Source organism: Chiloscyllium punctatum, chromosome 14, assembly GCF_047496795.1.
Source record: "Chiloscyllium punctatum isolate Juve2018m chromosome 14, sChiPun1.3, whole genome shotgun sequence".
Taxonomy (NCBI): domain Eukaryota; kingdom Metazoa; phylum Chordata; class Chondrichthyes; order Orectolobiformes; family Hemiscylliidae; genus Chiloscyllium; species Chiloscyllium punctatum.
This window is the reverse complement of record NC_092752.1, coordinates 4,977,907-5,122,085: the sequence shown is the minus strand read 5'-3', so window position 1 is coordinate 5,122,085 and position 144,179 is coordinate 4,977,907. Positions and strand designations below refer to the sequence as shown.

The following is a 144,179-nucleotide window of genomic DNA, read 5'->3' as shown; positions in this document are numbered from 1 at the left end:
GAGGCCCAGTGCTGGCACAGACTGAAGTTCGAGTAGTTTCAAAAACCCTATATTGGGCCTGGTGTGGTCTGGAGACTGGACCTGGTGCGGTCTGGAGACTGAGCCCAGTGTGGTCTGGAGACTGGGCCCGGTGTGGTCTGGAGACAGAGCCCGGTGTGGTCTGGAGACTGGGCCCGGTGTAGTCTGGAGACAGAGCCCGGTGTGGTCTGGAGACTGGGCCTGGTATAGTCTGGAGACTGAGCCCAGTGTGGTCTGGAGACTGAGCCCAGTGTGGTCTGGAGACTGGGCCCGGTGTGGTCTGGAGACTGGACCTGGTGTGGTCTGGAGGCCCAGTGCTGGCACAGACTGAAGTTCGAGTAGTTTTTAAAAACTTTATATTGGGCCTGTTGTGGTCTGGAGACTTGGCCTGGTGTGGTCTGGAGACTTGACCGTTGTGGTCTGGAAACTGGGCCCGGTGTGGTCTGGAGACTGAGCCCGGTGTGGTCTGGTGACTGGGCCGGGTGTGGTCTGGAGACTCGGCCCGATGTGATCTGGTGACTGGACCCGGTGTGGTCTGGAGACCGGGCCCGATGTGGTCTGGAGACATAGCCTGGTGTGGTCTGGAGACTGGGCCCGATGTGGTCTGGAGACTGAACCTGGTGTGGTCTGGAGTCTTGGCATGGTGTGATCTGGAGTCTGGCCCGGTGTGATCTGGAGATTAGTCCCTATGTGGCCCGATTTCTGGGCCGGTGAGGTCTGGAGACTGGGCCTGGTGTGGTCTGGAGACTGGGCCTAGTGTGGTCCGGTGATTGAGCCTGGTGTGGTCTGGAGACTTGGCCCGGTGTGGTCTGGAGACTGGTCCCTGTGTGGCCCGGTGACTGGGACTGGTGTGGTCTGGTGACTGGGCCCAGTGAGGTCTGCAGATTGGGCCCGGTGTGGTCTGGAGACTGGACCTGAAGCAATCCGGACACTTGCCTGGTGTGGTCTGAAGACTGGGCCTGGTGTGGTCTGGGGACTGGGCCTGGTGTGGTCTGGAGACTTGGCTGTTGTGGTCTGGAGACTGGGCCTGGTGTGGTCCGGTGATTGAGCCTGGTGTGGTCTGGAGACTTGGCCCGGTGTGGTCTGGAGACTGGTCCCTGTGTGGCCCGGTGACTGGAACTGGTGTGGTCTGGTGACAGCGCCTGGTGTGGTCTGCAGATTGGGCCCGGTGTGGTCTGGAGACGGGACCTGAAGCAATCCGGACACTTGCCTGGTGTGGTCTGAAGACTGGGCCTGGTGTGGTCTGGGGACTGGGCCTGGTGTGGTCTGGAGACTGAGGCAAGTGTGGTCTAGAGACTGGGCCCAGTGTGGTCTGGAGTCTGGGCCTGGTGTGGTCTGGAGACTGGGCCTGGTGTGGTCTGGAGATTTGGCCAGATGTGGTCTGGAGACTGGCTCAGTGTCATCTGGAAATTAGTCCCTATGTGGCCTGGTAACTGTGCCCGGTGAGGTCTGGAGACTGAGCCTGGTATGGTCTGGAGGCTGGGCCTGGTGTGGTCCGGTGACTGAGCCCGGTTTGGTCTGGAGACTGGTCCCTGTGTGGCCCGGTGACTGGAACTGGTGTGGTCTGGTGACTGGGCCCAGTGAGGTCTGCAGATTGGGCCCGGCGTGGTCTGGAGACTGGACCTGAAGCAATCCGGACACTTGCCCGGTGTGGTCTGAAGACTGGGCCTGGTGTGGTCTGGGGACTTGGCCCGGTGTGGTCTGGAGACCGGGCCCAATGTGGTCTGGAGGCCCAGTGCTGCCACAGATTGAAGTTTGAGTAGTTTTAAAAAACTTTATATTGGGCCTGGTGTGGTCTGTAGGCTGGGGCTGGTGTGGTCTGGAGACTGATCCCAATGTGGTCTGGAGACTGGGCCCGGTGTGGTCTGGAGACAGAGCCCGGTGTGGTCGGGAGTCAGAGCCTGGTGTGGTCTGGAGACAGAGCCTGGTGTGGTCAGGAGGCCCAGTGCTGGCACAGACTGAAGTTCGAGTAGTTTCAAAAACCCTATATTGGGCCTGGTGTGGTCTGGAGACTGGACCTGGTGCGGTCTGGAGACTGAGCCCAGTGTGGTCTGGAGACTGGGCCCGGTGTGGTCTGGAGACAGAGCCCGGTGTGGTCTGGAGACTGGGCCTGGTGTAGTCTGGAGACAGAGCCCGGTGTGGTCTGGAGACTGGGCCTGGTATAGTCTGGAGACTGAGCCCAGTGTGGTCTGGAGACTGAGCCCAGTGTGGTCTGGAGACTGGGCCCGGTGTGGTCTGGAGACTGGACCTGGTGTGGTCTGGAGGCCCAGTGCTGGCACAGACTGAAGTTCGAGTAGTTTTTAAAAACTTTATATTGGGCCTGTTGTGGTCTGGAGACTTGGCCTGGTGTGGTCTGGAGACTTGACCGTTGTGGTCTGGAAACTGGGCCCGGTGTGGTCTGGAGACTGAGCCCGGTGTGGTCTGGTGACTGGGCCGGGTGTGGTCTGGAGACTGGGCCCGATGTGGTCTGGTGACTGGACCCGGTGTGGTCTGGAGACCGGGCCCGATGTGGTCTGGAGACATAGCCTGGTGTGGTCTGGAGACTGGGCCCGATGTGGTCTGGAGACTGAACCTGGTGTGGTCTGGAGTCTTGGCATGGTGTGATCTGGAGTCTGGCCCGGTGTGATCTGGAGATTAGTCCCTATGTGGCCCGATTTCTGGGCCGGTGAGGTCTGGAGACTGGGCCTGGTGTGGTCTGGAGACTGGGCCTGGTGTGGTCCGGTGATTGAGCCTGGTGTGGTCTGGAGCATTGGCCCGGTGTGGTCTGGAGACTGGTCCCTGTGTGGCCCGGTGACTGGGACTGGTGTGGTCTGGTGACTGGGCCCAGTGAGGTCTGCAGATTGGGCCCGGTGTGGTCTGGAGACTGGACCTGAAGCAATCCGGACACTTGCCTGGTGTGGTCTGAAGACTGGGCCTGGTGTGGTCTGGGGACTGGGCCTGGTGTGGTCTGGAGACCGGGCCCAGTGTGGTCTGGAGGCCCAGTGCTGCCACAGATTGAAGTTTGAGTAGTTTTAAAAAACTTTATATTGGGCCTGGTGTGGTCTGGAGACTTGGCTGTTGTGGTCTGGAGACTGGGCCTGGTGTGGTCTGGAGACTGGGCCCAGTGTGGTCTGGAGACTGGGCCCGGTGTCGTCTGGAGACCTGGCCGTTGTGGTCTGGAGAATGAGCCCGGTGTGGTCTGGAGACCTGGCCTGGTGTGGTTTGGAATTTGGGCCCTATGTGGTCCGGTGACTGGGCCTGGTGTGGTCTGGAGACTGAGTCCAGTGTGGTCAGGAGACTTGGCCCTGTGTAGTCCGGTGACTGAGCCCGGTGTGGTCAGGAGTCTGGGCCCGGTGTGGTCTGGAGATTTGGCCTGGCGTGGTCTGGAGACATGGCCCAGTGTGGTTTGGAGACAGAGCCTGGTGTGGTCTGGAGACAGCACCTGGTGTGGTCTAGAGACTGGGCCTGGTGTGGTCTGGAGACTGGGCCTGGTGTGGTCTGGAGACTGGGCCTGGTGTGGTCTGGAGACTGGGCCTGGTGTGGTCTGGAGACTGGGCCCAGTGTGGTCTGGAGACTGGGCCTGGTGTAGTCTGGAGACTGAGGCAAGTGTGGTCTAGAGACTGGGCCCAGTGTGGTCTGGAGTCTGGGCCTGGTGTGGTCTGGAGATTTGGCCAGATGTGGTCTGGAGACTGGCCCAGTGTCATCTGGAAATTAGTCCCTATGTGGCCTGGTAACTGTGCCCGGTGAGGTCTGGAGACTGAGCCTGGTATGGTATGGAGGCTGGGCCTGGTGTGGTCCGGTGACTGAGCCCGGTTTGGTCTGGAGACTGGTCCCTGTGTGGCCCGGTGACTGGGACTGGTGTGGTCTGGTGACTGGGCCCAGTGAGGTCTGCAGATTGGGCCCGGCGTGGTCTGGAGACTGGACCTGAAGCAATCCGGACACTTGCCCGGTGTGGTCTGAAGACTGGGCCTGGTGTGGTCTGGGGACTTGGCCCGGTGTGGTCTGGAGACCGGGCCCAATGTGGTCTGGAGGCCCAGTGCTGCCACAGATTGAAGTTTGAGTAGTTTTAAAAAACTTTATATTGGGCCTGGTGTGGTCTGTAGGCTGGGGCTGGTGTGGTCTGGAGACTGATCCCAATGTGGTCTGGAGACTGGGCCCAGTGTGGTCTGGAGACAGAGCCCGGTGTGGTCGGGAGACTGGGCCTGGTGTAGTCTGGAGACAGAGCCCGGTGTGGTCTGGAGACTGAGCCCAGTGTGGTCTGGAGACTGAGCCCAGTGTGGTCTGGACACTGGGCCCGGTGTGGTCTGGAGACTGGACCCAGTGTGGTCTGGAGACTGGACCCGGTGTGGTCTGGAGACCGGGCCTGATGTGGTCTGGAGGCCCAGTGCTGGCACACACTGAAGTTCGAGTAGTTTCAAAAACCCTATATTGGGCCTGGTGTGGTCTGGAGACTGGACCTGGTGCGGTCTGGAGACTGAGCCCAGTGTGGTCTGGAGATTGGGCCCGGTGTGGTCTGGAGACAGAGCCCGGTGTGGTCTGGAGACTGGGCCCGGTGTGGTCTGGAGTCTGCGCCTGGTGTGGTCTGGAGACTGGGCCTGGTGTGGTCTGGAGATTTGGCCAGATGTGGTCTGGAGACTGGCCCAGTGTCATCTGGAAATTAGTCCCTATGTGGCCTGGTAACTGTGCCCGGTGAGGTCTGGAGACTGAGCCTGGTATGGTCTGGAGGCTGGGCCTGGTGTGGTCCGGTGACTGAGCCCGGTTTGGTCTGGAGACTGGTCCCTGTGTGGCCCGGTGACTGGGACTGGTGTGGTCTGGTGACTGGGCCCAGTGAGGTCTGCAGATTGGGCCCGGCGTGGTCTGGAGACTGGACCTGAAGCAATCCGGACACTTGCCCGGTGTGGTCTGAAGACTGGGCCTGGTGTGGTCTGGGGACTTGGCCCGGTGTGGTCTGGAGACCGGGCCCGGTTTGGTCTGGAGATTTGGCCTGGCGTGGTCTGGAGACATGGCCCAGTGTGGTTTGGAGACAGAGCCTGGTGTGGTCTGGAGACAGCACCTGGTGTGGTCTAGAGACTGGGCCTGGTGTGGTCTGGAGACTGGGCCTGGTGTGGTCTGGAGACTGGGCCTGGTGTGGTCTGGAGACTGGGCTGTTGTGGTCTGGAGACTGGGCCTGGTGTGGTCTGGAGACTGGGCCCAGTGTGGTCTGGAGACTGGGCCCAGTGTGGTCTGGAGTCTGAGCCTGGTGTGGTCTGGAGACTGGGCCTGGTGTGGTCTGGAGATTTGGCCTGGTGTGATCTGGAGACTGGCCCGGTGTGATCTGGAGATTAGTCCCTATGTGGCCCGGTTTCTGGGCCGGTGAGGTCTGGAGACTGGGCCTGGTGTGGTCTGGAGACTGGGCCTGGTGTGGTCCGGTGATTGAGCCTGGTGTGGTCTGGAGACTTGGCCCGGTGTGGTCTGGAGACTGGTCCCTGTGTGGCCCGGTGACTGGAACTGGTGTGGTCTGGTGACAGCGCCTGGTGTGGTCTGCAGATTGGGCCCGGTGTGGTCTGGAGACTGGACCTGAAGCAATCCGGACACTTGCCTGGTGTGGTCTGAAGACTGGGCCTGGTGTGGTCTGGGGACTGGGCCTGGTGTGGTCTGGAGACTGAGGCAAGTGTGGTCTAGAGACTGGGCCCAGTGTGGTCTGGAGTCTGGGCCTGGTGTGGTCTGGAGACTGGGCCTGGTGTGGTCTGGAGATTTGGCCAGATGTGGTCTGGAGACTGGCTCAGTGTCATCTGGAAATTAGTCCCTATGTGGCCTGGTAACTGTGCCCGGTGAGGTCTGGAGACTGAGCCTGGTATGGTCTGGAGGCTGGGCCTGGTGTGGTCCGGTGACTGAGCCCGGTTTGGTCTGGAGACTGGTCCCTGTGTGGCCCGGTGACTGGAACTGGTGTGGTCTGGTGACTGGGCCCAGTGAGGTCTGCAGATTGGGCCCGGTGTGGTCTGGAGACTGGACCTGAAGCAATCCGGACACTTGCCTGGTGTGGTCTGAAGACTGGGCCTGGTGTGGTCTGGGGACTGGGCCTGGTGTGGTCTGGAGACCGGGCCCAGTGTGGTCTGGAGGCCCAGTGCTGCCACAGATTGAAGTTTGAGTAGTTTTAAAAAACTTTATATTGGGCCTGGTGTGGTCTGGAGACTTGGCTGTTGTGGTCTGGAGACTGGGCCTGGTGTGGTCTGGAGACTGGGCCCAGTGTGGTCTGGAGACTGGGCCCGGTGTCGTCTGGAGACCTGGCCGTTGTGGTCTGGAGAATGAGCCCGGTGTGGTCTGGAGACCTGGCCTGGTGTGGTTTGGAATTTGGGCCCTATGTGGTCCGGTGACTGGGCCTGGTGTGGTCTGGAGACTGAGTCCAGTGTGGTCAGGAGACTTGGCCCTGTGTAGTCCGGTGACTGAGCCCGGTGTGGTCAGGAGTCTGGGCCCGGTTTGGTCTGGAGATTTGGCCTGGCGTGGTCTGGAGACATGGCCCAGTGTGGTTTGGAGACAGAGCCTGGTGTGGTCTGGAGACAGCGCCTGGTGTGGTCTAGAGACTGGGCCTGGTGTGGTCTGGAGACTGGGCCTGGTGTGGTCTGGAGACTGGGCCTGGTGTGGTCTGGAGACTGGGCCTGGTGTGGTCTGGAGACTGGGCCCAGTGTGGTCTGGAGACTGGGCCTGGTGTAGTCTGGAGACTGAGGCAAGTGTGGTCTAGAGACTGGGCCCAGTGTGGTCTGGAGTCTGGGCCTGGTGTGGTCTGGAGATTTGGCCAGATGTGGTCTGGAGACTGGCCCAGTGTCATCTGGAAATTAGTCCCTATGTGGCCTGGTAACTGTGCCCGGTGAGGTCTGGAGACTGAGCCTGGTATGGTATGGAGGCTGGGCCTGGTGTGGTCCGGTGACTGAGCCCGGTTTGGTCTGGAGACTGGTCCCTGTGTGGCCCGGTGACTGGGACTGGTGTGGTCTGGTGACTGGGCCCAGTGAGGTCTGCAGATTGGGCCCGGCGTGGTCTGGAGACTGGACCTGAAGCAATCCGGACACTTGCCCGGTGTGGTCTGAAGACTGGGCCTGGTGTGGTCTGGGGACTTGGCCCGGTGTGGTCTGGAGACCGGGCCCAATGTGGTCTGGAGGCCCAGTGCTGCCACAGATTGAAGTTTGAGTAGTTTTAAAAAACTTTATATTGGGCCTGGTGTGGTCTGTAGGCTGGGGCTGGTGTGGTCTGGAGACTGATCCCAATGTGGTCTGGAGACTGGGCCCAGTGTGGTCTGGAGACAGAGCCCGGTGTGGTCGGGAGACTGGGCCTGGTGTAGTCTGGAGACAGAGCCCGGTGTGGTCTGGAGACTGAGCCCAGTGTGGTCTGGAGACTGAGCCCAGTGTGGTCTGGACACTGGGCCCGGTGTGGTCTGGAGACTGGACCCAGTGTGGTCTGGAGACTGGACCCGGTGTGGTCTGGAGACCGGGCCTGATGTGGTCTGGAGGCCCAGTGCTGGCACACACTGAAGTTCGAGTAGTTTCAAAAACCCTATATTGGGCCTGGTGTGGTCTGGAGACTGGACCTGGTGCGGTCTGGAGACTGAGCCCAGTGTGGTCTGGAGATTGGGCCCGGTGTGGTCTGGAGACAGAGCCCGGTGTGGTCTGGAGACTGGGCCTGGTGTAGTCTGGAGACAGAGCCCGGTGTGGTCTGGAGACTGGGCCTGGTGTAGTCTGGAGACTGAGCCCAGTGTGGTCTGGAGACTGAGCCCAGTGTGGTCTGGAGACTGGGCCCGGTGTGGTCTGGAGACTGGACCCGGTGTGGTCTGGAGACTGGACCCGGTGTGGTCTGGAGACCGGGCCTGATGTGGTCTGGAGGCCCAGTGCTGGCACAGACTGAAGTTCGAGTAGTTTTTAAAAACTTTATATTGGGCCTGGTGTGGTCTGGAGACTTGGCCTGGTGTGGTCTGGAGACTTGACCGTTGTGGTCTGGAAACTGGGCCCGGTGTGGTCTGGAGACTGAACCCGGTATGGTCTGGAGCCTTGGCCTGGTGTGATCTGGGGTCTGGCCCGGTGTGATCTGGAGATTAGTCCCTATGTGGCCCGATTTCTGGGCCGGTGAGGTCTGGAGACTGGGCCTGGTGTGGTCCGGTGATTGAGCCTGGTGTGGTCTGGAGACTTGGCCCGGTGTGGTCTGGAGACTGGTCCCTGTGTGGCCCGGTGACTGGAACTGGTGTGGTCTGGTGACAGCGCCTGGTGTGGTCTGCAGATTGGGCCCGGTGTGGTCTGGAGACTGGACCTGAAGCAATCCGGACACTTGCCTGGTGTGGTCTGAAGACTGGGCCTGGTGTGGTCTGGGGACTGGGCCTGGTGTGGTCTGGGGACTGAGGCAAGTGTGGTCTAGAGACTGGGCCCAGTGTGGTCTGGAGTCTGGGCCTGGTGTGGTCTGGAGACTGGGCCTGGTGTGGTCTGGAGATTTGGCCAGATTTGGTCTGGAGACTGGCTCAGTGTCATCTGGAAATTAGTCCCTATGTGGCCTGGTAACTGTGCCCGGTGAGGTCTGGAGACTGAGCCTGGTATGGTCTGGAGGCTGGGCCTGGTGTGGTCCGGTGACTGAGCCCGGTTTGGTCTGGAGACTGGTCCCTGTGTGGCCCGGTGACTGGGACTGGTGTGGTCTGGTGACTGGGCCCAGTGAGGTCTGCAGATTGGGCCCGGCGTGGTCTGGAGACTGGACCTGAAGCAATCCGGACACTTGCCCGGTGTGGTCTGAAGAGTGGGCCTGGTGTGGTCTGGGGACTTGGCCCGGTGTGGTCTGGAGACCGGGCCCAATGTGGTCTGGAGGCCCAGTGCTGCCACAGATTGAAGTTTGAGTAGTTTTAAAAAACTTTATATTGGGCCTGGTGTGGTCTGTAGGCTGGGGCTGGTGTGGTCTGGAGACTGATCCCAATGTGGTCTGGAGACTGGGCCCGGTGTGGTCTGGAGACAGAGCCCGGTGTGGTCGGGAGTCAGAGCCTGGTGTGGTCTGGAGACAGAGCCTGGTGTGGTCTGGAGGCCCAGTGCTGGCACAGACTGAAGTTCGAGTAGTTTCAAAAACCCTATATTGGGCCTGGTGTGGTCTGGAGACTGGACCTGGTGCGGTGTGGAGACTGGGCCCGGTGTGGTCTGGAGACAGAGCCCGGTGTGGTCTGGAGACTGGGCCTGGTGTAGTCTGGAGACAGAGCCCGGTGTGGTCTGGAGACTGAGCCCAGTGTGGTCTGGAGACTGAGCCCAGTGTGGTCTGGACACTGGGCCCGGTGTGGTCTGGAGACTGGACCCGGTGTGGTCTGGAGACTGGACCCGCTGTGGTCTGGAGACCGGGCCTGATGTGGTCTGGAGGCCCAGTGCTGGCACACACTGAAGTTCGAGTAGTTTCAAAAACCCTATATTGGGCCTGGTGTGGTCTGGAGACTGGACCTGGTGCGGTCTGGAGACTGAGCCCAGTGTGGTCTGGAGACTGGGCCCGGTGTGGTCTGGAGACAGAGCCCGGTGTGGTCTGGAGACTGGGCCTGGTGTAGTCTGGAGACAGAGCCCGGTGTGGTCTGGAGACTGGGCCTGGTGTAGTCTGGAGACTGAGCCCAGTGTGGTCTGGAGACTGAGCCCAGTGTGGTCTGGAGACTGGGCCCGGTGTGGTCTGGAGACTGGACCCGGTGTGGTCTGGAGACTGGACCCGGTGTGGTCTGGAGACCGGGCCTGATGTGGTCTGGAGGCCCAGTGCTGGCACAGACTGAAGTTCGAGTAGTTTTTAAAAACTTTATATTGGGCCTGGTGTGGTCTGGAGACTTGGCCTGGTGTGGTCTGGAGACTTGACCGTTGTGGTCTGGAAACTGGGCCCGGTGTGGTCTGGAGACTGAGCCCGGTATGGTCTGGAGCCTTGGCCTGGTGTGATCTGGGGTCTGGCCCGGTGTGATCTGGAGATTAGTCCCTGTGTGGCCCGATTTCTGGGCCGGTGAGGTCTGGAGACTGGGCCTGGTGTGGTCTGGAGACTGGGCCTGGTGTGGTCCGGTGATTGACCCTGGTGTGGTCTGGTGACTTGGCCCGGTGTGGTCTGGAGACTGGTCCCTGTGTGGCCCGGTGACTGGGACTGGTGTGGTCTGGTGACTGGGCCCAGTGAGGTCTGCAGATTGGGCCCGGTGTGGTCTGGAGACTGGACCTGAAGCAATCCGGACACTTGCCTGGTGTGGTCTGAAGACTGGGCCTGGTGTGGTCTGGGGACTGGGCCTGGTGTGGTCTGGAGACCGGGCCCAGTGTGGTCTGGAGGCCCAGTGCTGCCACAGATTGAAGTTTGAGTAGTTTTAAAAAACTTTATATTGGGCCTGGTGTGGTCTGGAGACTTGGCTGTTGTGGTCTGGAGACTGGGCCTGGTGTGGTCTGGAGACTGGGCCCAGTGTGGTCTGGAGCCTGGGCCCGGTGTAGTCTGGAGACCTGGCCGTTGTGGTCTGGAGAATGAGCCCGGTGTGGTCTGGAGACCTGGCCTGGTGTGGTTTGGAATTTGGGCCCTATGTGGTCCGGTGACTGGGCCTGGTGTGGTCTGGAGACTGAGTCCAGTGTGGTCAGGAGACTTGGCCCTGTGTAGTCCGGTGACTGAGCCCGGTGTGGTCAGGAGTCTGGGCCCGGTTTGGTCTGGAGATTTGGCCTGGCATGGTCTGGAGACATGGCCCAGTGTGATTTGGAGACAGAGCCTGGTGTGGTCTGGAGACAGCGCCTGGTGTGGTCTAGAGACTGGGCCTGGTGTGGTCTGGAGACTGGGCCTGGTGTGGTCTGGAGACTGGGCCTGGTGTGGTCTGCAGACTGGGCCTGGTGTGGTCTGGAGACTGGGCCTGGTGTGGTCTGGAGACTGGGCCCAGTGTGGTCTGGAGACTGGGCCTGGTGTAGTCTGGAGACTGAGGCAAGTGTGGTCTAGAGACTGGGCCCAGTGTGGTCTGGAGTCTGGGCCTGGTGTGGTCTGGAGACTGGGCCTGGTGTGGTCTGGAGATTTGGCCAGATGTGGTCTGGAGACTGGCCCAGTGTCATCTGGAAATTAGTCCCTATGTGGCCTGGTAACTGTGCCCGGTGAGGTCTGGAGACTGAGCCTGGTATGGTCTGGAGGCTGGGCCTGGTGTGGTCCGGTGACTGAGCCCGGTTTGGTCTGGAGACTGGTCCCTATGTGGCCCGGTGACTGGGACTGGTGTGGTCTGGTGACTGGGCCCAGTGAGGTCTGCAGATTGGGCCCGGCGTGGTCTGGAGACTGGACCTGAAGCAATCCGGACACTTGCCCGGTGTGGTCTGAAGACTGGGCCTGGTGTGGTCTGGGGACTTGGCCCGGTGTGGTCTGGAGACCGGGCCCAATGTGGTCTGGAGGCCCAGTGCTGCCACAGATTGAAGTTTGAGTAGTTTTAAAAAACTTTACATTGGGCCTGGTGTGGTCTGTAGGCTGGGGCTGGTGTGGTCTGGAGACTGATCCCAATGTGGTCTGGAGACTGGGCCCGGTGTGGTCTGGAGACAGAGCCCGGTGTGGTCGGGAGTCAGAGCCTGGTGTGGTCTGGAGACAGAGCCTGGTGTGGTCTGGAGGCCCAGTGCTGGCACAGACTGAAGTTCGAGTAGTTTCAAAAACCCTATATTGGGCCTGGTGTGGTCTGGAGTCTGGACCTGGTGCGGTCTGGAGACTGAGCCCAGTGTGGTCTGGAGACTGGGCCCGATGTGGTCTGGAGACAGAGCCCGGTGTGGTCTGGAGACTGGGCCTGGTGTAGTCTGGAGACAGAGCCCGGTGTGGTCTGGAGACAGAGCCTGGTGTGGTCTGGAGGACCAGTGCTGGCACAGACTGAAGTTCGAGTAGTTTCAAAAACCCTATATTGGGCCTGGTGTGGTCTGGAGACTGGACCTGGTGCGGTCTGGAGACTGAGCCCAGTGTGGTCTGGAGACTGGGCCCGGTGTGGTCTGGAGACAGAGCCCGGTGTGGTCTGGAGACTGGGCCTGGTGTAGTCTGGAGACAGAGCCCGGTGTGGTCTGGAGACTGAGCCCAGTGTGGTCTGGAGACTGAGCCCAGTGTGGTCTGGAGACTGGGCCCGGTGTGGTCTGGAGACTGGACCCGGTGTGGTCTGGAGACTGGACCCGGTGTGGTCTGGAGACCGGGCCTGATGTGGTCTGGAGGCCCAGTGCTGGCACAGACTGAAGTTCGAGTAGTTTCAAAAACCCTATATTGGGCCTGGTGTGGTCTGGAGACTGGACCTGGTGCTGTCTGGAGACTGAGCCCAGTGTGGTCTGGAGACTGGGCCCGGTGTGGTCTGGAGACAGAGCCCGGTGTGGTCTGGAGACTGGGCCTGGTGTAGTCTGGAGACAGAGCCCGGTGTGGTCTGGAGACTGGGCCTGGTGTAGTCTGGAGACTGAACCCAGTGTGGTCTGGAGACTGAGCCCAGTGTGGTCTGGAGACTGGGCCCGGTGTGGTCTGGAGACTGGACCCAGTGTGGTCTGGAGACTGGACCCGGTGTGGTCTGGAGACCGGGCCTGATGTGGTCTGGAGGCCCAGTGCTGGCACAGACTGAAGTTCGAGTAGTTTTTAAAAACTTTATATTGGGCCTGGTGTGGTCTGGAGACTTGGCCTGGTGTGGTCTGGAGACTTGACCGTTGTGGTCTGGAAACTGGGCTCGGTGTGGTCTGGAGACTGAGCCCGGTGTGGTCTGGAGTCTTGGCCTGGTGTGATCTGGGGTCTGGCCCGGTGTGATCTGGAGATTAGTCCCTATGTGGCCCGATTTCTGGGCCGGTGAGGTCTGGAGACTGGGCCTGGTGTGGTCTGGAGACTGGGCCTGGTGTGGTCCGGTGATTGAGCCTGGTGTGGTCTGGAGACTTGGCCCGGTGTGGTCTGGAGACTGGTCCCTGTGTGGCCCGGTGACTGGGACTGGTGTGGTCTGGTGACTGGGCCCAGTGAGGTCTGCAGATTGGGCCCGGTGTGGTCTGGAGACTGGACCTGAAGCAATCCGGACACTTGCCTGGTGTGGTCTGAAGACTGGGCCTGGTGTGGTCTGGGGACTGGGCCTGGTGTGGTCTGGAGACCGGGCCCAGTGTGGTCTGGAGGCCCAGTGCTGCCACAGATTGAAGTTTGAGTAGTTTTAAAAAACTTTATATTGGGCCTGGTGTGGTCTGGAGACTTGACCGTTGTGGTCTGGAAACTGGGCCCGGTGTGGTCTGGAGACTGAGCCCGGTGTGGTCTGGAGACTGGTCCCTGTGTGGCCCGGTGACTGGGACTGGTGTGGTCTGGTGACTGGGCCCGGTGTAGTCTGGAGACCTGGCCGTTGTGGTCTGGAGAATGAGCCCGGTGTGGTCTGGAGACCTGGCCTGGTGTGGTTTGGAATTTGGGCCCTATGTGGTCCGGTGACTGGGCCTGGTGTGGTCTGGAGACTGAGTCCAGTGTGGTCAGGAGACTTGGCCCTGTGTGGTCCGGTGACTGAGCCCCGTGTGGTCAGGAGTCTGGGCCCGGTTTGGTCTGGAGATTTGGCCTGGCGTGGTCTGGAGACATGGCCCAGTGTGGTTTGGAGACAGAGCCTGGTGTGGTCTGGAGACAGCGCCTGGTGTGGTCTAGAGACTGGGCCTGGTGTGGTCTGGAGACTGGGCCTGGTGTGGTCTGGAGACTGGGCCTGGTGTGGTCTGGAGACTGGGCCCAGTGTGGTCTGGAGACTGGGCCTGGTGTAGTCTGGAGACTGAGGCAAGTGTGGTCTAGAGACTGGGCCCAGTGTGGTCTGGAGTCTGGGCCTGGTGTGGTCTGGAGACTGGGCCTGGTGTGGTCTGGAGATTTGGCCAGATGTGGTCTGGAGACTGGCCCAGTGTCATCTGGAAATTAGTCCCTATGTGGCCTGGTAACTGTGCCCGGTGAGGTCTGGAGACTGAGCCTGGTATGGTCTGGAGGCTGGGCCTGGTGTGGTCCGGTGACTGAGCCCGGTTTGGTCTGGAGACTGGTCCCTGTGTGGCCCGGTGACTGGGACTGGTGTGGTCTGGTGACTGGGCCCAGTGAGGTCTGCAGATTGGGCCCGGCGTGGTCTGGAGACTGGACCTGAAGCAATCCGGACACTTGCCCGGTGTGGTCTGAAGACTGGGCCTGGTGTGGTCTGGGGACTTGGCCCGGTGTGGTCTGGAGACCGGGCCCGGTTTGGTCTGGAGATTTGGCCTGGCGTGGTCTGGAGACATGGCCCAGTGTGGTTTGGAGACAGAGCCTGGTGTGGTCTGGAGACAGCACCTGGTGTGGTCTAGAGACTGGGCCTGGTGTGGTCTGGAGACTGGGCCTGGTGTGGTCTGGAGACTGGGCCTGGTGTGGTCTGGAGACTGGGCTGTTGTGGTCTGGAGACTGGGCCCAGTGTGGTCTGGAGACTGGGCCTGGTGTAGTCTGGAGACTGAGGCAAGTGTGGTCTAGAGACTGGGCCCAGTGTGGTCTGGAGTCTGCGCCTGGTGTGGTCTGGAGACTGGGCCTGGTGTGGTCTGGAGATTTGGCCAGATGTGGTCTGGAGACTGGCCCAGTGTCATCTGGAAATTAGTCCCTATGTGGCCTGGTAACTGTGCCCGGTGAGGTCTGGAGACTGAGCCTGGTATGGTCTGGAGGCTGGGCCTGGTGTGGTCCGGTGACTGAGCCCGGTTTGGTCTGGAGACTGGTCCCTGTGTGGCCCGGTGACTGGGACTGGTGTGGTCTGGTGACTGGGCCCAGTGAGGTCTGCAGATTGGGCCCGGCGTGGTCTGGAGACTGGACCTGAAGCAATCCGGACACTTGCCCGGTGTGGTCTGAAGACTGGGCCTGGTGTGGTCTGGAGACTTGGCCCGGTGTGGTCTGGAGACCGGGCCCAATGTGGTCTGGAGGCCCAGTGCTGCCAGATTGAAGTTTGAGTAGTTTTAAAAAACTTTATATTGGGCCTGGTGTGGTCTGTAGGCTGGGGCTGGTGTGGTCTGGAGACTGATCCCAATGTGGTCTGGAGACTGGTCCCGGTGTGGTCTGGAGACAGAGCCCGGTGTGGTCGGGAGTCAGAGCCTGGTGTGGTCTGGAGACAGAGCCTGGTGTGGTCTGGAGGCCCAGTGCTGGCACAGACTGAAGTTCGAGTAGTTTCAAAAACCCTATATTGGGCCTGGTGTGGTCTGGAGACTGGGCCTGGTGTGGTCTGGAGACAGAGCCTGATGTGGTCTGGAGGCCCAGTGCTGGCACAGACTGAAGTTCGAGTAGTTTCAAAAACCCTATATTGGGCCTGGTGTGGTCTGGAGACTGGGCCTGGTGTGGTCTGGAGACAGAGCCCGGTGTGGTCTGGAGACTGGGCCTGGTGTAGTCTGGAGACAGAGCCCGGTGTGGTCTGGAGCCTGGGCCTGGTGTAGTCTGGAGACTGAGCCCAGTGTGGTGTGGAGACTGAGCCCAGTGTGGTCTGGAGACTGGGCCCGGTGTGGTCTGGAGACTGGACCCGGTGTGGTCTGGAGACTGGACCCGGTGTGGTCTGGAGACCGGGCCTGATGTGGTCTGGAGGCCCAGTGCTGGCACAGACTGAAGTTCGAGTAGTTTTTAAAAACTTTATATTGGGCCTGGTGTGGTCTGGAGACTTGGCCTGGTGTGGTCTGGAGACTTGACCGTTGTGGTCTGGAAACTGGGCCCGGTGTGGTCTGGAGACTGAGCCCGGTGTGGTCTGGTGACTGGGCCTGGTGTGGTCTGGAGACTGGGCCCGATGTGGTCTGGTGACTGGACCCGGTGTGGTCTGGAGACCGGGCCCGATGTGGTCTGGAGACATAGCCTGGTGTGGTCTGGAGACTGGGCCCGATGTGGTCTGGTGACTGGACCCGGTGTGGTCTGGAGACCGGGCCCGATGTGGTCTGGAGACATCGCCTGGTGTGGTCTGGAGACTGGGCCCGGTGTGATCTGGAGACTTGGCCTGGTGTGGTCTGGAGACAGAGCCCGGTGTGGTCTGGAGACAGAGCCCGGTGTGGTCTGGAGACAGAGCCCGGTGTGGTCTGGAGACTGAAGTTCGAGTACTTTTTAAAAACTTTATATTGTTATGCTGGTCTTTTCAAGTAATTCTTGGGTACTTTTAAAAAATCGTGTGCTGGCGTTTGCTGATTATTCTTTCAATTCTGTACAAATATTGAAATATCTGTATCTGGGTAACCTGTACCTCAGATAGTACCATAAGCAGCGACATTACCAACTTTTCACTGCATTCATTCAAGGGCATGTGACAATGAAGCTAATTCAATTTTTTTTTCTGATTAGAGTATTTGTTGATGAAATTATCCTTATTTTGCAAATGCTAAACAGGTTTTGCTTTGGGTTACAGACAATCTTATCTCTCAACCAACACCACTACTGGAAATGATATGATCATAATACATAATCGGTGGGATCTTGCTGTGCATGAATTGTCTGCTGTTTTTCCCTCATCAGAAATAGTAACTACTTCACAGGAGTACATAATTGGCTGTAAGAAGTTTTGGGACATACAAGGATTGTGAAACTCATTGTAGAAATAGAGTCACAGAGATGTACAGCATGGAAACAGACCCTTCGGTCCAACCCGTCCATGCCGACCAGATATCCCAACTCAATCTAGTCCCACCTACAAGCACCTGGCTCACATCCCTCCAAACCCTTCCTATTCATATACCCATCCAGATACCTCTTAAATGTTGCAATTGTATCAGCCTCCACCACATCCTCTGGCAGCTTATTCCATACACACACCACCCTCTGTGTGAAAAAGTTGCCCCTTAGGTCTCTTTTATATATTTCCCCTCTCACCCTAAACCTATGCCCTCTAGTTCTGGACTCCCTGACCCCAGGAAAAAGACTTTGCCTATTTATCCTATCTATGCCCCTCCCAATTTTGTAAACCTCTATAAGGTCACCCCTCAGCCTCCGATGCTCCAAGGAAAACAGCCCCAGCCTGTTCAGCCTCTCCCTATAGCTCAAATCCTCCAACCCTGGCAACATCCTTGTAAATTTTTTCTGAACCCTTTCAAGTTTCACAACATTTTCCCAATAGGAAGGAGACCAGAATTGCACGCAACATTCCAACAGTGGCCTAACCAATGTCCTGTACAGCCGCAACATGACCTCCCAACTCCTGTACTCAATACTCTGACCAATAAAGGAAAGCATACCAAACGCCGCCTTCACTATCCTATCTACCTGTGACTCCACTTTCAAGGAGTTGTGAACCTGCGCTCCAAGATCTCTTTGTTCAGCAACACTCTCTAGGACCTTACCATTAAGTATATAAGTCCTGCTAAGATTTGCTTTCCCAAAATGCAGCACCTCGCATTTATCTGAATTAAACTCCATCTGCCACTTCTCGGCCCATTGGCCCGTCTGGTCCAGATCCTGTTGTAATCTGAGGTAACCTTCTTCGCATGTGGACCTTTTAGGAGTAAATTCAAAATAAAGTCTGGTCCACCATTTTTATTTATCAACTCTGTTGGAAACCCAATAGTACATCGGGGTTTAGGGAAGGACACTATACTGACCATCTGGCAGACACAATATATGACCCCAAAGTTTATAGCTAGTCACAGTTGAACATGATTCCCTCCAGATTTGTACACAGTGTGCATTTCCATACAACCACCCTTCTTTTATAATTCAAAATCATTTACATAATAGCATAAATAATTAGATAAATCGGCAATTCCTTGCTCGAGATTCAACAGCAAGTGATAGCTCATACTGTACGGTCTCTGTGTAAAAAAAAAGATCTGGACAGAATTCTTTGGCAGCAGAGGCCAACTGCACCAAGTATATTCCCAGCTGTAGAAAATGCCTTCTCAGCTGTAATAGGGTTAGCAAATGCTTCCAATAATTTCTCACCTGCTGTGTTAAGAACCTATGCCAGTTAATTTAAAAAAAATTCATTCAGGGGATGCATGTGTTGCTGTCTGGGATTGATTGCTCCTTCCTAATTGCTTTTGAGGCGGTATTAACAGCACAGACCATTCAGCCCAACTGCTCTGTGCTGGTGTTTCTACTCAACTCTTGTCTCTTTCTGCTTCCCAACATCTCACTCTGTTAGCACATCCTCCTTTTCCTTTCTCCTTCAGATGTGTATCCTGATTTCCTGTAAATGTATCCGTACGATTCTGTACCTCAGCTGCTACTTCCTGTGGTAACATGGATCACTCTTCCCCACACTCTCTGGGTAAAGACATGCCTCCTGACTTCCTGACTGGCTTAATTCTTGACTCTTAAAATTACAACCTCTAGTTTTCATCATCCTGACAATTGGATACTCTTCTCTATATCTACCCAATCAAAGCCGATCCTGTCAGATTATTTAAAATGTACAATACAGGCCGTTAGGGCCAACTGGTCCATGTTGGTGTTTATGTTTCATTGGAGCTTCTTACCATGTCCCTTCATCTTGCCCTGTCATCACATCCATCCATTCCTTTCTCCATTGAATGTACCTTTTCTACTCACCCCATTCACTTCCTGCTGAGTTCCATGTTCTTCCCACTCTCTGGGTGAAGAGGTTTATCCTGAGCACAGTATTGGATTTATTAATGACCACCCCCTATACAGATGGCCCTATGCTCCCTCACGAGTGCAAACATCTCCACGTCAATTGAGTTCTCTCCTGGATGGGGTCAAGCTCCTTGAGTGTTGTTGGGGCTGCACTCACCCAGGCAGGTGTGGAGTATTCCATCACACTCCTGACCTATGCCTTGTAGATGGTGGACAGGCTTTGGGGAGTCAGGAGGTGGGTTGCTAGTATTCCAAGCCTCTGACCGGCGCTGGTAGTCACTGTGTTTATGTGGTGAGTCTAGTTAAGTTTCTGATCAATGATAACCCCCAGGATGTTGATAGTGGGAGATTTGGTGATAGTAACACCAGCGAATGTCAAGGAACAGTGGTTAGGTTGCTCTTGTTGGTGATGGTCACAGCCTGGCATTTGTGGCGCTAATGTTACTTGCCAATTGTCAGCCCAAGCCTGGAGATTGTCCAGATCTTGTTGCATTTGAACACAGACTGCTTCAGGTTCTAAGGAGTTGTGAATGGTGCTGAACACTGTGCAATCATCGGTGAACATGCCCACTTCTGACCTTATGACAGAGGGAAGGTTATTGCTGAAGCAGCTGAAGATGGTTGGGCCTTGGACACCCCTCTGAGGAACTTCTTGTGGAGGTGTCCTGGAGCTGAGATGGCTGACCTCCAACAACGTCAACCATCTTCCTATGTCAAGATTAGAGTGGTGCTGGAAAAGCACAGCAGGTCAGGCAGCATCGGAGGAGCAGGAAAATCGACATTTCGGGAAAAAGCCCTTCATTAGGAATGAGGCTGGAAGCCTTAGGGATGGTGAGATTATTGGGAGAGGGGTGGAGCTGGGGGGAAGGTAACTGAGTGTGATAGGTAGATGGAGGTGGGGATGAAGGTGATAGGTCAGAGAGGAGGGTGGAGCGGATAGATGGGAAGGAAGATTGACAGGTAGGATGGGTTATAAGGACGGTGCTGAGCTGGAAGGTTGGCACTGGGGTAAAGTGGGGGAGGACAAATGAGGAAACAGGTGAAGTCCACATTGATGTCATGGGGTTAGTGTGTCCTGAGGCGGAAGATGAGGTGTTCTTCCTCCAGGCTTCGGGTGGTGAGGGAGTGGCGATGGAGGAGGCCTAGGACCTGCATGACCTCGGCAGAGTGGAGGGGGGAGTTGAAATTTTCAGCCACGGGGTAGTGGGGTTGGTTGGTGCGGGTGTCCCGGAGATGTTCTCTGAATCACTCTGCGAGAAGATGCCCAGTCTCCCCAAGGTAGAGAAAGACTGCATCGGGAGCAACGGATACAGTAAATGGAATGTGTGGAAGTGCGGGTAAAACTTTGATGGATGTGGAAGGCTCCTTTGGGGCCTTAGACAGAGGTAAGGGAGGAGGTGTGGGTGCAGGTTTTACAATTCCTGCAGTGGCAGGGAAAAGTGCCAGGAGGAGAGGGTGGGTTGTTGGGGGTCGTGGATCTGACCAGGTAGTCACAGAGGGAATGGTCTTTATGGAAAGTGGATAGGGCTGGGGAGGGAAATATAGCTTTGGTGGTAGAGTCCATTTGTAGGTGGTAGAAATGGTGGAGGATGACGCAATGTATGCGGAGGTTGTGGGATGGACAATGAGGACCAGGGGTTCTGTCCTTGTTGCAGTTGGAGGGATGGGGTTCAAGGGCAGAGGTGCGGGACGTGGATGAGATGTGCTAGAGGGCATCTTCAACAATGTGGGAAGGGAAATTGTGGTCTTTAAAGAAGGAGGCTATTTGGTGTGCTCTGTGGTGGAACTGGTCCTTCTGAGAGCAGATGCAGCAGAGGTGGAAGAATTGGGAAAATGGGATTGCATTTTTGCAGGAGGCAAGGTGGGGGGAGGTGTAGTCCAGGTAGCAGTGGGAGTCAGTGGGTTTGTAAAAAATGTCAATCTTGAGTCAGTCACGGTTGATGGGGATGGAGAGGTCCAGGAAGGGGAGGGAGGTGCCAGAGATGGTCCAGGTGAATTTAAGGTCGGGGTGGAATGTGTTGGTGAAGTTGATGAACTGTCACATCTTAAAAATGTGTTGCTGGAAAAGCGCAGCAGGTCAGGCAGCATCAAAGGAGAAGGAGAATTGACGTTTCGGGCATAAACCCTTCTTCAGGAAGAAGGGCTCATGCCCGAAACGTCAATTCTCCTTCTCCTTTGATGCTGCCTGACCTGCTGCGCTTTTCCAGCAACACATTTTTAAGCTCTGATCCCCAGCATCTGCAGTCCTCACTTTCTCCAACTGTCACATCTTCCTATGACACATCTTCCTATGTGTCAGGTATGGCTCCAACCAGCGGAGAGTTTGTCACCCAATACTTGTTGATTCCAGTTTTGCTAGGGCTCCTTGATGCCACACTTGGTCAAATGGGGCCTTGATGTCAATGGCTGTCCCTCTCCCCTCCCCTCCAGAATTCAGCTCTTTTGAACCAAAACTGGAATGAGGTCAGAAGCTGAGTGGCCCTGGGGGATCCCAAACTGGGTGTCACTGAGCAGGTTATTGCTGAGCAGGTGCTGCTTGATAGCACTGTTACTGACACCGTCCATCACGTTACTGATGATCAAGAGGAGACTGATGGGGCAGTAATTGGCCAGGTTGGATTTGTCCTGTTTTTTATGAACAGGACATACCTGGGCAATTTTCCACATTGTCGGGTAGATGCCAGTGTTGTAACTGGACTGGAACAGCTTCTGTATATGCACAGATCACTGAAAATGACAGGTGCAAAGCAGTTCATAACGCATACAGAATCCTTGGCTTTATTAACTGCTCTGAGTACAAGAGCAAAGAGGTGAGGTTGAACTTAGAATTACAGAATCCCTACAGTATGGAAACAGGACCTTCACACTGACCCTTCCATAGAGTAACCCACCCAGACCTATTCCCCTCCTCTATTATCCTACATTTTACCCCAACTAATACACCTAATCTACACATCCCTGAACACTATAGGCAATTCACCTAACCTGTACATCTTTGGATTGTGGGAGGAAACCAGAGCATCCGGAGGAAACCCATACAGACACGGGAGAATGTGCAAACGCCACACAGTCACCCAAGGGTGGAATTGAACCCAGGTCCCTGATGCTGTGAGGTAGCAGTGCTAACCACTGACCCACTAGACCTCAGCTGAGATATTGTGTATAATTGTGGGTGTCACCTTTTAGGAAGGATGTGAACTCACTGGAGAGAGTGTAGAAGCAATTTGCAAGAATGGTTCCTGGAATGAGAAGTTTGCTAGGAGGAGAAATTGAAGAGTTCGGGACTGTTCTCTTTGTCGTAAGGACGGCTAAGGACAGATCTGATACAGGTTTGCAAAATCATGAATGCGATTGACAGAATGGAGAGGCCATGATTTTACAGTGATTTTTTTTCCCACTTGCAAACGGAACAATAAGAGGGCATGATTTGACAGTGATTTGCAAAACAGCAAACATGATTTGAGAAAAAGCATTTCCTGTAACAGGTAGTCAGGGCGTGGAATGCATTGTCTGGACATGTGATGGAGGCAGGCTCAACTGAGGCATTCAAGAGGACCATTGGATGTTAATGGATAGAAATAGCATACAAGAGTATAAAAAGTAAGAAGGAGATTGGTGCTATGTAATGTTGCTCATTTGAAGAGTCAGTGCAGATATGTTGCGTGTGCTGTGATAACTGATATAGATTGTATCGATTCAGATTCTCCACCATATCTTTACCTCCCATAATACTTCTCCAGCCTCATATTCCAGTGGGTCTGATGTACACTCTTACCTTTTTGATAATTAAAATAAAACTCTTGCAATGTTCTTGTATATTACTAGTTAGTTTAGTTTCATATTTCATCTTCTCCCCACCTTCCACTTATTACTTTTTTAGTTTTGCTCTGCTGTGGCACTACCTGTGTACGGTACGAGTCTTTGTGGAGCAGGATAACCTGATCTTAATCAACTATTGGTTATGTACTAACTGTCGGTCAAGCAACCTAGATATCCTGACTCTGATCATTTCATTATAATTAATAAATGGAAATGCTCAAAGGATTTTATTTTTCCAAATCACATTTTATTTTAATATCCTCTACGACTTTTCTTGCAGCTTTTCACTTGCCCAGTTGTATCCACCTGTAGCCTCCAGTGTAATTCTGGGGAGTTTTGAAACCCTATTGCAGCGGGTCATAAGTACGTTATATTATTCACACACACGTGCTCACACACACACGTGTACACACACACGTGTACACACACACGCGCGCACACACACACGTGTTCACACGTGTTCACACACACGCGCGTTCACACAGACACGTGTTCACACACACACACGTGTTCACACACACACGTGTTCAGACACAAACACGTTCACACACACACGTGTTCACACACAAACACACATGTTCACACACACACGGGTTCACACACACACACACGTGTTCACACACACACACGTGTTCACACACACACATATTTCCAAACACTCATCCCAATCAGTCAATCAAACAATTGTTTCAGCACATTGAAGATTCACACAGTAGTAGAGCACACATGGCCTGGTGTGTCCTGGTTTGTAACTCAGCTTTGCTCTGGTGTTTGAGCGTTGGGTAAAGGGCATGTTTTGAGGCTGTAGTCCAAGCCCAGACTGTCTGTCATCACATTCAAATACCTCAGATAACTGTCTGAGAATAAGGGCATCGTGTGTTTGTTACAGGAATTGTGCAGTGACATTTCAGATCCTCCAGCATTGCAGACCCTCCCTTGAGTGAAAGGAAGCCTTGGTTTCACTGCTGCCTCGGTTTGACACCAGTCTTTCTTAAGTGAAGAAAGGAATGACTTGCATTTTTATAGCACCTTTCACAATTCCAGCATATGCCCCACACACTCCACAGGCAATGAGGTTTTCATGAACCGTAGTCATTTATAATGTGTAATATGTGGATGATTGTCCACACACAGCAAGCTCCCCCAAATAACAATGAAGTAACTGGCCAGTTAAATATGATCAGTGCTGTTGACACATGTTGGTCAGGACAAAGGGATAAACCCCGTGCCCTCCTTTCAGAGATAGACAGGCAATTCATTTTAGAGAAAATCAGAAAGACAACACAGCAGCACTCCCTCCCTAATCCAGTGGGACTGTCAGCCTAGAGTATTGTGTTCAAGACATTGGAGTGGCTGTGTTGCCATCAGTGGTAGAGGAAGGCTGGAGGAGATGTTTTCTAATCAATCAGTTCAGAGATGTAGTGACACTCCTCTGGGGCAGGTGCGACGTATACCTGGGTCTCCTGTCTCTGAGGGAGGGACTCCTCCATGTCATCACAAGTGCCCTCTTTGAAATCAAATCCTACAATCTACTAATGTGGGCATGAACCAGGTCTCCACAGCTCTCTGTGAAGTTTTGGACTGGATTTTAACAGCTTACAATGTCCCGATGTGGTCTCACCAGGACCCTGTACAGGTGCAGCAAGACTTCCCTACCCTTATACTCCAACCCCCTTGAAATAAAGGCGCACATTCCATTAGCCGTGGTGGATTAAGAACAGAGCATACAGCCTCCCCCATGGACCCCTGCTCCAAGCGTTCGGCTGTTTTTGGACTTTACTTTTCTACCTTTCATGACTCTACCTGCCTTTCACGGGTCTGTGCAGCGCAGAGAGATCAAACAACACCAACAGGTAGCCTGGGTCAGCTGACAGCAAGAGTCAGCGCATAATCGGCAATTGGAGGTTGTGAGCAGATCCTTCCTGAGCATGTTCCAGAGCCAGCAGGAAGAGACTGGGGTCCCATTATGGCTAAGTACATGAAGAAAGACTTTTGAATTTTCAATTTTTTTCTCGCTTATATCAAGATGCATTGTTATGGACCAGGCCAGACCCCTCAAAATATTTTAAGAAGGTAGCACACACCCTAACATTTTCTTATTTTAAAGGCAGATGTGAGATGGATATTCCAGGATCGATGCAGCTGGTCAAACCACTCGGCTTTAAGCAAAACAGAATTTATTTAAACACCACAGTTGAAACACAAACAAAAGGAAACGGAAGTTAGAATGACTTAACTATTGGAAACTTAACCGACCCAACACAGCAACTTAACTAAGGAGCAGTTCCAAATCAGTAATATCCCATAAACACACCCCTTGGCAAAATGGTAAATTCAAACACAGATTCTTACAGGGAGGAGGAAACAACTTCCAAAGAGATTTCAGAGAGAAACGTCTGTCAGGAATCATCTGCTGAAGCTTAGAAACTTTTTCTAGATGGCAGCATTTTGTGACTGCCGCAGTTAAACCAATCTAGAAAAAGCCTGAACTGGGAGAACTGGCCACTCCCTGGCCATTGTTAAACTAGATACTTCACCGTCTCTGCCTTTACAACCTCTCTTGAAAAAAAGCCAAGGACAAAATAACCTTGTGATAGCATCGTCATAGCACTTTAATGTTAACTATTACCTTATTTCTTTATTTTTCCAATTATACAATATGGGTCTGTAATGCTTAACTTTGTTTCTCTCTTTTAGTATTTTGTACCTAAGTATATTGTACATAGGTACCTTTCTGACTAAAAGTCCGCCGCATGTGGTGAAATTATACACTTTTTCACTGTATTTCTGCACTTCTGTACTTGAGTATGTGACAATAAAATTTTAATCTAAGTCTAAGTCTGATTACCTGCTAAGTCTGTGTGCTAGCTTTCTGTGTTTCTTGTACAAATTCTCCCGACTCCCTTTTGTGTTGAAGCGTTCTGCAGTTCTTCTCCACTTAAATAATATTCTGTTCTTCTGCCTCCCTTCTAAAATGAACAAACGAGGGATTGAGAGCTGTACCCAACCAGCCCATAAGTGTCATGTGCATTTATATAGCATCTTATATCACATCCAGGGACCCAAAATATACATCACAGACCAATAAGTAATTTGAAGTCTAGCCACTGTTGAATTCTGACCTCCAATTTGCACACAGTAAGCTCCTACAATTAACAATGTGCCAATAATCTGTTTCCAGCTGTTAATTGAAAGATAAATATTGATCAGTACTCCTAAGAGAACTCTGCATTCTTCACTAAAATAGTGCACTGGGATCTTTAATATGCACAAGTATGGCAGCTGGCATTGATTGTATTTTATTTGGGCATTTAATTTTACTCAGACAACAGACAATAATGGAGAATTCATCTGTGATCAAGTATATAGGATAGTATATAGGCAGGAGGCTGGAAGAACACAGCAAGGCAGGCAGCATGAGGAGGGGCAGAAGTCAACGTTTCGAGTGTAACCCTTCTGCCAGTTAAAGAAGGGTTACACCCAAAACGTTAACTTCTGCACCTCCTGATGCTGCCTGCCTTGCTGTGTTCTTCCAGCCTCCTGCCTGTCTACTTTGGATTCCAGCATCTGCAAGTTTTTAGTCTCTGATCATTTATATAGGAACAGATTGAAATTACGGTTATTGGATGAGAAGTGGATGATGGGTGATGTGTGTATTTTAAAATGGAAGCTTGTAAAGGAAGCCCTCACTGAGAATTGTGGCTGCTTTCTAGAACAATTGCAACTTTAAATAAAACAACTTTAAGTGAATCATAGGTTCCATACAAACCAATGTTAAAACCAGAGATAGGCTTGTTTGGATATTCCTCACTCAGCAGAGAACAATGCACAAGTTGAAATACTGTTCTGTAAATCAGTAGAATTGAGCATTCCAAGCTGAAATAACTTTCAAAGTAAAATACATCACAAAATACAAACAAAATACAATTCAGTACATGATAAATGTAAACAGGTGTAAATAGAAACTGTAGTCACCTAGTTTCAGATTGGCTCCATTCAGTGGCAGAAGTTGGTCAGTGCAGGTAGCAGCTGCAGAAGTCCCAGGACTTCAACAGAAAGAGAGGGAGAAAAATCAACAGAAGACCAACTAAAGTCCCAGTGATGGCAACAGACCCTGGGCACTATAAATGTAGGAATGGAAAGTGGGAATGGGGGAGTGTAGATAGGAGGGACCTTAGCATTGGAATGGGGTCCGGAGAACAAAGAACTTCCTTGTTAGCATAGACAAGTTGGACTGAAGGGTTTGTCTCCGTGCTGTACACCTCTATGACTCTATAACTTCAAGGCTGAGTGTGTGAGTGAAGCTCTGGGGAAAGCATTCTGTGTATGTACAGGTCACAGAACAGTCTGTGATAAATTACATAACATATGTGACAAATAGTGGAACTCTCTACGTTAAACGGATATATCTTGCCTATTTTGTTAAAAGCAAAATATGTTAAAGTGAAACAAGATTAACAGTGTCAATGTTAAACATGAATTTATTATAAGTTGTTATGATCCCAGCTGATGGGGTAATGCTAAATAAATCAGATCCCAGAGTGAAATTGGGCTTGATAGATCATATTTGCTTTTCATGGTTGTATTACCATGGTGGTCAGTGAGTGACCATGCTCAAGAGGTTGCCAAATATATTTTGACAGAATTTATTACATAAAGCAATTTTTTAAAATAAATGATCATTTAGAAACTTAATATAAACAGCAAAAAAAAATTCAACTTTTTCCCAGCAATATTCTTTACAGTCACTCAGTCCCAGAGAAGAATCATTCCTAGCTTAACTCTTTAATTTCTTATTCCAGTTACACTTTCCAGCCTTTCTCCTTGGACTGCTGGAACAGCTTCAGCTTTCTTCTCAGTTCTGATGGTCTAACGACTCTTTTCCAGTTTTGATGGCCTGGATATTTCTCTCCAAGTCAGAAAGCCTAGAAATTCCCAGCAATTCTCACAGTTGGGAGATCATTACAAACTAAATTCTCCCAGGGCAGGATTGACTGGTACAAGGAGTCAAAGTTTGAAGATATTAGGAGGAAGGTATAAAGGAGACGTCAGAGGTAGGTTCTTTATGCAGAGGGTTGTGAATGCATGGAATGTATTGCCAGCTGTGGTGGTGGAAGCAGAGTCATTGGGGACATTTAAGCGACTGCTGGACATACACATGGAGAGCAGTGAGTTGAGGGATGTGTAGGTTAAATTACTATATTTGACATTTGGATTAATCTCGGCACAACATCGTGGGCCAAAGGGCCTGTTCTGTGCTGTACTTTTCTAGGTTCTATGTTCTATGTTCAGTTTGCTGACTTCTATTCCTTCATTGAAGATAGCTTCTCTTCTGAACACAACTTTCTAAGACCCTTGGATCACCTACTTTTATTCTGTAAAGCTTCACTCTATAAATATGCAGCAATTAACTCTCTCCATGTAAATGATCAAAGTGACATTCTGACCTTCACTGAAAAAAAGTTACCTTCACAGATCTGAAAATTAAAATATATTTTCACTCCACCTTTGAGTCCAAATACCCAAATAATAACAGAATGTGACACACCTACGTGACAACCTCACAGAGGTTTATAAAATCATGACGTCCATGAATAGGGTGAACAGCCAAGGTTTCTTTCCCCAAGTCGGGGAGTCCAGAACTAAAGGGCATAGGTTTAAGGTGAGAAGGGAAAGATTTAAAAGGGACCTAAGGGGCAACTTCTTCACACAGAGGGTGATACGTGTATGGAATGAGCTGCCAGAGGAAGTGGTGGAGGCTGGTACAATTACAACATTTAAGAGGCATTTGGATGGGTATATGAATAGGAAGGGTTTAGAGGGATGTGGGTCAAGTGCTGGCAGGTGGGACTAGATTAATTTGGGATATCTGGTTAGCATGGACGAGTTGGACCAAAGGGTCTGTTTCCACCTCTAAGACTCTCTGTGGCTCCAAGTGCATAAAGACTGGAGTCCAGTTCTTGCCTACACCACATGGTAACTGGAATATAACAGATGTGGTCTCAGTTTAAGACCTTATTCTATAGGTGGTGTTTCTGACAGTGCAGCATTCCTCAGCGTTGCACTGGGAGTGTCAACACCCTTGATTTTTTGCTTGACTCCCTAGAATGGGAATTGAGTCTGCAAACCCAGAGGCAATGGGACTGCCCACTGAGCCACGGCTGTTACATGAAGCAGTGTGAATTAACAACTGTTCTGTTGCTAATTTAGTTCCTTCAGCCTGGCAACTACATTTCATTGCTACTGATAGATTGCCCCCTGAGTATTACTCGACCATAAGGACATACAGCTCCTGAGTAACAATTCACTAATGAGAAGACACTTAACTATATTGTGGCAGTGTGCTGTGAACATATATGGCAGTGAAAGTTTCAGGACGGTTTTGGTTTTATCAGGCAGCCCTTGAATATCAAAAGCAAACCTTTATTTGTGTCTGTCAGTGTGTAATGTGATCTGCTGGGAGCCCCTTGCCTCAGTATGACAGCAACCAGATATGCCCCTCACACTTACATCTCCTACCTAATCTGTTCAGGTGCACTTTTAATCCCTAACAGGATACTGCTGCTTGTCATTGAGATATCTGCCCAGATTCAGTCACATTCCTGGCTGTATGAATGGGCCAAGTTGTACAAATTACACCAATCCCTGCCCATATACAGCCTCTATTTAACTGCATTTCTACCCAGCAAGAAATAAACATGACACCAAGATAACCCGCATTTTGTCCAACGGTTCAGGCTAAAGGTTTTGAATCTCTTGCAAACAGGTTAAATTTAGTTGCCTTTTTATGATGGCTGGCCTGACAGTGCAGGAGGAGGGCTGGAGAGATCAGTTTACCTTTGGTTAAACTGTAAGGCAGCAGATGTTAAATCATGGTCTTCTCCATTAATCAAAAGTAGCTCAGAATATCCCACATACAACAGCTTCTGACCTTTTGGGGTTTGGTTACTTGGTACGTTCATATTTATGTCTGATATGGCTGCACAATATTGAAACATAAACTAAACTGTTGTGGGGGCAAGTCATTTCTTAGGAACCTGGCTGTCATATACCTCCAGTAACTGAGAAGAGGGGAGTCCTCTTTCTTAACTATTCACCTGGTTCACCAAACCTAAATGACACTAATCTCCTGCCTTTCCCCCATATCCCTACATACCATTTCGATCCAATGCCTCTCTTCAATAGTACCTCTCCTTCACCACATTTCCAGGCAGTACATTCCTCACCACTCACTATGTGGACAGTTTTTTTTCTCTCTCACGCCACCCTTACTTCATTTGCACATCCCTTTAAATCTTTTCTCGATTTTATTTATTAACCCTGATGAAACTCTCCAATTGCCACGGTGATGACTTAAACTGATGCCCCCAGAACACTGGTCCAACACTGAACTTCTTCAGTTCTGAAAAAGACTCAGCTCGGACTCAAAACATTAACTGCATTTCTCTCTTCACAGATGCTGCCAGACCTGCTGAGTTTCTCCAGCACTTCCTGTGTTTGTTTCCTTGTGTTTCCGTGCTATAAAGTTACCATAGTCCCAAAGGTTGCTCTCTCTTTACAGTGAAACAATCTGTGGTGGATCTAATATCAGGGTGAGCACACCTCAAATGAGGGGAAAGTTGAGAAAGCTGGGACCTTCCTTAACCAACACGGGAAATTAAACAATACTATTGGATCACTTTGGATGCTATCCAGCTGACTGAGCTAACGGATCCCTGAACCCCCAATTCTGCCTGCACAGCTTGCTGGACTACATCTGTTGAAGTGATCCTGGCATCAGACATCAGGTCTGAATGGTAAAGGGGGCGAGGGCACACATTTTGCCTGATCAGAGTTGGAGATAAGAATTCTGACCCAAATCAAAAGATTCAGGCCATTCAGTTCTACTGCATCAAAGACAGAGAATGCTAGAGAAGCTCAGCAGGTCTGACAGCACCTGTTGAGAGAGAAACAGAGTTAATATTAACATCTGAACTGAAGAAGAATCACACCATACTCGAAAAATTAACTCCATTTCTCTCTTCACAGATGTGGTTGGACTGGGGTGGACAATGTTAAAAATCACACAACACCAGGCTATAGTCCAACAGGTTTATTTGGAAGCACTAGCTTTCGGAGCGCTGCTCCTTCGTCAGGTTGCTGTGGAGCAGGATCATAAGACAGAATTTACAGTAAAAGATCTCAGTGCCATGCAACTGAAATGATATATTGAACAAACCTAATTTGCTGTTAAGTCTAGGCAATCGAGATTTGTTCAATATATGGTTTTTGTTTCATAACACTGAGATATTTTGATTTAAATTCTGTGTCTTATGATCCTGCTCCACCTGAGGAAGGAGCAGTGCTCTGAAAACTAGTGTTTCCAAATAAACCTGTTGGACTATGGTGGTAAAAACAATGACTGCAGATGCTAGAAACCAGTTTCTGGATTAGTGGTGCTGGAAGAGCACAGCAGTTCAGGCAGCATCCAAGTAGCTTCGAAATCGACGTTTCAGGCAAAAGCCCTTCATCAGGAATCCTATAACCTGGTGTTGTGTGAGTTTTAACTTTCTTCACAGAGTCTACTATGTTTCTCCAGTTATTTGTGTTTATATTTAAGATTTCCAGCACCCACAATATTTTGCTTTTATTTCACTGTTTTGCGGGGTGTCTGAATCACTCAGGTCTCTACATCTGTTATCAGTTTACACTTCCCAGAAAATCCAATGGTCAAAAAATATTCTGACTTCCAAAGGAAAGTTTGACACTCTGGTACAGTAAAACCTGACATGCACATGTTAACCATGTGAATACTGCACATGCACGCAGTATTGTCTTTGTATCGATGGGATGTAAAAGTTGAACAACCAAGAGGAATGTGTAAATTCACCCATGTCAAATTCTAAAGCATGGATTTAATACTGTTTCCCTGACTGTCATTCAAAGCAACTCTAATTTGGAATATAGCTTGTCACATTATAATAAAATGATTATTTTATTAGATTTATTAAATACACCATTGGTAATAATTAAGTGCACAATTTCATGGAGAAACGCTGTCCCATTTTTGAGTTAAAAATATTTTCAATTTTAAAACTCTGTAAGTGTTTGTCAGGACAAAGAGACTTTTTGAATAACAGACATCGTTGAGCTGTGCTGTGTTTCTAAAAAAGTATTAAGAGCCAAATGGATCTGTCAACAATAACTCAGAAATGTGCCAGGCATTTGTGTATCCTCTGTGTTCCTGGGTTTCTTTCTAACAGATGACACAGAATCATTAACCCTCCGTGTGAGTGACTTTGCCAAGTGAAGGAAACACCACAACCTCTGATAACTCAGCTCCATGTGAGGAGGAATGACCCATTGACTTAGATATTCAGTTGTACCTGAGCCTGACCTCGGTGATGGGTAAGTTTTGGAGGGAATCCTGAGGGACAGGATGTACATGTATTTGGAAAGGCAAGGACTGATTCGGGATAGTCAACATGGCTTTGTGCGGGGGAAGTCATGTCTCACAAACTTGATTGAGTTTTTTGAGGAAGTAACAAAGAAGATTGATGAGGGCAGAGCACTAGATGTGATCTATATGGACTTCAGTAAGGCATTCAACAAGGTTCCCCATGGGAGACTGATTAGCAAGGTTGGATCTCATGGAATACAGGGAGAACTTAGCCATTTGGATACAGAACTGGCTCAAAGGTAGAAGGGTGGTGGTGGAGGGTTGTTTTTCAGACTGGAGGCCTGTGACCAGTGGAGTGTCACAAGGATCGGTGCTGGGTCCTCTACTTTTTGTCATTTACATAAATGATTTAGATGCGAGCATAAGAGGTACAGTTAGTAAGTTTGCAGATGACACCAAAATTGGAGGTGTAGTGGACATCGAAGAGGGTTACCTCAGATTACAACAGGATATTGATCAGATGGGTCAATGGGCTGAGAAGTGGCAGATGGAGTTTAATTCAGATAAATGCGAGGTGCTGCATTTTGCGAAAGCAAATCTTAGCAGGACTTGTACACTTAATGGTAAGGTCTTAGGGAGGTTTGCTGAACAAAGAGACCTTGGAGTGCAGGTTCACAACTCCTTGAAAGTAGAGTCGCAGGTAGATAGGATAGTGAAGAAGGCTTTTGGTATGCTTTCCTTTATTGGTCAGAGTATTGAGTAGAGGAGTTGGGAGGTCATGTTGCGGCTGTACAGGGCATTGGTTAGGCCACTGTTGGAATATTGTGTGCAATTCTGGTCTCCTTTCTATCAGAAAGATGTTGTGAAACTTGAAAGTGTTCAGAAAAGATTTACAAGGATGTTGCCAGGGTTGGAGGATCTGAGCTACAGGGAGAGGCTGAACAGGCTGGGGCTGTTTATCCTGGAGCGTCATAGGCTGAGAGGTGACCTTATAGAGGTTTACAAAATTGTGAGGTGCATGGATAGGATTAATAGGCAAAGTATTTTCCCTGGGTTCGGGGAGTCCAGAACTAGAGGGGCATAGGTATAGGGTGAGAGGGGAAAGATATAAAAGAGACCTAAGGGACAACTTTTTCACGCAAAGGGTGGTACGTGTATGGAATGAGCTGCCAGAGGGATGTGATGGAGGCTGGTACAATTGCAACATTTAAAAGGCATTTGGATGGATATATGAATAGGAAGGGTTTGGAGGGATGTGGGCCGGGTGTTGGCAGGTGGGACTAGATTGGGTTGGGATATCTGGTCAGCATGGACGTGATGGACCAGATATCCCAATGCTGTACATGCTGTACATCTCTATGACTCTATGACTCTACCAGGTGCCCAGGGATCACACCATAAGCTCAATGTCCCTGCTTGTTTATGACAAGTGACAAGATAAAACAACATGCATTTATATCGCGTCTTTGTGATAGTCCAAAGGCGCATCACAGGAACATTGTCAGAGGGAAGGTAACACCGAGTCACATGAGGAGGGATTGGGACAGCTTGACCAAAGGGTTTAGCCCAACAAGGCCACACCGGCCCTCTGAAGAGCATAGACCCATTCCCCTACATTTACCTCTGACTAATGCACCTAACACTACAAGCAATTTAGCATGGCCAATTCACCTGACCTGCACATCTTTGGACTGTGGGAGGAAACCGGAGCACCCGGAGGAAACCCACGCAGACACAGGGAGAATGTGCAAACTCCACACAGACAGTTGCCCGAGACAGGAATTGAACCTGGGTCCCTGGCGCTGTGAGGCAGCAGTGCTAACCACTGAGCCACCGTGGGTTCAAGGGGCATTTTACAGGAGAAGGAGTTAGCTAGGCAGAAAGAGTTAGACAGAGTCTTAACAGCTGAAGGCACAGTCACCAATAGTGAAGCGATAGGAATCAGAAATGCACAATGTATTGCTAGTTGGGTGTGTTTCAGAAGCAGTCATATGCTTGAGAGCACCTAGAGAAACTAAGAGTCTATATTGTTGGCAAAATTATCTTTTTATGTAGCGCTTTTTTAGCTACTTACACAAATATTACACTTAACGTAAGGCTCTCCACAGAATCATCTGTCTCCAGACCTGCTGCCATGTGTTCTCTTACACCCACTGCTGATGTTGGCTGACTGTTTACATATCTGAGATACAGAAGTTGAAAAGGAGGGCAGAGTTGGAGAAGGATTGATTTCTCTGAGGGTTGTAAGAATGGGGATGGTGGAGGCTGGTGATTCAGTCACAGAGAAAGAGCAAGAGAGACACTCTGGAGGGATTTCAACAGAAGGATGAGAATTTTGAAATTAAGGTACTCCCATCTGATGATGTAGGGGGTCAAGCAAATGACTGATGGTGAATGATACTGGTGCAGCCTGGGATCTGAGCAGTAACAGAGATTTGTGATTGTAGAAATCACTGTAAGGAGTGTAGGAAGAAGGGGCTGAGGTGGGCAGTAACTTCTGAAGCAGAAGATAGTGGGTCCATATACTATTCTGGAGACTTAGATTCATAGATTTATACAGCACAGAAACAGACCTTTCAGACCAACTCGTTCATGTCAACCAGGTAAACTAAACTGATCCAGTCCCATTTGCCAGCATTTGGCCATACCCCTTTATTCATTTACCCATTCAGATGCCTTTTAAATGTTGTAATGGTACTAAGCACAACATCAAGGCTGGCACCTATGCACCGTACTGAGGGAGTGCTGCACTGTCGAAGCTGTTGTCTTGCTTATAAGATGTTACACTGAGAAATGGGACTGGATTCTACTTCCCCCACCAGTCAGGGTTCTGATAGGAGGACACCATCTCTGAGGTCCCCCTCACAACGCTGTAAGAGGGCAGCTGCTGAAATCATATTCAACTAACTAAATAAAGGTCATTTAGGCATGTTAGCAAAACCATTGAGCCGAACACACTTGGTATGGGCTGGTAGGCGAGTGGGCAGATTGTATGTGAGATGAACCAGGGTGGGGTAGCAGGAGGGAGGTACATCAATCTGAGTAGGTGCCCTGTATAACACCCCCATCCCCCCACCTCTTCACTCCACAATGTATTTCTTTCTGCCGTGATGTGGGCATAGTGAAGTTTGTGTTCTTGGATCCAAGTAAAAATCTGGTGGTGTCATTTTGATTAAGAATAGCAAAGTTCTTCCTCATTTTCTGGTTTATATTTATTTCCCAATCATCACAAATAAAAATCCAATATTGGCTATTAATTCATTGTTATTTGTGGAATTTGCTCTGAGCACTTTCTTCATTAGTTCATGGAACATGGGTGTCACTGGCTGAGCCCAGTATAGTTGCTCCTTGAGAAGGCGGGGGTGAGCTGCCTTCTTGAATCACTGTAGTCCATGTGTTGTGGGTAGACCCACAATGCCCTGAGGGAGGGAATTCCAGGATTGTGACCCAGAGACAGTGAAGGAATGGTGACGTATTCCGAGGTCAGCAAGGTGAGTGGCTTGGAGGGGAACTTGCAGGGGGTGGTGTTCCCATGTATCTACTGCTCTTGTCCTTCTAGATGGCAGGGTTTAGAAAGTGCTGCCAGAGGAGGATTGGTGAGTGAATTTTGTCAATGGTACACAATGATGTCAAGGGCTGTCAGCCTCACCTTACCTCTCACCCTAGCTCTTTGTCCATCCTGGTGGAAACCAAACTGGGCATTTCTGGTGTTGCTTCATAGCACTGTTGACGACCCCTTCCATTACTTCACTGATGATCGAGAGTAGACTAATGGGCAGTAATTTACCAGGTTGGATTCGTCCTGTTTTTTGTGTACAGGACATACCTGGGCAATTTTCCATATTGTCTGGTCGATGCCAGTGTTGTAACTGTACAGGAACAGTTTGGCTAGGAGTGTGGTAAGGTCTGGAGCATGTTTTCTGTACTATTGTTGGAGTGTTGTCAGGTCATGGTGCAGGGCCCAGTCCCTCCAACTGTTTCCTGATGTCATGTGCAGTGAACTGGCTGAAGACTGGCATCTGTGATGCATGTGGACCCTGGAGGAAGTCAAAATGGGTCATCCACTTGACACTTCTGGCTGAAGCAGCCACTGTGCTTCCAACATTTCATCAATGTCTTCTCTTTCAAAGTAATTCTGTGGTTGTAAAATCCTTTGAACCATACTAAGATTGTGAGGGTCATTTGGGAAATGCACTTTCTTTATTTTCAGGCTCACAGGACAAGGCTAGAGTTCTGGCAAGGAAGGACGCTTGCCTTATTATTCCCTCATTTTCCCCTCAGTCCTGTACACCGTCCGTCCAGTCACAGCCATCACTCTATTCACCAACTTAGAGACACTGCTCTCAGATTCGAGATTTTATTAGTAATTATCCCAAAAAGCATTGCAACTTATCCAAAGCCCTCACCTGGGAGATATTTTTAACTAAATGCCCTGAATTAGTCACATCTACCCATCTTTCACTTGTTTAAGTCTCTATCTGTCTGCCTGTCTGTCCATCTGTCTGTCTGTCTTATCCTTGGCAGGAAGCAGGAAACCTCACAACCTTTAAAAAGAACTCGGATGAGCATTTGAAATGTCATAATATTCACACCTATGGCCGACTGCAGGAAAGTTGGAGTGGTGGAGCTGGTCGTGTATTTTTGGTGGTACAGACTTATTGTGCTGTATGATTCTCTGATTCTGTTTTTCTATGTCTGTCTGTCTATCTATCTATTGGGTGGCATGTTGGCTCAGTGGTTAGCACTGTGGCCTCACAGTGCTAGGGACCCAAGTTCGATCTCAGTCTTGGGAGACTGTCTGTGTGGAGTTTGCACATTGTCCCCATGTCTGCGTGGATTTCCTCCTGCAGTCCAAAGATGTGTAGATTGGCCATGGTAAATTGCCCGTGATATCCATAAGTATGTTGGTTAGGTGGATTACCAATAGGAAATGCAGGGTTATAGGGTAGGATGTGTGGATGGGTAGGATGCTTTTCAGAGGGTCAGTGTGGACTCAATGGGCTGAATGGCTTGTTTCCACACTGTAGGGATTCTATGATTAAATTATCTACATAACTAATTGTCTGTTCTTCCGTTTTTGTTCATCCATCTTTGTACTTATATTAAACACTTTCTTAACTGAACAAAGCTTCCAACATGTGCTTACTACTGTCACTAAGAACCCTTTAAAGAACCTCTTACAGTACATCTCAAGTTCTCTCTGTCCTAGAGGCAAACCTTAAAATTAAACTGTGACAAATATAACTTGCATATATAATCTAAAAAAGTGATTTAACAGGAGTAACTAGGAGAATGTTGTGAGCAGGAATCCAATCCTAATGCTCCAATGACCTGTCTAAACCACTTGAGAATTCCCCTCAGGGAATGATGATGCCACTCGAATCCCTTTGACTGAATTGCTGCCTTATGATTTCATCGCCTTCTGTTATTCTATGTTTACTAAATTTAAACAAGCTCGGTTTAAATTCTTTCATACATTAATCACTCTCTACAATCAGCTGAAATGATCTACATGTATGTCAGAACAGATTCATGTATCATCCCATTTGGAAACTCATAAGGTTTGCTCATCTCAATCAGCAGACACTTTTCAGTGTTTTACAAGACTCATAAAATATATGACAAAGTCTCTCCTGTACTTCATCTCTTTGATATTTTAAAGATATCTCCTGTTAGGCTTTTTCTTTTCATTCACTCATGGGGTATGACTATTGCACTTATTGCCTCGTCCCTAGTTGCCCCTTGAGAAGGTGGGGGTGAGCTGCCTTCTTGAACCGCTGCAGTCCATGTGCTATAGATAGACCCACAATGCCCTTAGGGAGGGGATTCTAGGATTTTGACCCAGTGATCCTGAAGGAATGGTTATATATTTCCAAATCAGGATGGCGAGTGGCTCAGAAGAGAACCTCCAGGGGGTAGTCTTCCCATCTGTCTGCTGCTTTTGTCCTCTAGCTAGAAGTGGTCACGGGTTCAAAACATGCTGTCTAAGGATCTTTGGTGAATTTCTACTGCACATCTTGTATATAATACACATTTTTGAGAAGATTTGTAGCTCAGTTTGAGGTTCTGGATGTAATTTTGCTCACTGAGCTAGAAGATTTGTTTTCAGACATTTCGTCACCAGACTAGGTAACATCATCAGTGAGCCCCCGGTGAAGCGCTGGTGTTATGTCCCGCTTTCTATTTATATTTTTAGGTTTCCTTGGGCTGGTGATGTCATTTCCTTTGTTGGAGGCATAATTTCCTGTGGTGATGATGTCATTTCCTTTTCTTTTTCTCAGAGGGTGGTAGATGGTGTCCAAATGATGTCTTTGTTGATAGAGTTCCAGTTGGAATGCCATGCTTCTAGGAATTCTCATGTGTGTCTCTGTTTGGCTTGTTCTAGGATGGATGTGTCGCCCCAGTCAAAGTGGTGTCCTTCATCATCTGTATGTAAGGATACTAGTGAGGGTGGGTCATGTCTTTTTGTGGCAAATTGATGTTCATGTATTCTGGTGGCTAGTTTTCTGCCTGTTTGCCCAATGTAGTGTTTGTTACAGTTTTTGCAAGGTATTTTGTAAATTTTATTTCTTGCCTGTATAGGGTCTTTTAAGTAGCTGCTATTTTAGTGTGTTGGTGGGTTTGTGGGCTACCATGATACCAAGGGGTCTGAGTAGTCTGGCAGTCGTTTCCGAGATGTCTTTGATGTAGGGGAGAGTGGCTAGGGATTCTGAATGTGTTTTGTCTGCTTGTTTGGGTTTGTTGCTGAGAAACATGATCAATGCCAGGCAACAGAGCGTCACCTGCGAACAGCTGTACTTCCTAAGGGAACGGGTACTACTGAAATGTCTTAGATACAAACCTCCCCTTAACATCCCACTAGCCAAAAGAATAGCACAGTAAAACGGCTGCAGAATGCTTAGAGAAATAATTAACAATGTCCACAACAGATTCAGTAAATACAACCAGGAAATTTTGCTCCTAAAAACTTTACTCACTAACACATTAGAGCATGAACGGACAGCCACAATACAATGAGTCATTGACATTAGACAGTGACAAACTCAGTTACAACTTCTGGGATGCAGACAAGAAAGATTTCTTCGGAGCATTAGAAACAACATTGAAAGACAACGAGCTCACAGAGGAAACCCAGCAAACCATCAGACGCACAGTCACACCAACATTAAGCAGGAAAAAGGTAGGAAACACACTCAACACACAAGAAAGGAAAGCACTAGAAGGACTCAAAAAAGATAAAAATATTGTTATCCTGCCTGCAGACAAAGGACGCTTGACATTCATTTTAAACCGAATAGAATATGTTGAGAAAGCGAGCACACTGCTTGCAGATATCGACACTTACCAACAGGTGACATTACACCCAACCCTATAACTAGAGAACTGAATTATTATTGAATTTCTACTTATTGAAAAAATTCAGAAATCTGAGAATTAAATAAGACAGACTTCTGCTCGTTGGATGCTGCCTGAACTGCTGTGCTCTTCCAGCACCACTAATCCAGTATTTGCTTTCCAGCATCTGCAGTTATTGTTTTTACCTCCTTCCAAAAGTGAAACCAGACAGATCCAACACACCACACCTCCACGGATTACCCAATATTAACAAACCAGGTGCCCCCCTCAGACCCATAGTCTCACTACCTGGAACACATGGTGGCTCAGTGGTTAGCACTGCTGCCTCATAGCAGCAGGGTCCCAGGTTCGATTACAGCCTTTGGCGACTGTCTGTGTGGAGTTTGCACATCCTCCCCGTTCTGCATGGGTTTTCTCCGGGTGCTCTGGTTTCTTCCCAAAGATGTGCAGGTTAGGGTGAATTGGCCATGGTAAATTGCCTATAGTGTTAGGTGCATTACAGAGGGAAGTGGGTCTGAGTGGGTTATTCTCCGGAGGGTCGGTGTGGACTGGTTGGGCCAAAGGGCCTGTTTCCACACTGTAGGGAATCTGATAAAAATAACCAATGTACTGATTACCCAAGGAGCTACACCAAAGACTAAGACAGTTAGTAGAAGACTCATGCCACTCCATTCAATCCACCCAAGAATTCCTGGATGCCAAGATAGAAGAGGATGAAATAATGGTCTCCTTTAACATAACAACCCTGTTCACATCCAACAACATCACCCTGGCCAAGGAAACACTGACTACACTATTAGAAGAACCAAAGACATATACACCAAACACTGCTAAGTTCATCAGTAAGGACAATATCATCAAGCTGTACCACCCAATTCACCTTGAACAACAAAACCTACAAACAAACTAGAGGCAGTAATGCAAAGACTCGAACAAACAGCTCTGCCAACCATCAAACCCAAACTTTAGGTCCGCTACGTGGATGACACCTTTGTCATCACTAAACAAAACAAATTAGAGGAAACCTTCAAGCCCATAAATAATACCCTTACTGGCATAAAATTCACTAAAGAGGAGGAAAACAACAACAAACAGCCATTCCTAGATGTCACCGTAGAGCGAACAGCCAATGGGGAGCTTCAAACCAGTGTCTACAGGAAAATAACACACATGGACTAAATACTGAACGACAGAAGCAATCATCCCAACACCCACAAACGACGCTGTATTAGAACATTATTTCAATGAGCCACTACACACTGCAGCACAGAGGAACTATGAAGAGCAGAAGAAAATCACATATATAGTGTATTCAAAAAGAACAGGTACCCCATACACACAATCGAGAGAGTGGTGCTGGAAAAGCACAGCAGGTCAGACAGCATCCGAGGAGCAGGAAAATCGATGTTTTGGGCATAAGCCCATCATCAGAAAAGTGATGATCAGTATCTGCAGTCCTCACTCTTTACCCAATGGACACTGATTTCTCAGCAACCAACCCAAACAAGCTGACAAAACACGTCCAGAAACCCGAGCCACTCTCCCCTACATCAAAGACATCTCTGAAATGACTGCCAGACTACTCTGACCTCTTGGCATCATGGTAGCCCACAAACCCACCAACACACTAAAACAGCAGCTAATGAACATGAAAGACCCTATGCAGACAATGAGCAAAACTAATGTCATTTACAAAATACCTTTAACAAACACTACATTGGACAAACAGGCAGAAAACTAGCCACCAGGTTACATGAACATCAACTAGCCACAAAAAGAAATGACCCTCTTTCACTAGTATCCTTACATACAGATGTGGAAGGACACCACTTTGACTGGGACAACATATCCATCCTAGGATAAGTCAAACAGAGACACGCACGAGAATTCCTAGAAGGATGGCATTCCAACCGGAACTCTATCAACAAGAACATTGACTTGGACCCCATTTACCACCCTCTGAGAAAAAGAACCGGAAATGACATCACCACCACAGGAACCGATGCCACCAACACAGGACGTGACATCACCAACCCAAGGAAACCTAAACACATAAATAGAAAGCCGGACATTACACCAGCGCTTCACCGGAGGCTCACTGATGATGTTACCTAGTATGGTGACGAAATGTCTGAAAACAAATTTTCCAGCTCAGCGAGCAAACTTACATCCATAATACACACTGCCAGTACTGAGCGCCAGTGGTTGAGGGAGTGGACGTTGTGGATATGGTGCCAAACAAATGGGTTGCTTTGTCCTGGATGGTGTCAAGCTTCTTGAATGTTGTTTTCTCTGGACCCATCCAAGCAAGTGGAGAGTATTTCATCACATTCCTGACTTGACCATTGTTAATGATTGACACGTCTGGGGAGTCAGGAAGTGAGTTACTCGCTCCAGTATTATTAGCATCTGACCTGCTTTTGTAGCCTTTTTTGTATCCTGCTGTGTTTGTGTGGTGACTTCAGTTGGTCACCACTGCGCACCACATCTGCTGGGTCTGTCCTGCTGACAAGACAGGACACATGCAGTGCTGGTGATGATGGTGTCCAGGACACAGTCTGTAAGGCTATAATTCCATGAGGATGACTATGTCAGGCTGTTACTTGACTAGTCTATGAGACAGCCCTTCCAATTTTGGCACTGGCCCCTAGATATTAGTTAGGATGACTTTGTAGGGTCACCAGGGCTGTTTCTGCAGTTTTCTTTTCTGTTGCATAGGTCGATGCCAGGTGACCCATCTGGTTTCATTTCTTTTTTGAGACTTCATAGTGATTGATACAACTGAGTGACTTGCGAGGGTCATTTCATAGGGCAGTTAAGAGTCAACCACATTGCTGTGGGTCTGGAGTCACTTGTAGGCCAGACCAGGCAAGAATGGCAGATTTCCTTCCCTAAAGGACATTAGGATGTAGAATTATACAGATTATAGAGAATTTACAGTGCAGGGAAAAGTCATTTGGCGTAACTGTTCCATGTTGGTCTTTTTCTTCCATAGCCTTTAGGAAGATCCTTTGCCCATTGGGGACACCTCCCTTCAAAGTAGTACCCTCCCTTCCTTCTAAACCCTTCCTCTACAAAGCACACATACCCTCCCCATCCCCTCACATTCCCTCCCACCCCCAAACTGGACGAGCCTGAGGCTGGGTTCCCTCAGACCTCTGTGTGGGCCTGGCTGCAGTCCCAGCAACACTGACTATTCAGCTCATGACTGGCCTACTAGCCAATCAGGTCGACTGGCAGGTCCTGAGGACAAAGCTTCCTCCCTAGTGAGGGGTGGAGGTCTTGCATTTAGGAAACTTAGAGACCAGGCTTCCATTGCACAAGATGGCTTCCAGCTGATCTTCCTTGTGAGAGGGAGAAGCTGTCCAACCTCCCCGCGACATAGTTTTAAGTCCTGTTCCTTTCTCACAGACTTGTGGAGTTCCTCCTGCACTCTCTGTTGCTATGTCGCTAAATATGGTTCAGTTAGCTTTCATTAAAACACGATTTGAATACATTGAGTGAAGAATTTACAGAAAGACAAATGAATATGTCTGAAGCCCGATTTCCCCCTTTCTCTGATATATTTAAAACCTGCTCAACATAGTGTGTGTGTGTGTGTGTGTTGGGGGGGGGGAGGCAGGTGTGTAGATGGGTGTATGTGTATATATGTACATGTCTGTGAGTGTGTGAGTGTGTGTAACCCCATGTAATGATTAAAGCCAGGCTAACCATTGTTGCTGGCAACAGTTCGGATCACAGAGCTAAATTTACTCTCACTGACAAGACTGACTTGACACTGTCCACACTACAGATGAGTGAGAACAAGCAGTTAGTATATCATTACACAAACTCAATGTTACTTATATTTGAAGCAATGAGTTGTCAGCAATTCATTGTAAGAGCATTATTATGATTTTATCAGTGACTAATCGTATAGGGTCAAAAGTCACACAATACCTGATGAAGGAGCAGTGCTCTGAAAGCGTGTGATTTTAAATAAACCTATTGGACTATAACCTGGTGTTGTGTGACTTCTGACTTTATCCTAACTGTGCAGCAGCTGAGCAGGGTTACCACAAACTGAATTTGACACGCGATTTGTGACCCCTGACTTGGCTGATTCACCTTGAAGCCACCAGTCTTGAGTTGAGGCCTCCTGCTATTCTGTTGTAGAAGGAAGTCCCACCTCTGGGATTGTGGTGGGCAGCAGGTACAGGGTTGATTGCCAATCAAATGGCTGGAGTCTTTGGTCCCAACAATGTCTCTGAGATTTGTTGGACGGTATAAGGGGAGACTGGGGGAGAGCTGGATGACAAACACCAGCTTGCCCCTTGCCATGGGTAAAATCCCAGCGCTGGTCGTGAGTGGCCATTGATTGTCCATATAAGGGCTTCAACTAGTGCCCAGGCTGGTGAGCAGGAACTTCCCCTTGCTGCTGGCAAAGCTGATGTGATGTCAAGGATGTAGGGCACTGTGAACTCTGCCAAAAGCCTGGTGCCCAACGTTATGGCCCTGTGCTGGCCACATGCCAACTCCTCCTGGGGCGCCCATGACATTTTGCCCAATGCTGTGTAAAAATAAGCAATTGCCTCTGGAGATATACAAAACAACATTAAGCCCTTCAGGTCTTTCTGGTTAGATTGGGACTGATTTAACTGCTGCTACACCACTCCCCACCCCCCACCCCCACCACCCCCAACACACACACATACACACACCCCCAGTTCTGCCATCCTCAATTCCAAAAACAAACTCGTCAATTTCAGATTCCTAAATTTTTCATTCAACCTCTCGCCTCAGTGCTTTTTTGGGGGAGAAAGTTTTGTATTTCTACTTCCCTTTGTGTTTCCTGGCATCAATCTTGAATGACCTGGCTCAAATGTTAAAGTTTTGCCTTCCTTGTTCTCACTACCTCACTGCAGCAAATAATTTTTCTTTATCTCCCCTGTTTACTGCACTTTTATGATGGGGAGGTTCCAGTGTTGACTTGAAGTGGACCAAGTCAGAAATCACACAACACCAGGTTATAATCCAACAGGTTCATTTAAAATCACAAGTTTTCGGAGCGCTGCTCATTTATTACCTTAATTGTAAAAAGAGTTCTTCTGTGGAGAAGGAGCATTTGGTACTCACTAAGTCTTTAGAGTGAGGTGGGCACATCTACCATGTCTGTCCTGCCTTTGGGTGTTGCCACCACTGAATCCCCAACTGTCAACATTCTGAAGGTTACCATTGACCAGAAACTCAACTGGACTCACCACATAAACACAGAGCTTACAAGAGCAGATCTGAGGCTCAGAATACTACCACAAGTAACCTACCTCCTGACTCCCTAGAGTCTGTCTACCATCTGAAATGAAAACAGAAACTTATGGAGAAACTCAGCAGGTCTGGCAGCATCTGTGGGAAGAAAGCAGAGTTAACGTTTCGAGTCTTGTAACTCTCCATCAGAACTCTTCAGACTGTCTCTGATGAGTTTCACCAGCAATTTCTGTTTATTTTTCAGATCTCCAGCATCTATAGTTCTCTGTCAGTAGTGTGATGGAATACTCCCCACTTGCCTGGATGGGTGCAGCTACAACATCACTCAAGAAGCTTGACACCATCCAGGACAAAGCAACCCACTTGATTGACATCATTCCCATAAACATGCAATCCTTCGACCAGTGATGCTCAGTAACTATAGTGCGTACTATCTACAAGATGCACGCAGTTCACCAAAGATCCCTAGACAACCCTTTCCAAACACGTGACCTCGTCCATCTAGAAGGATGGGGCGGCAGATATATGGAAACACTATAGCCTGCAAAATCTCCTGCAAGTCACTCATCCTGATTTGGAAATATATCGCTGTTCCTTCAGAGTCACTGGGTCAGAATCCTGGAATTCCCGCCCTAACGGCATTGTGGGTCATCCTACAGCACATGGACCGTAGCGGGTCAAGAAAGCAGCTCACCCCCATCTTCTCAAAGGCACTTTGGCTAGGCAATGAATGCTGGCCCAGCCAGTGATGCCTATGTCACATGAGTAAAAAAGAGGCACCAGGTTCTTCACTTGAGATAGCTACATTCTCCAGGCTGACATTTCCTGTAAATTCCAGAGAAAGTGCTGCATTGTCAGATGTTCTGTTCACGGATAGCATGTTAGCCTTGATTCAGTTGGTGGCAGTCTTAATTCTGAGCTGCAAAATTCCAGACACAAGATTCCCCTCCAGGACATCAGCTCAGACTGATACCGCATACAGTTCTGAGGGAGTGCTGCACTGCTGTGCCTTCATGCTTATGAGATGTTATTGGTGAAATCCTGCATGTGTGAGTGCAAATGAAGGGTGGGCGGGAGAAAGCAGGAAATTATAGACCAGTTAGTCTGACCTCAGTGGTGGGAAAGATGCTGGAGTCTATTATAAAGGATGAAATTACGGCACATCTGGATAATAGTAACAGGATAGGACAGAGTCAGCATGGATTTATGAAGGGGAAATCATGCTTGACTAATCTTCTTGAATTTTTTGAGGATGTAACTTGGAAGATGGACGAGGGAGATCCAGTGGATGTAGTGTACCTGGACTTTCAGAAAGCTTTTGATAAAGTCCCACACAAGAGGTTAGTGAGTAAAATTAGGGCGCACGGTATTGGGGGCAAAGTACTAGATTGGATAGAGAATTGGTTGGCTAGTAGGAAACAAAGGGTAGTGATTAACGGCTCCATTTCGGAATGGCAGGCAGTGACCAGTGGGGTACCACAGGGATCCGTGCTGGGACCGCAGCTTTTTACAATATATGTAAATGATATAGAAGATGGTATCAGCAATAACATTAGCAAATTTGCTGATGATACAAAGCTGGGTGGTAGGGTGAAATGTGATGAGGATGTTAGGAGATTACAGGGTGACCTGGACAAGTTAGGTGAGTGGGCAGATGCATGGCAGATGCAGTTTAATGTGGATAAATGTCTGGTTATCCACTTTGGTGGCAAGAACAGGAAGGCAGATTACTACCTCAATGGTATCAAATTAGGTAAAGGGGCAGTACAGAGAGATCTGGGTGTTCTTGTCCACCAGTCAATGAAGGCAAGCATGCAGGTACAGCAGGTCGTGAAGAAGGCTAATAGCATGCTGGCCTTCATAACAAGAGGAATTGAGTATAGAAACAAAGAGGTACTTCTGCAGCTGTACAGGGCCCTGGTGAGACCACACCTGGAGTACTGTGTACTGTCTGGTCTCCAAATTTGAGGAAAGACATTCTGGCTATTGAGGGAGTGCAGCGTAGGTTCACGTGGTCAATTCCTGGAATGGCAGGATTGCCTTACACAGAAAGACTGAAGCGACTGGGCTTGTATACCCTTGAGTTTAGAAGACTGAGAGGGGATCTGATTGAAACGTATAGGATTATGAAAGGATTGGACACTCTGGCAGGAGGAAACATATTTCCGCTGATGGGGGAGTGCCGAACCAGAGGACACAACTTAAAAATACGGGGTAGACCATTTAGGACAGAGATGAGGAGAAACTACTTCACCCAGAGAATGGTGGCTGTGTGGAATGCTCTGCCCCAGAGGGCAGTGGAGGCCCAGTCTCTGGATTCATTTAAGAAAGAATTGGATAGAGCTCTTAAAGATAGTGGAGTCAAGGGTTATGGAGATAAGGCTGGAACAGGATACTGATTGGGAATGATCAGCCATGATCATATTGAATGGCGGTGCAGGCTCGAAGGGCTGAATGGCCTACTCCTGCATCTATTGTCTATTGTCTATTGTCTATTGTCTATTATCCCCGGCATTAGTTCCAAGAGGAAACATGGAGTTCCTCAATTCTTATCCTCAATCAATGTCAGAAAATATGGATCTCCTGTCATCATCACACTTCACATCATGGGAGCTTGCTGTGTGTAAATTGACTTTTGAGTTTCCTACATTAAACAAGCACTTGGACACGCTTGACGATCATAAAAAACACTGCACACATGCAGGCTAACCTTAATGCTAACCCTAATCCTAATCCTAACCTTAACCCAACTTTAATCCTAACCCTAATCCTAACACTAACTCTAACCCTCACCCTAACACTAACACTAACCATAATCCTAACACTAACCCTAACCCTAACACTAACAATAATACTAACCCTAACCCTGACCCTGACCCTGACTCTAACCCTAACCCTGTTTATTTCATGGTTCTTTGAGGGACTTGCTGTGAGTAAGCAAGTTGTTGTTTCTCAGACATTGCATCTGTCTACTTGTTATCCATTCCTCTGAGCATTGTCAAGAGTTGTTTGTCAGTTCATGCATCCAAATTATATAATTTTTATTTGATTGCTGTATTCAGCAAGACACTGGATCTCAGCCAAGTTAAATACTTTGTTTAGCAGGAAATGAAACTGCAAACTCCCAGCCCTGCACTCAAAGCAGAGATGCAACTCTGTGGGGGCAAGCATGTTACGCTGGGAGCAGTCACAGAACAGGCAAGTGAGGCCAGAGACCCACATGGATGGGGTATTGTCACAAGCAACCCCTTTGAATGAAATCTTCAAGGATGAGCAGATTGTGGAGATCAGCTGCAGAACTCGATTCACTGTCTATTTATTGAAGGATGGCAGAGTTTACATTTTGTTTCATGACCAGAAGCAGAGAGTACAGCCAGGTAAGTGAGAAAATAGCTAGAGATTAATGCTTTTATTGACCTATGCACACCTGAGGAATCTTGTGGAAAGTGTTCTATGAAACTCTTTTATCAATTCAAACAGAATTCACAAAATCAGAAAATTAAATATATTTGGTTTCTATCAGATTACTTTGCCCAGTTATGCATCTGAAATCTATAAAATGAATTAAGATACCAGAAAATTATGGGGATTAATCTCATTAATGGATTACTGTATGCATTGAAAATGCGGACACAATAATTTTCCTAATTCCTTGTGAATCCCATCACAGGGAATTAGGAAAATTAACTTGTGGGCACGGAGATTGATAAAGTTCATAACACCAAAGAGGGTCATTCAGTCATCATTCATATGCTAGCCCTCTTTCTAGTGAAATTAACTAATTTAAATTGTCTGTTCTCTCTCAATGCCTCTATAAGCAGCTTGTAAAATAGTTCAATCTTTATCAGAATTGCAAAGCACAGTCTGTCATTAATAATACCGGTAATGACAGTAAATGTCCAACTGGGTTTACACGGTTTGGGATTAATTTAAATAAGAAATTGTGCTAATAATCTTCCCATATTCCCCGATCGTCAAAGTGAAAAGTCTTTTGTTATATTTAAAATTGAGAAACTGATCTGTTTAATAAATTTCCAGCAATTTCGGTTTTTGTTTCAGATTTCCAGTATCTGCAGTTCTTTCTGTTTTTTGGCAAATAAATGAGTAATATTCAAAATAAGAGTACAAGTTTGGGTTACTGGTCGTTTGCTTCAGGCTTGGGGATTAGTGGGAGCAGACCAATGCAAATTGCTTTGAAATAAATGCTTGAACTGTCTTAAAATGAGATTAATACACGTTTCCACACTTGACCACATTCAAACAATCAAACATTTAAAAGGAGACTCACTCATTAATTACTAAAACCTGCTAGGAGGGTGCCTCATGTGTCTGTGCAGAACCAGCATGGTGTTTTTTTCAGATATAGTTATTTGCAGTGAGTTTCGATTTTGAGCTTTGAGCTTTGATTTCCTCCCTGCCTTTAGGTTCACTTTCAGTTTCAATTCTGTGAAGGGAACTGTGCTGCTAAGTGGAAACTTCTCTGCTTGAGAAAGACAGCAGATTATGTCAACCTGAGTAAGACAGTGATGAAACTTTTCAAGATGTGCAGATAATTTTATTTCTAGATTTATCATTTGCGCAAAATCTGTGCAGTCAGACCAAAATATTAATTTTTGTGTTTCAAATTAGGGGAGGTGTAGTGCTAGAGTCATCGGACTAGGAGTCCAGAACCCTAGGTTAATGGTTGGTGATAGGAGAGCAAGCTGGGGGTTCAACCACACCTCCAGAGTAGATGGTAAAATTTGAATTCCATAAAAATCTGGAACTAAACCTCACTTAATGGTGACCAGGGGTCCTGGACTTACACATTTTTAAAAATTCATTCTCAGGATGAGGGTGTTACTGGCTGGGCCAGCATTTATTGTCTATCTCCCTAATTGCCCAGAGGGCAGTTAAGAGTCAACCACATTGCTGTAGGTCTGGAGTCACATGTAGGCCAGACTGGGTGAGGATGGCAGTTTCCTTCTCTGAAGCGCATTAGTGAACCAGATGGGTTTTTCCTGACACTCAATAATGATTTTGTGCTCATCATTAGACTCTTGTTCCCCAACCTTATGTTATATTGAATTCAATTTCTACCATCTGCCATGGGAGGATTCAAACCCAGGTGTCCAGAACATTCCCCGAGTCTGGATTAAGAGTCCAGCAATCCATGAGGCTATCACCCACTCAGAGGTATATTAATATTAATTTTAAAAATCTGATATGCAAATGTTTCCTCATACTTACAAACAGCTATTTTATATTGTCCAGCACTATGTTCCACCTTGCAAACAAATTGACTTAAGAATGCACTCAAAAATGGATCCCATTCATATCCCGGGGGACAGCTCTGACCACTGTCAATTGTCATTAAAAAAAGGCCATTTGGTTCAAAAATGTCCTTCAGGGAAGGAAATCCGCTGTCCTTACCCGGTCTGGCCCACATGTGACTCGAGACCCACAGCAATGTGATTGATTCTCAACTGCCCTCTTGGCCATTACGGATGGGCAAATAATTGTTGGCCTAGCCAGGGACACCCATATCTTATTAATAAATGGAACTTTAAAAATACATTTTTATATTCACGTATTAAATGATTTTCTTTGAATTTACCTGTCACTGTTTCATTATTTTAATTTGGACTCCCAAAGTTGGATTGTAAAATTGATCAACATTGTTAAGAAGGCAGACAGGATCCTTGCATCTTTAAATAGAGACATAGAGTATAAAAGCAAGAAATTACTGCTACATCTCTACAAATTATTAGTCAAACCACATTTGGAGTATTGTGTTCAGCTCTGGGCACCATATTTACAGAAGGATATTAAAGCCCTGAAGGATGCAACTGAATTACTATAATTATCCCAGGAATGAAGGATTCTAGATACAAGGAAAGATTAGAGGTATTGGGCTTGTTGTCCTTGGAACAGAGTAGATCAACAGGTGACCTTATTGAGGTTTACAAAGTTATGAACAATTTTGACAGGGTAAAGAGGGATAGTCTGTTTCCACTAGTTAGTATGTCAATAACTAGAGGTCAAGGTTGTCAGCAAGAGAGCTAGTGGTTAAATGAGAAGAAGATTTTCTATTCAGAGAGTTGTTAGGATTTGGAATGCACTGCCTGGGAGAGTGAGGGAAGCAGATTCTAGAAAAGGTTTCAAAAGAGAGCTGGATATATATTTGAAATGATGGATTTAGAGAGCTATGGAGATAGCGCTAGAGAATGGGACTAGCCGGGTAGTTCTTTGGAAGCTTGTACGGACATGATGGTCTCCTTCAGTACTGTAAAATTTTATTATTCTATAAAGTAAGTGCCATACAGAATGGTACCAGGGAGAGGGGTATGGAGACTGGAGAAACTGGGATTGTTCCCTTTGGAGCAGAGAAGGTTAACAAACAGTTCCAAAATCAGGAAGAGCTTCAATAGAGTGAATGAGGAGAAACTGTTCCCACCAACAGGACAGTGGGTAACCAAATGAGATGGATTAATGGTGAAAGACCAGGAGAGAGAGATGAGGAAATCTTTGTTATGCAATGATTCTGAAAAGGTAGTGGACATATATTTAACAGAAAGGGAATTAGATAGATTCTTGGAAATAAAATCATAAATGGGAATGGGACCTTGATCCCTAACATGGGATGGGAGTGTGGGAGCAGCTGCACATCACAAGCTCAAAGCTGACCTTTCGGACGTTTCAATTCCCCCTCCCACTCTGCCGAAGACATGCAGGCCCTGGGCCTTCTCCATCACCATACCCTAACCACCCGACGCCTAGAGGAAGAACACCTCATCTTCTGCCTTAGGATCCTCCGACCGCACAGGATCAATGTGGATTTCACCAGTTTCCTCATATCCCCTCCCCCAAGCTTCTTAGCTTCAGTTTCCATTCACCTTTCCATACCCATAACTGAAGGCAACCTTTTCACACAGAAGGTGGTTAGTATGTGGAATGAGCTGCCAAAGGAAATACTAGATGCAGGTACCATATTTCTCAGACATTTGGTCAGGTACATGAAAAGGAAGGGTTTAGAGGGATATAGAGTTGAGAGTGTGTTGCTGGAAAGGCACAGCAGGTCAAGCAGCATCCGAGGAGCAGGAGAATCAACATTTTGGGCAAAAGCCTTTCATCAGGAATGAAGTTGTGAGCCAAGGGGGCTGAGAGATAAATGGGAGGGGGGTGGGGCTAGGGTGAAGGTAGCTGGGAGTGCTCTAGGTAGATTGAGGTGGGGGTAAAGGTGATAGGTCAGAGACGAGGGTAGAGCGGATAGGTGGGAAGGAAGATGGACAGGTAGGACAGGTCATGAGGGCGGTGCCGAGTTGGAAGGTTGGGACTGGGATAAGGTTGGGGAAGGGGATATGAGGAAGAACAGACAAGGAGAGGTTACTGAACAGGGCGGGATACAGATCATCTGGTTATGGCCTCAACTTTTGTGTTGAACTCCCTCACCCTGCCCTTCGACTCCCTTTTAGCACCCAGTCTTTAAAATATTTGACGATTTGTTGTGGCATAGGCAGGGAGAGCTGTGGGACAATTGACGTGGGCTGATGCATCTGGTCTGATTTATTGCATCATGTATATTCCAAGGCAATTGGCTGCATTTTAACATCACAGAATAATAAAATATAGAGTAGACCATCGAGCCCACCTTCTACTGACTCTGCCTCTTTGAAATATTTATCCAATTAGACCCACTCTACTGTTCTACAAATGTTTCCTTTTCCAGGTCTTTGAGAACACAATATAAACCCTTTAATCCACTTTCAAAAATATTTTTCTTTATTTATCCATGGCCATGTTGGAGTGGATGGTGGTTGTGAGAATTAGGTATAAATGAAAGGAACTTACTGACTAACAGCATTTACTTGCATTTACATAGCACCTTTAATAGCATAATATTACCAGATGCTTCACAGGAGCATTTACCAAAGGAAGTGTTGATACTAAAGGAGATATTAGGCCAGATGAGCAAAATTTGATTTGAAAGGTTTTAAAGTGTTTTCTTAAAGGCAAGATTTGACCACGTGAAGAGGTTCTGAGAGGGAATTTCAGAGTTTCCAACTTCAGCAGCTAATGCCACAGCCGTCAGTGGTGGAGGGATAAAAATTAAGGATACATAGGAATCCATAAGTGGAGGAGCATCTTCCCGAGTCACTGGGTTGGTGGAGGGTACAGAGAGAGGGAGGGTAAAACTTTGCAGGAATTTGAAAACAAAGATGATGAATTTAGAATCGATGCATTGACCAACTGGGAGCTGCTGTAGATGAGTGAGGGGTGATATATAGAATGTATAGGGGTGATATATAGGGGTGATATATAGCATATATCAGTGATATATAGGTTCACACAGGAGTCAGGAGAGGTGGGCAGCCCAGCGATGAGTTGGCTCAACCAGAGACCAACCAGACTGAGTGGATCAGTGAAATTAAAGTGAGGGGGGGAAGGTTTAAAAGGGACCTAAGGGGCAATTTGTTCACACAGAGGCTGGTATGTGTATGGATTGAGCTGCCAGAGGAAGTGGTGGAGGCTGGTACAATTACAACATTTAAAAGGCAGTTGGGTGGGTATATCAATAGGAAGGGTTTACAGGGATAAGGGCCAAATGCTGGCAAACGTGACTAGATTCATTTAGGATATCTGGTTGGCATGGACGAGTTGAACCAAAGGATCTGTGTCTGTGCTGAACACCTCTATGATTGTTGTGGTTCTGTTCGCCGAGCTGGGAATTTGTGTTGCATGTCAATGTATGGACCAGTGACTCCATGAGGTGGAAGGTTCGATGAACTTGACATTTTCAAGTGCCCAGCTGTGAGGTGATGACACTGCCATATTGCTCTTTTTTCGGGCCATTGATTTCTCAAGGCCTCCTGAACAAGGAGAGTTCAGCCGCGAGTTTGTGACTTTGTACCAACTTCAGTTTGAACGCCTTGCAGTGACCTCTTTCTAAAAAGGATGACGTTTTTCACAGATGTGCTCTCTGGTTGACCCTGATGCAAACTAATTACTGAAATGTCTTTTTATTGGGTTCATAGTTCAACCTGACCATTCCTCAGTGAATTAATTAAAAAATGACATAATACTGTCTAATGAATAAACTTTCTTTCTATTCACAAAAGATCTGTTTATCAGGCAAAGCTGAAGGTTAATATTGAGCACAGTTTGAGGAGATATTTAAGTCTTTTCTTACATCCTGGTCCAAATCTAATGAATCTCAGGCTTGTTTCAATGTTCCATTTCCTGTGGTTCTTATTTCTTTTCCCTTCTTTTCTACACAGAGCTGGTTAATGGATTGAAAAAGCTGAAGATTCACTCTGTGGACAGTGGAGCAGCACATATTGTCTATGTTTCTGAAGGAGGAGATGTGTTTTTCAGTAAATTACAAAACAAGAAGAACAGAAGTTTCGCAAAAGCTTTCAAAATCACAGAGCCAAAGTAAGAGTCATGCTAGCTGTAGGGGACAAGGAATCTTGTGTTTGAACAGTACTCACTTTTATTCCTGGAGAAAGTGAGGACTGCAGATGCTGGAGATCAGAGCTGAAAATGTGTTGCTGGAAAAGCCCAGCAGGTCAGGCAGCATCCAAGGAACAGGAGAATCGACGTTTCGGGCATAAGCCCTTCTTCAGGAATGACTTTCCTCATCCCTGAAGAAGGGCTTATGCCCGAAACGTCGATTCTCCTGCTCCTTGGATGCTGTCCGACCTGCTGCGCTTTTCCAGCACCACATTTTCAGCTCACTTTTATTCCTGCCCTGAATCAGGCTGTTTCAGGTGGGCAGGTCAGGAGAGAATCAGCATAGACACCTCTGGGTGAAATGAGCAGAATAGCTTTTCCTCACTCTGAATTTTATTACATTTAACGCTCTCTGCTTCCCTTCCTGTGCCTGGTAGTTTTAAAAATAGTACCAGAGGCTGTGCTGTTTTCACTAGAGAGAAGAAGGTTAGGAGGTGACTTAATAGAGACACTCAAGATGATCAGAGGACTAGATAGGGTGGACAGTGAGAGCCCTTTCCTTCGGATGGTGATGGCTAACACAAGGGGACATCACTTTAAATTGAGGGGTGATGGATATAGGACAGATGTCAGAGGTAGGTTCATTACTCAGAGAGTGGGAAGAGCATGGAACACACTGCCTGCAACAGTAGTAGACTCACCAACTTTAAGAGCACTTAAATAGTCATTGGATAAGTACATGGATGACAATGGAATTGTGTAGTTTAGGTGGGCTTCAGATTGGTTTCACAGGTTGGCGCAACATCGAGGGCCGAAGGGCCTGTACTGCGCTGTAATGTTCTATGTTCTACACTCCCTTTTATGACAAAAATAAATTAAATAGGATTTAATCCTGAATCAAAGATTTTAATGTAGAGAAATGAGATTATCCATCCACATTGAACCTGGAGTGGATACACCTGTGAATTTCTAAAGTGGTGAAAAGCTGGAATCGGAGATTTGGTGCGAGCATCATTAAACAGCCATTGGCAGAATTTTCTTTGCTGGGATCTAGGCATCCCTGGCATGGCCAATGTTTGATGCTGGTCCCTAATGACCCTGAGTGTCTTACTGCAGGGCACTGAAGAGTTAACCCCATTGTTGTGGGTCTGGAGTCATATGTCAGCCAGGCTGGATAAGGATTTCCCTCCCTAAAGGATATTCCTGAATCAGATGGAGTTTTTATAATAGTCACTGATAGCTTAATGGTCATAATTACTAAGCCCGGTTTTATATACAAGTTTTATTAATTGTGATTAAATTCCATCAGATCTCTTATGAACGCAAGTGCCCAAAACATGAGCCTTAATCTCTGGGCTCCTAGTCTAGCGACATTACCACTTCATCATCACTTCCATCTATACCAAGGCCATAAGCTCAAAAGTTAACCAAAAAGGAAGGTAATGGCCCAGTAGTATTAATCCAGCATCCAAGGTAATGTCCTGGGGACCTTGGTTCAAATCCCGTCATGGGAGATGATGAAATTTGTTTCAATTTTTAAATGATGACCATGAAACTGTTGTCAATTGTTCATATATTCCCTTTAGAGAAGGAAACTGCGGGCCTTACCTGGTCTGGTTGAGTTCACTTACAGAGCTACCTGGATCTCATTGACTGACAGGAGAACAGGCTCATGGGTCAGAATGTTTCTCCTCTAGTTTCCATATATCTTCTATATTCTTAAAAGGGCAAAACATCAATTCGGAACACTTAAAGAAATATCTCATGTTTTTGAATGGATCGCTTCAGCAATTACACAGAGGAAGATTAGTCAGAGTCTGTTGTACACATGGATCTTCCCTGGCCAGATTCCCATTACCTGTGCTCAGACATTTCCTAGTGCTCGGTGACAATGAGGATGCAACCAATCAGGATCATCCCATCTTCCCCACTGTTTTCTGCCTGATGTTTCGTCATTCTGTATCTGTTTATCCTTCCAGCTCTTCAGGGTCTTTAAAATGTAATAAAACATTTTAAAGGGGCTCACACAGCATCACAACGTTGTTATTATGGTCTAAGTAGTATCCTGTATAAGTTCGGCATATATAGTACATACTGTATTGTGTATGTTCTGCATATATGAACTTGTATAAGTTTAACAGGGGAGGCGATGACCTAGTGATATTACCGCTGGGCTGGTAATCCAGAGACTCTAAGTAATGTTTTGGGGACCCAGGTTTGAATCCCACCCACGGCTAATTATGGAATTTGAATTCAATAAATATCTGGAATTAAGATGATGACCCTGAATTCATGGTTGGGACTCTAAACCTCAGCAATGGGGCAATTAGGGATGGGCAATAAATGCTGGCCTAGCCTGTGATATATATTCCTATAATGAATTTTTAAAAAATCCCTCCTTGTTCCTCTATTCTATATCCCTAGTGAGTTTCGAGAAGATATGTAGCTCAGGTTGAGGTTCTGGTTGTTCGCTGAGCTGGAAGGTTCATTTTCAGATGTTTCGTCACCATACTAAGTAACATCATCAGTGAGTCAGTGGACGAAGACTCCAAGCTTCACCCGGAGGCTCACTGAAGATGTTACCTTGTATGGTGATGAAACGTCTGAAAATGAACCTTCCAGCTCAGTGAGCAAGCCTACATCCAGATTCTATATCCCTGCCAGTAAAGCGCAGAGTAATATAAGCATGGCTGCTATCTCCATCTGCCTGACACCTTTAGTACTTTATATACAAACACACTCGGTGTCTCTTGCAATACTTTAAAATTGCATCCTTATTTTATATTGTCTCGCCATATTCTTCCGACAGAGAAGATTACAGAAACATAGGAACAGAAATAGGCTATTCAGCCCGTGAGGCCTGTTCTGTCGTTCAATGAGATCCATCATTGAGAATGTGGCATTGGAAAATACTTACCTTTGGCACATTTTCCTTAATACCTTTACCATGGTTCTTGTATATTAAATAGAATTTATTGAGGGCCACATTAGGACAGTGTTTAGTGGGAAAGATAAATTCTAAGTAGTATGCTACATGAGGAGAGAGAAGTGGAGAGGAAGAGATGGAAATCCAGGAGTTAGATTGCAAGCAGTTGAAGGTACAGCTCCAAACGGAGGGATGACTAACGTCAGGGATGAACTTGAGGGAAGAGATATGACTCTTGATGAATTGACGGAGTGTAGGCAAGCAGGGGGTGAGGTCACGAGGGGTTTGAACACAAAGGATAAGAATTTTAAAATCAAGGCATTGCTTAATCAGGGTCCAATGAACATGGGAGAGAGTTTGCCAAATGAATGAGCTAGAATACAGGCCTCATTGCTGATGCTATTCATGTAGAATGTAGCTTTGAAATGAAGCCCTTGGCTTGGTCATTAATGAGTGGTTTTATTTACTTATATAGGCAACTGAGCACCTTAGCAGGAAAGTGCGTTATTCAGGTTGCCTGTGGGAACAATCACTCACTGGCTCTGTGCAAAGGTAAGAGCATCTGAAAGAAAGTATATGGCAGCAATGTGTATCATTGACAAAGTTCACTCACCAATCAGACAGCACCTTCTAAACCCATGACCACTTCCATCTCAAGGGACAAGGACAGCAGATACATGGGAACACCACCCCCTGCAAGTACCTCTCCAAGCCACTCACCATCCTGACTTGGAAATGTATCACCATTCCTTCACTGTCACTGGGTCCAAATCCTGGAATTCCCTCTCCAAGAAGTCGTATCAGACTCAAAATGTTAACTCTATTTATCTCTCCACAGATGCTGCCAGACCTGCTGAGTATCTCCAGCATTTTCTGTTTTTACTCCCAAGTTTTGTATTCAATTTCCCTTGTGGCAAGTGATTACATTCTATTAGCTTTCCCAATTACTTGCTGCGCCTGTATACTAAGTATTTGCAATTCACAACAACGAGAGGTATTTGGGAGTCCTTATGCATAACTCTCAAAAACCTATCATACAAATTCAGCAGGCATAGGGAAGGCAAACAGATTGTCAAAAGGGAATAGAGTATAAATGCAGGGAGGTTTTGTTGCAACTATGCAAGGCACTAAGCAGACCACAGCTGGAATACTGAGAATATTTTTGCTCCCCTTATCTATGGAATATAGACTAGGATTGGAGGCATTCCAGAGACTCATGCTGTCTGCTGTGATGGTCTGTGCTATTTCACAAAATTACCCTTAATAATACCCAGTGCTGACATGTGGGGGAGGTTATACACAGCTACTGGTGAAACTGAGATTGTTTTCCTTTGAACACAGAAGGCTAAGGGTAGATTTAAAGAGAGCTGTTTCCGTGGAGTAAATAAGGGCACACTGCTTCAAGTGACAGGTGGGTCAGTAAACAGAGGACACAAAGTTTGAGGTAATTGGCCAAAGAGCCAGAAGGGAGGTGAGAATTACATTTTAGCTCTCAGTGAGTTGTTCTGCTCTGGAATGTACTACCTGAAAGGGTGGTGAAAGTAGAGTTAATAGAAAAAAAGACTTACATTTTATATCGTCTTTCACAGCCTCAAGATATCACAAAGTGTTTTCCAGCCAATGAAAGACTCCTGAAATAGCATCACTTGTAATGTAGAGACTGGAGCAGCCATTTGTGCAGTGTAGCACTCTCTCAGTCTTGGATTGACAGTATGAGCCTAGATTCAACATGTTGTACTTAATCTTGCTGCTGAGAGGCTACAGAGATACCCACTGACCACAACTGATATGTTGACCATCTTCAAATCAACAATATTACAAAGATTAAAGCCAACAATTATTGAATATTAGACCACAAGACGGAGGAGCAGGAGTAGGCCATTCTGCCCATCAAGTCTGTTGCACTATTCGATGCTGATCTGATAATCCTCAGCTCCACTTTCCTGCCTTTTCCCCATAACTCTTGGTTCCCTAACTGATTAAACATCGATCTCAGCCTTGAATATACTTAATGACCCAGCCACAACAGCCCTCTGCCCCACTCTGAGAGAAAAGAAATTCCTCCTCATCTCCGTCTGAAATGGGTGACCCCTTACTCTGAGATTATGCTTCTGGTTCTAGACTCTCCCACCTTTCTGTATTGACCCTGTCAATCCTCCACAAATCTTTTATGTTTCAATATGGTCACCTTTCTATCTTAATGATGTTGAGGAAGAGGTGGAGTGTAATGTATCGAATTTGAAGACAATGCAAAATTTGGGACAGAGGATATGTTGTGATGAGGACGTAAAATATCTATAAGAGGGTATAGGTAGGTAGAGTGAGTGGGCAAAGACTTGGCAGATGGAGTTTAATGCACAAAAGTGTGAGGTCATGCATTTTGTTAGGAAGTGTCAAAAGCAGAATACTATTTAAATGGAGAGAAACTCTGCAGAGGGATCTGGGTGTTCTTGTGCATGCAGGTGCAGCAAGTAATGAGGAAGGTCAGATGAAGTTTGCCTTATATTGCTAGGGATTTGGAGTTTAAACAAAGGGAGTCTTGCTATAGCTGTACAGGGTGTTGGTGAGGCTGCACTTGGATGACTGAGTCCTGTTCTGGTCCCTGTGTTTAATAAAGGATCTTGTTTTTGGAGGCTGCTCAAAAGAGTTTCTCTTGGCAGACTCCTGGATAAAGGGGATGATTTATCAAGGACAGCTATTCTTGAGAGTTTAGATGACTGAGGGGTGACCTTATTGAAACATTCAGGATTCCCAGGGGGTGTGACAGGATTGATATTGAGAAGATATTTCCACCACTGGGGCAATCTCAGACTTGGGGACATAGCTACAGAATAAGGGACACTCTGACGTGCAAAGAATTTCTTCTCCCAGAGAGTAGTGCATATCTGGAATTCTCTACCCTGGAGAGTTGTGCAGGTTAGATCTGTTATAATATATAAACTGGAGGTGAACATATTTTGGAGTTGAGAGCAATGAGGAGCTGACACCTAAGAGGACACAGGCCTACGGCAGATCAGTCATGATGTTATAGAAACGCAGGATAGGCTTGAGGGGCTGAATGGCCTACTCTTGCTCCTGTTTAGAGTCATAGAGATGTACAGCACAGAAACAGACCCTTCGATCCAACTTGTCCATGGCAACTAGATACCCTAAATTAATCTAGTCCCATTTACCAGCACTTGCACATATCCCAGTAAACCCTTCCTATTCATATACACATCCAGATGCCTTTTAAATGTTGTAATTGTACCAGCCTCCACTACTTCCTTTGGCAGCTCATTCCATACACGCACCACCCTCTGTGTCCCTTACGTCTCTTTTAAATGTTCTTAAAGCTGGTTACTTTCTTGTCGAAGTGAGTCTTTATTTAATGAGTTACCTGTACAATTGTTTCTCTTTGAATTTTGCTAAAAGATGGTCAGGTGTTTGCGTGGGGCCAGAACGCTGGGGGCCAGTTGGGCCTTGGCAGGAATGGTCACAGTGTGCTCAGACCCCAGCGTGTGGAGACATTGACGGCGATCCCCGTGGCTCAGATTACGGCAGGTGGAGCTCACAGCTTTGCTCTCTCCCTCTCTGGGGTAGTGTACAGCTGGGGAAGAAATAATCGCGGACAATTGGGGCTCAATGACACCAAATGTAAGTAAAATGCACTCCCTTCCTTTTTACTCTCACATTCATCGTTTTCCAGTTTCTGTCTCCACCCTGGATTTTGTGATAACTTGCCACTAAAACCAGTACTCAAAGTGTGCTTATATAGAAGCAAACAACAGAAAAGACCCTTCAGCCCATCGAGTCTGCTCCTACTTTATACTCACATCCCATTCACCTTTTACATTATCTGCCTGTCTGACAACATACCAAATATAAAATTCTGATCTTTGTTTTCCAACCATGCGTGGCCTAACATTTCCCTATCTCTGTAACCTCAAGCAGACCCTCGACGCTCTGAGATTTCTGCACCCCTCTCATTCCGGCCTCTTGACGATCACTGATTTTAATATGCCATTTATGGTGATTCCTTCAGCTGCTGGGGTGTCACAACCTGTAATTCCCTCATCAAACCTCTGTCTCACTCCTCTTCCCCCTTTAAGATGCTCCATCTTCAAAGCCAAGTTTGGTTAACAGCTCTAATGTCTCCTTTTGAGTGTCAGCAATAAAATTGGTTGGATAGTTATTGTTGTGACATGTCTTGTTTTACTACATTAAGGGTGCTATATAAATGCAGGTTATGGTTGCTACTGCTACACCTCATAAAGTGGATCATTCATTTTAATGTTGACAGTGACAAAGCTCTTCCCTCTGGTGGTAAAATTTAGAACTGCAGCTGGAACACTGTGAATGGACAAGAATATTATTGCAATTAGAGTTAATTGTTTGTTAGAGCAAAGTGTGGTGTTTAGTATCTCTACGTACGTTGTGTACCTATTGCTGAACAGTCAATTTTCTACTGTGGCCTCTAGTGATTATAACAATGTTAGCTAACTGGACTCCATAAAATATGAGTTCCCTGATGGGGGCTGTTAAACTGATCCAATCAGGGAGCCCTGGCTGACAGATATAAACAGGAGTGTCAGAGGTTCTGTTCACTCTAAGAGCTGGCTCTGAGGGAGCTGGATGAGTGTCAAGGATTCTACACATGTAAATAAAGGGTGACAGGATATCAGCCTCCTGTGAAGTTATTTCATGCTCCATATTTCTTTGGGTAACGTTCAATGGTAAGGCACGTCATTGAAATGGCCCATAGCACCAGGGGCTTCACTCTGTAAGCTGTGTCCCAGTCAGGTAAGCTATGCAGGAACTTTAGCTCTTGAAAATACCCCATAATGTTTTAGAGGCTACCATCACATTTTATCTCCCATGTTGCCAAATGGGAACTTTTAAACATCAAACTTTCAAAACACATGATGAATGTTCCCCATGACCTATAAAGTTCAGTTCAGTGTGATGTTCCTGAATAAGCATGTGGACCATATGAACACTGCAAACTCACAAACACGGCAGGAGCAAAACATTGCTGGCTCTAGTTCTGGACTCCCCCACTCCAGGGAAAAGACCTTGTCTATTTATCCTATCCGTGCCCCTCATGATTTTATAAACCTCTATAAGGTCACCCCTTAGTCTCTGATGCTCCAGAGAAAACAGCCCCAGCCTATTCAACCTCTCCCTATAGCTCAAACCCTCCAACCCTGGCATCATCTTTGTAAATCTTTTCTGAACTCTTTCAAATTTCACAACATCCTTGTTAATGGTGGTGGAGTAGGAGTCCTGAGCACGGGGCTCATCCACTCCATTTTTCCCTTTCTCCGTTGTTTTTCTTCTTTCTCCTCGCTCCTTGTGAAGAGAGCGGTTATGGTGATGGCATCGGTGGTGGGTTTGGTTGCCAGTGGTTTCTGTATCGATGAGGTGGGCCCAGCGCTGGCTGAAGGCTGCTGCTGCAGTGGAGGTGAGTGTGGGTTCCCCACAGTGTCTGCATCCAGAGTGGCTTCCTGGAGGTGGAGGAGAGGGTGGCTTTGGGCCCAGTATGAGGAGCCGGTGACATCGGCAGTAGCTGCATTGGCGATGTGTGCCCGCAGTAGAGTCTTGGTGGCTGTGACGAGTATGGGCCGGTGGCGGGACCTGACGGCATCGATGGCGGCTGCTTTGGTGAGGGCTGATGCAGGGTTTAAAATACACAAAGAAATATGGAGCATGAAATAACTCCACAGAGGCTGGGATCCCATCACCAATCACCCTTTATTTATACAGGGAGAGTCCTTGACACTGATCCAGCTCCCTCAGAGCCAGCTCTCAGAGTGAACAGAACCTCTGACGCTCCTGTTTATATCTGTCAGCCAGGGCTCCCTGATTGGGGATCAGTTTAACAGCCCCCATCAGGGACCTGAGGATTCTGGTTCACAGTTCCTTGAAAATGGAGTCACGGGTAGACAGGTCGGGAAAAAGGCGTTTGGTACACTTGCCTTCTTCGGTCAGTGCATTGAGGATTGGAGTTGGGACATCATGTTGTATCTGGACAGGACATTGGTTAGGCCACTTTTACAATAGCGGGTTCAATTCTGGTCACCCCATCATAGGAAGGATTGGATTTACTTATTTTCACGTGGTTTGTTACAAAATACAGCGAAAAATGTGGCCCAGTGTTCCCACTCACTGGCACCATCTTAAAATACAGAAAAATAAACCAAAATATAGAATATAAAGGCAAAAAAATTAAAGTTCAACTTGACAGTCATTCTTGTTAAGAGCTCAGTCATGGGACTGGAGCAGCTAGCCATGAGTCCCCTCACCAGGTCACCGGAACAAGAATCACCCTCTCTTGGAACCACCATGAGCCCTTGCTGGGCCTCGCTGTGAGTGGCGACACTGGGCCACATTTTTCACTGTATTTTGTAACAAACCATGTGAAAATATATAAACCAAATCCTTCCTATGATGGGGCGACCAGAATTGAACCCGTTATTGTAAAAGTGGCCTAACCAATGTCCTATCCAGCTACAACATGATGTCCCAACTCCAATCCTCAATGCACTGACCGAAGAAGGCAAATGTACCAAATGCCTTCTTCCCGACCTGTCTACCCGTGACTCCATTTTCAAGGAACTGTGAACCAGAATCCTCAGGTCCCTTTGTTCGGCAACATTCCCCAAGTCTCTTTTGTATTTGTGCATTACTTCAGTTTTACATTCCAAGGTGTCAGGAATACAGGAATAAAAGATTATATTTCTTTTTGTTTATCCCAGCTCGGCATCTTCCTACGTATGTGAAGCTATTGGAGTGGAAGAAGATTGTCTACATTTCCTGTGGAGCACAGCACACTGCCATGCTGACTAAGGTCTGCTTGGAGAATATGACAAATTTTAATTGTAAAATTGCAATTTCTTCAAGGTTTGCAAAGATTTGAATTTCTAAGGTGCTTTTTAGACCTCAGGACATTTCTAATTAATGAACAGAAAGCAAAGTAACCCGGGAAATTCAGCAGCCAATTTGTGCACAGCAAGGTGTCTCAAATAGTGATGTGCAGAACAACCTACACTGCAGGTCATAGAGTCATAGAGATGTACAGCACAGAAACAGACCCTTCACTCCAACTTGTCCATGCCGGCCAGATATCCCAACCTGTTCTCGTCCCATTTGCCAGCACTTGGCCCATATCCCTCTAAACCCTTCTTATTCAAATACTCATCCAGATATCTTTTAAATGTTATAAATTATACCAGCCTCCACCACTTCGTCTGCCAGCTCATTCCATACACACACCACCCTCTGTGTGAAAAAGTTGCCCCTTAGGTCTCTTTTATATCTGTCCCCTCTCACCCTAAACCTATGCCCTCCACCATCCTAGGGGAAGGACTTTGTCTATTTATCCTATCCATGCCCATCATGATTTTATAAACCTCTGTGAGGTCTTTGAAGACTGGAGGTTGGCTAACGTGGCGCCACTGTTTAAGAAAGGTGGTAAGGACAAGTCAGGGAACTATAGACCAATGAGCCTGACGTCGGTGGTGGGCAAGTTGTTAGATGGAATCCTGAGGGATAGGATGTACATGTATTTGGAACGGCAAGGAATGATCAGGGATAGTCAACGACTTTGTGCGGAGGAAATCATGTATCACAAACTTGATTGAGTTTTTTGAAGAAGTAACAAAGAGGATTGATGAGGGCAGAGCGGTGGATGTGATCTATATGCACTTCAGTAAGGTGTTCGACAAGATTCCCCATGGGAGACTGTTGAGCAAGGTTAGATCTCAAGGTGAGCAAGGAATACAGGGAGAACTAGCCATTTAGATACAGAACTGGCTCAAAGGTAGAAGACAGAGGGTGGTGGTGGAGGGTTGTTTTTCAGACTGGAGGCCTGTGACCAGTGGAATGCCACAAGGATCGGTGCTGGGTCCACTACTTTTCATCATTTATATAAATGATTTGGATGTGAGTATAAGAGGTACAATTAGTAAGTTTGCCGATGACACCTGTCATGGAAACTAAATTGACTTGACACAATTATTAGCAAGAGCAAAGAAAGGAGCTTTATTGTTACCTCTGTAGAAGTGACACCAGTACACAAATGCTAGATGCCTTCATGTAAAGGAGTGCCTTAACATAGTACAGACTCTTGCTTTATTCTGTTTCTTATCACACTGTCAAGGGCGAATCCCCTCGTCTTAGACATAACAGTTCTTTAGCTTTCGCTGAGTTCGATGATCACAAGGTCGAGCTGAATGTTTACAGCATTCTCACAGAGATAAGCTGACTACAGGCCTTCATCAAAGTATTGTTCAACTTATACAGCATTAAGTTAAAGGAAAGCATTCCCTTTCAAATTTCATAGTAAATGGATAATTAACTTCAAAGTAAATGGATAATTTTCCATTACACACCAAAATTGGAGGTGTAGTAGACAGTGAAGAAGGTTACCTCAGATTACAACAGGATCTTGATCAGATGGGCCAACGGACTGAGAAGTGGCAGATTAATTTAGATAAATAGGAAGTGTTACATTTTGGGAAAGCAAATCTTAGCAGGACTTATACACATAATGGTAAGGTCCTGGGGAGTGTTGCTGAACAAAGAGACCTTGCAGTGCAGGTTCATAGCTCCTTGAAAGCGGAGTCACAAGTAGATAGGATAGTGAAGAAGGTGTTTGGTATGCTTTCCTTTATTGGTCAGAGTATTGAGTACAGGAGTTGGGAGGTCATGTTGCGGCTGTACAGGATATTAGTTTGGCCATTGTTGAAATACTGCGTGTAATTCTGGTCTTCTTCCTATCAGAAAGGAGTTGTGAATCTTGAATGGGTTCAGAAAAGATTTACAAGGATGTTGCCAGGGTTGGAGGATTAGAGCTGTAGGGAGAGGTTGAATAGTCTAGGGCTGTTTTCCTAGGAGCGTTGGAGGCTGAGGGGTGACCTTATAGAGGTTTATAAAATCATGAGGGGCATGGATAGGATAAATAGACAGTCTTTTCCCTGGGATGGGGGGTCCAGAACTAGAGGGCATGGTTTTAGGATGAGAGGGGAAAGAGATAAAAGAGACTTAAGGGGCAAGTTTTTCACTCAGAGGGTGGTACATGTATGGAATGAGCTGCCAGAGGATGTGGTGGAGGCTGGTACAATTGCAACATTTAAAAGGCATTTGGATGGGTACATGAATAGGAAGGGTTTGGAGGGATATGGGCCAGATGCTGGCAGGTGGGACTAGATTGGGTTGGGATATCTGGTTGGCATGGACGGGTTGGACTGAAGGGTCTGTTTCCATGCTGTACATCTCTGTGACTCTATGACTCTGAGATTTCCTTACAAATTTATTTCTCAATTTCCAGCTGACTATTAAGGGGTCTATAATACAATCCCAATAAGGTGACCATCCCTTTCTTAGTTCTCAGTTCCACCAAATAACTTCCCTGGATGTATTTCCAGGAATATCCTCCCTCAATACAACTGTATCTATCCCTTATCAAAAACTCCACTCTCCCTCCTCCCCTGCCTCCCTTTCTATCCTTCCTGTATCATTTGTACCCTGGAACATTAAGCTGCCAGTCCTGTCCATCCCTGAGCCACGTTTCTGTAATTGCTATGATATCCCAGTCCCATGTTCCCAACTATGCCGAGTTCATCTGCCTTGAAGTAAATGCAGTTTAATTTGTCAGCCCTACCCTGTTCTCTGCTTTGTTCCTGCCTGCCCTGACTGTTTGACTCGCTTCTTTACGCAACTGTACCTGTTTCAGATGGATCTCTTTCCTCAGTATCTCCCTGGTCCCACTCCCCCCCACCCCCTTACTATTTAAATCCTCCTGAGCTGCTCTAGCAAGTCTCCCTGCCAGTATATTAGTCCCCTTCCAATTCAGGTGCAATCCATCCTCTTGTACAGGTCACTTCCACCCTAGCAGAGATTCCAATGATCCAAAAATGTGAATCCATCTCCCATACACCAGCTCCTCAGCCACACATTCATCTGCTCTATCCTCCTATTCCTACCCTCACTAGCTCGTAGCACCAGGAATAATCCAGATATTACTACCCTCGAGGATAGTAAATTTTTAAATTCCTGCCTAACTTTCTATACTCTCCCTTCAAAATGTCATTCTTTTCCCTTCCTATGTCATTGGTTCCAATGTGTACAATGACCTCTTGCTGGCCCCTCTCCCCCGTGAGAACATTCTGTACCCTCTCTGAGACATCCTTGATCTTGGCACCAGGGAAACAACACACCATTCTGATTTTTTGCTGCTGGCCATGGAAACACCTGTCTGTACCTCTGACTAGAGAGTCCCCGAACACAATCGATCACTTGGAACCCGACGTACCTCTCATTACATTAGGGTCTGTCTTGATACCAGAAACTTGGCTGTTTGTGCTACGCTCCGATGTCCAGCGATACACAAATTCAAACAGCAAAGGCAGTAACTGCGCAGATTCACTGCTGTGTCAGTTAGCACTGTGGGTTTCTTTCTCTCTCTCCTTTGTCTGTCTTTCTACCTTTTAAAAGTGCTGTTGTTTGGACTTTTTTCTCTCCAAAACAATGCAACAGCGTATAAAACAGCAATTACTGCACCTAGAATTCGAGGAAACCACCTCCAACAACTAAAATACCTCAAACAAGAAGTAGTTGTTACACCTACAAATTTTTTTCCCTTCTCCAATTTAGGGATAATTTTACAACTAATCTGTTTCCCTTTCCTCATGCATGTAAATTGTAATTTGACATTCTCACATAAAAGCAGTATGTGAGAAGTCCATTCACCCCGTCAAATCCACACCAACCCTCCAAAGAGCATCCCCATGTGAACCCATTCCTTTAATCCCACATTTCCCATAGCTAACCCCCTAGCCTGCACATCCCTGGACACAATGGGCAATTTAGTATGGCTAATCCATATAACCTGCACATCTTTGGACTATGGGAGGGAACCGGAGCACCTGGAGGAAACCCACACGGACGTGGGGAGAATGTGCAAACTCCACACAGACAGTCACCCAAGGGTGGGATCGAACCTGGGTCCCTGGTGCTATGGAGCAGCAGTACTAACCACTGAGCCACTGTGCCACCCCTGTCCATGTAGAATGAGTGTAAGATGAAAAACTTTGATAACGTTGCTTTTATCAACAGTACTCAATTAGCAATGTGATAAATGAGCTGATCAAATACTATGATGATGATTGTGGAATAGATATTAGCCAGCGCATTGGTGATAACACCCTTACAGTTCTTCAACAGAGTGCCATAGGATTTTCTACATCCAGCTGAGAGACAAACAGGGTCTAGGTTTAACATCTCAGCCACAAAGACTGAGGTAGTTTCTTGGGTCAAACACCACTGCTCTTTTGATATGATCTGAGTGCTTCCCTATTTTTTACCTCACTAAATATTTACCATAAAGATCGGGATTTTATTGAGACAGATATCTTGAAGTTTATTAACACCACTAGCTATTCACGTTGCTCTAACACCACAGACTTGTACATAGTCTGGATTCTGATGTTATTGTGCATTATATACACCAGTTATTGAACACACACAACACTGACACCATTACACAGAGAGGGTGACTGAAGGTGAATACTGGAGCATCACATATCATCACATCATTGTCTTAAAGGCACACTTGCTCTCTAGTCTGGAATCTGTTATTAGCTCAACAACAACAGAACTTTCAACAGTGCCAAGATCTCTCAGCAACGCATGGGAAGAATCAGCTTTGATTCTGTGCGCAAGTCTTTGTAATGGGGCTCAAGCTATGAACATCTGACACAAGAGACAAGAGTGTTAAACCTCAAAATCCATTCAAATATTTTTCAGCATAATTTATCAAACAAGATTGTTCTTATCTGACAGTCGGCGATGTTAATGCTCAGGTCCTTCTGAGACACTGGCTCCTGATCCTTGGGGATTTGTAAATCAAGGTTAAGTCAGTGTTTTCATTCATGAGAATAGACCAGGGCACTCTGCTTTACGATGTATTCATCAACATTGTGTCAAAGTTTCAGGTCCACACTTTTGCAATGGGGGAGCAAATAATGAGTTTGAATGAGGGGGTCATCCTGTGTGAAAGTCTATCTGACCCTGTAATCTTCCTAACAAAACAAAGAAAAACCTGAATGAATCCCTTGACCAAGTCTGCACTGGGGAAGGTTTGTATCCACAAATCAGGGAATTTCATAGAAAACTTATAGAATCCCTACAGTGTGGAAACACAATAAGTCCACACTGACCCTCCGAAGGGTAACCCACCCAGACCCATTCCACTCCCCTATTACTCTACGTTTACCCTCCTACATATTCCTGAATACTATGGAAATTTAACATGGCCAATTCAGCCTAGTCTGCAGATCTTTGGACTGTGGGAGGAAACCGGAGCACCCGGAGGAAACTCACACAGACACAGAGAGAATGTGCAAACTCCACACAGACATGCATCGAACCTAGGTGCCTGGTGCTGTGAGGCAGCAGTGCTAATGACTGAAACACCGTGCCACCCCCTAAATCAGTCAGAAACACTGTTACCAGGATACATTTGCAGAACAGAATTCCCATTCCCTGACCGGGATTCGAACCCGGGCAGCAGTAGTGAAAGCACCAAATCCTAGCCCCTAGACTATGAGGGCAGGCTTTTCTTTATTTTTCTTTATTCTTTCATGGAGTGAGGGTATTGTTGTTGGAGCCAGCATGTGTTGCACGTCCCTAATTTCCCTTAAACTGAGCGGCTTGTGAGGCTCTTTCAGAGGGGAGTGGGTCTGGAGTCACGTGTAAGTCTGACCAGGTAAGGATGGAGTTTCCTTCCCTGAAGGACATGTGAGTGAACACCAGATGGGGTCTTTATGACAATTGATGATAGTGTCATGGCCACCGTTACTGAGACTATCATTCAGCCCAACGTTTATTTAAATCCCAAGAAATCATAGAATCCCTTCACTCAGAAAGTGTCCAGTCGGTCTACTTTGGCTGTGCTAGCTCTTTCTAAAAGCTACCCAATTAATCCCACATCCCCATCCTTTCTCCATATCTCTTGAACTGTTTTCATCCTTCAGCTGTTTGTCCAATTGCCCTTTTAAAAGTTTCAATTGAATCCACTTACCCCGCACTTTCAGTTTTGCCTGAAGTGTCGATTTTCCCGCTCCTTGGATACTGCCTGACCTGCTGTGCTTTTCCAGCACCACTCTAATCTAGACTCTGGTCTCCAGCATCTGCAGTCCTTGTTTTTACCTCGTTGATTTTAACCCTACTGCGAATCCTCTTGCAAGGATACCTGCCTTGAAGAAGTTTTCCTCCTCTCTCTACAAGAATCTCAGTGAATCTCTCCCTCACTGTAACCCTCAGGTCATCTCCTCTGCCCTGAAGCTGTTCAACCATGTCCTGAAACAGACTCGCTACCACAGCCACAGTTGCTTTATGTTAATTTCTCCCCACCCCCACCCGTCTCTCATTTATCTCTCCACTCTGCAGGCACCCTGCCTCTATTCCTGATGAAGGGCTTTTGCCCGAAACGTTGATTTTCTTGCTCCTCAGATGCTGCCTGACCTGCTGTGCTTTTCCAGCACCACTCTAACTGCAGATTATAACAGCTCACTGTGTGAAATAAAAATTTCTTTTATCAATTATTTAATTTTTTTATGATTACTGACTTTCTTACCTGTGGAAGCAATTTTTTATTTTTTCTTAAGCCAGAGACTGCACATTTATTTACAAGGAGTTAATTACCTCACTGACTTCAACCTTTAACCTTTTTAAATAAGAAATACTCAGCTACCTGAACAGGAGAAAGTGAAGTCACTGAGGTAATTAATGTCTTGTTAATGAGTCTGATGTCCCAAGCTGTATAAGTTCAGGAGTTATTATATGGAGAAAATGTAATTCATACTATTGTAATGAACAATACTGAACAGTTTTATTTCATTAAGATTTGCATTTACATATCTCAACTCATCTTAAAGCGTTTCACATACTGTTGATTACTTGTGGTGCATTGGCTGTGTTAGATGTAGACAATAGACAATAGGTGCAGGAGTAGGCCATTCTGCCCTTCGAGCCTGCACCACCATTCAATATGATCATGGCTGATCATCCTTTACCTAAATTGTTCCTGCCTTATCTCCATAAACCTTGATTCCACAATCTTTGAGAGCTCTATCCAATTCTTTCTTAAATGAATCCAGAGACTGGGCCTCCACTTCCCTCTGGGGCAGAGCATTCCACACAGCCCACCACTCTCTGGGTGAAGATGTTTCTCCTCATCTCTGTCCTAAATGGTCTACCCCGTATTTTTAAGTTGTGTCCTCTGGTTCGGCACTCACCCATCAGCGGAAACATGTTTCCTGTCTCCAGAGTGTCCAATCCTTTAATAATCTTATATGTCTCAATCAGATCCCCTCTCAGTCTTCTAAACTCAAGGGTATACAAGCCCAGTCGCTGCAGTCTTTTAGTGTAAGGTAATCCCGCCATTCCAGGAATTGACCTTGTGAACCTACGCTGCACTCCCTCAATAGCCAGAATGTCTTTCCTCAAATTTGGAGACTAGAACTGCACACAGTACTCCAGGTGTGGTCTCACCAGGGCCCTGTACAGCTGCAGAAGAACCTCTTTGCTTCTATACTCAATCCCTCTTGTTATGAAGGCCAGCATGCTATTAGCCTTCTTCACTACCTGCTGTACCTGCATGCTTACCTTCAGTGACTGGTGTACAAGAACACCCAGATCTCTCTGTACTGCCCCTTTACCTAATTGATTCCATTTAGGTAGTAATCTGCCTTCCTGTTCTTGCCACCAAAGTGGATAACCAAACATTTATCCACATTAAACTGCATCTGCCATGCATCTGACCACTTACCTAACTTGTCCAGGTCACCCTGTAATCTCCTAACATCCTCATCACATTTCACCCTGCCACCCAGCTTAGTATCATCAGCAAATTTGCTAATGTTATTGCGAATACCATCTTCTATATCATTAACATACATTGTAAAAACCTGCAGCCCCAGTACTGATCCCTGCAGTACCCCACTGGTCACTGCCTGCCATTCCGAAATGGAGCCATTTATCACTACTCTTTGTTTCCTATCAGCCAACCAACTTTCAATCCAAGTTCGTACTTTGCCCCCAATACCATGCGCCCTGATTCTAACTCAGTATGTAGATTGGCCAACCAGAGGGGAGGCCATATTGGATTTGGTATTCGGTAATGAACCGGGACAAGTGGTGGGCTTGTTAGTGGGTGAACATTTTGGTGATGGTGACCACAATTCTGTGACTTTCACCTTGGTTATGGAGAGAGATAGGTGCGCACAACAAGGTAGATTTTACAATTGGGGGAAGGGAAATTACGATGCTGTAAGACAGGATTTGAGGAGCATAAGTTGGGAGCATAGGCTGTCAGGGAAGGATGTGGTGGAAATGTGGAACTTTTTCAAGGAGCAGATACGACGTGTCCTTGATATGTATGTACCTATCAGGCAGGAAAGAAATGGTCGTGTGAGGGAGCCTTGGTTGACGAGGGAGGTTGAATGTCTAGTAAAGAGGAAGAAGGAGGCTTACATAAGGTTGAGGAAACAGGGTTCAGACAGAGCAGTGGAGGGATACAGGATAGCCAGAAGGGAGCTGAAGAAAGGGATTAGGAGAGCTAAGAGAGGGCATGAAAAATCCTTGGCGGATAGGATCAAGGATAACCCCAAGGCATTTTATGCGTATGTGAGAAACCTGAGAATGACGAGAACGAGGGTAGGTCCGATCAAGGACAGTAGTGGGAGATTGTGTATTGAGTCAGAAGAGATAGGAGAGGTCTTGAACAAGTACTTCTCTTCAGTATTTACGAACGAGAGGGACCGTATTGTTGAAGAGGAGAGTGTGAAACGGACTGGTAAGCTAGAAGAGATACTTGTTAGGAAGGACGATGTGTTAGACATTTTGAACAACTTGAGGATAGACAAGTCCCCCAGGCCTGATGGGATATATCCTAGGATTATGTGGGAAGCAAGAGAGGAAATTGCAGTACCGTTGGCAATGATCTTCTCGTCTTCCTTGTCAACGGGGGTGGTACCAGGGGACTGGAGAGTAGCGAATGTTGTGCCCCTGTTCAAAAAAGGGAATAGGGATAACCCCGGGAATTACAGGCCAGTTAGTCTTACTTCTGTGGTAGGCAAAGTAATGGAAAGGGTACTGAGGGATAGGATTTACGAGTATCTGGAACGGCACTGCTTGATTAGGGACAGCCAGCACGGATTTGTGAAGGGTAGGTCTTGCCTTACAAGTCTTATTGAATTCTTCGAGGAGGTGACCAAGCATGTGGATGAGGGTAGAGCAGTGGATGTAGTGACATGGATTTTAGTAAGGCATTTGATAAGGTTCCCCATGGTAGGCTTATGCGGAAAGTCAGGAGGCATGGGATAGAGGGAAATTTGGCCAATTGGATAGAAAACTGGCTAACCGGTCGAAGTCAGAGAGTGGTGGTAGATGGTAAATATTCAGCCTGGAGCCCAGTTACAAGTGGAGTTCCGCAGGGATCAGTTCTGGGTCCTCTGCTGTTTGTAATTTTTATTAATGACTTGGATGAGGGAGTTGAAGGGTGGGTCAGTAAATTCGCAGATGATACGAAGATAAGTGGAGTTGTGGACAGTGAGGAGGGCATTTGTCGTTTGCAAAGGGACTTAGATATGATGCAGAGCTGGGCAGAGGACTGGCAGATGGAGTTCAACCCTGCCAAGTGTGAGGTTGTCCATTTTGGAAGAGCAAATAAGAATGCAGAATACAGGGTTAATGGTAGGGTTCTTAGTCAGGTGGAGGAACAGAGGGATCTTGGGGTCTACGTACATAGATCTTTGAAAGTTGCCACTCAGGTGGATAGAGTTTGTAAGAAGGCCTATGGTGTATTATCATTCATTCGCGGAGGGATTGAATTCAAGAGTCGTGAAGTGATGTTGCAGCTGTACAGGACTTTGGTTAGGCCACATTTGGAGTACTGTGTGCAGTTCTGGTCGCCTCACTTTAGGAAAGATGTGGAAGCTTTGGAGAGGGTGCAGAGGAGATTTACCAGGATGTTGCCTGGAATAGAGAATAGGTCGTACGAGGATAGGTTGAGAGTTCTCGGCCTTTTCTCGTTGGAACGGCGAAGGATGAGGGGTGACTTGATAGAGGTTTATAAGATGATCAGAGGAATAGATAGAGTAGACAGTCAGAAACTTTTCCCCCGGGTACAACAGAGTGTTACAAGGGGACATAAATTTAAGGTGAAAGGTGGAAGGTATAGGGTAGATGTCAGGGGTAGGTTCTTTACCCAGAGAGTGGTGGGGGCATGGAATGCACTGCCCGTGGGAGTGGTAGAGTCAGAATCATTGGCGACCTTTAAGCGGCATTTGGATAGGTACATGGATGGGTGCTTAATCTAGGATAGAAGTTCGGCACAACATCGTGGGCCGAAGGGCCTATTCTGTGCTGTATTGTTCTATGTTCTATGTTCTAGGTTCTAATTTTGCTCACTAACCTCCTATGTGGGACTTTATCAAAAACTTTCTGAAAGTTCAGGTACACTACATCTACTGGATCTCCCTCATCCATCTTCAGAGTTACATCCTCAAAAAATTCCAGAAGATTAGTCAAGCATGATTTCCCCTTCATAAATCCATGCTGATTCTGACCTATCCTGTTACTACTATCCAGATGTGCCGTAATTTCATCCTTTATAATGGACTCCAGCATCTTTCCCACCACTGAGGTCAGACTAACTGGTCTATAATTTCCTGTTTTCTCTCTCCCACCTTTCTTAAAAAGTGGTATAACATTAGCCACCCTCCAATCCGCAGGAACTGATCCCGAATCTATCGAACTCTGGAAAATAATTACCAACGCATCCATGATTTCTCGAGCCACCTCCTTCAGTACCCTGGGATGTAGACCATCAGGCACTGGGGACTTATCAACCTTCAGACCTAACAGTCTCTCCAACACCAATTCCTGGCAAATATAAATTCCCTTCAGTTCAGGTCCTTCAGCCACTGTTACCTCAGGGAGATTGCTTGTGTCTTCCCCAGTGAACACAGATCTGAAGTACCAATTCAATTCTTCTGCCATTTCTTTGTTCCCTGAAATATATTCCCCTGTTTCTGTCTTCAAGGACCCAATTTTAGTCTTAACCATTTTTTTTGCCTTTCACATACCTTAAAAAACTTTTACTATCCTCCTTTATATTTTTGGCCAGTTTATCTTCGTACCTCATTTTTTCTCTGCGTATTTCCTTCTTAGTAATCCTCTGTTGTTTTTTAAAAGCTTCCCAGTCCTCCGTTTTCCCACTTATCTTTGCTATGTTATACTTTTTCTCTTTTAACTTTATATGTTTCTTAACTTCCCTTGTCAGCCACGGCCACCCATGCCTCCTCCTAGGATCTTTCTTCCTTTTAGGAATGAACTGATCCTGCAACTTCTGCATTATACACAGAAATATCCGCCATTGTTCCTCCACTGTCATCCCTGCTAAGGTATTGCACCATTGAACTTTGGCCAGCTCCTCCCTCATAGCTCCATAGTTCCCTTTATTCAACTGAAATATTGTCACTTCCGATGGTACCCTCTCCCTCTCAAATTGCAGATTGAAGCTTATTGTATTATGGTATAACAATCACTTACCTTCCCGACCGGCTCTGCGCTCTGCCTTCACTTCCGCCCAGCTCCCGCCGCTCTCTGATGCGAAAAGAGATAACCACTTATCTATGACCACTAGAAACATGTCTAGAGTGATGGCTCTTTGTGTGTAGAAGTGCATCAGTCATTTGAAAAAAATATTTTATTGCCAACTTATATCTTTTGACTCGCACCAATTTAAATATTGTGCATTCCTTGTGTGTTGTCGCTTTAAGGTGGGGGGGGGTGTGTGTTCGGTTCGTATGGTCAGTGGGTTCAAACCGAAAGAGTGTGAGGAGGTGGCGTTTGCGCATGGAAAACCCTTGCTCCATGGCCTGTAGCACCCTGGAAGCATAGGCCGCTCGGCCTGGCCTACCATACGGCTCTTGCAGTAGATCAGCTGCTATCATCAGGTCTGTGGCTTTAATTTGTAGGGTCTATGGTAAGTCAGGGGACTTATGGTAAGCCATTATTGAGGATGTTAATGAATTATTTTAATTCTGTTTCTATTGGTCCAATTGGCCTAAAGGTTAACTAAAATACAGAAGGCAATGTTACTACATGACTGCATCACCACAGAAAGGAGTTAGTGAAAATGAAAAAAAAGCCACTGAAAACCAAAAGGTAGCCCCTCGAAATCAAAAAAATCTCAAGTAGAGTCCTGGGAAAAAAATATTTCAACAACTGGAAGCCCGGAAGGTGACCTGGGAAGATAGATAGGTGAGTTCAGGGGTCAAGGAACAGAGAAACCCAAACTGGGAAAGGGACAGTTTTTGTGGTCACGGGATTGACTTCCTTCCCTTTGGCCTACTCTCTATATCTCAGAACATCTAGTCGGGCCTTTAAGTATACACATCAGCTATTTAGACTGCCCTTACCTCCCAGCCTGTTACCTCAGGTTTCCAGTAAAATTCAACGAGGAGAAAGTGAGGACTGCAGATGCTGGAGATCAGAGCTGAAAATGTATTGCTGGAAAAGCGCAGCAGGTCAGGCAGCATCCAAGGAACAGGAGAATCGACATTTCGGGCATCAGCCCTTCTTCAGGATTCCTGAAGAAGGGCTGATGCCTGAAACGTCGATTCTCCTGTTCCTTGGATGCTGCCTGACCTGCTGCACTTTTCCAGCAACACATTTTCAGCACCAGTAAAATTCAAAGTCAGTTTGTGTTTGATAAATGCTCCTGTGAAACTGCTTGGTTAGGTTCCCCTTTTAAAGGTGCTATAGAAATTGATGTAAATTCAATTGGGAGGCAGCTCAGAGAAGGTTCACTAGACTCAGTCCAGATATAGATGGTTTGTCTTATGAAGAGCAGTTTAGGCCTATGCACCCTTAGAGTGTAGAAGGATAAGAGGAGAGCTAATTCAGGTTTGTAAGGTGCAAAAGGGGATTGAGAAAGTAACGTGGAGAGGATGTTTCCTCATCTGGGGCAATCTACAATGAGAGGTCACAGTTTTAGAATAAGGGGTGTCAGATCTAAAACACAGATGCGGAGAAATTACTTCCCCCAAAGAATGGTGAATCTTAGGAATTCACTCCGCCAGAGTGCAGTGGATTCTGGGACTTTGAGTCAATTTATGGAAGAGATAGACATTTTTAATCAGGAACAGGTTAAAAGGCTATGGAGAGTGGACAGGAAAGTGGAGTTGAGGCCAAGATAAGATCAGCCATGTTCGTGTTAAATAACAGAGCAGGCTTGAGGGGCTGAATGGCTCTTAGTTTGTATGTTCTTACATTATAAATGCAAGCTGTTATCTCCTTTCTAGGACGGGTCTGTTTTTACCTGCGGGGCTGGGAGTTATGGACAACTTGGACACAGCACAAAAAGTGATGAGATCAAACCACAGCTGGTTACTCAGCTACTTGGGAGTGAAGTCTCTCAGATTGCATGTGGGAGGTAAGTTAGGAAAACATCAACTGAAAGAAATGTGGAAAGATGACAATAATGTCTGTGGTACAATTGGGAGAAAGAACCTTGCAGGTAACTAACCTCTGGGTCTCAGAATCAGGAAATTAACCCCATGCAATGCCAGAAAGATTAGATTAGACTCTCCATAGTGTGGCAACAGGCACTTCAGCCCAACAAGTCCACACCGACCCTCCGAAGAGTAACCCACCCAGACCCATTCCCCTGACCTATTTTTACCCCTGACTAATGCACCTATCACAATGGACAATTCATCATGGCCAATGCACCTGACCTGCACATCTTTGGACTGTGGGAGAAAACCAGAGCACCTGGAGGAAACCCACGCAGACACGGGGAGAATATGCAAACTCCACACAATCGTCCGAGGTTGGAATTGAACCTGGGTCCCTTGGCGCTGTGAGGTAGCAGTGCTAACCACTGAGCCGTCATGCCACCCCATGATGGCATGATTTTTCTGATGTGGAGGTGCCAGTGTTGGATTGGAGTGGACAATGTCAAAAGACACCAGGTTATAGTCATAGAACATGCAAACAGACCCTTCCAACAGGTTTATTGAAATCACAAGTTTTCAGCGTGCTGCCCCTTTGAAGAATAAACCTGGTGGAGTATAACCCTGATGTCATGCGACTTCTGACGATTCTTCTGATTTGAGCTCCAATCCAAACATAATTATGTTCGGCTGAACCTATGCGTTCCCACAAATCAGACAGAGCAAGAGTGAACCTCTGTGATCAATTCAAGACTGAAACAGAATTGTTCCTGCCTCAGATATCTGGTGAAGGATCCAATAAAAAATGTTAAAGGTTTTTCCTCCAAGTGCAGTTTCTGGTTAAAGTACTTAGAACTCTTTGTTTTGTCTCTTTCTGTCTCTTCACAGCTTATTGCCCTGTGTACCACCATTACAGCTTTGACAGCCCAAACATGGCTATTTATTAATCTTAAGTTATTAAATTAATTTTAGCAGAAGCCAGTGATATCACTCTGAGTATGGTGCAAATTGATTTTAGGAGAATTTTCTTTATTTCTGCAAATGTTTACTTCCTTGTGTCTATCCGTATTCAGATCTGCTTCATTCTTTAACGTGAATGTTTTAAGAGTATCTGGTTATAGTCCAACAGGTTTATTTGGAAGCACCAGCTTTTGGAGCGCTGCTCCTTCATCAGGTGGTTGTCACGTGATGAGGGAGCGGTGCTCCGAAAGCTAGTGCTTCCAAATAAACCTGTTGGACTATAACCTGGTGTTGTGTGATTTTTTAACTTTGTACACCCCAGTCCAACAGCGTCGTCTCCAAATTAAGTGTCCCTAGTGGTTATATGCTGAAAAAAACAAGTAAAATTTGACAACTTTCTCTGAGCATCATGCAATCAGCAGAAATTTGCCGTCACCATTATTCCATGCTGGTGCAGCTCAGTGGCTGAAGAAATGTATTGAAAATTACAAAGGGCATTTGTCTACTTGAGTCTGCCACTAACCTGTACCATCAGAGGGAGTCATTGAACCTATAACAGTGGAGCACAGGAATAGGCCCATCGGCCCATGGTGAGCCAAACATGAGACCAAATTAAACTAATAGGTAAAAACAATGACTGCAGATGCTGGAAACCACATTCTGGATTAGTGGTGCTGGAAGAGCACAGCAGTTCAGGCAGCATCCGAGGAGCAGTAAAATCGACGTTTCGGGCAAAAGCCCTTCATCAGGAATAAAGGCAGAGAGCCTGAAGCGTGGAGAGATAAGCTAGAGGAGGGTGGGGGTGGGGAGAAAGTAGCATAGAGTAAAATAGGTGAGTGGGAGAGGGGATGAAGGTGATAGGTCAGGGAGGAGGGTGGAACCGTAACAAGGACAGAACGCCCCTGGTGCTCACCTTCCACCCTACCAATCTTCGCATAAACCAAATCATCTGCCGACATTTCCGCCACCTCCAAAAAGACCCCACCACCAGGATATATTTCCCTGCCCACCCCTTTCCGAGGACATCGAGGTCCTGGGCCTCCTTCACCACCGCTCCCTCACCACCAGACGTCTGGAGGAAGAACGCCTCATCTTCCGCCTCGGAACACTTCAACCCCAGGGCATCAACATGGACTTCAACAGTTTCCTCATTTCCCCTTCCCCCACCTCACCCTAGTTCCAAACTTCCAGCTCAGCACTGCACCCATGACTTGTCCGGACTTGTCCTACCTGCCTATCTTCTTTTCCACCTATCCACTCCACCCTCTCCTCCCTGACCTATCACCTTCATCCCCTCCCCCACTCACCCATTGTACTCTATGCTACTTTCTCCCCACCCCCACCTTCCTCTAGCTTATCTCTCCACGCTTCAGGCTCCCTGCCTTTATTCCTGATGAAGGGATTTTGCCCGAAACGTCGATTTTACTGCTCCTCGGATGCTGCCTGAACTGCTGTGCTCTTCCAAATTGAACTAATCCCTTCTGCCTGCCCTTGGTCCATATCACGTCATTCCCTCCATGTTCATGTGCTTATCGAAACGTCCCCTAAACGCCCCTATCATATCTACCTCCATCACCACCCCTGGCAGTATAGTCCAGACTCTTATCACACTCTATGTAAAAAAAACTTGCCCCACACATCTTGGTTGAACTTTTCCCCCTTTCCCCTTAAATGCATGTCTCCTAGTTTTGGATATTTAGAGTCATTGAGGAAGGTATAATAAAGAATCAATGTTGAACAGATCTGGGAGGTTCTGGCTGAAGACCATTTTGTTTCAGATCCAAAAACCTCTCAGATGGGAGCAGTTCTGTGGGGGGAAGAGGTGAATTCTCTGCGTGGGAACTTTTCTGTGGGTGGGGTCAGTTCTGTGAAAGGGTCTTGCTTTAAACAAAGTGAATTCTGAAGCAGAGTAAAAGTGTGACAGTCCAGGGTATAACTCACCAAAGTGTGAAATAAAAAGGTTTTTCCATATCGATTCAGTAGTTACATTTAAATGCTGCCTTTAACAGCAAAACATCTGCACAGGGAACTGGATATCAAACCACATCAAGCAATATTTGGAAAGAGCGAGAGAGAGAGAGAGATATGGAAAGGTTTAACGAGGAAATTGCTGACCTTGCTGAGGCCATGCCATTAACGGAGATGGGAAGGTGACTGAGGACAGACAAGAGTCTGGAATTTGAGTACAGATATTGGGGCAGAAGGCAGAAAATTGAACTGTTCACAAGCATGGAATCATGGGCCATTTAAAACAACAGGTCGGATTGAAGGGTGAAAAATATAGATTTCATTTAAGATCTGAAAAAAACTGCAGATGCTGTAAATCAGAAACAAGAACAGAAATTGCTGGAAAAGTTCAGCAGCTCTGGCAGCATCTGCGATGATCAGTCACTCAAACTGAAATGTTAACTTGGATTTCTCTCCACAGTTGCTACCAGACCTGCTGAGCTTTTCCAGACATTTCTGTTATTGTCATGGAACTCATTTATCTGGGTTACATGCCTGTACATCATACTAAAATATTATAAATATTGCCAAATTAAAATCTGTGAGTCGCAATGACCAACAGTTTGAGGTTTGTTCAACAAGGTAAAAAAATGTAGCATAATATATAATTCCAAACTTCTCGCAACTCCACAAAGAATTACTCCATACTTGATGGCAATTGTTGATTGATGAGCAGTGTCCATATTTCAATCCAAGCTGTCCATTACACATTGTGGTGAATCAATCGAGCAGGAACTAATTGCTGATTGCTCAGTCTCTATAAATGTAGCTGATAAGGACAGTCAGGAGTTTACGGTGAATTTACAGAGGTAGGTACATGGCAAGGTTCTGATGAGGCGTCACCCCGAACTTGAAAAGTTATCTCTGCTTTCTTCCCACAGATGCTGCCAGACCTCTGAGCTTCTCCAACACTTTCTATTTTAGTTTCATGGTACATTGTGTTTTCTAGCTATCATACGTTGGTCCTAGTAGCAACATCTGGTAAAATCTACTCTTTCGGTGGTATGGAGAAAGCACCAGTGGGAAATAGAAAGCATAGTCATCAGGTGGTACCCAGTCCTGTGAAGTTCTTAATCAGCATACCTCATGGCACAGGACGTGTTCATGGTAAGGAGGAACCTTTTCATTGTTGAACATTAACCTGGAAAATGTGGTGATTTAGCTCTGGTCACTGGGGCCGCTTCTCCCCACTATCCTCTCGATGGTTAATGAACTGTGGCGGCTTCACATTGTGTCTATGGGAGAGGTACTCAGGCACGTAATTGGCCAATGACTATGGGCGTCCCATTCGAGTAAGGATCCTGGAAGGTGGAAAGCCTCCCCCCACTCCCAGCCGAGAGCTATTGGCCAATTAGAGGCCAGCAGAGGAGAATGCTGATGGTAGTTTCTCTGTAATGGTCTGAGACTCACCGGTTCATCAGAGACTTGTGATTGAGAGTAGGTTGGAATCAGGAATAGGGATGAAGAGGGAGGGAAGGTGGAGTATTGGTCCCCTTGTAACCCTAACTTAATTGTGGACACATTTCCCATTTCTGGGATTCTGATGAGGATACTCCTACCTGTTTCTCCTGCCCCTCCCCTTATGCTTCTTCCCTTCTGCTCATGATATTACCTCACCCTGAGGTTTTGGGGTGGAAATTCAGCCACATTCTTCTCAACTGCTGGGAGAGCATCCATTGCATTGAAAAACAGCGTCCTTAAATCCTACTTCGACAGAGCCTTCCCATCCCATATCCTGGAATTGCCTCCCTCAGGGCTGTGGGTGTCCATGTAACCCTCAGACTGCAGCAGTTCAGGAAGGCAGCTCACCACCACCTTCCCAGGAGCAATTAGAGCCAGGCAGTTAAACGCTGGTGGACTCAGGGACATCTACACGCCATGAACAATATCTTCAAACCAACTTAAAGAGATGACCTTGTTATGATCATCTTAGTATTTGTGGGAGCTTATGGTCCATCAATTGGCTGTCATGTTTCCTTGTTTACTACAATGACTACACTCTAAATGAATGCCTGTGGTTGATTGTTTCGGGCTGGCTAACAGTGTTAATTCTCAGGTCTTTATTTTCAACACTGGCAGAGCATACAAAACGCATGGAGTATTCTGAAGGAAGGCAGTTTCCAGTGGGCCTTTCACAACCACTGGCTTCTCAAAGAGGGAGACAAAGCCTCGTTGTTTTATCACTGAACTGTTACTCCAGAGGGCCAGGCAATGATACCTTGGGACCCAGGTTCGAATCCCCCACCACAGCAGATCGTGGACTTTGAGTTCAATTGAAAAAAACTCAAATCTGGAATTAAGAGTCTAACAATCACCAGGAATCAATGGTTGGAAAAACCCACCTGTTTCATTAATATCCTTCAGGGAAGGAAATTCCTGTCCTTACCTAGTCTGGTCTACATATGACTCCAGACCTGTAGCAATGTGGTTGGTTCTTAATTACCCTCTGGGTAATTAGGGACGGGCAATAAATGTTGCTCTAGCCAGCAATGCTGTCATCTGTGTATGAATAAAAAGGAAAATTACTTTGGAACCTGCTGGTTGATGTGTTTTTTTTTGCCAAGTCTGATCGGTTTCTATTCTTTTCAGTGACAATGAGCCAGTCTGCTTCAGAATTCGCCTCGGCACACACCAGAAGGATGACAAGAGCAGCTACAGACAGAACCAATAATCACAAGCGAACAATTACCACACCCTGCTTCCTTCATGCAACAGGCACACTGGCCAAACAGCTGAGGATCAGTGGCATAGAGGGTACGGCACCAAAGTTAACCACGCAACTGCTTCCCGGTGGAACCAGGGCTCAGCACAAAACCAAAGCAAACAGAAAACATCAGCATGGGAGTCAACTCCCAAAGACCAAGGTTCCATCGAGACAGGAGGCAAAGGAGAAGACAGAGCTGACCCATTCATTCATAGCAACTGATGCAGACTCCAGCATGCAAGGTACTGAGCCCTGCAAATCTAATTGTCCAGAACCCCAGGATTCAGTATGACACATGCTGACTCCATGTTAACTTGGTAACACTCCCAGTGCAGCGGCACAGTGGCTTACTCGGGTGATGGATGGGCAGGGATGGGAACAAGCCCAACTTTCTTTCCATCACACGGCTGACCAGGAATCACTCCCACTCTCGCGGCTCACCATTGATGTGTTTTGGAATGATTTGTAAGTTGATAATTGATGTGTTTGGGCCACGTAATGAATGTAGCTTCCTTGGTCATCAAATCCTGGGAGCAGGACTCAAACCTGAAGGGTCCAGCTCAGAGGCAAGGACACACCCCACTGCACCCCGGTCCAGGTACACTCCGACAATACCACAGACAGAGCGGTAGCAGTGGTGAGGTTAACATTTTCAAGTTATCAAGGGGAACTGAGTGGGTAGAGAGGAAATATTTCACTGGTTGTTGCATCTCCTATATTATAACAGTGAGTGCACTTCAAATATTAGATTTTGGCTGCAGAAGTCCTTGGGCAGGGCTGAGGAGGTCATGAAAGGTGCTATATAAATACAAGATTTTCTTTATTCACAGATTGTATAATGCAGCCAACAATCAAAAGAATTTTTGCGGGAGCTAACCAAGGATTTGCATTGTGTCATGTTGAAGTGGTAAGAAACTCAGCATTTTGCAACACCTTCACTACTGTATTGTATTCTGCAGGAGTTTTCTGTGTAGTCTGCAGCCAGTTTCCCAGTACAGTCCCTTTAGAGCACAGTTAGCTCTGTTGGCTGGCTGGCTGGTTAGTGAGGCAGAGTGATACTGACACTGAGGGTTCAAACCCTTCACTGTCTGTGGTTACCATGAAGATCTCGCCATCAGCCACCTCCCTCTCGTAAGAAAATGGTACTATAGAGGCTTTTTATAGTTCATTCCATCAGTGACTTCAACAACAGTACCTCACATTTGTGTAGCACCCTTGATGGAATTAAACATGTCATTTCACAAGAGTATTATGAAATGAAGTGTCACACTGAGCTCAGAAGGTATTAAATCAGATAACCTAAGCTTGACAAAGAGGTAGGTTTGAAAGAAGAAAAAGAGAGAGATAGAGAGACAGCGATGGAGTGAGTCAAAGAGATAGAGAGAGAGAGAGATGGAAAGAGAGAGAGAGAGAGAGACAGAAAGAGAGTCAGAAAGATAGAGAGATAGAGAGTCAGAGAAAGATAGAGAGACAGAAAGAGAGTCAGAGAGAGAGAGACAGAGAGTCAGAGAGAGATAGAGAGACAGAGAAAAAGAAACAGAGAGATAGAGAGAGTCAGAGAGAGGTAGAGAGAGATAGAGAGACAGAGAACGAGAATCAGAGAGATAGAGAGTCAGAGAGAGATAGAGAGGTAAAGAGAAAGAGTCAGAGAAAGGAAGAGAGACAGAAAGAGAGAGTCAGGGAGAGAGAGAGAGAGAGACAGAGAGGTACATGGGATGGGGTTGGGTTGGAATTCCAGATTTTGGAGTTGAGCCAATGTTCATTGAAGTTGGACAAAGCAGGGACAATTCAAGGATCTGGATATCTTTGAGGGTTTTCGGTTTGGAGGTGACTACAGCAACAGTGAGGACTGAGGCCCTGGAGGGGATTTGAAAATAAATAAGATACTGCCTGATGGAGGGGTGAGCACAGGAGAAGCTGTGTATGAGACTTCAACCAATCCAGACCAGGGCAGGAGAGGTTTGAACAATCTCAAGTTCAAGTGGAACACAGTGGCTAGTTACAACAAAAGCAAAATTTTTGCAAAGGCAGAGTGTTGAGCAAGTGATGCCTAATATGATAGTCCCCACAACTGAATGAACATCATTGCAATCAGTGGGTAAACATGAGCAATATCTGTGCTGCCAACATGGAGACTTGCTCGCCAGAAGTTCCAATTGGAAAGAATTGTTGGCCATGCAAACAATGTATTAATAATAAGTTTAATGGCTATGTCATAGATGGAAGAGTCATAGGTTTGTGTGTGCGTGTTTGCAATTTATTGTGAATAAAACCAAGGAAGAAACCACTTGGACTCAGTAAGGACTGCATTTGCTGGAAACCAGAGTCATTAGATGTGGAGCTGGAGGAGCACAGCAGGCCAGACAGCATCGGGGGAGCAGGAAAGTCAACGTATCAGACCAAAACTCTTTATTAGGTTTCACCCTAAAACATTGACTTTCCTGTTCCCCAGATGCTGTCTGACCTGCTGTGCTCCTCCAGCTCCACACCTATTGACTCTAGAAACAAGCCACATCATCTTATCCGCAAATCTATACAACTCCCTCAGTGTCACTGAGCAGTGTTTTGGTACAAAAACAAAGAATTGTGGATCCTGGAAATCTGGAAACAGAAACAGAAATTGCTGGCAAAACTCAGACTATGTGGAAACATCTGTGGAGAGGCATATGAGGGAGGGTCACTGGACCCAAAATGTTAACTCTGCTTTCTCTCCGCAGATGCTGCCATACTTGAGTTTTTCCAGCAATTTCTGTTAATGTTTTGGTACAAATTGTGCCATCCTACAAATCATGATGTCTTCAGCCTTTTTACACTTCACCAGGAAATGATATTGTTTAATTTGTGCATTAACTTTAACCTCCTGTTTGTGGTGCAGCTCATCGGCTTCCTGAAGAGACTATCAGCAGCACCTTATGCTAACAATGACAAGGTGTACTTATACTGCGCCTTTGAAACAGTAAAGTCTCCCAATTGTTTTTACATAAATGATTATCAAATAAAATTAAGAGTAACAAAAAGATGGGGTACTGGGCTAATGGTCGGATACTTGGTAGTGTGGAAGAGCAGAGGGATCTTGGTGTCCATGTACACAGATCTCTGAAAGTTGCCACCCAGGTAAATAGTGCAGTGAAGAAGGCAAATGGCGTACTGGCTTTTATTGGTAGAGGAATTGAGTTCCGGAGTCCTGAGGTCATGCTGCAGTTGTATAAGACTCTGGTGCGGCCGCATCTGGAATATTGTGTGCAGTTTTGGTCGCCATACTATAGGAAGGATGTGGAGGCACTGGAACGGGTGCAGAGGAAGTTTACCAGGATGTTGCCTGGTATGGTACGAAGATCCTATGAGGAAAGGCTGAGGCACTTGGGGCTGTTTTCATTGGAGAAAAGAAGGTTTAGGGGTGACTTGATAGAGGTGTACAAGATGATTAGAGGGTTAGATAGGGTTGACAGTGAGAACCTTTTTCCACGTATGGAGTCAGCTATTACAAGGGGGCATAGCTTTAAATTAAGGGGGGGTAGATATAGGACTGATGTTAGGGGTAGGTTCTTCACTCAGCGAGTCGTAAGGTCATGGAATGCCCTGCCAGTAGCAGTGGTGGACTCTCCCTCTTTATGGGTATTTAAGCGGGCATTGGATAGGTATATGGAGGATAGTGGGTTAGTGTAGGTTAGGTGGGCTTTGATCGGCGCAACATCGAGGGCCGAAGGGCCTGTACTGCGCTGTATTCTTCTATGTTCTATGTAAAACTTGACACAGCATCACAAAGGAAAAGACATCTGGGTGGGTATATGAATAGGAATGTTTTGGAGGGGTATGGGCAAAGTGCTGGCAAATGGGTCTAGATTGGGTTGGGATATCAGGTCGGCATGGACGGGTTGGACTGAAGGGTCTGTTTCCATGCTGTACATCTCTATGATTCTACGATGGAGGTGAACAGACACTTATCCACAGAAGTAGACTTTAAAGAATGTCTTATGAGAAGACAGTGAGATGCAGAGTGGTTTAGGGAGAGAATTTCAGAACTTCAGGTCCATGCACTTGATGTCACAACCACCAGATACACAACGTTGGACATGAGGGTGCACTAGAGACCAGAGTGTGAAGGGTATATGAATATCAGAGGGTTTTCGGGTTGGAGGAGGTCGCCATATTTGTAATTTTACACAGAATTGTTTACCACACAGAAGGAGGCCATTTGGCCCATTGTGTCTGAGCTAAGCTCTCTGAGGGAGGAATTCACCTAACGCCTGCCTACTCTCTATTCATTCTTCCTTCTCAGAAAATGTGGACACCCAATTTTGTAGGCTTCATTATTTTTAAACCAATGATATTGTTTTATGTCCATCACCCTCCTGAAGAAAGAATACTTAAACATGAGAAAGAAATAGAGGAACAATGGAGAGGTGAGTTGGGTGAATTAGAGTCAAATCAGATAGAGAGGAGGGAAAAGTACGTTTGGATTAAGAGAGGGGGATGAAAGTGGTGGAAAGGAAACAAATGTCTCTCAGAGCAATTTACTGAATTAACTCCACAGGAGACTGGTACCCTGTCACCAAGTCACCCTTTATTCACGTGAGGAGTACTTGACACTGATCCCGTTCCCTCAGAGCCAGCTCTCAGAGTGAGCAGAACCCTGGTTTATTTTTCTTTTTCTTTCTTTACCCCCACACTACCACCTAACTGCGGTAGTGCTTATTTTCCCCCCAGCACCCATGGTGTGTGTGTGTGCAGGTGTGAGACTCAGTGAAAGACACAAGGTGAACGAATCTTTATTCAAATTTCCACCACCAGGAAGAAAGGAAACACCCGCGTGGCCAGTGACAAGCAGTGGCCCTTCACATCAAAGGGCAATGCTGTGTGAGCAAAACAGTGAAGGGGAGGGCAGGGACTAAATCAAAATAGAGTTGGATGGGGAAATAATACACTCCACTCCCTGCGGCGCCCACCTCTCCCTGAACGACTCCAGGGTGTTGGTGGACACCGCGTGCTCCTTCTCCAAGGACACCCGGGCTCTAACGTAACCCCGGAAGAGGGGCAGGCAGTCGGCCCTAACGACCCCATCCACGGCCCGCTGCCTGGACCTGTTGATGGCCAGTTTGGCCAGGCCCAGGAGCAGACCCACAAGGAGGTCTTCAGACCTGCCCTCCCTCCTCCTTACCTGAAGATCAGGAGCGTGGGACTGAAGTGCAACCAAAAGCAGAGGAGGAGGTTTTTAAGAAAGTCAAAAAGGGAGTGCAAACGCCCACACCCAATATATACATGGTCCATGGACTCCACAGCGCCACAGAACAAGCAGTTGGGCTGGGAGGAACCCCTGTTTATTTTTTTTTCTTCTTTTTTTTTTCTTTTTTTCTTCTCCAAGGACACCCGGGGGACTCCTTGTTTATATTTTTTTTTCTTTTTTTTCTGAAAATTTAACCCCCACACTACCGCCTAAGTGCGGTAGTGCTTATTTTTTTTCCCCAGCACCCATGGTGTGTGTGTGTAGGTGTGAGACACAGTGAAAGGACACAAAGTGCATGAATCTTTATTCAATTTCCACCACCAGGAAGATAGAAAAAACACCCGAGTGGCCAGTGACAAGCACTGCCCTTCAAACCACAGGGCAATGCTGTGTGATCAAAACAGTGAAGGGGAGGGCAGGGACTAAATCAAAATAGAGTTGGAGGGAGAAATGATGCACTCCACTCCCTGCGGCGCCCACCTCTCCCTGAACGACTCCAGGGTGTCGGTGGACACCGCGTGCTCCTTCTCCAAGGACACCCGGGCTCTAACGTAACCCCAGAAGAGGGGCAGGCAGTCGGCCCTAACGACCCCATCCACGGCCCGCTGCCTGGACCTGTTGATGGCCAGTTTGGCCAGGCCCAGGAGCAGACCCACGAGGAGGTCTTCAGACCTGCCCTCCCTCCTCCTTACCTGAAGATCAGTAGCGTGGGACTGAAGTGCAACCAAAAGCAGAGGAGGAGGTTTTTAAGAAAGTCAAAAAGGGAGTGCAAACGCCCACACCCAATATATACATGGTCCATGGACTCCACAGCACCACATAACAAGCAGTTGGGCTGGGAGGAACCCCTGTTTATATCTGTCAGCCAGGGCACCCTGATTGGGCTATTAATCTGATCCAATCAGGGAACTTGTATTCTATGAAGTCGACCTGGCTGACCCCATTACAATCATTGCATTTATCAGCTATAGGAACAAAACTCTCTTGTTTGAGCTGGTCCCGTAATGAGTTTGAGAGGTTGAATGGAATTCTAAGAACATAAATCTCATCATTTTGAAGATTCCATTTGCTGTTAAGAGCCAGCCTAACTTTCTGCAGTGAGTTTAACAACAAGTAGTTCAAAAATGTAGCAGTTGTTCGAAATGGCAGGGAGGTTGATGGTGAGCTGCTAGTTTTGTGAGGTAACAGCAGAATGACTCAAATTGTCCAGCAACCTGTGACCTCTCACAATTCACAGAGAAACTCTTCTCAATAAAAGTTAGTAGACTATGCATTAATGACAACAGGTACCTTTAACCTATTTCCACAACAAATTCAAGGTCAGTGTCTCATGTCAGTGATCTGCCCAGTCAAATACAATCCTTCATCTTTTCTTTAACTATAGGATTCAGTTCCCCCTGACTATGAATCTCCATTCCTCGCTCTGAAGAGAATTGTTACCGTTGAAAATTCCCTCCTGGACAGATGGAGTGCAACAGACGATGAAGAACTGTGGGAAGACACAAAAGAGTTAATATGTGTTTCTTTATCAATGTTAACTTTGATTTTCATTGTTTTCAATGATAATTAGGCGAAATGTTTAACAGAAAGAACACAAAATTATTAACACACACAATGACCATAACTAATGAGAGAGAATCAAATCATCTTCCATGGATATTCAATCATGTTATCATCACTAAACTGTCACTACTCACATTTTAGGGGTTAACATTGAAACAAAAAGTAAAGTGGACCAAACCCTATAAATACTGTAGCTACAAGAGCAGTGAATCTACAGTGAATAACACACTCCTGACTCCCCAAAGCCCGTCGGTCACCTAAAAGGCACAAGTCAGGAGTGTGATGGAAAACCGTCCATTTGTCTGGATGAGTGCAGCTCCAACACTTGGGAGGCCCAATTCTACCTGGATCAAAGCAACCCGCTTGGTTGGCTCCCCATCCACCAGACCCCTGTGAGTTCCCCTCGAAGCTACTCATCAACCTGACTGGGAAATATAGTCATAGAGTCATAGAGACGTACAGCACAGAAACAGACCCTTCAGTCCAACTCGTCCATGCCGACCAGATTCTAAACCCTTCCAATTCATATACCCATCCAGATGCCTTTTAAATGCTGTAATTGTACCAGCCTCTTTCACTTCCTCTGGCATCTCATTCCATGCATTCACCACCCTTTGCATGAAATATTTGCCCCTTTGGTCCCTTTTATATCTTTCTCCTCTCATCCTAAATCTAGGCCCGCTAGTCCTGGACTCCCCACCTCAGCGAAAAGACCTTGTCTATTTATCCTATCCATGCCCTTCATGATTTTATAAGGTCACCCCTCAGCCGCCAACGCTTCAGGGAAAACAGCCCCAGCTATTCAACCTCTCCTTATAGCTCAAACCCTCCATGCCTGGCAACATCCTTTTAAATCTTTTCTGAACCCTTTCATATTTCACAACATGTTGCTGTTGCTTCACTGTCACTGGGTCAAAATCCTGAATTCCCTCCCTCAGAGCATTGTGGGTCTACATGGACTGCAGCGTTTCAAGAAGGCAGCTCACCCCCACCTTCTGAAGGGGCAACTAGGGATGGCCAATAAATGCTAAGCCCAGCCAAAGACACGAACGTCTGTGAAAAACTTTGGATTACTTTGGATGATTAAATGCTCTTTTTAATATTTGTATTTCAGTTTGAAGAGTAAATGTTAAAATAAATGTAAGATATTCTTTAAAAATTATGTTTACTTTTCAACAGGGAAATTGATCTTCTCTTTTCTTCTGCTGCATCCCTGAATGGAAGTTTCCTGGAAACAAGGTGAGTTCAGGTATGTCAGAGTGTCAAGGCTGGGGCTGATGGTTCAGGGTGGGAGGGATTGGGAGGCTTGTGGTATAGACAGTAAGAACAAACAGGGAGGAAGAGAGCACTGCAGATGCTGGAGATCAGAGTCTTAGAGTGTGGTGCTGGAAAAGCACAGCCAGTCAGGCAGCATCCGAAGAGCAGGAGAATTGACATTTTGGGCATAAGTTCTTCATCAGGAATGAGGGGGTGGCCTAAGGGGGCTGAGAGATAAATGGGAGAGGGGATGGGACTGGCGGGTGGGTAGCTGGGAATGCGATAGGTAGATGGAGTGGGGCTGAAGGTGATAGGTCAGAGAGGAGGGTGGAGTGGATATTTGGGAAGGAAGATGGACAGGTAGGACAGTTCAAGGAGGCAGTGCCAAGTTGGGATCAAGGTGGATTTCACCAGTTTCCTCATTTCCCCTCCTCCCACCTTATCCCAGATCCAACTTTCCAACTCGGCACTGCCCTCATGAACTGTCCTACCGGTCCATCGTCTTTCCCATCTATCCACTCCACCCTCCCCTTCGTCCTATCACCTTCAGCCCCCACCTTCATCCACCTATCGCATTCCCAGCTATCCACCTGCCAGCCCCACCCCCCCTTCCATTTATCTCTCAGCCCCCTTGGGCCACCTCATTCCTGATGAAGGGATTATGCTCGAAACGTCAATTCTCCTGCTCCTTGGATGCTGCCTGATGTACTGTGCTTTTCCAGCACCACACTCTTTGAAGTAAGAACAATCAGATAAATTCTGTGACTTTGCCATAGTGGAGCCAGGGAGTGAGAGTTGGTGAAGGGGACCCATCATTGCCGTTGTTACTTCAAACTCTCCTCCATTTAAACCATTACATTCGATGTTGGGCACTGCATCTCATGAAGGATGTGTTATCCTTGGAGGGCGTGCAGCACAAAGTCACTGAATGGTGCCAAGGCTAAAACAACAGATTGGATAGACCAGATCTGTACTCTCTCGTTACAGAAGATTATGGAGTGATCTTATTGTGGTGGAGGCAGGTTCAACTGAAACATGCAATGGGTGGTTTCCTTGACAGTGAAATGGGGAAAAGGCAGGAGATTGGCACTAGATAATACAAGTGGCCTCTTTCACCTGAATAATTCTGTCTTTCTGTAATTGAGGTGTTTACGATGAATAAGAGTGGTGATAGGGTTGGTAGAGAGAAACAACTCTATATAACAACATTCTAACAGCTTTTCTATTTGATTGAGCCCCCATACACCATCTTAAACATTCACCACCTACACTGCCAACCCACAGCAGTAACAGTGTATACCTTTGACACAATACATTGCAGGAACTCAGGAAGCTTTCTCCAAAAACACTTTCCAATTTGGTGACTGCTACCGTCTAGAAAGACAAGGGCAGCAGATACATAGAAACACCACCATCTCCAAGTCACTTGGAAATACATTGTGGTTCCTTCACTATCTCTGAAATCCACTCCCTCATAGCACTGTGACTCTACACCATAAGATCATAAGTCTATGAGGCATCAGAGCAGAACTTAGACCATTCAGCCCATCGCGTCTGCTCCATCATTCAATCATGGCTGATCAGTTTCTCAATCCCATTCCCCTGCTTTCTCTCTGTAACCCTTGATCCCCTTTACAATCAAGAACTGATCAATCCCTGTTATAAATATACTCAATGCCCTGGCCTCCACAGCCTTCTGTGGCAGTGAATTCCATAGATTCTCTGGCTGAAGACATTTCTCCTTATCTCCATTCTAAAAGTGCTTCCCTGCTTTTATAAACACCACAACGAAGATGACTTCTTGCACCTTATCTGGGGTAGTTAGGGGTGAATAATAAATGCAGGAATAAGCAATGATGCCTTTGTCTCAAGAATGAATAAAGAAAGGTCCAGAGCAGAGAAGGTGGGATCAATAAAATTACAGCCTGGCTGTTCAGGACATGCTCAACGCAAGGACAGTGGAAATCTGGAACTTTCCTCCCAAAAGGTCAAGAGGCTAATTGAACATTTGAAAGCTAAGATTGGTAGAATTTTGTTGGACTGGGATTTAAAGGATTCCAGATCAAATGCAGAAGTTAAAATTGTGGGTGGCACGGTGGCATTGTGGCTAGCACTGCTGCCTCACAGTGCCAGAAATTCGGGTTCAATTCCTGCCTCAGGCGACTGACTGTGTGGAGTTTGCACATTCTCTCCGTGTCTGCGTGGGCTTCCTCCGGGTGCTCCGGTTTCCTCCCACAGTCCGAAAATGTGCAGATTAGGTGAGTTGGCCATGCTAAATTGCCCGTAGTGTTAGGTGAAGGGGTAAATGTAGGGGAATGGGTATGGGTGGGTTGCGCTTCGGCGGGTCAGTGTGGACTTGTTGGGCCAAAGGGCCTGTTTCCACACTGTAAGTAATCTAATCTAATTACAATGCTTTAGATCAATTTTGAACTAAATGCATGATAGAATAGGCTTGAAGGATTGGATAGTCACTTCCAGTTCCTCTGTTGCTTACGATATTTACCCTAACTTCTATTTTATCGCTAACATTGGGCTCAAATCCAATTCAGAAGAATTTGTTTGAAATGTATTTTTCCAGCCAATCGTCGGGTCCAATTTGAAATGTGATTGGTTCTCGGCCATCTCTGTTGCCAGGGAGTATTCACCTATTCAGTATCCGTCACATTCGGAAACCATCAGTGTTCACCGTCAGTGTTCACCATCCCACACTCCAGGCTGTGTGACCCCCAATCAGTGACTTCACGGCATTCCGAAGCATTTTGCAGCCAACAAAGAATTTCTGGTGCAGTCAATTTGAGCAAAGCAAGATCCCAAAAAACCCAACAATATCATATTGACCAGATCCTTGTTATTTAGTACATAAGTTGATGGATAAATATTGGCCCAGGACTCCAGTGGGAATTCTCATGGTTGCAATGAAACTTGTAAGGGACGTGAGGGGATTTGGTTTAATCTCTCACCTGAAAGATGGTCTTCCACTACTATCGCACTCCGTCAGTGCTGCGCTGGAGGTGTCCACTTGAGGTTTGCACTTAAGTCTCTGGAGTTAGATATTAACTCCAAAGTATCCTGGATTTAATGGCATGATTGGTACCCATCAAACCACCATTGATGCCATGGTCAGTAGGCAGTGCCCTCTACATGATTTCTAGCAGTAGTTTCAGAGTGAGTATCATGATCTGTGCTGGTGTTAATTCAGCAGTGTGTACCATCTACAAGATGCATCAACTTGCCAAGCCTTGATTGACAACACCTTCCAAAGCCATGACCACTTCCATCTAGATGGACAAGGGCAGCAGGTACAGGGGAACACCACCAGCTGCAAGTTCCCCTCCAAACCACCAGTATCCTGACCTGGAAATATACCGCCGTTCCTTCACTGTCACTGGGTCAAAATCCTGGAATACAAAGATTTGCAACATCTACCTAAATATATCAACTGTCATGTGAAGTTAACTTTTGATTTTGTTTTTGGAACAGCAATGATGATCATTTCAAAACAGGCCTCGGGGCCTCAGGGGTTGACATGTCAGCAGTGAGCATTTGGTTCGAGAAATTGGGGAAAAATCCAAGACTTTTACAAGAGGTAATGTTGAAGATGACACCAGTCAGACTCTGGATTCTGTGCCGTGAAAGGAACAATTTGCAGGTCCAAGGGGAAAGAGGAAGAGGAGTGGGAATGGCTGATTAGCTCTTCCAGACAGCCAACACAGTCAGGATGGGCTGAATGGTTGTTTGTTCTGTTTGATGCTATAGATCAAACCAGGATTCCTTATATGAATTTATCCTTAAACAGTGAAGGGAATTCTCTCACAGATATCAAGGCTGTAAGCTCTGGAGTTATTTAATCATAGAATCCCTACAGCATGGAAGCAGGCCATTCGGTCCATTGAGTCCACACTGACCCTCCAAAGAGCATCCTACCCAGACCCACCCCTCTATTTCCCATGTCTTACCCACCTAGCCTGCACATCCCTGGACTCTTCGGGCAATTTAGCATGACCAATCCACCCTAACCTGTACATCTTTGGATTGTAGGAAGAAACCAGAGCACCTAGAGGAAACCCATGAACACACAGAGAGAACGTACAAATTCCATACACTCACCTGAAGGTGGAATTGAACCCGTGTCCCTGGCGCTGTGAGGAAGCAGTGCAAACCACTGTGCCACCTTACCACCCAAGACACATTTCTCTCCCTTGGCCCCTTCGCCTCCCTCCCCTCATTTTAGATAATCCTTAGAACCTACCTCTTTGACCAGCTTTTATCTACATGCCCTAACATTACTGCATGTGTCTCAGTGTCATATTGTGTGTGGTGCTGCTGTTTACATTAAAGGAGTCAAAGGTCATCAAGTACATACAGGAAAGTGGGACCTCACTCAGATCAGTCATGACCTATTGAATGGCACAGCTTGTTTGAGAGGGGCCGAATGGCCTAACTCCTGTTCCTACTTTGTATTTTCGTATGTTTGGGCTGTGAAATGCCCAGGGATATTTTGCTACATCAAAGGTGCTATATAAATTCAGATTGTTACTCTTGATGATGTGTTCCTCACGTTATGATGTTTGTTTTCCCAATAGGTAACCAATGTGGTTGAGACAAATTTGATTCCATCGCTCCCTACGTCTCCTGTTGGTGTGGAAGCTCTTCGCGTTTATCTGGTTCTGCCTGAACTCCTCGATGTTCTGACCGAGCAGAGCAACATTGTGAAACTGGGAAATCTTCTGAGCTCAGCCACTGCATCCATTGAGGGAAGCCAACTGGAAATCCTTGGTAAGTGCAAGAGAAATTATTCACTTTCTTCTTTGAGGCTTACGGAACCCGTGAATGATAGTGGGGCATAATAAGGAGACAGGTCCCATGTCTAACTCAGCCAGAACACAAATTGAATCTTGGGCTGTCAGCATGATTCTAAGCCACATATTAACCTAAACCCTCTCCCTTGAAATTTCATAAAGCCTTGAACCAACCAACACAAAAAACTGCGGATTTTCAAAAATAATTTTGTGGGATATAGGCCTCACTGGTAAGGTTAGCATTTATTACACATTCCTAATGAGTTTAGATTAGAGTGGTACTAGAAAAGCACAGCAGGTCAGGCAGCATCTGAGGAGCAGGAAAATCGACGTTTCGGGCAAAAGCCCTTCATCAGGAAGGGCTTTTGACTCCTGATGAAGGACTTTTGCCTGAAACATCGATTTTCCTGTTCCTCGGATGCTGCCTGACCTGCTGTGCTTTTCCAGCACCACTCTCATCTAAACTCTGGTTTCCAGCATCTGCAGTCCTCACTTTTGCCTATACATTCCTAATGGCCCAGAGGGCATGAGAATCAATGACATTGCTGAGGGTTTGGAGTTATGTGTAGGCCAGACCGGGTAAGGAAGGTAGATTTCCTTCCCTGAAGGGAATCAGTTAATCCGATGGGTTTTTACAGCAATCAATACTTTCATTGTGTAGTTACTGAGAACAGCACTCAATTCCAGGTTTTACTTTAAGAAATACTGTTTAAATGTCAGAAATCTGATTACACAGTCAGAAATGCTGGAAAAATATTCTCTACGTCAGGCAGCCTCTAGTGAGAAAGATACAGGGTCAATGTTTCAGCTTGATGTCTTTACAGCAAAACAGTGAAAATTATTTTACAGCTTCCCCCAGACTCAGCTCTGGTTTCTTTATGTGGTTCATTATCTTCCTCTTTTGCCTTACACTGTCATCCTGTTTGTTACCTTCCACCAAATGCACACCTTCCTATTTGTCACTTTGGCAAACTCTGATGTAATTAGCTTTGCAAGTTTTTCAAAGTGTGGCTGGCTTCGGAAGCTCAGCAGCTGAAAGGAAGTGGGGAATGATTCAGGCAAACATAAATGGGGATAAGAGAAGCAGTAATGGTTCTGCTCCCACCTCCCTCCACAAGGCCTCCCAAACTCTTTCTCCATCAAGCCCATTTGTACAAATGCCCTCAGATTTGGATAAACCCAACTGGTTACTCCTGGTCATAGAATCTCTACAATACATTTGGGGGCCATTTAGCCCATCAAGTCTGCATCTACCTTCCAAAGAGCATCCCACCCAGTTCCTGTGATTCCACATTTCCCACGGCCAATCCACCTAGGCTGCACACGCCTGGACACTATGGGCAATTTACAATGGGGAAAATATCTCTACTGTGCATCTTCAGTCTGTGGGTGGAAACCACGGGAAAGACAGGTGGGGAACATGCAAACTCCTCACAGACAATCACCCAAGACTAGAATTGAACCCAGGTCTCTGGTGCTGTGAGGCAGCAGTGCTAACCACTGAGTCACCATGCCACCCGCTGCACAGGCCAGGTTGATGCCACCCGGGTCCTGACACCTGCCCCAGAATGCTCCTCTCTGGCAAGGTATCATGCAGGACCAAACAAAGCAAAGAACCTGATAATGTCTAAGGAAAACCTGTTTTCAAGAATTCCCATCTAAAGTTCCTCCCCTCCCCATTTAATCTGCCCCATTAACATCCAGTGTTTTGTGGAACAGAAGATAACCAGTTCACTCATGGTGTCTGTGCTGGCTCTCTGAAACAGTAACTTTGCTCCCATCGCATTTCCCCTTTCCATTAACATTTTGCTTTTAAATGGTGCCTTTTTTGTGGATGGGTTGCATCCTTGCTTCTGAGCCAGGTGGCCAAGGATTCAATGCCCATGCCGGCACCTCCCCTCCAGCTGGCACCTTAGTGTGGTACTGCAGGAATGCTGCTCTGCTGAAAGTACAAACAATCCAATGGCATTGTTTTCAAAGAAGAACACAAAGCTCCCCTCCTTTCTTCAGCCAATTCTCAAGCCTTATCTTGTTGGGCTATGGGTCTCATCTTGTAGTCCTAATGAAAGGTCATTGATCTGAAATGTTTACTCAGTGTTTCCACTCACAGATGAAGAATATTTCCTGTATTATCTGTTTCTAGCTCAGATTTCCACCATCCACAGTATTTTACTGCTGTGGGACTGATGCTAAACCTTTCGAACACACACAAGTTCAAATTGACCACATCTGATTATCCAGCTGTAACCTCCTGCAACCTTGATAATCATTGCCATTGTTTCTTCGATACACTGTTCCCAATACCTTCTAAACACATTCCTCAAAATCTCTAACTCCTAAGAATGTTTCAAGTGATATTGGTGACAAAATCCAGTCAGTGATCCCATTTTCCAGAACGGCATCTCCTTTATGAGAGCAAAACTCAACCAGAGGAAAATAGAGGTTAAACAAGTGGTGTACAGAATGGTGGATTTGAGGTTTAAAATAGATTAGCCATGATCTTATTTAAGGGCAAAGCTGGCCCAATGGGCTGGATGGTCTACTCCTGCTCTTTATTTGTAACATCAGATTGGAAAATAAAGTAAATTACTGTTTCTGATTATTTAATTTGTGGTAAATCAAAATCAGTCTTGTTGTATCTTTCTTTTCTGACTAATCTTCGACTGTGAACCAGAATCTTGGTGGAGTCACCTCAACGAATTTTTCTTCAAGAAACTTGTGACAATGTATAAAAGTGCATCTTACAGACTGCTTCTAGAGACTTCCAGCAACCAAAGTGAATTCCCTGATAAACTGTGCAATTGTCTCAATATTTTGCAAAGACTTTACAAGGTGAGTCCGACTGTGTTAACCTAGTGGCTCTGACCGCACCTGGGTCTGTCTGACCTTCCCTTCCCTTCACTTGTGGGATGTGGACATCACTCCCCAGCTAGGTCTGCATTTCCTGCCACTTGCTCATTGCTAATGCAGCGATGAGCTTCCAGAACGGCGACAGTCCTGTGGATTGCAGATTTGTGTTGCAGTTTAGATACAAACTGAATATATGAACATTGAAGTTAGGAGTAGGATTGGGCCACCTGGCCTTTCAAGTCTGCTGTGCCATTCACAACTGATCTGATCATTCCCGCAAACCCAATATCTGCCAGAGGAAGTGGTAGAGGCTGGTACAATTACAACATTTCAAAGACATTTGTCCAGGTACATGAATAGGAAAGGTTTAAGAGGGATATGGCACAAATACAGGCAAGGGGGACTAATTTAGTTTGGGAAAGCAGGTAGGTGTGTTCAAGTTGGACTGAAGAGTCTGCTTCTGTGCTGTATTTTTTTGATTCATTCATTGATGGGATGTGGGAATCGCTGGCCAGGCAGCATTTATTGCCCATCCCTAATTGCCCAGAGGGCAGTTAAGAGTCAACTACATTGCTGTGGGTCAAGAATCACATGTTGGCCAGACCAACTAAGGATGGCAGTTTTTATCCCCAAAGGAGATTAGTGAACCAGATGGGTTTTTCCGACAATGGATTCATGGTCATCATTAGACTTTTAATTCCAGATTTTTTATTTTTATTGAATTCAAATTCTACCCTCTGCAGTGGTGGGATTCAAACCCAGGTCCCCAGAATATTATCTGGGTCTTTGAATTAACACTCCAGTGATAATACCACTACATCATCACCTCCCTTGCCTGTATGACTCTATCTACCTCCGCCTTTGCTTCCACTACCTTCTGAGGAAGACACTGAGTCACAAATCTCTCTGAGAAAGAAAATGCCTCCCTATCTCTGTCTGATTATTTTTAAATAGTATCCTTGGTACTCGACTCTGCCACAAGAGGAAACATTTTCTCCCCTCAATCTGTCAATATCCCTTAGAATCCTGAATGTTCAGATCATTTAAAATACAAGCAACTTTAAATGTAGTAAAGTATATTTCAATCCATTCTATCCACAGATAAATTCCTCAGCAGGTTTTCAAATCCAGGAGAACAGTTTCTACATAGCTCCTGCAGAGGTCTTCAGGGATACTCCTATTTCCTGTGTAAGTTCAAAAACTGGAATCACATTATTTCACTGGATAACATCAACGTGCATTTAAATGGTGTTTTTAATGTGGTACAGCTTCACAAGGAATGCTACGGAATTAAATTTGACACAGGGTTTAGGGGTTTGGAGTTCACTTTAACTTGCCTTGTAAGTTAATTTCAAAGTGGGTTATGATGTGGAGGTGCCAGTGTTGGACTGGGGTGAAAAATGTCAGAAGTCACACAACGCCAGGTTATAGCGAGTTTTGAGAAGATTTGTAGCTCAGGTTGAGATTCTGGATATAGGTTTGCTTGCTGAGCTGAAAGGTTCATTTCCAGATGTTTTGTCACCCTACTAGGTAACATCTTCAGTGGGCCTCAGGCAAAGCACTGTTGATAATTCCTGCTTTCTATTTATATGTTTGAGTTTCTTTGGGTTGGTGATGTCATTTTCTGTGGCGAAGTCACCTCCTGTTCTTTTTCTCAGGGGGTGGTAGATGGGGTCTAACTCGATGTGGTTGTTGATAGAGTTCTGGTTGGAATGCCATGCTTCTAGGAATTCTCGTGCATATCTTTGTTTGGCTTGTTCTAGAATGGATGTGTTGTCCCAGTCAAAGTGGTGTCCTTCCTTATCTGTATGTAAGGATACTAGGAAGAGAGGGTCATATCTTTTTGTGACTAGTTGATGTTCATGTAACTGGTGGCTAGTTTTCTGCCTGTTTGTCCAATGTAATGTTTGTTACAGTCCTTGCATCATATATATGTAAATGACATTACTTTTGCTTGTTGTCTGTATAGGGTCTTTCAAGCTCATTAGCTGCTGTTTTAGTGTGTTGGTGGGTTTGTGGCCTACCATGACACCAAGGGGTCTAAGTAGTCTGTTCTTACAGCTTGTGTGGATAAGAGCAGCAACCACAAGGAGAATAGACAATCTGATCACATGGAGCAAGAGGTCTTTCAAGGAGTGGGGAAGCAAGAAGAAATGTTGTGGTAGTAGGGAAGTATAGGGGGACAAGTGCAGTTCTCTGAAGCCAAACCTATGGGTCCTAAAGGCTGTGTTGCCTGTCAAGTGTCAGGGTTAAGGAAATCTCCTAGGGGCTGGAGATGGAATGCAGTAGGTGGGGAAGAATCCTGTTTTCATGGTCTGTTGTGGGACCAATAACATAAGTAAGGATACTTGAGGAGATGCAGAACCACAAATATAACAATCTCTGTCTATCTACCTGAGCTATAAGCAAATCATGTTGAATGTGTGCCTCAAAGATTAGTGTGGGTTTCAATCGATATGGTACTGGGGAAAGAGGATGCTGTTCCACTGGGACGGTCTTCATCTGGGCTCCACTAAAACTGGTGTCCTGCCAAGTTGTGAAACTAGGGCATTCATGAGAGTTTTAAATGCAACAGTGGGGAAGAGAGTTCACCTGAGAAGAAATTTTGGAAAGTTAGAGAGAATGAACAATGCAGAGAACTCACTGGCGAGAATGATTAATAGTCTCTTTGACAGTTTAGCTCGATCTTGAGAGAGTATGAATCAAGACATAATATGTGCTTGTAAGAATAGTCGAGTAAAGTCATGAGAGGATAAGTTCATGAGAGCATTTGGGATAATTCCTTTGAACAATATGTTAGAGAACCATCCAGGAAGCAGACTATTTCAAATCTCATAATGTGTAATGACACAGGATTAGTTATGACTTCATAGCAAAAAATGCAGTAGATTAGGGAAAGAAATTTAACTGAGAAAGATAGATTTTACAGAAAGGATGTACCATCCATGGCTAACTGAGGAGTTAAGGGCAGTATCAAATTGAATGAAAAGATGTACAATTCTGTAAGGATTATCGAAGCCTGACGAGTGGGTACATTTTGGGAAGTACTGAAGGAAGTAGTTACAGAGATCATGGGTGCAGTGGCTGTAATCTTCCCAAATTCCCTACATTCTGAAAAGGCCCAGATTGCAAATGTAACACCTCTTCTCAAGAACAGAGGGAGGCAGAAAGGAGAAAAACACAGGTCAGTTAGTCTAACAGCTACCATTGAGAAAATGCTGAGCTCCATTATAAAGGCAATCATAGCTGATCATTAAGGAAATCATAATGCAATCAGACGGTGTCAATATGGTTTTGTGAAATGGAAATCATGTCTGACAAATGTTTAATCCTTTGAATATGTAACAAGCAGGATAAGTAAAGGGAAACCAGTGAAGGTTGTGTGTTTGGATATGCAAAAGACATGTGATAAGATGCCATAGTAAATGCACATGATAAATGTTTAGGGATGATGTATTAGCAATGGATAGAGGACTGACTAACTATCAGGAAGCAGAGAGTTGGGATAAATGGATCATGTTTAAGGTGAAAATGTGTTGGTGGAAAAGCGCAGCAGGTCAGGCAGCATCCAAGGAGCAGGAAAATCGATGTTTCGGTCAGGAATGGCCTTCCTGAAGAAGGGTTTATGCCCGAAACGTCGATTCTCCTGCTCCTTGGATGCTGCCTGACCTGCTGCGCTTTTCCACCAACACATTTTCAGCTCCGATCTCCAGCATCTGCAGTCCTCACTTTCTCCATGTTTAAGTTGGCAAAGTACAGCCAGTGGAATGCTATAGTGACCAATGATGGGGCCTCAATCCTTTATAATCCACAGAATGTCTTGGATGAAGGAACTATCTGTATTGTAGACAAATCTTTCTGACAATACAACGTCAAATAGAAAGCAAATAGCGAGGAGGATATGAAACAGCCCGCAAAGGAATAACCACAGGTTAAGTGAGTGGGTGAAAAACTGACAGGTGGAATGAAATGTGAAGCTGTTCACTTTGAAAAAGCAGAATAGCATTCAAATGGAGAGAAACTGCAGAAAGTTGCAATACAGAGGGATCTTGATGTTCTTGTATACACTTCAAGGCAAGTCAGTGTGTAGGTCCATGAAGTAATTAAGAAGGCAAATGGAATGTGGACCGAGTGTTCAGTCGAGATGAAGCTGGGGTTACTGTCTAAGAGACAAGAAGCCTGAGGAGGTTCGATAGAGATATATAAATTCAGGAATGGTTAGACAGAAATAAATAGAAACTGTTTCCAGTGGGTGCAGGAACAATAACTAGACTGCCCAGATTTACTCTGATTTAATTGCTTGGCCAAAGAACCAAACGGGACACAAGGGAAAACGTTTATTCAAAGAATGGTTAGGATTTAGCATCACTTCTTTTCTCACATTGAGATAGATACAGATTCAAATTAGTACTTGAAAGAAAATTGCATAAATACTTGGAGAAAATGAAAGGGGAAGAATGCATGGCAAGGGGCAGAGGTCAGACGGATTAGATTTCTCTTTGAAAGAACTGACACAAACCTGATGGCTGAATGGCCTCTTTCATGCTATACTATTCTATTCCATTAGGATCCATCGTGAAGGACCCTGCAGAAGCTGTCAAGGGTTAAAAGGGAGAAGGAAGGAACAAGGAGCTTGAAAGAGAGATTTGACTAGGGTTCAGGATATCTCCCTTTGGCCTTGGTTAGATAAGTTGGCATTACAAAGGGTTGTTAGACTAAAACACAGACCTTGATCACAGGGAAAGGAAATACGAGAACAGACTGTTGCATTACAAGAAGAAAACATTTCCTTTCACAAGAGGGCAGAACCAAAGATTTGTAGAACAAAACTACGACTTGGAAAAGGGTGTATCATTGACAACTGTGTAACACTTAGATGCACTGATCCCGGCATGGAGCTAAGCCATATCAAGAGATATAACATATCACTTCAGAAGATCTTTTGCCTACCATCAAGACCAGGAAATGTGGATAAGCTTGAATAAATTCACATTCTGGTTTTTCCAATTTCCTGCACAGGTTATTTTACTCAGTTACAGCTAACAGAATACTATTCTGTAGGAAGTTTTAAGATAAACGTTTTGAGACAAGGTTAAGTGAACGTAATTCACAGAATCTGTTAAAAGGATCAGAAAGGAATTATCAATACAATGGTAGCAATCTTTGTGACACATATTCTCTTTCTATAATAGAACCAGTCTGTGCTGTAGCCTAAGTCTTTAATATTCATAGATATGCAATGTTAAATATAAATCTGAATTGCTAACTTCATTTTTTTTTGCACAGATATCATTATTGAAATTAATTCCCTACTCCTGCATTTTTAATATGGAAACTAAAATTCAGATTTTCAAGAGGATCTCGCATCTGGAAATTCAGGTAAGAATTATTGTCATACTCTAGGAAATGTTATTGGACTTTTAGTGACAAGAGTTTGTAATTCATTTTTTATGATTCCTTCCAGGGAAAAAAGGTCACTGATGAAAAAATTATTTTTGGCTATAAGAAAATTTATGATAGCCTTTTTGAGGATATCAATCATTCTTCTTTGGAAATTTGGCCTTCTACTGGGAACACTGGAACCACTAATAGGAACATTGGTGCTTCTCTTGAGTTTTCTAATGTCTGTCATGACAACGGTGATATCGCAATAAGCATCACTGATGACTCTACTGCATACACTGAGGCATCTTCTAGCAACATGGATACATCAGTGACAGACATCGATGCCTCTGCTAGGATAGTTGACGTCTTTACAGGAAACACTGCCTTTACTGGGATGATTGATGCCTCTAATGAAAACATTAATACACCTAACAATAGTATTGATACCTCTACAGGGAATGCTGGTGCACCAGCTGAGCTCGTTGGAACCTCACATAGAAACCTTGATGCACCTAAGGACAATCTTGATGCTTCTACTGGAGATGCTGATATATGTAATGGGATCATTGGTGCTCCTCCTGAGATCACTAGTACCTCTACCAGTGAAGCATCCAATGACAGTATTGATACCACCAGTGAACATATCAGTGTCTCCACTGGGATTATTAGTGACTGTACTGGGACCACTGATGCCTATAATGACAATCTTGTTGGCTCCACAGGGATCACTAATTCTTCTGCTGAGATCATTGGTACATCTACTAGTAATACTGATGCACCTAATGACAATCTTGATACTTCTACAGGGAATGCTGAGGTCTCTACTGGGATCATTGGTGCTCCTACTGAGATCACTGGTATCTCTACCAGAAACACTGATGCTCCTAATGACAATATTGATGCTCCTACAGGGACCACTGATGCAATGACTAGGAGGAATATTGGTGACCTTGGGGCCATTGAGTCTACCGGGAGCACTGATCTCCTGAATGCAAGCAATGATGCCCTTTCTGTTGACCTTTCCACCATCAACTTGGATGATTATGATGACTATGATGATTATGATGACTATGATGATTATGATGATTATTATGATTATCCTATTTCCATTAGCAATGAAGAACTTATACATTGTCTCCACATAGTGCATAATATTTTGAATCTCTCTGCCACCGGATGCCATCTACAAATCGATAGAACAGAGATCCTTCAAAGTACATTGGCACAATTGAGAAGCTGTGACGAAATTAGACTTCGTAGCTGGTTTCAGGTAGGAGTGCACATTGAATTGATTGGCATCCTCACTGCAGCTTGTTGGATGTTGCTGTGTATAAAGTAGTTTCTCTGTTGTCTACATATTAACAAGGACTACAAGGACTTTAGGAATTTTCTGAGGAATTAACAAGGCACAAACAAAAATTTAATTTCTTTCCCTGTGTCTGTTTCGTCTAATTAAAACAAAAAGCTAGAAACGAAATAACTCTGTTTAATAAGCCAAATAATTTATCATGGATCTCAGACTATCTATTAATGAAGATATTTAGGTGATGCAGTTTAATTTTGGTCTATTTGCAACAATTATTACAGCAATTTGGGGTGGCACAGTGGCTCAGTGGTTAGCACTGCTGCCTCAGAGTGCCAGTGATCCAGTAATGCTTGTTTGATTCCTGCCTCAGGTGACTGTCTGTGTGGAGTTTGCACATTCTCCCCGTGTCTGTGTGGGTTTCCTCTGGGTGCTCCAGTTTCCTCCCATCAGTCCAGAGATGTGTAGGTCAGGTGAATTGGCCATTCTAAATTGCCCATAGTGTTAGGGGCATTGGTCAGCGGGAAAGGTAGGGTAATGGGTCTGGTTAGGTTACTCAAGGAGGGCCGACATGGACTTGTTGGGCCAAAGGGCCTGTTTCCATACTGTAGGGAATCTAATCTAATTTCAGACCATGTTTAAGGATAAATTAGTTATTGAACATAATGGAGTGCCACTAGAGTTTGTCTCTACAGTTACCAAGGATCTGTGCCAATCCCTCCCTAACCCTGTAACCCCTTTCAGCTTTACAACTCTCCAAGATCTCAACATTCCACCAATTCTAGCTTCTTATACTGTCTCACTTTTAATCACTCCTCCATTGGCACCTGTGCCTTCAGCTATCCAGGCTCCAAGCACCAGGATTCCTTCTGTAAATCTCACTGCCTTTATTTTTCTCTTTTCTCTTTGAAGATGCTCCTGACAACCTACCTCTTTGACTCAGCCTTTGATTGTCTGCCCTAATATCACCCTGTCTGAGTTAAATGATAGATCTCACTTGATAATTGTTTCTAAGAGTTACCTTGTTTGTTGATATTGCTATAAAGGGTTAAAAAGAGGAAATCTAGAAGAGTATTGCTTAAAATTGTGTTGACACTTTTCATCTCACGCATCAGACCAATTCACATGGACACCAATGTAAAAAGAAAACTGCCTTTATATGACTGACAATCATAATCTGATAAGCAGTAGAAGCTAATCATGGACATACTCAAAGCTCCTTATATTAGATCACAGGGTCTTGGTCTTTGCATGCAGAAAGAACACTTACACACATTCTACCTGTTTCATTTCAATAAAAGAGGTGAATTCATTCTCTAGTTCATTTCTCAGAACAAAGAGTTTATAACCTGCTTGGTTTAAATGTAAAAAAATAAGCCTGGCAGTTAACTATCAGCCATCATCTAACAGTGCATCTCCATGATAATAGCTCTACCAATCTCAGACTATTTCTTAACAAATCAACACTCTCTTCTCATATAGAACAGAAAGTTTGGTTTTCCTTTATATTGGTCATTCTTGTGAATGCAGTCATCTCCTGATGAGTGCAAGATGAAAAGGTTTACCAAGATGTGTTTTATTTAGCAAAAACTAAGATCCATCCAGGACTGTCCTGTGCATCACTTGTGTTCTGTGCAATCAAATCAAAACAGGAGGGTATAAAGAAAATAAATTACAGATTTTTAATTCTGGTCTATTCGTTACAACTCTATCAGGTCACGTTTAAAGGTGAACCAGCTATTGACGAAGGTGGTGTGTCAAAAGAGTTCTTTTCCATCATTACCGAGGAGCTATGTTCTCAACCAAAGATATTCAAGTTGTATGAGGAATCCAGGCTTGTTTGGTTTCCAGAATGGGTATGTGAATTGTAAAATCATAGAACTCAGTGCGGTGATGAAGCATTGATCTGGATTCTGTGTTCAAATCTCCTGAGCAGTACTTGAATCCACAGTTGCTAATAATCTAGCAATGTTATCAGTGGACTGGTAATCCAGAATCTCAGACTAATGTTCTGGGGACCTGAGTTAGAATCCTACTATGGCAGATGGTGAAATTTGAGTTCAATGAACAGCTAGTCTAAAAGCAACTATGTTAGTTGTAAAAGGCCCTATTAGTGAGGATGCAGTGGCCTAGTGGTATTATCACAAGACTGTTGATCCAAGTAATGTTTGGGGGTCCCAGGTTCAAATCCTGCCATAGCAGGTGGTGGAATTTGAATTCAATAAAATGTCTCGAGTTAAGAGTCTAATAATGACCATGAAACCATTGTTGGAAAAACCCATCTCGTTCACTAATGCCTTTTATGGAATGAAAATACCATCCTTACCTGGTCTGGCCGATATCTGCTTCCAGACTACTGAGCAATGTGGGTTGACTCTTAACTGCCCTCTGTGCCAATTAGGGATGGGCAATAATTGCTGGATTAGCCAACGATGCTCTCATCCCTTAAATGAATATTAAAAATATCCTTTAGTGAAGGATAATTGTCTTCCTTAACTGGCCTGGCCCTTTTGTGACTCCAGACCTGTAATTAACTCTTAACTATCCTCTGGGCAATTAGAAAAGCTGTTTAAGAAGGACGGTAAAGACAAGTCAGGGAACTATAGACCGGTGAGCCTGACCTCGGTGATGGGCAATTTGTTGGAGGGAATCCTCAGGGACAGGATGTACATGTATTTGGAAAGGCAAGGACTGATTTGGGATAATCAACATTGCTTTGTGTGTGGGAAATCATGTCTGACAAACTTGATTGAGTTTTTTGAAGAAGTAACAAAGAAGATTGATGAGGGCAGAGCAGTAGATGTGATCCATATGGACTTCAGTAAGGCGTTCGACAAGGTTCCCCATGGGAGACTGATTAGCAAGGTTAGATCTCATGGAATACAGGGAGAACCAGCCATTTGGATACAGAACTGGCTCAAAGGTTGAAGTAAAAGGGTGGTGGTGGAGCGTAGTTTTTCAGACTGGAGGCCTGTGACCAGTGGAGTGCCACAAGGATCGGTGCTGGGCTCTCTGCTTTTTGTCATTTACATAAATGATGCGAGCATAAGAGGTACAGTTAGTAAGTTTACAGATGACACCAAAAGTGGAGGTGTAGTGGACAGCGAAGAAGGTTACCTCAGATTACAACAGGATCTGGTCCAGATGGGCCAGTGGGCTGAGAAGTGGCAGATGGAGTTTAATTCAGATAAATGCAAGATTTTGGGAAAGCAAATCTTAGCAGGACTTATACACTTAATGGTAAGGTCCTAGGGAGTGTTGCTGAACAAAGAGACCTTGGAGTGCAGGTTCATAGCTCTTTGAAAGTGGAATCACAGGTAGATAGGATAGTGAAGAAGGCGTTTGGTATGCTTTCCTTTATTGGTCAGAGTATTGAGTACAGGAGTTGGGAGGTCATGTTGCGACTGTACAGGACATTGGTTAGGCCACTGTTGGAATATTGCGTGCAATCCTGGTCTCCTTCCTATCGGAAAGATATTGTGAAACTTGAAAGTGTTCAGAAAATATTTACAAGGATATTGCCAGGTTTGGAGGATCTGAGCTACGGGGAGAGGCTGAACAGCTGGGGTTGTTTTCCCTTGAGTATTGGAGGCTGAGAGGTGACCTTATAGAGGTTTACAAAATTATGAGGGGCATAGATAGGATAAATAGACAAAGTCTTTTCCCTGGGAGTCCAGAACTAGAGGGCATAGGTTTAGGGTGAGTGGGGAAAGATATAAAAGAGACCTAAAGGGCAACCTTTTCATGCAGAGGGTGGTATGTATATGGAATGAGCGGCCAGAGGATGTGGTAGAGGCTGGTACAATTGCAACATTTATGAGGCATTTGGATGTGTATATGAATAGGAAGGGTTTGGAGGGATATGGATCGGGTGCTGGCATGTGGGACTAGATTGGGTTGGGATATCTGGTCGGCATAGAGGGGTTGGACCGAAGGATCTGTTTCCATGCTGTACATCTTGTGACTCTTTGAAGTTGTGATCTATTAAGACATTTTAGATGGTTAAAGGATTTGAGAGGGTCGATAGAGAAAAAATTATTTCCTTTGGTAGGGAGTAGGAATAAGGGGTCAGAACTTTTAAAATTAGAAGCAAACAATTTGGGACAGTGACAGGAAGCACTTGCTCTTGAAAGTGAGTGGAAATCAGTGAGTGGGTGAGTGGGTCTGTTTCCATGTTGTACATCTCTATGACTCTATGACTCTAAAAGCAATGAAAGCAATGAAAGCTGCCCTGGCCAGTGACAAGGTAAAAACAATGACTGCAGATGCTGGAAACCAGATTCTGGATTAGTGGTGTTGGAAGAGCACAGCAGTTCAGGCAGCATCCAACGAGCAGCGAAATCGACGTTTCGGGCAAAAGCCCTTCATCAGGAATAAAGGCAGTGAGCCTGAAGCGTGGAGAGATAAGCTAGAGGAGGGTGGGTGTGGGGAGAGAGTAGCATAGAGTACAATGGGTGAGTGGGGGAGGAGATGAAGGTGATAGGTCAAGGAGGAGAGGGTGGAGTGGATAGGTGGAAAAGAAGATAGGCAGGTCGGACAAGTCCGGACAAGTCATGGAGACAGTTACTGAGCTGGAAGTTTGAAACTAGGATGAGGTGGGGGAAGGGGAAATGAGGAAGCTGTTGAAGTCCACATTGATGCCCTGGGGTTGAAGTGTTCCGAGGCGGAAGATGAGGCTTTCTTCCTCCAGGCGTCTGGTGGTGAGGGAGCGGCGGTGAAGGAGGCCCAGGACCTCCAAGTCCTTGACAGAGTGGGAGGGGGAGTTGAAATGTTGGGCCACGGAGCGGTTTGGTTGATTGGTGCGGGTGTCTCGGAGATGTTCCCTAAAGCGCTCTGCTAGGAGGCGCCCAGTCTCCCCAATGTAGAGGAAACCACATCGGGAGCAACGGATACAATAAATGATATTGGTGGATGTGCAGGTGAAACTTTGATGGATGGTGACACCTATGCCCATGATCAGATTACGAAATGAGAATGATATGGGCTGAGTGCTGGCAGGTGGGACTAGATTGGGTTGGGATATCTGGTCAGCAAAGATGGGTTGGACCGAAGGGTCTGTTTCCATACTGTACACCTCTATGACTCTATTAATCGTAAGTATCATTAGTGCAAAACTTTAAACCATAGTTTTACCAGTGGCATTCTTTTAGAATATACTACTTCTGAAAGAAATAGTTCTCATCACTGTTTTGTTGACTTGAATATTTAAATCCCTTGTATTAGACCTCTAACCTAGTCAATTGGTTGTGTAGCCATATAACACATCCAAATCCCAATGACATTAACACTCCTTAGCTTGCAGTGTTGAGGTTCAAGCTCATGAATGATGAGAATGTTGAACTTACAGTGAGGCTTCTGGCAGAAATGCCAAATGGATGCTCCTGAGGTCCCCAACATCACAAATGCCAGTTTTCAGTCAACTACAGTAGATTCACCCAATGTAAGATCAAGGCCTAAGGTGCTGGATGCAGCACTGTGGCATCAGGCAACATTCCAGCTGTAGCGCTGAAGTCTAGCTCCACAGAAATAGCTCTCACCTTACCCAGGCATTCCTACACAGATACAGCAGTGAATTGCTTCCAATGTGTTAAAATCCACCCATAAGTACTGTACACAGGAAATAAATGCCACCACAGACACGTTAGAGAGAGACAACTGGTTGTGGTTCAACCTCAGGATCACAATATCTCAGGTGAGCGGCAAAGTAATTTCAGTCTGTGCAGGAATTGAACCCTCACTGGTAATGCTTGTCTGAATCACAGACTAGCCATTCAGCAAAATCGAGCTAACCAATCCCCACAGTATGTAGTACTCCAAATGCACTCTTACCAATGCTCCGCAAACTGAAACAAACTGTCCATGCTCTTCAATCTCCCTCACAATAAAACATAGCATTCTATACCACTTCCTGATTACTCATTGTATCCCTGCAGACTAACCTTCTGTGATTCTGTGACTCATGCAATAGGACACCCAGACCTCTCTGCATCTCAGAACTCTGCAAACTCCCACCATTTAGAAAATCTTTCTGCTAAAATAGACAATTTCTCACTTTCCCACATTGTACTCCATCTGCCAGATCTTTGCCCACTCATTTAACTTATCCATAGCCCTTTGTAGGTTCCTCACATTCTCTGCGCAACTCACTTTCTTGCCTATCCTTATGTTACCAGCAAATTTAGCAAACATACTGCTGGTCTGTTCATCCAAATCATTGATATCAATTGGAAAGAGTTAAAACTTAGCATCAACCCCTGTGGTACCACTCATGAATCTTGCCAATCTGAGAAAGATCCAGTTATTCCTACTCTCTGCTTCCTGTTATCCAGCCAATCTTCTATCCATGTCAACGCGTTATCCTCTTCGCCATCTGCTATTATTTTCCACAATAAACTTTGAAGTGCCATCTTATCAAATACCTTCTGGAAATCTAAGTAAAGTACATCCACTGATTCCCATTCATTTGCAGTGCAAGTTACTTTGTCAAAGAGGTACAATGATTTAGTTTAAAATGATTTCCCTTTGATTATCTTGGACTTATCCAAGTGCCCTGTTATAATGTCTTTCTAATAGCTTCTAACATTTTCCCATGACAAATATTAAGCTAATTGACTCGTAATTTTCTGCTTTCTATCTCCCTCCTATTTAAAATAAAGGAGTTGTATTAGTTATTTTCCAATATAAATGAAACTTCCCTGAATCTAATGAGTTTTGGAAAATTAAAATCAAACATATCAGCTATTTAATTGGCTACTTCTTTTAAGGCCCTATGATAAAACCCATCAGGACGTGGGGACTTGTCAATTCACAGTTCCAACAATTTACTCAGTACTACTCCCTTGGTAATTGTCATTTTCTTGATTTGATCTTTGACTAAGTATGGCATCGATGAGTCCTAGCTAAAATGAAGTCAATGCAGGATTCAGAGGGAGAACCCTTTGCTGATATGAATCCTGACACAAAGGATGATGGTTGTGGTTGTTGATGGTCAATCATTTCAGCAGCACTGTAGGAAGTACTCAGGGTTGTGCCCTAGACACTAACCACCTTCAGCAGCTTCATCAATCACCTTCGCCCCCCCCCCCCCCCCAATCACAAAGTTAAAAGTCCAATGCTCGCTGGCCATTGCACAGTGTTCAGTTCTACTCATAACTCTTCAGATGTGAAAGTTGTCTGTAGCTGCACACAATAAGAACTAGGTGTTTTCTAAGTCTGAGTTGATAAATGTCAATGAACATTTGTGCCATACAAGTAGCAGGAAGTGATGACTGCCAACAGAAGAGAATTTAACTATTTCCCCTTGATATTCAGTGGCACAACCAGAGCTGAATCCCTGACAATCAACATATTGGGTGTCACTATTCGCCAGAATCTGAGCTGGACGAGCCTTATAAATACTGTGGCTATAACAACAGGTCAGAGGGTAGGAATACTGTAGTGAGTAGCTCACATTCTGACTCATAGAGTCATAGAGTCACTGAGACATACAGCTCGGAAACAGACCCTTCAGTCCAACTCAGATATCCTAACCTACTCTAGTGCCATTTGCCAACATTTGGCCATTTTCCTCAAAACCCTTCCTATTCATAAACCCATCCAGATGCCTTTTAAATGTTTCAGTTGTACCAGCTTCCATCACTTTCTCTGGTAGCCCATTCCACACGTACCACCTCCTGCGTGAAAACGTTTTCACTTAGGTCCCTTTTTATATCTTTCCTCGTCACCCTAAACCTATGCCCTCTAGTTCTGGACTCCCTCACTCCAGAGAAACAACTGTTTCTATTCACCCTATCCATGCCCCTCATAATTTTATAAACCTCTATGAGATCACCCCTCAGCCTCCAACGCTCCAGGGAAAACAGCCCCAGCCTATTCAGCCTCTCCCGATAGCTCAAATTCTCCAACCCTGAAACATCCTTGTAAATCTTTTCTGAAACCTTTCAAGTTTCACAACATTCTTTCCATGTTCGTAACCATGCCCTGAGTGCATCTGCCTTCCCTTGTTATGCCCCTTGCATTAAAGTAAATGCAGTTTATTTTATCAGTCCTACCTTGTTTTCTGTCTTGTCCCTGCATGCCCTGACTGTTTGACTTGCTTCTGTTCTCAACTGTACCAGTCTCAGATTGATCTCTTTCCTCACTATCTCCCTGGGTCCCACCCACCTTCCCGAGCAGATTTAATAAATCTACTCACCAGTATATTAGTCCCCTTCCAATTCAGGTGCAATCCATCCTTCTTGTACAGGTCACTTCTACCCCAAAAGAGACTCCAATGATCTAAAAATGTGAAACCTTCTCCCATACACCAGCTCCTCAGCCAAGCATTCATCTGCTGTATCCGCCTATTCCTGCCCTCACTAGCTTATATCACCAGGAGTAATCCAGATATTACTACCCTCGAGGACCAACTTTTAAAATTCCGTCCTAACTTTCTCATCCTTTTCCCTTCCTATGTCATTGGTTTCAATGTGTTCAATTACCTTCTGATGGTCCCTCTCCCCTGTGAGAGCATTCTGCACCTTCCCCGAGATATCCTTGAGCTTGGCACCAGGGAGACAACGCACCATTCTAATTTTTTGCTGCTGGCTACAGAAACATCTGTCTATGCCTCTGACTAGAGAGTCCCCTAACACAATCAATCGCTTGGAACCCAATGTACCTCTTATTAAATTCGAGCCTGACTTGATACCAGAAACTTGGCTGTTCATGCTACATTTCTCTGACAGTCCATCACCCCCTACATTTTCCAAAACAGCACATTTATTTGAAATGGGGATAGCCACAGTCGACTCCTGCACTACCTGACTACATCTCCTACCTTTCCTGGAGTTAACCCACCTACCTGACTGTATCTGCGGCTTTTCTCCCTTCCTATAACTGCATTCTATCACATCCTCTAACTCTTGTAAATTCATTATTGACTCTAACTGTCACTCCAACCGATCCATTCACTCTTATAGGATTTGTAACTAGAGACATTTCCTGCAGACATAACCCACAGTAACATGTAAACTCTCCCTAAATTTCCATATCTGACAAGATGGGCATATCACTCTACTAAAGGCCATCTTTGTTCCTTCACAATCTACAGGCCCAGAAAATAGCACTGTATTATTGTTCTCAAAAAACCACTGCTCCGGCCTAACTTAATACTTTTGTTAAAACATCACACAGCACCAGGTTGTAGGCCAGCAGGTTTAAATGGAGGCACTAGTTTCTGGAACCACCTGATGAAGGGGCAGCGCTCCAAAAGCTAGTGCTTCCAAATAAACCTGTTGGACTATAACCTGGTGTTGTGTGATTCTTAACTTTGTACATACCAGTCCAACACTGGCACCTCCAAATTATTAATATTTTTGGCTTATATTTTAAAAATTTAATCAAGAGACAGATCTCAATAAAACATATAATAAAGAAAGAACCCACTCTACTCACTATTGTAGATTTACAGCAAGGCTACACTTAAAAACTATTCACTTATCCATTCCTGTGGTACAAGTCAGGAGTATGATGGAATGAGCACAGCCCCATCCACACTCAAGAAGCTTGACACCATCCAGGACAAAGCAGCCCACTTGACTGGCATGACATCCCCAAACATTCACTCCTTCTGCCTCAGTGTCAACAATATGCCCTGCAGAAATTCACCAAGGCTATTGTGACAGACTCATGACCTCTACCTCTAGAAGGTCAAGAGCAGCAGATACGTGGGAACACCACCCCCTGCAAGTTCATCCTCACCATCCTGACTTGGAAATATATCGCTTTCCCTTCATGGTCACTAGGTCCAAGTCCTAGAATTCCCGTGTCCCTGTAGGGCACACAGACTGCAGGGGTTCAAGAAAGTAGCTCAAGGGTAACGATGGATGTGCAATAAATACTGGCCCAGCCAGGGATGCCCACATCCCATGCCTGAATAGGGGAAAAAAACTAAAACAGAACTCCTTCCTCTCTACAACATGGAGGCTTGCACTCCCAGTAACACTGTACCTCCCACACTTTCTCCTAAATGAGAGTGTGAGATGGTAAAGAGCAGGAACAATACTCACTCATGCACCAATTATTGTATATAACTATTCAAGACATGGTCCTTCTGATTGGGGCCTTCCACAGCCACATCCTTGTGAAGGTCAGAGGAAGGATCACCCAGCTCAGGCTAAGTGGAACAGTGGCTCAGTGGTTAGCACTGCTGCTTCACAATAATAGGGTCCTAGGTTCAATTCTGACCACATTTTTAGATTATGTCTGGTGCTGCTCCTGGCATGCCCTCCTGCAATCTCCATTGAACCAGGGTTGATCTTCTGCCTTGATGGTAATGGGGCTACACCAGGTCGAGATTGTGCTGGTATACAATTCTGATGCTCATTGCCCACAGTGTTTCTTATGGATGGCAAGTCTTGATTGTTAGAGCTGTTCAAAGACTATCCCTTGTAGCACAGTGGTAGTACCATGCAAAACAATGGAGGGTATTCTCAATGTGGAGGCAGGACATCATCTCCTTAAGGATGTGTGGTGGCTAGTCCTACCAATAACATCATGGGCAGAAACATCTGTAGCTTGTAGATTGGTGAGGATGAGATCAAGTAAACTTCTCCCTCCTTCACCACCTGCTCTAGTTGTAGTAGGGATATTGAACCAAAGCATTTTAATGAAGTTAAGGTACAGATCAATCAGGACCCCACTGAATGGCAGAGTAAGCATGAGGACCAACCTAGTCTCCTGTTCCAATGCAATTCAGTCAATGTCTGTGTCAATACTTGATTCATCATGAGCTTTTTCTGTATAGGATCCTGAAATCAATGATATCTTTCGTCTGGTGGGAATCCTCTGCTGGCTCGCTCTGTACCATGGCTTCGTGGCAGATTTTCACTTTCCATTGGCTCTCTACAAAAAGTTGCTTAATGTCCAACCAACACTAAATGACCTGAAGGAACTCTCACCAACATTAGGAAGGTAAGTCACTCTGGAAGGGACATGTTGAGAATAATCTTTAACAGATCTTGCAGTTTGTTTTAACGTGGTGTTCCACCATCACAGCCATTTGGATCAATAGGCAATGCTCAAGTCACACGATCCTGAGATCAAGATCCAGTTTAGAAGTAGAACATAGGTTCATGGTCTGGCAAAGTCCTTAATCCGTAATAAATTTCCACTTTGTGTTTAAAAAAACTAACATTATCCAGCCACATAACCCAGAACTAGATTAACTAATGATAAAAGTAGGTTGACCTGCTATCATTCTGTAGTACAATTACAGACATCACGGCTATATTAAGAAATGGTCCAGTGTGTATATTGTTAAACACACACACACATGCATGCACACACACACACACACACACACACACACTTTCAGAATTCCCAAGCACAAAACCAACTGTTGCTCCATCAATTATTTAAATTTAATATTATTCAGAGGAATTAAGAGATACTAGGGCAAAGGCATGTTTCTGGAGCTAAGTCTCAAATTAGCAATGAACTTAGTGAATACCTTTGCACAGGTTTAAGAGGTTCTGTTGCCTCCTCCCATTCCAATGGGCCGGTAGATGGGGAGTTGGGGGTGGGGGAGGGAAGGGTAGTTGGAGTCGTTTAAAAGTTCTAGTTGTAGTATGTATAGAACACAGAACAGTACAGCATAGTACAGGCCCTTCAGACCATGACATGGTGCCAGTCTTCTATCCTACTCTAAGATCAGACTAACCTATATATCCTTCATTGTACTGACTTCCATGTGCCTATCCAAGAGTCGCTTAAATGTCTCTAATGTATCTGACTCTACTACCATTGCTGGCAGTGCATTCCACACACCCACCACTCTCTGAGTGAAGGACCTATCTCTGACATCTCCCCTAAACCTTCCTCCAATCACCTAAAAATTATACCCCCTCGTGATAGACATTTCTGCCATGGGAAAAAGTCTCTGGCTAACCACTCAATCAATGCGCCTTGACATCTTGTACACCTCCATCAAGTCACCTCTCATCCTTCTTCGCTCCAATGAGAAAGGCCTGAGCTCCCTCAACCTTTCTTCATAAGACATGCCCTCCAGTCCAGGCAGCATCCTGGTAAATCTCCTCTGCACCCTCTCTAAAGGTTCCACACCTTTCCTATAATGAGGCGACCAGAACTAAACACAATGTTTCAAGTGTGGTCTAACCAGGGGTCTATAGCGCTGCAGCATAATCTTGCAGCTCTTAAACTCAATCCCCCTGCTAATGAAAGCCAACACACCATACACCTTCTTAACAAACCTATCAACCTGGGTGGCAACTTTGCAGGGTTATGGACATGGACCCCAAGATACCTCTGTTTCTTCACACTACCAAGAATTCTTCTTTTCAAATCTTTCAGATTCAACCTTCCAAAGTGAATCATTCACATGTTTCCAGGTTGAACTCCATCTGCCACTTATCAGCCCAGTTCTGCATCCTGTCAATGTCTTGTTGTAACCTACAAAAGCCCTTCACACTGTACACAACTCCACCAACTTTTGTGTCATTGGCAAACTTACTAACCCACCCTTCTACTTCCTCATCCAAGTCATTGATAAAAATCACAAAAAGCGGAAGTCCCAGAACCAATCCCTGCAGAACACCACTGGTCAAGGAGCTCCAGGCTAAATATCCATCTACCACCACTCCCTGTCTTCTACGGGCCAGTCAATTCTGTATCCAGACAGACAGGTTTCCCTGTATCCCGTGCCTCCTTACTTTCTGAATGAGCCTACCATGAGGAACCTTATCAGACACCTTGCAAAAATCCATCTACAACACATCCACTGCTCTCCCTTCATCAGCGTGTTTTGTCATATCCTCAAAGAGTTCAATAAGGTTTGTGAGGCATGACCTGCCCCTCTCAAAGCCATGCTGACTATCCCTAATCAAACTATGATTTTCCAAGTAATCATAAACCTGCCTCTCAGAATCCTCTCCAACACTGTGCACACCACAAACGTAAGACTGATTGGTCTGTAATTCCCAGGATTATCCCTATTACCTTTCTTGAACAAGGGAATAACAATAACATTTGCCACCTTCCAATAATCTGGCACTACTCCCGTGGACAGTGAGGACGCAAAGATCATCGCCAAAGGTGCAGCAATCTCTTCCCTCGCTTCCTGTAGTAAGCTAGAGTATACCCTCTCAGGCCCAGGGGATTTATCGACCTGTATGTTTTTTTCAAAATTTTCAGCACATCCTCCTTCCTAACATCAATCATTTCTAGCGTATCAGTCAATTTCACACTGGACTCAGAAACACCAAGGTCATTCTCAGTAGTGAATACTGAAACAAAGTATTCATTAAGGGTCTCCTCTATTTTCTCCGATTCCAGGCACAAGTTCCCTCTACTATCCCTGATCGGCCCTACTCTCACTCTGGCCATCCTCTTGTTCCTTACATAAGTGTAGAACGCCTTAGGGTTTTCCTTAATCCTACCCACTGAAGCTTTGTCATGCCTCCTTCTAACTCTCCTAAGTCCATTCTTCAGTTCCTGCCTGGCCAGCTGGTAATCCTCTAGAGCCCTGTCTGATCCTTGCCTCCTCAACCTTAAGTAAGCTTCCTTCTTCCTCTTGACTAGATGTTCCATATCCCTTGTCACCCAAGGTTCCTTCACCCTACCATCCCTTCCTTGCATCAGTGGGACAAACCTGTCCAGCACTGTCAGCAGGTACTTCCTAAACAACTTCCACACTTCTGTTTGCATCTCCCCTGAGAACATCTGTTCACAATTTAGGCACCCCAGTTCCTGCCTAATAGCATTGTAATTCCCTTTGCCCAAATTAGATACATTCCTCTTCCATCTGCTCCTATTCCTCTCTGTTATTATAGTAAAGGTCAAGGAGTTGTGATCACTATCAGCAAAATGTTTTCCCACTGAAAGGTCTGACACCTGACCTGGTTTGTTGCCGAGCACCAAATCCAATATGGCCTCCCCTCTAGTTGGCCTATCTACATACTGCATCAGGAACCCTTCCTGGACACACTTGACAAAAACTGCTCCGTCCAAACTTTGAACTCAGTAAGTTCCATTCAGTATTAGGGAAGTTAAAGTCACCCACGACAACAACCTTGTAACTTCTACACATTTCTAAAATCTGCCTCCCAATCTGCTCCTCCGTGTCTCTGTTGCTACTGAGGGGCCTGTAGAAAACTTCTAATAAAGTGACTGCTCCTTTCCTATTTCTGACTTCCACCCACACTGACTCTGTAGACAGTATCGTTCAGTTTAAAGTGGAACAACAAATTACATTGAAATAGCATTTTAAAGCAGTAAAACATTGCAAAACGTTTCAGTGGATTGTATCAAATAAAACTGGGGAATGAACCACATAGGATATTAGGACAGGGTACCAGAAACTTTTTCAGGTTTTTGTGTTTTAAGGAACAGCTGAAAGGAGAGAGATGAATTCTAGTTCTCAGGGCACAGACAGTGGGAATCAGGAACACACAACAGAGTAATTCAAATCAGGGTTACACAAAAGGTCAGTTTATGTTCTTTGGCAACAGTTAAAATAGCTAAAGTTCATTAATTACTTTTCTATTTTATCTCTAGCAATTTACAGATGCTTCTCAATTATGAGGATGATGATCTTGAAGAGACATTCTGCAGGCAGTTCACAGTAGGTCACCCACATGTTTTTCATCTCTCTCTGATTTTCCTTTGAACAGTCACAGACTCATGCTGACTTAAATTTGCATACAATTTGCATGAGATGTATTGTATTCTGGAAAGCCTGTATCTGGAAAAGCCAATATTTACTCAGTCTTACATTTATTTACAGAGGGAAAGCATTATATACATTGACCTCCAAACTCAACCAGACCACAGTTTCAATAAGTGTCTCTTTGATATGGGCCAAAATGAAACCCAAATTAATTCCTACAATCTGTGTAAGATTAAGCACAATGATTATACAGTTCTAGAGCATGTGTTTGAGTGTTACAGATAATGACTGCCAAGTTTATTCAGTACACTCCAGCAAGTGGAAACATATACTTCCAGGCAGATTGTACCTGCTTAGGATGGTTAGTAGGGGTGCCAATTGATATTAAAGGTATTCCTGGAAATTTCATCATATGAATTGTCCCCAGGTTCCAACCATTATTTGGCCAACATAGCTATCCTTGTTACGCACTGTGCTCTTACACAATTCGAAACCAAGAACTGGCTGATGCTTGATTGGCTGCCCAAAAGTCTTTTTGTTTTATTCTTATACTCGGTGTTCCAAATGGGATGGATAGGAAGGTTCAAAGAAAATGATAAATAACGCACACAATCTATTTGAATGTCCCTGTGATTTGTCTCCGGGGTTGCTGTTGGCAGTGTCCTGGGGTTTGAGCTTGGAGGCTCCCGGACAATCCTAACCCGATGAGGAATTCATCACAATCCTCTCCACATGAAGGCGTAGTGCTGGAGTTAATAATAAAGGATCCCATGTCTGTGAGTGTCCCACCCAATCAAATACCCTACCCGAATAGTTTTAAAGCCAATAAATAATCTCTGTTAAAAATAACTTGCATTTTAATTTTCATGGTCCTCTGAGTTTTTGTTTTGGTCTACCCAGAAGTGTTATCACACACACAATGGAGCGACCTTCCCACCACCAAAATCACCATGATTTGGTTTTTACTTTTCTTTTAGATATGATCCACCAACAGTTAAAAACGCCCAAGTAACCAGTTTGATATTTACATACATAACCTGTGGTGAGCAATGGAAACCTTCAAAAGTGAAGAGGAACCCGGAGGGTGGTGGTGGTTGGCGGGAGGGTGGGGTGTGGGGGTGTGGGGGGAAGGTAAGGAGGCTTCAGAGGCTTCTCCAGAGCTTTTGATTCCTACCAGCTGTCTGAAGAGTAATGATCGAGCCAGCGAGTCATACTGCACAGAAACAGACCCTTCAGTCCATCCCATCCATGCCGACCAGATGTCCTAACCTAATCTAGACCCATTTGCCAGCATTTGACCCATATCCATCTAAACCCTTCCTATTCATGTACCCATCCAGATGTCTTTTAAATGCTGTAATTGTACCAGCCTCCACCACTTCCTCTGGTAGCTCATTCCATACAAGCACCACCCTCTGCGTGAAAAGGTTGCCCCTTAGGTCCATAAGGCCATAAGACCATAAGACATAGGAGTGGAAGTAAAGCCATTCGGCCAATCTAGTCCACTCCACCATTTAATCATGGCTGATGGGCATTTCAACTCCACTTACCCGCATTCTCCCCATGGCCCTTAATTCCTTGTGACATCAAGAATTTATCAACCTCTGCCTTGAAGACATTTAGTGTCCCAGCCTCCGCAGCAATGAATTCCACAGGCCCACCACTCTCTGGCTGAAGAAATGTCTCCGCATTTCTGTTCTGAATTGACCCCCTCTAATTCTAAGGCTGTGTCCACGGGTCCTAGTCTCCTCGCCTAACAGAAACAATTTCCTAGCGTCCACCCTCTCCAAGCCATGTATTATCTTGTAAGTTTCTATTTGATCTCCCCTTAATCTTCTAAACTCCAATGAGTACCATCTCAGGATCCTCAGCCGTTCCTCGTATGTTAGACCTACCATTCCAGTGATCATCCGTGTCAATCTCCGCTGGACACATTCCAGTGCCAGTATGCCCTTCCTGAGGTGTGGGGACCAAAACGGGACACATTACTCCAAATGGGGCCTAACCAGAGCTTTATAAAGTCTCAGTAGCACAATGGTGCTATTATATTCCAACCCTCTTGAGATAAATGACAACATTGCATTCGCTTTCTTAATCACGGATTCAACCTGCATGTTGACCTTTAGAGAATCCTTGACTAGCACTCCCAGATCCCTTTGTACTTTGGCTTTATGAATTTTCTCACCATTTAGAAAGTAGTCCATACTTGTATTCTTTTTTCCAAAGTGCAAGACCTCGCATTTGCTCACATTGAACTTCATCAGCCATTTCCTGGACCACTCTCCCAAACTGTCTAGGTCCTTCTGCAGCCTCCTCACTTCCTCAGTACTACCTGCCTGTCCACCTTTCTTTGTATCATCGGCAAACTTCGCTAGAATGCCCCAGTCCCTTCATCCAGATCATTAATATATAAAGTGACCAGCTGCTGCCCCAACACTGAACCCTGTGAGACACCGCTTGGCTGCCATTCCGAAAAAGAACCTTTTATCCCAACTCTCTGCCTTCTGTCAGACAGCCAATCCTCAGTCCATGCCAGTAGCTCACCTCGAACACCATGGGCCCTCACCTTACTCAGCAGCCTCCCGTGTGGCACCTTATCAAAGGCCTTTTGGAAGTCTAGATAGACCACATCCGCTGGGTTTCCCTGGTCTAACCTACTTGTCACCTCTTCAAAGAATTCTAACAGTTTGTCAGGCACGACCTCCCCTTACTAAATCCATGTTGACTTGTTCTAATCTGAGCCTGCTCCAAGAATTTAGAAACCTCATCCTTAACGATGGATTCTAGAATTTTACCAACAACCGAGGTTAGGCTAATTGGCCTATAATTTTCCATCTTTTGTCTTGATCCTTTCTTAAACAATGGGGTTACAACAGCGGTTTTCCAATCATCTGGGACTTTCCCTGACTCCAGTGACTTTTGAAAGACCTCAACCAATGCCTCCGCTATTTCCTCAGCCACCTCCCTCAGAACTCTAGGATGTATCCCATTGGGGCCAGGAGACATGTCAATTTTAAGACCTTTTAGCTTTTCTAGCCCTTTCTCTTTTGTAATGGCAACCATATTCAACTCAGCCCCCTGACTCCCTTTAATTTTTGGGATATTACTCATGTCTTCCACTGTGAAGACTGACGCAAAGTACTTGTTAAGTTCTCCTGCTATTTCCTTATCTCCCATCACTAGCTTCCAGTATCAGTTTGAAGTGGCCCAATGTCTACTTTTGCCTGTCGTTTGTTTCTTATATATTGAAAGAAACTTTTACTATCATTTCTAATATTACTGGCTAGCCTACCTTCATATTTGATCTTCTCCTTCCTTATTTCTCTCTTTGTTATCCGCTGTTTTTGTAGCCTTCCCAATCTTCTGATTTCCCAGTGCTCTTAGCCACTTTATAGGATCTCTCTTTTTCTTTGATACATTTCCTGAATTCCTTTGTCAGCCATGGCTGTCTAATCTCTCCCCGGATAGTCTTTCTTTTCTTGGGGATGAACCTCTGTACAGTGTCCTCAATTATACCCACAAACTCCTGCCATTTTTGCTCTACTGTCTTCCCCGCTAGCCTCTGCTTCCAGTCTATTTTCGTCAGTTCCTCTCTCATGCCCCTGTAATTACCTTTATTTAACTGTAACACCATTACATCCGATTTTGCCTTTTCTCTTTCAAACTGCAGACTGAACTCTACCATATTATAATCACTGCTTCCTAAGTGTTCCCTTACTTTAAGATCTTTTATAAAGTCTGGTTCATTACATAGCACTAGGTCCAAAATAACCTGCTCCCTGTGGGCTCCATGACAAGCTGTTCCAAAAAGCCATCCTGTAAGCATTCCAAGAATTCCCTTTCTTTGGATCCACTGGCAACATTATTTACCCAGTCCACCTGCATATTGAAGTCCCCCATGATCACTGTGACCTTGCCTTTCTGACATGCCTTCTCTATTTCCCGGTACATGTGCGCCCCTGGTCCTGACCACTGTTAGGAGATCTGTACATAACTCCCATTAGGGTTTTTTTGCCTTTGTGGTTCCTCAATTCCACCCACACAGACTCCACATCATCTGACGCTATGTCATTCAGTGCCATAGATTTAATTTTGTTCTTAACTAACAAGGCAACCCCACCCCCTCTGCCAACCTCCCTGTCTTTTCGATAAGTTGTAAATCCTTAGATGTTTAACTGCCAGTCCTGAACCCCCTGCAACCACGTCTCTGTGATGCCTACCACATCATAATCATTCACGATGATCTGTGCTGTTAGTTCATTTACTTTGTTACGAATGCTACGAGCATTCAGGTAAAGTGCCTTAATGCTACCATTCTTATCATTAGAGATATTGGAAATTATAAGATGTCCTAAGTTATCCTAACTTTTTGTTGCATTCCTAATCTGCCTCAAGGTTAAATCCACCTGCATACATGCTATCCTCCTGCTTATCTTTCCATTTAACTCCATACTCCCTGTCACTTTCACTTTCCCTTCCCCCCAACTCAGAAGTTTAAAGTCCTACTGACCACCCTGTTTATCCTCTTTGCTAGAACATTGGTACCTGATCGGTTCAGGTGGAGACCGTCCCAACGGTACAGATCCCCCCGGTTCCAAAACTGATGCCAATGCCCCATGAAATGGAATCCCTCTTTCCCACACCAATCCCTTAGCCACGTGTTTACTTCCCTAATTTTCTTATCCCTATGCCAATTGGCACATGGCTCGGGCAGTAATCCGGAGATTATGACCCTTGAGGACCTGTACTTCAATTTCCTTCCTAGTGCTCGATAATCCCCAAAAAGGTCCTCCACCCTAGTCTTGCCTATGTTGTTAGTCCCAACATGGACCACAACAACTGGATCCTCCCCCTCCTGCTCCAATATTCTTTCAAGCCGGTCGGAGATGTCCTGCATCCTGGCACCGGGTAGGCAACACACCATGCGAGACTCCCGATCCGGCTTGCATAGGATACTATCTGTCCCAGTAATTATAGAATCCCCTATAACAGCTACTTGTCTTTTTGCTCCCCCCTCTTGAATGGCCTTCTGCACCATGGTGCCGTGGTCAGCTGGCTCATCCTGTCCAGAGCCCTTTTCCTCATCCGTACAGGGAGCAAGAATCTCATACCAGTTGGACAAGGTCAAGGGCTGAGGCTCCTGCACTCCTGAACTCAGGTTCCCCGTACCTGCCTCACTTACAGTCACACTCTGATGTCCCTGATCACTAACTGAATGTGAATTACTTACTCTCCCAGGTGTGACTGCCTCCTGAAACAAAGCGTCCAGGTAACTCTCCCCCTCCTGGATGTGCCGCAGTGTTTGAAGCTCAGATTCCAGATCATCAACTCTGAGCCGGAGTTCTTCCAGCAACCAACACTTGCTGCAGATGTGGTCACTGCCATTCACAATGGGATCAGCCAGCTCCCACATCATACAGCTACAGCACATCACCTACCCAGCCATCTCTGCTTAGTTAATTACTTTATTACTTTGTATAGGTTTGAGTTAAAATACTTTCTGATACCTCTCTGCTATAGTCTTTTTCTAAAAACCAATTAATAGATAAACCATAAAAAGTAAATTTTTAACCATTCACCGATAAAGAAATAGAAAATCCTTACCTTAACAAACCAGAGTCCTATTTTTGGTTAGAGGAGGGGGGGTGTGGGGAGTGGGGATGGGAGACACAACACGTGTAGTGTCTCGGGTTCAGCCACTGCCCAGATATATTACTGGCAGTCCCCTGGTCGTCGCTCCCGCTCTTCCTACTTACTAACTAGGTTAGAGGAGGAGGGCAGGTGGGAGACACTACAGTAGTAGAGTCTCGGGTTTAGCCACCTTGCTGATATATATAGTCACTGCCTTCCTTCCCGGCTGCCCCTCCAGTCCATGTCACTTCCTCCGCTGCTCCCGCTCCTTCTGTGAAAAAGAAAAACACCGCTGCCCGCTACCGGTAAGTAATTTTAATAAAAACTGCCTTACCTTATCTGCAGTCTTCTGAGTTCATCCTACCTCCGCTGCTGCTCGCACTTAAAATGGGGGTAGGATGGGGGTTTGTTGGTGATGTGCGGGAGTTCGCTGACATCCGCTGATCATTGAGATCAGACATGACCCTGTAGCTGCCACTTCTCTTTTGCTATTTTTCGGAAGTGGGCAGTTGAATGTATTAACTGGTCCATTGGAAAGTCCTTGGTTTATCTATCTGTGGCCAAGCCATTACTCTGGGCTTCAACAACAGGTTCTACTCATATGACTCCTTTAATGAGGTTTTTAAAGTTCCTGGATGCTTCACAGAAGCAATTATCAAACAAAATTCACTGTCAAGTCGTACATGGGGTTGTCAGGTCTAGTGACTGAGCTTGATTGAAGAGGTAGGTTTCAAGGCACGTTGTAAAAGACAAGAGGAGGGATATTGAGAAGGAGAAGTCCAGAGAGGCAGAAGTTCAGGAGGTTAAAGGCACAACCTCCAGTGACGGAGCAATCACAATCAAGGAGGGACAGAGATCTCGGTGGGTTATTGGGACTGGAGGAGATGAGAAGGATGAGGCAAGCAAATGGAATTCAGACGCAGTCTCCCATCAATGGGCTGAGAGAACAGGGCTGTGAGTTCCATCTTCGATATGTTTCTCTCAAATTCCTCTTTATTCTAATGAGAGGATACGCCAATCAAAAGTAAATGGAGTTAAATTTGCTTTGGGGCTGCATTGTAAAGTGGAAAACATTGATTAAGTTCCCCTCCTTCGATATCTCCACCTGATTTACATTTTCAGCCAACTGGGTAAGATCTGTAACGGTTGCCTCAACATTTCACACAATTGCATCGTTCACCTTAATGTTTCAAGACATGTCTATTTAAAGGCTCCAACAGGCCATGTCCAAAAGTACTAGTATAGAGGTTACTTTACGAAGATAAGCCAGCAAGTAAGGGTATGATTGTATTTCTCCAAAGAATCTCTGCTGCAGTAGGAGTCAAGAATCTTCATACAAATGTACTTGGTGTTCCAGTGATAAAATCACTTCTGAATCTGTTTCCTATTTCTCAGCTCAGCTCAGTTTGTTGGCTTTGTCTTTTTCAGGTAGGGAGAGAAATGATTGATGGATCAGTTACTGAACATGAGCTTATTCCCAATGGTAAAAACATTCCTGTCACAAAACAGAACAGGTAAGACTCCTTTTGGTAAGAGAAAGGCTTAATCTTCGAAAGCATCTTCCATGACCTCAGGACATGTCAGAATACTTCATGGACAGCACAGCTGAAGGGCTGGGCTGTTTGATCCATGAGTCTTTGGATCTACAGCCCTCAGAGCAGTGAAATTCACACATCACATTCCTCATTGTGTAGTAGGTAGTGTCCTGTCAGTGGAGAATAAACTCACATTGCTACTGCATAGAGGTACAGCTAGCTTCACCTATCATTCACATTTTTGAGACATTCTAGCCTTCCAGGATAATTTGATATAGATAAGGCACTTTCTGGGACAGAACATGGTGGCCTTGGGATGATTCGTGAGTTTGCACAACAGACAATGAGTGATGATCTGACCAACGGTAGTTATTATTCCACAGAATAGTTTTCTTGGGCCCTATTACAGCATCAGGTATAGCGAACAAATATCTTGGGTGTTCACGACAGGCAGAGTACTGACTCTACTTAACCAGTATGTGCTTGCAATACTCAGAACAAAATGTTCAACATTATACATGAATCCAGATTGGATAGAACTAGCTAAATAGTTCTGATGAAGGTCTTTTGCCTGAAACGTCGACTCTCTTGCTCCTCGGATGCTGTGCTTTTCCAGTGCTACACCTTTTGACTCTGATCTCCAGTTTCTGCAGCCCTCATTTTCTCCTACTAGCTAAATAATCCCAATTGTGTGGAGAATTACACTAGTAACCAATTTAAGATCGTAGGTTGGGCATGACTTTAGCAAACAGTCAAAAACCATGTCCTTGCATGAAGTCTTTTTCAACGAGAGAAAAGTCTGGGAGATAACCATTTCCTGACGTACTCCCCATGGCAATGCCTTGATCAATCAGACTCCACTTACCTGGTTTGAGTATAAATAGAAGCTTGGCAGTCAAGTGTTCCCTGCTGCACTCTGCATGACAACATCTTTCCCATACATAGTCCATTTGCCAATAAATCTGAACCGTCTTGTAATGGTGCTTAAATTGTTGCTCCCTTAAAATTTGGTATTCTTGTGATTCTGTCCTGACACAACTTTTTAAAAATTAAATTAAGAATGAAGATATCAGTGACTCAACCAGCATTTAATGCTCATCCCTAGTTGCCCTTCAGAAGGTGGGGGGTAAGTTGCCTTCTTGAACCGAGGGTCCATGTGCTGTAGGTAGATTCACAATGCTATTCGGAGGAAGTTCCAGGATTTTTACCCTGGCGACACTGAAGGAACAGCATTTTATTTCCAAGTCATGATAGTGGGTGGCTTGGAGGGAACTTGCAGGGGGTGTTGTTCCCATATATCTCCTGCCCATGTCCTTCTAGATGGAAGTGGTCATGGCTTTGGAAGGTGCTGTCAAATGAGCCATAGTGAGTTGTTGCAGTGCATCTTGTAGATGTACACACTGCTGCGACCAAGCATCTTCTGTTGGATGGAACGGTTGTCAAAGATGTTAGCTGAGGTGCCGATCAAACAGGCTGCTTTTTGTGGATGGGGGCAAACATAGAGCCATACAGCAAGGGAACAGACCCGTTGATCCAATCAGTCCATGCCAAATATAATCCCAAACTAAACTAGTCCCACTTTCCTGCTCCTGGCCCACATTCCTCCAAACCTTTCCTATTATGTACTTACATGAATGTCTTTAAACACTGTATTTATACGCACTTCCTCAGGAAGCTCATCCCACATGTTAATCACCCTCTGTACAAGATTTGTCCCTCATGTCTTTTTTAAATCTCTCTCCTCTCACTTTAAAAATGTGCTCCCTGGTTTGAAATCCCGTACCCTAGGGAAAAGATATTTACCATTAACCCTATCTATACCCTTCAATGTTTTTTTAAACTTCGATAAGGTCACTTCTCAACCTACTATGCTCCAGTGAAAACATTCCTAGCCTTTCTTTATAAATCAAACCTTCCATACCTATTTTAAGTGCAAGCCCAGAAATGTCAATATTGTGTCTCATTTTTTTGCCAACACTCAAGGTATTTCAGAGCCATTTACCCTGACTGATAGATGTTAAGTTTCTGAGACTTCACTGACAGCTTTGTGCAGTCAATAAGTTAGGAGTGAGGCAGTTCTTACCACAGCACACCCATCAAGCAATCCATTTCCTTAGCGCAAAGTCCATTTGAACAAAGCATCCACAACCTACAGCAAACAGAGCTCAGGACAGAAACCACAACAGCGTCTCTCTGTAACAGTGGGAGTATTTTTCCAACCCATGTAGTGACTGTTACATAGTTATACAGCACCAAATAAGTTGTGAAATGAGAACTGACCAACCGTGAGGTTATAAAATCAGTTACTTCATTTTGAGCAGTAATTGAGAACAGAAATGGCACAATCATTGCCATCATGACTGGGACCTGTGGTGCCGCTACATGCAGCTTTTAAACCTACCTGGTTTCTAGTGATCTCGGGTATACCCTGGATGTGATGGAGTTGGATGACTGGATGGCTGGTTTGCAATGCAGAATGAGACCAGTAGCTGGAGTTCATTTCCCACACTGGCCGTGGTTACCATGAATGACTCTCCTCCTTGACCTCATTCCTTTCTGAAGTGTGAGACCCTTAAGTTAAACCAGCACCAGTCATGTCTCTCGATCCAATGAGAGAGTGGGAGCATGGCAACTGTACCTTCAGATGGGCATGAAACTTTACATCATGTTAGATTGAGTCAACAGAGAGAGAAAAAGACCATTCAGCCCAACTGCTTCATACTGATGCTCTTACCCAGCTTTATCTCAATCCATCAGATTTTCCTCACACTCACTTCTCCCTCATGTGTTTATCCAGCTTCTCTTTAATACCTCTAAACTATTTCTCTAACTCAATCCCTGTGGGAGCGCGTTCCACGTTTTCACCACACTCTGTGTAAAGACCTTTCTCCTGAAGCTCCTGTTAGATTTATTAGTGACTCACTTAAACTTATGACCCCTAAATCTGTACTTCCTCCTGTTGAGGGCTGATGCCGTTAGGGTTTAACTTTTGCTCTGTTTGCATTTCTTTGTTTCAGAAAGCAATTTGTCGAGTCCTATGTCAACTATGTGTTAAACACATCAGTGGAGAAACATTTTAAAGCCTTTGCAGATGGATTTCGGGGGGTTTGCCCACTGCCAGTTGTCGATATATTTCTGCCAGTTGAGCTGATGGCTGTGATTCATGGAAACACCAAATATGACTGGCAACTGCTGGAGAAAGTGAGCCACTATCTCCCTTGTCTTTAAGACTTTGTTGTAATCTCTTTGTGACAAACAAGCAACTTGATTTTATCTCCCTGGAAATCTGTCTGAAGTGTGCAAAACGAGGTTGATATGGATATCCCAGTGGCAGTGTGGCATGGATCTGTCACCGATAACCCCAGACTCTCCAAGCCTCGCCCCTTTCTCCATGCTAATCAGCCTTTATAATGACTTCCTCCAATTAATTCTTGGGAAGATCAAAACCTTTGTTCTATCCTCACTACAAACTCTGTTGTCTCACCACCAACTCCATTCCTCTTCCTGGCAACTGCCTGAGGCTGAAACTGACTCTTTGATATGACATGGTGTGATATTCATGATCATCATGAAGTGCTATCTGTGTTAATTCTCGTAACATACGAATGAGCCGAGGGTCACGTAGTGTTGAAGACTTCAGTGAACCTGGTGTCTATAGATGTACACTGTAATCACAAGCACTTGTACGTTTGGACACAAGCTAGCAATTCTGATTCACTGCAGCACAATCCCTTCAGAGTGTCACGCTTCAGAAGAAGCAGGTAGGAAGGGGCCTGAGGGCTTTATACCACATGCCACGATATGGTGATGACATCACGAGCATTTCTCTTAAAAGTATATCACCTATCTATTGCGATGTATAACTAACAACACTGTTCACAATGGGTGTCAGATTGACTCTGTGCTACTGCCTATTCCCACCACCTTAACATTGTCAGTCTCAGTTTATCTCCTGCTTAAACCTTAATTCCCCACCCCTGTTACATCAGACTTTATTATTTCAAAACTCTCCTGTCTGGCTTCCAACATTTTACCTTCCGTAAAGAACAAAGAACTTTACGGCACAGAAACAGGCCCTTCGGCCCTCCAAGCCTGTGCTAATCCAGGTCCTCTATTTAAATCAGCCGCCTATTTTCTAAGGATCTGTGTCCCTCTGCTCCTGCCCATCCATGCATCTGTCTAGATACATCTTAAATGATGATATTGTTCCCACCCCTAACAGCTCCCCTGGCCACGCATTCCAGGCACCCACCACCCTCTGTGAAAAGAACTTTCCACGCATATCTCCCCTAAACTTTTCCCCTCTCACTTTGAATTCATGACCCTTAGTAATTGAGTCCAGCACTCTGGGGAAAAAGTTTCTTGCTATCCACCCTGTCTGCACCTCTTATGGTTTTGCAGACCTCAATCGGGTCCCCCCCTCAACTGCCTTCTTTCCAATGAAAATAATCCTAATCTACTCAACCACTTCTCATAGCTAGCACCCTCCATACCAGGCAACATCCTGATGAACCTCCTCTGCACCCTCTCCAAAGCAGTCGCATCCTTTTGGTAATATGGCGACCAGACTGTATGCAGTTGAGGTCTTTCCAAACTTTCTGCACATCTTAATTAGCACCAAATTCTGTTCACCCACCAGCCCTGGAGCTGCTGACTCACGTTCATCTCTCATCCAGTTTTAAAATTCTCATCCTTGCTTTCAAACCCTACAACATTATGCGTCATCAAGTCATACAGCACAGGAACAGACCCTTCAGTCCAACTCCTCCATGCTGACCAGGTATCCTCAACTGAACTTATCCCATTTGTCAGTATTTGGTCCATATCCCTCTAAGCCTTTCCCTAACCATGTACCTGACCAAATGTCTTTTAAATATTGTAATTGTACTCGTCTCTACTTCTCTTACCATTCATTCCATACATAGACCACTGTGCGTGTGGAAAATATTGGCACTCGGGTCCCGTTTAAATCTTTCCCCTCTCAGTTTAAATCCTCTAGCTCTGGACTCCCCTACCCTTGGAAAAGACCTTGTCTATTTACCCTATCCATGCCCCTCATGATTTTATTAACCTCTATAAGGTCACCCCTCAGCACTTTTGGTCCATGGAAAACGGTTCCAGTCTATTCAGCCTCTCTCTCTCTCTAACTCAAACTCTCCAGTTCCAACAACATCCTTGTAAATTTCTTTACCATCCTAAAAGTTGGACAATATTCTTCCTACAGAAGGGCGACCAGAATTGTATGCAGTACTGTAAAAGGGTCCTCACTGATGTCTTGTTTAGCCAAAACCTGACACCCCAATTCCTGTACTGCCCCTTCCTGTAACCTCCAAATTGTCAGCACTCCCCAAATCTTTAACTCCGCCTTCTTGAACGTTCCCAATAGTTTTCCTCTGGTGATTATTTCTGCAGTTGTCTGTGCTCTAAGTTCTATAGTTCCTTCCCTAGATATCCTTAAGTAGCTCAGTATCAAATTGTTTCTGATTACGCTGCTACGAAGAGGATTTGTTAATATATTAATAGGCGAGGTGATGGTGTTTTAGAAATGTCTCTGGAGTATTAATCCAGAAACTCCAGGCTAATGTGACATGGGGACAAGAGTTTGATTGTGGAATAGTGACATTTGAATTTAATAAAAAATCAGGAATAAAGAGATAAGTTAATCGTGACCATTTAACCATTGCAACTGTTGGAAAAACCTATCTGGTTCACTGATGTGTTTTTGGAGAAGGAAATCTGCCATCCTGACCTACATGTGACTCCAGACCCACAGCAATGTGGTTGACTCTTAACTGCCCTCTGGGCAATTAAGGATGGGCAATTAATCCTGGCCCAGCCAGTGATGCCTGTATTCCTGAACCAATTAAAACAAACACAAAAATGTTATTGATGACACCTAAAGCCGTGTTTTGTTTTGTGGAATGATGAGTCTTTTTTGTGTGACAATTTTGTAACACCATGTTCTGTGCCCAATGATGATTCCTCTTTATCTGTACATACTGACAGAACACAAAGTACCGTGGATACACAGAGGCTGATGAATCCATTGCAAATTTTTGGGAAATGTTTCATGGACTGACAGAGGAAGAAAAGAAGCATTTTCTTGGTGAGTGAATTCATTGTTTTGCAGAAGCTCTGATAACACCTGGGCTGTGAGGGGAGAGGGGAGAGGATCAACAGCCAAGAAAGCTGACCAGAATGGATTTGTCGGGGGATCCATCAAATTCAATCACTCAGGAGAAACAATTCTCTGTCTTCCGGCCATAGTCAGCTAGATTGGCCTGACAACTGTATCCAGCAAAAGAGTGAGTGATCTAAAGAGGATAAGTAATCAGGAGGGAACGTTTAGGATCCATTTGTGGGTGGCAGGGTAGATTGGATAGGGTCAGGATCTAGATTGGGGTAGGGTCTAGATTCGGGTAATTCCTAGAATCGGGTAGCTTCTAGATTGGCAGGGTAGGCTTTTGATTGGGAGAGGGGAGTGTCATTCTTGGGGGATATGATCTAGATTTGGGAGAGAAAATCGAGATAGTGGGACAGGGCCTGCATTGGAGCAAGGATGCAGATCAGGGAGACTGGGTCTAGCTTGTGGGATAGGGTTTAGATTAGAGAGGAATGCTGTAGATTTAAGGTGCAGTTAGATCTACCATGATCCGGAATGTTTTTCCATTCACCAGCTATGACCACTTCATACCTACATCTGTTAACATTGTGACATTCGGAAATATGGCAATATCTTCTTCCCTCTCATTAAAACCCTGTCATCCTGTTCATAAATCCAGACCCACGGTGGCCCATACTGCCAGTGCTGCTGGCATAGACCTATTGCCAAGTCCTGTTTTCTTCCCTCCCTTGCCCCTACATCCATCTTAGGTCAGTGAGTAACAGTCTCATCTCAGTCAGAATGTTGAGGCTTCAATCCAGGGGCCTATACATAAGGTTTGGCATCCCAGTGAAGTCACAGCTGGTGTGCTGCACTGTTGGAGGCCCTGACTTTCTGATGAGATATTAAAACAAGGCCTGATCTGGCCTTTCAGCAGCAGTGAAAATTTTGTCTTTTTGGCCACTATTCTGAAGGAGAGCAAGGGAGATTTCCTCCTTTTTTGGACCAATGTTTTATCCCTCAAAAATCACCCTTACAATGAATAACCTGGTCATTATCAGTGGGAGTTTGCAGTGTGCAAATTAGTTCCCTACATGACACAGTGATTGCAATTCAGAAGCTACTGCCTTGACTGCAAAATGCTTTGGGGAGTCTGAAAATCCAATGTAGGAAATGATCCAGGGTAGGCCAGCATTTTGGAAAATATGTGCAATGTATTAGTTATTGCTGACAGTGTTAATATTTATTTGTTTCAGCCTTCCTAACGGGTTGTGAGAGGGTTCCAGTTGGTGGAATGGAGAAACTCTGCATTACTATCAATTATGTCCCAAAGGATGATCCCGATTTATACTTCCCAGCTGCCCACACCTGTAACATGAGCTTGGATCTGCCCAAGTACAGCAGTATGGAAGTTCTGAGGGAGAGATTCCTGCGGGCAATTGGATGCTGTAGAAAATTTGGCATAGCATAGTGACAAATCTTTCGAAGACATTTCTTCATTTTGCATATTTGTCCTGATTGATCATCAATGCACAGTAATTGAACCTACCCTACATCTCCATCCTTTCTAGTACCATCGTTACCATTTATACCTGTATAAACATTGACCTGATATAAAAATGGACCCATGAGCTTTTGGCTTCAGTCAGTCATAACATTTCATATGCTTCATGTAAGCATCAACCTTGGTTTTTCAAGATTCATTGACTATCAGCTGCACTTGTCCCTGATTCTCCAGGATTCCCCATTGCATACTCGCCAATAAAAAGGTGGCAGGCAGGAGACACTGAGAAAAGCCCTCGCATCAATTGGCTTGCCTGTCCCAGAGCTTCTTGAACAGATCCTCTGGTAAAATGGACAATACACACAGCCTAAACCCTGAGGAGGCAACACCACAACAGAGAGATCTGTCAATGTAACCCCCATGCTCCTACACCACTCTCCCTCTTCCGGCCTTCCCACTCCCCTCTCCCATCCCCCATACCCAGCTCAGGACTGAACTGCACAACTGCCCAACTGTGACACTCCCAGACTGGGAAGAAAGAAGGAGAATGGCACTAGGTCATGATGCTCTTTGAAGAGCTGAAGCAGAAATGATGGGCTGAATGGCCCCCTCCTGTCCCATAACACTTCTTCGATTTGTGAATTGACCTGGTGGTATTATAGCGACACACCAAGATCACTGGACATTCCTAGATAACAAATCCAGTACAACATGCTGCAAATTAACCCTCATTAACAATGCAAATTCCTCAAAAATATTATAGCACTTCTGTAAAAGTTGCCGCTTAAACTTCTGCCCAAGACTTTGATCTCAAAACCTCACCTTTGGATGGATACGTCACTTTTATATTGGACATATCCACTTGTTAGTTTTAGTTAATTGGCTTTTAATATATTCATATTTTGGATGTGGTATCAGCAGTTAAGAAAATGTAAATTGATGGTGATAAAGATGATTACAGATTCAGGTTTAAGCCAATAACTATCATAATGTTTCTAGCTCTAAGTCAGTCTTAAACACATATCTTTTTTGTACTGCTCAGGATGCTGGTGAGTTCATGTTTATGACATATACTATATGTTGTTTTGAATAAAAGGGGATGGTCAATGTTTCAAACTCCAATATTTGTGAAATGATATTTCCGTCAGCCATTGGTTATGGGATTAGAGAAGGTGGGGCGTGGGAACGGGTTGGGAATTTGAAGAAGATATCCTGATGTGTTTGAGCCTCAGCAATTTCTTGGTACAGTCCCATTAAAGTAAAAAAAAATCTCAAGGTACTTCAGGGGAACATTATAAACCAAACTATGACATTTTAAATCATGGAAGCAAATCCTAGGTCAGGTGACCATGAACTTGGCAAAACCTGCAGGTTCTAAAGAGTGACCTAAAGGAGGGAAAAGAGGGCACAGTTCTCAGGATACACTACAGTTATCCCAACAACAGACTCAGCACTAATATCATCACAACAGCATTAACGTAGGGCACCTTTCCACCAGTTCTGCACTATAAAATGCTGAAAAAGTTGAGGCTGAATTATTTATGATTACGTGGGATTTTAAAGGTATAAGAAGTGATAATGACTATTGACGAACATTTTTGGCCTGGCAAAATGAAAACGTGTTGAATCTCATTCCCAGAGAAGAAAATAATTATAGAACATAGAACAATACAGCACAGAACAGGCCTTTCAGCCCTCAATGTTGTGCCAACCTGTGAACTAATCTGAGCCCATCTCCCTCCACTATCCAATTTTCCAGATTGTATTTAAAGACAGTTTGATTTTTTTTTACCTTCCTCTTTTAAATACCACCAGTACACCCAACCAATTTTGCTGTCTCTGTCATGATTTTAATGTAATTTATCATTTTTGTTTTACTTCCTGGTTTGAAGATTGTCTTAGTAAGGATTCTTGATGATGACTGGTTAAAGAATCCTTGCTCACAGAGAACCTGTAGAGGGTGCCATTGAAGCCAATATCAGATTGGATGAACTGAAATTGCTGGAAAACTCAGTTCTGACACTGAGTTCTAAGGAGACCAAAAGAGAAAATGCTGGGAAATCTCAGCAGGTCTGGAAGCATCTGTAAGGAAAGAAAAGAGCTGATGTTTCAAGTCTAACTGACCCTTTGTCAAAGCTAAAAAAAAAAGGGGAGAAATAGGGAGGTATTTATACTAGGCTGAGAGAAGGTGAGTCATGGCTCCAGAAGCAAAGGTAGCAATAAAGAGGTGATAATGACAGTACATGGAGAGATTATAGGGAGATTAGGAGCTGTGAATGACCAAGGCTGAAACCAGTGCTATGTGACAACATATGTGGGGGATGGGTGAAGCAGAGGAAAAATGGAAAACAGGGGAGAGGGTAGCAAAGGGGGAAGAGGAGAGGAAAAGGGTGAAGAGAGAGTGGGGAGCGAGAGAAAGAGAGGAAGAAATAAGAGGTACAGAACAGTGAAAAAAAAAATTTTAAAAATAAAATAAATGAAATAAAATTATCTGAAGTTGTTGAATTCAATGTTGAGACCGGCAAGCTGTAACGTGCCTAGTCGGAAGATGAGATGCTGTTCCTCCAGTTTGCGTTGAGCTTCACTGGAACATTGCAGCAGGCCAAGGACAGACATGTGGGTATGGGAGCAGGATTGTGTGTTGAAGTGGCAAGCCATGGGAAGGTCCGGGACCTGATTGCATACAGACCGAAGGTGCTCAGCAAAGCAATCACCCAGTCAGCATTTTGTACTTCTGATATAGAGGAGACCAGATTGGGAGCAACAAATGCAATAGACCAAATTGAAAGAGGTACAAGTGAAACACTGCTTAATCTGAAATAAGTGTCTGGGGCCTTGGATGGTGAGCATGGAAGAGGTAAAGGGGCAGGTGTTGCACCTTCTGCGATTGCATGGGAAGGTGCCGTGTGTGATGGGAGAGGTGTTAGGTGTGATGGGAGAGGTCTTAGGTGTGATGGGAAGGTGCTGGGTGTGATGGGAGAGGTGTTAGGTGTGATGGGAAGGTGCTGGGTGTGATGGGAGAGGTGTTAGGTGTGATGGGAAGGTGCTGGGTGTGATGGGAGAGGTGTTAGGTGTGATGGGAAGGTGCTGGGTGTGATGGGAGAGGTGTTAGGTGTGATGGGAAGGCGCCGTGTGTGATGGGAGAGGTGTTAGGTGTGATGGGAAAGTGCCGGGTGTGATGGGAAGGTGCTGGGTGTGATGGGAGAGGTGTTAGGTGTGATGGAGGAGTGGACTAGGTTGTCCTGGAGGGAACAATCTCTGCAGACAGGGGGAGGGAAGGGAAGATGTGTTTAGTGGTGGCATCGTGTTGGAGTTCTGAGGAAAGGTCACTTGACCTGAAACGTTAACTCAGATCTCTCTCCACAAATGCTGCCAGACCTGAGATTTTCCAGCAATTTCAATTTTTGTTTCTGATTGACAGCATCCGCAGTTCTTTCAGTTTTTATCAGATTGGATGATTTGTCCATATCTTTAACGATGTGCCTAGTTGGTCCACTTCGCTGGAAGCGAAGAGTGAGCATTGTTCCTTTGTGACTGAAAGCAAATGCCAAGTCAATTGCATTTTTCCATCTCATCAATGTGAATACAATGTGGATTGTGGAAAATCATTCTATAAAGTGGCTGCCATGCATTTGCTAAATTTCTACTTGTTCAAATAAAATAACTTCCTCCCCATTAATTGTTGACATCTTTCCATCTGCCTGAGAGGACAGACCCACAGTAAACCTGCAGGGGTGTTGCAGCAGCTTCATTTGGTGCAGTTTGCTGATGGAGAGACTGATCCATTCGAAGTAGGAAATGCCCAAAATGCTGGGTTTGAGGTGGTCTTGGGTATTGTGTGGGCTTTTGATTCTGATGGTGAGGCCTGTGTTTAAGCTGCTACAGCTATAGCTTGTCATGGTGTCCCAGACCAGCTTGGAGGAGACATCCTCCTCTCCCTCTGCCTAATCTCCCAAAGGTATGGCTCAATGTTTAGGGCCTTCATGTTGTGTCTACAAGCATCCAACAAGTGGAGCTTGAGGTGACATACTGGTCTTCAGGCCCTTGCAGCCTTGTTGAACAGAAACTCCTCAGGAATGCTTTCCTTTGTTCTTATTTTCTTATTTTTTGTTCCCCAGCACCCATGTTGTTTGTGCGCAGGTGTCGGACACAGTAAAAAAACAAGTATGTAAATCTTTATTTATATCCCACCACCAGGAAGAAAAGAAACTCCCCGTGTGGCCAGTGACAGGCAGTGCCCTTCCCAGAGGGCAATGCTAGGAATGCTTTTCTCCGCCATCCTCACAAAGGCAGTTAATTAGAAAACGATAATTATTGATTGAAATCATTGAAATAAAAAAACAAATTATAAGTTACACAACATAGGAACGCACTTAACACCAAATGATTTTCATTAATTAAAATATATCCAGGGTCATTAATTTGAACTAAGTTAATGTAAGTCTTGTACCCTAGGATGCTCCGACTCTGGCACTACACTTGCACTGAATCTCTGCTTCTTGGATTTACAACAATTTTAGTTTTGCTTCCATGTACTGGTGGAGATAAAAGAAGTTCAGGAAGTTACCAAGGACAAGCTTCTCCTTCCAACTGTTTAATATGTAATGGTTGGTACTGATGGAAAACTGTGTAAGGTTTCAGAAATCAATGCCTACCATTACTTATTAAACCTTGGCTACTGTTCCAACATTTCTCATAGGAGAGAATGTTGCCAGAATATTACATGTTTGCTTCAGTCTTGCAGAGTTTCTTAAATGCCCACTGAACCTTTCATTTCTGCAGATAATGATTCTATATCCACATTTGTCTGCTTTAGGGGTTATCAAACATTCAGGGTTGACCTGCACCATTTATAGAGTCATAGAGATTTACAGCACTGTTGCCTCACAGCGCTAGAGACCCGGGTTCAATTCCCGCCTCAGGCGACTGACTGTGTGGAGTTTGCACATTCTCCCTGTGTCTGTGTGGGTTTCCTCCAGGTGCTCTGGTTTCCTCCCACAGTCCAAAGATGTGCAGGTCAGGTGAATTGGCCACGCTAAATTGCCCATAGTGTTAGGTAAGGGGTAGATGTAGGGGTATGGGTGGGTTGCGCTTCGGCGGGGCGGTGTGGACTTGTTGGGCCGAAGGGCCTGTTTCCACACTGTAAGTAATCTAATCTAATCTAAAACATACCCTTCAGTCCAACCCGTCCATGCCGATCAGATGCCCCAACACAATTTAGTCCCACCTGCCAGCGCCCAGCCCAGATCCCTCCAAACCTTTCTATCCATATACTCATCCAGATGCCTTTTAAATGTTGCAATTGTACCAGCCTCCACCATTTCCTCTGGCAGCTCATTTCTTATACATACCACCCTCTGAGTGAAAAAAGTTACCTCTTAGGGCTCTTTTATGTCTTTCCCCTTTCACCCCAAACCTATGCCCTCTAGTTTTGACTCCCCCACTCCAGGGAAAAGACTTTGTCTAATTATCCTATCCATGCCCCTCATGATTTTATAAACTTCTATAAGGTCACCCCACAGCCTCCGATGATCCAGGGAAAACTGCCCTAGCCTGTTCAACCTCACCCTATAGCTCAAACCTTCCAACCCTGGCAACATCCTTGTAAATCTTCCAACAGTGGCCTAACCAATGTCTTGTACAGCTGCAACATGACCTCCCAACTCCTGTACTCAATACTCTGACCAATCAAGGAAAGCATACCAAACACCTTCTTCACTATCCTATCTACCTGCAACTCCACTTTCAAGGAGCTATGAACTTGCACTCCAAGGTCTCTTTGTTCAGCCACACTACATAGGACCTTACCATTAAGTGTATAAGTCCTGCTAAGATTTGCTTTCCCAAAATGCAACACCTCACATTTATTTAAATTAAACTCCATCTGCCACTTCTCAGCCCATTGGCCCATCTGATCAAGATCTCATTGTAATCTGGAGGTGTTGGAGGTGATTTCCCCAAATTCCAGGAGCAGCAATGACTGTTTTATATTCTGTTGCATTGTTTTGGAACTTTGCAGAAAAGAAAAGTCAAAACAATAGCAGATTTAAAAGAGAGAAGAACAGACAAAAGAAACACATGGTGAGGTCAGTGCAGGAGAGAGAGAGAGAGAGAGACAGAGAGAGAGAAAGAGAAAGAACCCACACTGCTAACTGACAGAGTTAGCAATTACTGCCTTTGCTGTTGAATTCATGTATCGCTGGACATCAGAGTGTGCCTGGGAAAATTAAAAAAACAATGAAATTCACAACTGATCTTGGAGGAACCTATTTGGGAAAGGTCACAGCACAGAAGCTGGAAAGTGGATTTCAAGCGTGGCCTTAAAATAAGTCTGCAGTAGTGAGTAGAGTGGGTTCTTTCTTGATTATAGGTTTTATTGAGCTACGTCTCATGATTAAACTTAAAATATAAGCCATAAGTATTAATTTAACCTGAAGCAGTGTTTTGTAGAGGAATGATGAGGGCAGAATGGTAGATGTGATCTATATGGACTTCAGTAAGGCGTTCGACAAGGTTCCCTATGGGAGACTGGTTAGCAAGGTTAGATCACATAAAATACAAGGAGAACTAGCCATTTGAATACACAACTGGTTCAAAGGTAGAATACAGAGGGTGTTGGTGGAGGGTTGTTTTTCAGACTGGAGGCCTGTGACCAGTGGAATGCCACAAGGATCATTGCTGGGTCCATGACTTTTCATCATTCATATAAATGGCGGCACGGTGGCACAGTGGTTAGCACTGCTGCCTCACAGCACCAGAGACCTGGGTTCAATTCCCGACTCAGGCGACTGACTGTGTGGAGTTTGCACATTCTCCCCGTGTCTGCGTGGGTTTCCTCCCACAGTCCAAAGATGTGCAGGTCAGGTGAATTGGCCATGCTAAATTGCCCGTAGTGTTAGGTAAAAGGGTAAATGTAGGGGTATGGGTGGGTTGCGCTTCGGCGGGTCGATGTGGACTTGTTGGGCCGAAGGGCCTGTTTCCACACTGTAAGTAATCTAAATGATTTGGATGGGGGCATAAGAGGTACAGTTAATAAGTTTGCTGATGACACCAAAATTGGAAGTGTAGTGGACAGCGAAGAAGGTTACCTCAAAAAAGGAGCAGCTGTTACAGCCAGAAATTTTTCCCGTCCGCCTTCTTGGATTATCCAGAACCTAGAAGTTCTGATGAAGAATCATATTGGACTCAAAATGTTAACTCTATTCCTCAGTCCCGGGATGTTGCGAGATCTGCCAAGTTTCTCCAGCGCTTTCTGTTGTTTCAGTTTTCCAGCATTTACAGTGTTCTGCCAGGATTGACTTGGATTGTCTGATGATCAAAGACTAACCTCCAGGACATGGCTGTCCGCAAAACCTAGCTGAATAAAAACAAGCTCAATTAGAAACAGGGCTTCAACAATTTTTCAATTATGCCTGTTTGGTTATTAATCATAGCAATATTTGGAATGTGGGAAAAAAGGTGATTGCATTATAATTGGGATTATTCAGTTGGTTACTGAAGAGCACATTCATTTTCTGAACAGGGAAAGAAAGATGGGCCATTGCAACAATGGAATATCAGGACCCAATTAAGGGTGTAGCTTTCTGGGAAGTGGGAGGTTACTAAGGACCTGTGTAATCAGTAATGTGGACGTACCTGCCCCAAGTGGACTGCAATGGCTCAAAAGGCTCACCACTATCTCCCTGAGGGCAATTAGGGATGGACAACATGTGCTGGCCTTTTGCCTGCACCACTCTTATACCGTGGAAAAAATAATTATAACCTCCAAGACTATGCCAAACCAGGATTGACAACCTTAGTTGTACAGGATATGCTGTACAATCCGTTATTAAAGACTTCCTTCTATTGAAAATATTTACTATTCCATAATAATTGGACCGGGAGAAAGTACTTTATTGTGGACAAGCCCATACTAGAATACTGAAACAAGGGGAAGTTGACGATGGGGTCATTTTGTGAACCAGAGACCGTGGTAATGCACTGCTGACATGGGTTCGAATCCTACTTCAGCAACTGGTGGACAGACAGCGCCAAACGATCCCACAACCAACGATCAAATCTGAGCTCCACAGTCCTGCCACATCCAGTCATGAGTGATGTCCAGTTCCTCCAAATCAGTCATGAATGATGGCAGACAATTAAACAACTCACTGAGGGAGACCCCATAAATATCTCCATTCTTAACGATGGAACAGCCCAGCACATCAGTGCAAAAGGTAAGGCTGAAGCATTCTCAACAATCTTCAGCCAGAATTGTCGAGTGGATGATCCGTCTCAGCCTTCTCCAGAGATCCCCAGCATTACAGATACCAGTCTTCAGACAATTTAATTCATTCCACATGATATCAAGAAATGATTTGAGGCACTGAATACTACAAAGGTGATGAGCCCTGACAACATTCCAACCATAGTTCAGAGAATGTCAGCTACAGAACTTGACACATTCCTAGCCAGGTTGTTCCAGAATAACATTGGTATCTGTGAAAGATTTCCCTGGTGTGTCCTGTACACACAAGGAACACGGCCATTTTTTGCCCGATCAGTCTACTCTTGATGGATGGTGTCAGCAACAGTGCTTTCAAGCAGCACCTGCTCAGCAATAACCTGCTCAGTGACACCCAGTTTGGGTTCCCCCAGGGCCAGTCAGCTCCTGACCTCATTCCACCCTTGGTTCAAACATGGACAAAAGAGCTGAATTCCAGAGGGGAGGAGAAAGTGGCAGCCTGTTCATATACCCAACCAAATGCCTCTTAAATGTTGCAATTGTACCAGCCTCCACCACATCCTCTGGCAGCTCATTCCATACACGTACCACCCTCTGCATGAAAAAGTTGCCCCTTAGGTCTCTTTTATATCTTTCCCCTCTCACCCTAAACCTATGCCCTCGAGTTCTGGACTCCCCGACCCCAGGGAAAAGACTTTGTCTATTTATCCTATCCATGCCCCTCATAATTTTGTAAACCTCTATAAGGTCATCCCTCAGCCTCCGACGCTCCAGGGAAAACAGCCCAAGCCTGTCAGCCTCTCCCTGTAGCTCAGATCCTCCAACCCTGGCAACATCCTTGTAAGTCTTTTCTGAACTCTTTCAAGTTTCACAACATCTTTCCGATAGGAAGGAGACCAGAATTGCATGCAATATTCCAACAGTGGCCTAACCAATGTCCTGTACAGCCGCAACATGACTTCCCAACTCCTCTACTCAATACTCTGACCAATAAAGGAAAGCATACCAAACGCCTTCTTCACTATCCCATCTACCTGCAACTCCACTTTCAAGGAGCTATGAACCTGTACTGCAAGGTCTCTTTGTTCAGCAACACTCCCTCCGACCTTACCATTAAGTATATAAGTCCTGCTAAGATTTGCTTTCCCAAAATGCAGCACCTCGCATTTATCTGAATTAAACTCCATCTGCCACTTCTCAGCCCATTGGCCCATCTGGTCCAGATCCTGTTGCAATCTGAGGTAATCCTCTTCACTGTCCACTACACCTCCGATTTTGGTGTCATCTGCAAACTTACTAACTGTACCTCTTATGCTCGCATCTAAATCATTTATGTAAATGACAAAAAG

At 45.5% G+C, this 144,179-nt stretch overlaps 1 protein-coding gene across 1 annotated transcript; it reads left to right on the top strand.

Annotated features, from left to right (window-relative positions):
* Positions 1 to 31,553: 31,553 nt before the first annotated feature.
* On the top strand, positions 31,554 to 134,573 carry LOC140485453 (probable E3 ubiquitin-protein ligase HERC4). The gene is made up of 24 exons (XM_072583656.1): positions 31,554 to 31,659; positions 53,509 to 53,665; positions 57,085 to 57,161; positions 60,024 to 60,245; positions 63,347 to 63,438; positions 76,964 to 77,094; positions 81,033 to 81,190; positions 82,673 to 83,029; positions 83,618 to 83,694; positions 85,663 to 85,743; positions 89,396 to 89,502; positions 90,754 to 90,813; positions 94,312 to 94,417; positions 95,415 to 95,607; positions 98,305 to 98,462; positions 103,767 to 103,859; positions 103,945 to 105,135; positions 106,884 to 107,024; positions 115,955 to 116,121; positions 119,722 to 119,788; positions 126,893 to 126,978; positions 130,017 to 130,200; positions 133,006 to 133,105; positions 134,359 to 134,573. Exons 1-24 carry the CDS (start codon positions 31,656 to 31,658, stop codon positions 134,571 to 134,573), a joined length of 4,224 nt encoding a protein of 1,407 aa, XP_072439757.1. The 5' UTR covers positions 31,554 to 31,655.
* The last annotated feature ends 9,606 nt before the right edge of the window (positions 134,574 to 144,179 follow it).

Bases quoted from the DNA above. Each gene is read 5' to 3' on its own strand.
- LOC140485453 (XM_072583656.1), top strand. The intron at 107,025-115,954 runs GTATGTGAATTG...TTTTCTGTATAG, and splicing joins TTGTTTGGTTTCCAGAATGG to GATCCTGAAATCAATGATAT. The intron at 130,201-133,005 runs GTGAGCCACTAT...ACATACTGACAG, and splicing joins ACTGGCAACTGCTGGAGAAA to AACACAAAGTACCGTGGATA.